Source organism: Ahaetulla prasina, chromosome 2 (assembly GCF_028640845.1).
Source record: "Ahaetulla prasina isolate Xishuangbanna chromosome 2, ASM2864084v1, whole genome shotgun sequence".
NCBI classification, from domain to species: domain Eukaryota; kingdom Metazoa; phylum Chordata; class Lepidosauria; order Squamata; family Colubridae; genus Ahaetulla; species Ahaetulla prasina.
Window position 1 is genome coordinate 238,668,765 of NC_080540.1, and position 144,179 is coordinate 238,812,943.

At 38.7% G+C, this 144,179-nt stretch overlaps 5 protein-coding genes across 19 annotated transcripts in view; 1 reads left to right on the top strand and 4 right to left on the bottom strand.

Moving 5' to 3' along the window:
* Nucleotides 1-5,296, bottom strand: part of SLC35D2 (solute carrier family 35 member D2) — a 21,995-nt gene extending 16,699 nt beyond the window's left edge. The window contains exon 1 of one of the 2 annotated variants that reach the window (XM_058172574.1): nt 4,984-5,296. In XM_058172574.1, the coding sequence (XP_058028557.1) occupies nt 4,984-5,129 (146 nt within the window). In that variant the 5' untranslated portion in view covers nt 5,130-5,296. The remainder of the gene's footprint in view (nt 1-4,983) is intronic. The other variant, XM_058172573.1, reaches the window with a different exon arrangement.
* A 2,670-nt stretch (nt 5,297-7,966) lies between these two features.
* On the bottom strand, nt 7,967-16,078 carry ZNF367 (zinc finger protein 367). Its single transcript, XM_058172898.1, has 5 exons — nt 13,776-16,078; nt 12,663-12,813; nt 10,941-11,060; nt 10,471-10,609; nt 7,967-10,207 (listed from the first exon to the last, which is right to left on the bottom strand). The coding sequence occupies exons 1-5, from the start codon at nt 14,145-14,147 to the stop codon at nt 9,970-9,972; spliced, it is 1,020 nt and encodes a 339-aa protein (XP_058028881.1). The 5' UTR covers nt 14,148-16,078; the 3' UTR covers nt 7,967-9,969.
* Nucleotides 16,079-17,755: 1,677 nt separating this feature from the next.
* Nucleotides 17,756-41,083, top strand: HABP4 (hyaluronan binding protein 4). The gene is made up of 8 exons (XM_058174207.1): nt 17,756-18,151; nt 30,888-31,035; nt 32,672-32,833; nt 33,400-33,471; nt 34,614-34,697; nt 37,480-37,648; nt 38,609-38,788; nt 40,776-41,083. Exons 1-8 carry the CDS (start codon nt 17,857-17,859, stop codon nt 40,830-40,832), a joined length of 1,167 nt encoding a protein of 388 aa, XP_058030190.1. The 5' UTR covers nt 17,756-17,856; the 3' UTR covers nt 40,833-41,083.
* A 972-nt stretch (nt 41,084-42,055) lies between these two features.
* On the bottom strand, nt 42,056-103,628 carry CDC14B (cell division cycle 14B). 13 transcript variants are annotated; one of them, XR_009153981.1, is made up of 16 exons: nt 103,208-103,627; nt 84,122-84,215; nt 79,783-79,858; nt 77,679-77,771; nt 67,747-67,823; nt 66,501-66,567; nt 65,930-65,992; nt 65,391-65,478; nt 64,937-65,167; nt 64,112-64,250; nt 62,520-62,673; nt 62,004-62,101; nt 57,264-57,380; nt 49,903-49,959; nt 45,117-49,634; nt 42,056-45,040 (listed from the first exon to the last, which is right to left on the bottom strand). XR_009153981.1 is itself a non-coding variant. In XM_058174197.1 (15 exons), the coding sequence occupies exons 1-15, from the start codon at nt 103,383-103,385 to the stop codon at nt 49,595-49,597; spliced, it is 1,572 nt and encodes a 523-aa protein (XP_058030180.1). In that variant the 5' UTR covers nt 103,386-103,627; the 3' UTR covers nt 42,056-49,594. The 13 variants fall into 13 exon arrangements, 9 of the variants coding, with proteins under 9 accessions (XP_058030180.1, XP_058030189.1, XP_058030185.1 ...); XR_009153982.1 differs by adding an exon at nt 50,213-50,324 and having other exon boundaries at nt 42,056-49,634; XR_009153984.1 differs by lacking the exon at nt 57,264-57,380 and adding an exon at nt 60,973-61,117 and having other exon boundaries at nt 42,056-49,634; nt 103,208-103,628.
* A 2,747-nt stretch (nt 103,629-106,375) lies between these two features.
* PRXL2C (peroxiredoxin like 2C) lies at nt 106,376-113,896 on the bottom strand. 2 transcript variants are annotated; one of them, XM_058171785.1, is made up of 6 exons: nt 113,638-113,878; nt 112,817-112,885; nt 110,904-110,957; nt 110,375-110,480; nt 108,738-108,869; nt 106,376-106,874 (listed from the first exon to the last, which is right to left on the bottom strand). In XM_058171785.1, exons 1-6 carry the CDS (start codon nt 113,809-113,811, stop codon nt 106,747-106,749), a joined length of 663 nt encoding a protein of 220 aa, XP_058027768.1. In that variant the 5' UTR covers nt 113,812-113,878; the 3' UTR covers nt 106,376-106,746. The 2 variants fall into 2 exon arrangements, with proteins under 2 accessions (XP_058027768.1, XP_058027769.1); XM_058171786.1 differs by lacking the exons at nt 106,376-106,874; nt 108,738-108,869; nt 110,375-110,480 and adding an exon at nt 108,876-109,937 and having other exon boundaries at nt 113,638-113,896.
* Between the last annotated feature and the right edge of the window lie 30,283 nt (nt 113,897-144,179).

Genomic DNA, 144,179 nt, shown 5'->3' on the forward strand with positions numbered 1-144,179 from the left:
AGTTGAAATCACCTACTTCCCATCGGAAGATATGACTCAAAAACCCGAAGTGGTAGAGCCTGCTTGTCAGCTTGGTGCACGGCCCAAAGACTCCGATTCATGGGTAAGCTGTCGTTCGGGAGAAAACATTTCCCCGGGGCAGAATGGAGAGCCCCCTCCCTCTTCTCAACCTCACTGGAGGACAGTAAAACCCGGAGAATCGGGAGAGTCACTGGATTGGGACCTGAGAAACCCCCTGAAATCCCAGTCCCTATTAGACCTCCCTGAAACTTTTGAGCGTTTGGAAGTGAGGCCTCGTATAAGCTCAGCTCACCCACCTCGAGAGCCTTTAGCTCAGCCTAAATTCACTTTCCCTCCCACCAGAGAGGGAGAAATTACTGACGCTCAAAGCCATTCCGATGAACGCAGGAGGACCTCCCTTCCCTCCTGCAGACGGCAGGGAATTCAGGCAGCACCAGGGACTTGGGGGGAATCGCAACTCCCCCCTCCAATTGACTTTTCCCGCCAACAGAGGCCTACGCTGCCTCCTGCTGCTTCTATTCCTCCTGGTTGGGCATTTTATCCTGGACAAGGATGGATCCAATACCAATGGCAACCAGCCAGTTCAGCACCTTTCTTTCCTGGGGGCCCCAGGCCGATTTTTGCCTCGTCAGCTGAAGCATTTCAAGGACTTCCTTCTCAGCAGCCAGGGGGAATTCCACCCCCCTTTACAACTCAGCAACCAGCCACCCCACAAATCCCTCTTCAACCGCAAGCAGGCCAGCTAAACCCACCTGCACCCCCTCATCCAGCCCCTCCCCCTTTCAAACCAACCTTTGATGGGAATCCACACCACCTGGCTTACTTTCTCAGCAGAATTGAGGCTTACGTTGAACAATATAGACATGAATATCCAGCAGAAAATTTGGTCCAAAATTTTTGGGTCCTTTCCCCATTGTAAAAATTATTAATCCCGTTACCGTCCAACTCAAGCTCCCTCGAATGTTGGGAAAAATACACCCGGTATTCCATACCAGCTTATTAAAACCTGCTAGACAGTCTGGTCTGAGACATCAATCTGCCGCTCCCCCACCACCCTTGATAATCCAAGGTGAAACCCACTATGAAATCAAGAAAATCATTGACTCTAGACTATACAGAGGTCAATTACAATATTTAGTCCACTGGAAGGGATATCCATTATCTGAATCTACTTGGGTCAAAAGTTGGAAAGTAAATGCGGGCAATTTGATTAAACAATTTCACGACACTTTCCCTGACAAACCTAAAAAACCTCTTGGAGAGGGGAGAGGGGGGTAGAAGGGAAGTGTGGACCACTGACATTCTTCTTTATTAACTCTTTGTTTTCTTTCCTAGGATATAGCTTCTTTTCCAAGGGGGGACGCCTGTCAGGCCTGGAAACCATACTAGACTTTAGGGTTCCAGACGCTGCCACATTTTTCCCCTGAGGGGAAGAAGGGGGGTTGAGGGGTATGGTAACATTCTTCAAGCGGTCAAGGTCGGATGGTGTTCATATCTGCAGGAAGAGTGGCGAGAAGATATTCGAATGAACTGGGAGAACGTGGGACCATGTGACCATCAAAGGGGTCAGGGGGGTGGGACTCTTGGGGTTTGTATAACTGGGAAAAGAATCCGGAAGTTCAGTTTTGGAATTTCACTCATCATGTGCCAGTTTCCTCATGCTAGTAAAGAACTCTGAAAAACAATGGCTTCTGAGGTTTTTTTTATGCAGAAGAGGTTTTTCTGGAACCTTGACACCCTGCTTGTAAGGGATTTGGTCTTTGACCATATGGAGTGCTACTATCCAGTCCTCTCTGCTGCCAAACCTGTCTGGGGTAGTTATTATCAGGTTTTTTTTGCTGAATCCTTGCTGCCAGGTTTAAACTCTTAATGTGGATGATAAATTGGGTGGGTGGGGATTGTCAATGTGTCTGAAATGTATTTGTCCAAAAAAGCCAGGTTTACAAACCATAATAAATCATGAATTACAACTGTCAATAATTACAGCAAATTCATGACTTATGGTAAGCCACAAAAATAGAAATTAGGCCACAAGATCTGGACTGCAAGAATCAAATTAATTGCTAGAGGGCCACAAAGAGTTAATACTACTTCTGGAGCACATACATACAGTAGTTTGGTGTGATGCAGCCATCTCAGCTGCAAAATTATGGCTCCAAAGATTTCTCTCTGCTGAAAAACAATGGCTTCTGAGGTTTTTTTTATGCAGAAGAGGTTTTTCTGGAACCTTGACACCCTGCTTGTAAGGGATTTGGTCTTTGACCATATGGAGTGCTACTATCCAGTCCTCTCTGCTGCCAAACCTGTCTGGGGTAGTTATTATCAGGTTTTTTTTGCTGAATCCTTGCTGCCAGGTTTAAACTCTTAATGTGGATGATAAATTGGGTGGGTGGGGATTGTCAATGTGTCTGAAATGTATTTGTCCAAAAAAGCCAGGTTTACAAACCATAATAAATCATGAATTACAACTGTCAATAATTACAGCAAATTCATGACTTATGGTAAGCCACAAAAATAGAAATTAGGCCACAAGATCTGGACTGCAAGAATCAAATTAATTGCTAGAGGGCCACAAAGAGTTAATACTACTTCTGGAGCACATACATACAGTAGTTTGGTGTGATGCAGCCATCTCAGCTGCAAAATTATGGCTCCAAAGATTTCTCTCTGCCAGCAAAAATGCTGCTTCTGCTTAGAGAAGAGCTACTTTGTACAGTAGGATTTTTAATGGTCCACTAGCATTCAGCTTCTATGGCCTCAGTGTAGAAATTCTCAACTTTATAATTAATTTTCAAATATACGACACAAATTACTTTTCTCCTCCTGGCTGATCACAGGACTCTGGGCCTGCATCTGAGATCCAGAGCAAGTAATGGTAAACTGCAACCACTTTGAGATACATTTCCTGGAAAAGATCTTGCTTCTGGGTTACAATAATATTGTAGAGTGGTAATAAAATGGCTAAATGTTTCATGTATTGATCTAATGAAATAATTGTAAAAATAAATGAAAACGTTTTGTTTGCATCACAAAAAGCCCTTATTGTTGGTAAGGTCTACAGATTACAAAACTCCAGACAACCGCTAGAGCAGGGCTCTCCAACCTTGGCAACTTTAAGACTTGTGGACTTCAACTCCCAGAATCCCTCAGCCAGCAAAGCTGGCTGAGGAATTCTGGGAGTTGAAGTCCACAAGTCTTAAAGTTGCCAAGGTTGGAGGCCCCTGCACTAGAGTGCATGAAGGATGCATTCACTACAAACCTATCTATTCCCTACCACCAGCTAAAATATTAAAACTCAGATCTGGACAGTCAACCTTTGGCTAAACAACTGTGACTGAAAAATGCATTCCCGATGTCCAGATTTCTCCTCTTTTGTCTGCTTCAGCTGTATTACGAATTGAGCAAGAACTTTGGACTCGGGCCTTTGGAACCAGAATCTGTGAGATTGCAGCTTGTGCCATCAATCAAATCCACCTTTTAAAAATGCACCGGAGGGGAGTGGGGAGGTGGGGAATTTGGGAAGAGCTGGAGACAATCCTAAGGAATATTAGATATCCTAAAGAAGTTTTAGAAATTCTCCAGAACAGGGTCTCCAACCTTGGCAACTTTAAGACTTGTGGACTTCAACTCCCAGAATCCCTCAGCCAGCAAAGCTGGCTGAGGAATTCTGGGAGTTGAAGTCCACAAGTCTTAAAGTTGCCAAGGTTGGAGGCCCCTGCACTAGAGGGGGTGAAGGAGGCATTCACTACAAACCTATCTATTCCCTACCACCAGCTAAAATATTAAAACTCAGATCTGGACAGTCAACCTTTGGCTAAACAACTGTGACTGAAAAATGCATTCCCGATGTCCAGATTTCTCCTCTTTTGTCTGCTTCAGCTGTATTACGAATTGAGCAAGAACTTTGGACTCGGGCCTTTGGAACCAGAATCTGTGAGATTGCAGCTTGTGCCATCAATCAAATCCACCTTTTAAAAATGCACCGGGAGGGGGAGTGGGGGAGGGTGGGGGAATTTGGGAAGAGCTGGAGACAATCCTAAGGAATATTAGATATCCTAAAGAAGTTTTAGAAATTCTCCAGAACAAGGGTCTCCAACCTTGGCAACTTTAAGCCTGGAGGACTTCAACTCCCAGAATCCCTCAGCCAGCAAAGCTGGCTGAGGAATTCTGGGAGTTGAAGTCCACAAGTCTTAAAGTTGCCAAGGTTGGAGGCCCCTGCACTAGAGTGCATGAAGGATGCATTCACTACAAACCTATCTATTCCCTACCACCAGCTAAAATATTAAAACTCAGATCTGGACAGTCAACCTTTGGCTAAACAACTGTGACTGAAAAATGCATTCCCGATGTCCAGATTTCTCCTCTTTTGTCTGCTTCAGCTGTATTACGAATTGAGCAAGAACTTTGGACTCGGGCCTTTGGAACCAGAATCTGTGAGATTGCAGCTTGTGCCATCAATCAAATCCACCTTTTAAAAATGCACCGGGAGGGGGAGTGGGGGAGGGTGGGGGAATTTGGGAAGAGCTGGAGACAATCCTAAGGAATATTAGATATCCTAAAGAAGTTTTAGAAATTCTCCAGAACAAGGGTCTCCAACCTTGGCAACTTTAAGCCTGGAGGACTTCAACTCCCAGAAAAGCAAAGCTGGCTGGGGAATTCTGGGAGTTTAAGTCCTCCAGGCTCAAAGTTGCCAAGGTTGGAGATCCCTGCTCCAGAAAACGAGGACGCATCCCAAGACACTTCAATAAAATAGGAAAGGGAAACCTGTCTGAAGGCGGGAAAAGAAGAAGACAAGGCATCATTCCCAATCCCGATCGCGTTGCTAGCGTGGGAAAAGCCCCCTTCCGCAGAGACAGGGATGAAGTGAGGGAAGGCGAAGCTTTGGCCAATGGGCTGATTTGAAGCCCGACCGGCCCCGCTCTCCAGCAGGTTCGCGGCAGCACCTTCTTCCTCTGATCTCACCTGTACACCGTCAGCACTGTCTTGTTTACCAGAACGATCAAGAAAGAGCAGGTCCCATAGAAAAGGGCGGAGAGCAGCTTGGGCAGCGAGGACAGGGCAGGGAGAGATGCAACCGGCTCCTGGTCCGGCTTCTTGGCGGCTTTCATCGTTTCGCACCTGTGCAACAGGTAGCCATCTGCCGGTCACACGAAATGACATCCCCGCCGGCCAGGCAAAGGGCGACTTCAGCCCTTCCTCGCTAAAGGAAACGAGGCAGAACAGGAAGAAGCTCGCACCCGGTTTGTCTGTCCCCACCCACGCGGCTGTAACACCCTCTTTCGTCCGTTTAAAATGCCTGGGAGCGGGCAATTCGGCCGTGCTCGGGAGCAAGCTTCGTTCCTTGAGCGACTGGTGGAGTTTAGAGGATCGGCGTGCGCTTTGCGCCGCTCTGACTTTCCTGCGCTTGAGGATGGAGGACAAGAGGGAGCCTTATTGTCGTCATAATAGCCTGCCCGAGATCAGTTTTTTTCCAGCCCGGTGTCCTCCCAGCTATGCTGCTGCGGCTGAGAAAGCTGGAAGTTGTGGTCTCACCACACGTGGAAGACAGAAAGTTGGGAAAGGTTGAGCTAGCTAAAATCAGTACATTTTTTCCTTCAGAAGCAGCGTTTCTCTCCTTTCTATCGGAGGTGCTTGTTATTTGAAAGGATTCTTGCTTGTGTGCTCTGTCTCCCATTCTAAAAAGTTGGGGAAGGTTCGGGTCACCCTTCTATTGTTAAGTGTGATGGTGATCTAGATCAGGGGTCTCCAACCTTGGCAACTTTAAGCCTGGTGGACTTCAGTTCCCAGAATTCCCCAGCCAGCTTTGCTGGCTGGGGATTCTGGGAGTTGAAGTCCACCAGGCTTAAAGTTGCCAAGATTGGAGACCCCTGATCTAGGACAACTGGGGGGAAGCAAATTGCTAAGTTGGTTGTTAGCAGCCATCTCTTACTGAAAAACAAAAGCTTTTTCTACTATGTACCACCTTACAGTAAATTCATTGTTTGAAAAAAGGCAAATAAAAGCATTTTTGCCAAAGCAACCTCCTTATTCGTTTTTAGTTAGGTGACTGAAAGTGCAGCTACCCAGAAAGGTTTTTTTTTTGTAATCATTTCTTATCTTTTAATATATAAAGTAAAAAGGTTCCCCGCCCCCAAATATAAAATTAGCACAACAAAACAAGAAAGGTCATCTTATTACCAGCTACTGCTGCTAGGAAAGGTCACGACTGCACCTTCATCATCTCGCCATTTGTTAGAAATGTCAGAATGTGTTTTTCACATTAGATACCCCATTGGTTCCACAGTTCAAATTTGTTGCTCCTTCTCCACTGGATCCCTGCCACAGTAATTATTATTTTCCTCTGAAAAGTTGTCAACCCTTTAAGGAAAGCCAAGCCAAAAAAGCAGATACCATTGAGATTCCAGGAATGCTACCTCATTATTCCTCATTGTTGTAGGCTGTCAGAGTCTTGAAGGCTTGGCCAAGTTTTTCTGTCCCATCTTATATCAAACAAAATCAAGACCGGAGTTTCTTTCTTATACTTCTATTTTGGTCTTCTCCAAGTCCTCCCTCAAAGTCTTGCTCTTTTCTTCTCCCTTTCTCAAAATACAGCCTTCCTTTGCAGATGCTATAGAATACTGGAGTCATTGGTTAAATCTGATAATCCATAGTTTTGGTTTGCATGATCATGATTTATTGAATAAATTATAAATGTTGTAAACATTATTTTGGGATAAAGTATGAATAAATATAGCTCCTATGATGAAGACCTGTTTGCTAAGGTAGCTTGGGTTTTTATGTAAATAGATGGTTATAAGTAATTTAAAATTCAGTACTTGTCTTAATTAGAAAACTGGATCAATTCAGACTCTGAATGTAACTTGATCGTCTACATAATATAAAAATTATAGTTCAAATATAGACCAATTCTAAATTGACTGCAGTTTGGAAAATAGTCCCATTAAAAAAACGTAAAATGTCTATACTGTTATTGTAAAAAACACAAAAATGCGGTTAGAAATTAGGAAAACAATAAAGCATAAAGCATCAGAATCCCAGTTTATATTGATCAACAATGTATCAACATTTGGCATATTGAATTAATTTTTTAAAAAAATATATAGTGAGATATATTTTGAATATCTTGATTACTGCTCTCCTGTCTGGAACCCATACCATATATCTGATATCAACACAGTTGAGCGTGTCCAAAGGTATTTTACGAGAAGAGTTCTCCACTCCTCCGAAACCAATAAAATACCTTATTCCACCAGACTTGATATCCTGGGTCTAGAAAACTTGGAACTTCGTCGCCTTCGACAGGACCTGGGTTTAGCTCATAAAATCATCCGTTGTAATGTCCTTCCTGTCAATGACTTCTTTAGTTTCAATAACAATATCACAAGAGCTACCAACAGATTTAAACTCAATGTCAACCGCTCCAGTTTAGATTGCAGAAAACACGATTTCTGTAACAGAATTGTATATGCTTGGAATGCATTACCTGACTCTGTGGTTTCTTCTCATAACCCCAAAAGCTTTACTCAAAATCTATCCACGGTTGACCTCACCACTTTCCTAAGAGGACTCTAAGGGGCGTGCATAAGAGCACAAACGTGCCTACCGTTCCTGTCCTATTGTTTCTTCCCCTATGTATATATATGTTTATAGTACCTTGTTTCTCCTCATATATATGTTTATATATTATATAATCCTTTATGCAATGCTTGTATATATTGTTACGACAAATAAAATAAATAAAAATAAAATAAAATATGTCCAAAGCTTTTCACAATGAAAATTTAAACTGAAGGATTTATTTTCTCCAATCAAAATAGTTATCAAATAGGAAATTATCAAAATAATTATTAAAAGAAATCTGCAAGGACTTGTCCAGAAATTTGAGAGTTTACGGCATACCCAAAAATCTCTACACTGCAATGAGAATTCATGACATTACCATGAATACAGATGTAAAATCCAGGCAACATTTTATTCAAAGCTTATTAGAATTACAGCATTTTAACTCATGCCAGAAGTACAGCTGATTCATACAGAGCAGAGAATTCTTGAACTTCCATTTTTTAAAAATCCAACTTTTTACAAATGGTATCTGGAGTTTTTTTTTTTTTTGCCCAAAGATGTATTTTATACATAATTGGTAAAGCAGCTTGACTTGCCTATAGCTAGGCAGAATGTGTTTTAAGTAAATACATATTTTCAATATGCATTCAGTGTAAATAAAATATTGAATTGGGGGAAATGTTTGTGTATCATCAAACTAGGCCTTACTTACATAGCTGGGCAATATAATCATAAATTTACTTCTACAATGGCATCAACTGGATTCCATGAAGTGCAAATGCCTTTCTCTACTGCTAAATCAGATTCAGAGAAAGCATCAAATTTTACATTGATTTTTTAAATGCTTTAATATAACTTTAAATGTAGCCCAAAGGTCAAAGTTGAAGTGCTTTGTTTTAAGGATGAAGGTTTCAGAAAAATCTTAACCACCCCCAAAATAAAACTATGCCAAATGTATAAACTGCACTAACTTTCTGGTTTTATAGCCATTTGCCAACATTAATATGTAATTCTAGGATATCAAAGTACAGCTGGAACTAGGGGAAAAAACCATCTAGTACTAGCTTGGATCATTGAAAAAAGTTATTTTGATAAATATCACTGATTTTATGTTCTTATGCCAGAAGCCTTGATTCTTCCTAAAATCAAAATTGTTAACCTATAATGCACTTGTATTCATTGTTTATACAGACAATTAGCAAGGCACAAACCTGGCATATGATAAATTACTTAAAACTATTTCTAATGTATACCACTAGAACTTTTGTTTTCCTTTAAGTGATCAAAAGCACTAAGTGCTGTACTATGTCTTCACTTAGGGAAAGAATATAGTCTAAACATCTCGCACTTGTAACTACTGCTGAAAGCTACAATTAGTGAAAACAAGTTGGCATTTAAATTTCAGGTACGGTAATAAGGTGGCATCACGCAAAAACAAAACAAAACAAAACAAAAAAACAAAAAACACCCAAACCCTATCTGCAGGAAAATGTTTTGAAGCAACATTTTAGTGTTTGCTAGTGAAATTCTAAAATATACTTAAAAACCAACGCTACCCTGTAAATATCTCCATGAACAAAACACAAATGCCATTGTTGCAGGGTTTAAGAGTTCTGATTGAAACTCATACTTGATGTTACTACAATGCCTAGAATTTGCAAGAATTCCCACTCGGTTATAGAAGAGTCCAACAATGTGCAAATATTCCCACATTTATAATGGGAACAGTAAGTGCTGCTCAACCAAAAGACCTTTAAGGTATCTATCCATAAAAGCAAAGTCAGCCTCCATGTCAGCAATCACAAAGAAGATTCTAAATGAAAATCTATCCAATTCATCTATTCTGCCATAAAATTAAGACATTCTAGCATCTGTCAGTAATATTAGATAAAATATCTTCAAAACAGCATGGGTACATCACTGATTACATCCAATTTTTAAAAAAATCTATTAATTTGCTTTGAATGTATGTACCATTATTCCCATACAGGTTCAGAAAGTGCTTCCTGTGAGAACTGAAATAAAGAATGACTGGCATCCCAACTTTAAACACTGTTTTTATGGAAGCAAATTTCACTGGTTGTAGTGACTTACTTCCATGCAACTGTGATTAAAAGCACCCTAACCTTGCAAATCTAGCTTTCTGTAAGATGATCATATTACACACTGCATCATACAATCTCCTATTTACAAAATACTTTAAAAGCTTTACCATATAAAAAGTGCAATTCTTTTACCCCGTTTTCTAGGGTAACAACATTCTTCATAAATTCTACATAATAGCAGCCTATGGAAGCCAATAAGGTGCTTAGCTTATGCCAGAAGCTAATTGGTTTAAATAACAAAATTCAGTACATTTTGTTAATCCACACTCCAGTTCTTCTATTACTGTCGCAGTGGGGCTCCGGCCAAGTTGGCAAGCTCAATGAGTGCCAGTGCCCCATGTAAGCGTTCACGCTGTTCTTGAAGGCGGCTACAAAGGGATGAATGAGCAGTATTTTTTTCTTCCTCTTCCTCATCTTCAGACTGAAGATATTCCATGGGATCTTGCTGTTCCTGGTCAGGCTTATGAATAGATTTATTTTTCAACACAGGAGTGCGTTGTTCTCTCATTTCCCAATACCTTTTAATAAAGATAAAATCGAGCATTAGGAAACTATTACTGAAATATTATTGCCAACTAGTTCCCAAATTAAGACAAAAAATTGTTTCAGTGTAAGCAACTCCCCTCTCCAATCTGACCTTTGAGGTAAACAAAGAATAGGAAGCTTTTATTAGCACCCTGGCCATGGTTAAACAGAATACAGAACTGTTGGTTAGCAAGAGACTGGTTGGTTAGTCCAATCTCTCTCAATTCTTAATGCTGCATTTTATGTAAATACATACTTTGTCAGCCATTCAGCAACAGCTTTGTTGTCTGCAGTTTGCTTTTTGTTCAATTTATCTGTAGGTTCTTCTCGTCTTAATTTTGCATACGGATGCTTGGGACAATGGCGGTTTGCATGTGTGAATCTGCTTATACATCCTTAATTAAAGAAAGCATCAGTCACAAATATAGTTTAGACTAGACTCCCCCCAAACAAAAACACATGAAGAATTTCTCTGTTCTTAGTTAATCTGATTTCTGAAGGAACACAGAAAAGTGAGATTATCTTTGAAATCTGCCCCTTCCCAATTTATGTAGTAAGTTTTTTTTAACTATATTGCTTAGAGGCTATCATGTTTTTCAAAGCTATGTTTCATGCCTAAACATAGGATACCTGGTCCTAGTAAAATAAGATGAAAACTAGGAATTTTTGTTGGCTTATTTTCAAGACATTTATTCACTGCAGTTTGAATGAAAGCAATTTTCTCACCATTTTCTGCACAGACAAAAGGCTTCTCTCCTGTATGGAGACGCTGATGTGTTTTAAGTTGCCCACTCTGAACAAAAGCTTTCCCACACTCTGGGTAATCACACAAATAAGGTCTTTCACCTAAGGGGAGAAAAATTCTCTCTTGAGTTTCTTCCAGGAATTTTTTACATAAAATAAACGAAGTCCTCATTTTGCTAAAATTTGCCAGAAACTGTCTGAGTTGTTATCTATAACCTATTCTTGAAATTACAATTGATGTATCACCTTTCCAGTCACATGATCATGATCTAAAATCTCCCTCGCTGACAAGCAGTCAATTGGTGAAGACATATTTGCTTAATGGTGTATGCAATTCACTTAATGGGATTCTCTCAACATGATAAAAATGGTTGTAAAATTGAGTCATGTGATTACTTGCTTACTGACCACATCACTTACTGATCAAAATTCTAGTCCCAACTATGTCAAAGGTTTTTTTTTCCCCCCAAGAGGCAACTGGACTTTTTCTTTGAAGACTTTCACTTCTCCTCCAAGAAGCTTCTTCAGCTCTAACTGGATGGTGGGGAATGGAAGGATTTATATTCTTTGCAGACAGCTGGTCATTTGCATTCTTTTAGTCATTGAGGCCACCTGGAGGTTTATGTTTACTCAGAATCACCTGAGTAACGCAAATGGTTGCAGAGCCTTCTTGGAACTGCTGAAAGAACTGTGTTGTACAGGCCTGTCAAACTAGTTGCCTGCAGGCTGCACAGGTCATGCCCACCCCGGCTTCGCAAAGATGTCTCGATACAACATGATCTGGCCCATAACGTGATTGAGTTTGACATCTGTGGTGTTGTAGAATAGGGATAGATGTCATATCCCTTTCTCTCTGTTGAGCAAGGGATGTTCAATTTTGACATAGATGGCCTCTTTGACCCCTCTTTCAAACCAGCTGTCTTCTCTATCCAAAATGTGGACTTTTGTCTTTAAATGTAGACGGATTGCTGAGTCTTGTCCTGATGGATTTGTTCTCAACTCTCCGTCCCAACTGGATTATAAGTTGAGGATTACCTGTATTATTTTTTAAACTCTTTGCATTAGTTTAAAAGGATGCTAAAAATCTGAAACAGCCCAACTAAAGGGTTTTTTTTTGCAAGTGTGCTGTTAATCCTTTTTCTAGACCATTTAAAGACTTTTTTCTTTAAAACAAAATTCCTATCACAGCCATTTGAAAAAATGTTGCATTTATATACAAAGACTCTTGAGTAAGAGATAAAATTCCAAATTAAGCTCTAAGGAGTGAACAGAATAAATTTCATGAAAATTAAGCACATGCATTTAGTTGAAAAATCACCGTAAATATATATTAAATACAGCTTTATTCCTTATAATACTATAGTATTTATAAGTATTTTGCCAGCTCTTTAATAGCTGAAAATTCTAAGGAACTAAAGAAATTCATGGAATTATTGTTTCTCCCTATCAATAGAAAAACAGAATCCACATGACACTTTAATCCAAATTCACATTATTTCAAGGTGTAACAAAATATAACATGGGCAATACAGATTTTAGTCTCCTGAAGTGAATAACTTCTCATCTATGATTGTCCACTGTAAAATCCCATTTTATTCAAAATCTGAGGGTTACAGCATGTCCAGAACAAACTAAGTTGTTGCATGACTAATCATTCTAAAGTAGTGGGTCTAATAAGAGATACCGTTTATCCAGTCCACTTACCAGTATGAGTTCTTTTGTGTGCCTGTAAAGACTTCTCTCTTGGAAAAACTCTGTTGCAGACATTACAACGTATTCTGCTAGATGAATGCTCTCCCTCGCTTATTAGATCTCGGACTGTCTCTGCTCTTGGTCGGCCTCTTCTAATCCCATCCTAGTAAATTAAAAAGTCTGTGAACAATCTAAAACAATGATTTTTATTTATTTATTTATATTTATCTAATAAATAAAAATCTAATAAATAATTTCCCCCCCCCTCAAAAAAGTACTATACTGTGTCTGTGTGTGAAAGAGAAGAAAATATAGCTATTTAAAGCATTATATGGGATGCAGTCCTAATTTGGGAGGCTCTTATCTGTTGAAGGCGCTGTACATATAAAACCTATTTTAGTTTTTATCAAACCAAAGAACCTGCATCTCCCTTGACACAGCACTGGACATAGGATATGCTTAGAGATAAGATAAAAATTCAATTCTTTATTGCCAGTGCACAACATACGTACAATGAGATTGGTTGATAAATAAAATAAAAAAATTAAAATTAAAATTAAAAATAAATAAATAAATAAAATAAAAATTAAAAAAAGTGATAAAATAAAGGAACTCTGGTTGAGACGATACAGCTGCTTCTTCTTGTTTTTCCCTTCAGAGGTAATGTTCAGGGGGCGGCAACTTTTAAAACAGCCTGTCTCAACTACCGCACATTTTAGTCACCCCATAAGAGACAAGCGCATCCACCCAGGATTAAACGAGCTCGTGTGAAACCGAGGAGGGAATATCAAGGGAAAGAAGAAGCGGGGCGGTGGGGGTGGGCGGCGAAGGGCGCTGGCAGCACGCGCGCCACCTGCCTCGCCGGAGCGTCTTGCGCGCGCCGACGCTCGCGGCCGACATTTAAAGAAAAGGAGGTTTTTGGCGCGCGGAGGTGTCGTCATCGGGAGGGCGAATCACCCGCGGAAATGCCTTAACGGCAACCCCGCGAGACGCTCGGGACCGAAGGGGCGGGGCCCCCCGGGCTCCAAATAAGGTTCCTTTTAAACCGAAGCCCTTTTTTTCCTCAACCGTCGCTTCCCACGCTTCTCCTTCCCACAACCCCGCCCGCCTCTCGGGTTCACTCACCCTCAAGTGCCCGTTGCTCCCAGTACCGCTGTCGGGGCTTCCCGCTTCTTCGTCGTCTCCTGCGGACCGCTCCACGGCGCTCCGGAGCCCGCCGCCGTTGCCTCCTCCCTCGCGGAGAGGCTGAGATGCGGCGGGCGGCGGGCTGAGGGTGACGTTGTGCGCGTTTTCCCCCCAGCGCCATGGGTAGACCATGAAGTCGCTGAAGCCCGGGCTGGTAGGGATGGGTGGCGGCGGCACGGGCACGCGGGCGGGATCCTCGCAGCTGGCGAGCGGCGGCTTGACTGGGGTGGTTTTGATGACCGACACCAAGACGCGGTTCGGGGAGCTTCCCGGACACACGATAACGGGCGGAGGGCCCGGCAGCTCAGACATACTGTGTCGGTCCGAGATTCTTTTGCTTTTCAATCCGCGGGTCGCTGGTACCGCTTGTACCCCCGGGCGGGTGCTTCCCTTGGTGGCCGAAAAGGAACGCCTCAGGTGTGCATGACAGGAAGACTCCTCCGTGGAGATGCCAATCCCGTGCAGTCTCTGCACGGCTGTCTGAAGCAATCGCGGCTTCTCACCATTCAGCAGCGGTAATCCCCGACCACCGCTACCAAGCCCTAGACTTTCCCGCGTTACATTTCGCGCCTGGGCGGAACCAATCGTCGAATCGGGTGCGATTGGAGTGACAGCATCTCCCAGCCAATAATTAAGGAAGGTAACGCCCACCACCCTCGATCCAAAGGCGGGCCGCTTAGAAAAAAAGACACGTTGGGCCTGGCCTCGAGGTATTCGCGTTCATCCATTGGCTAACGTTTTGTAACACTAGCCAACAGAATTCGAAAGTTGCCTGGGAGGGAGGGTCGCCGGCATTCATCAAAGTCGGCCTCCATCTTTTCTCCATGCGAGTGGTCTGATTGTGAGCGGGAGGACTTGGCTGGAGGCAGCATCGTTTTTGGTGGTAGTGAAAATATACCGCAAGCTTATTTCTGCAGCAGACGTTTGGATCCAGACTTCCAAAGATCCCTCAAGCTCAACTTTCAAGGCGCCCTGTGCCGGGGTACCATGTGATTTCTTAATCATGTGATCTATTTAAAGAGCAGAGTGCGGGAACAGTAAACACGAATTGCAACTTCAGAAGCTGTTCGGTTTACGAGAAGAGCCTGAAAAAACGCGGGAGCGAAGTCTTACAGTACAAGTGTGTGCTGATCTTGAAACCTGCCCACGGGCCCGTAAGGTTATCCGGTCTTTGAAGTGACAGGCTTGACATCCTTTTGGCTCAGCTATTCACATTTACCCTTTCTCATCCAAGCATATTAAATGTTTTTGTCCGGAATGTGTCAATATCTGAAATAAGATCAAGCCGTGCTGACACATGCCCTGGTTATGTAAAAATTGGATTACTGGAATGTGTTCTATTTGGAGCTGCTTTTGTGGAATGTTTGGAAGCTGCAACTGAGTCAGAATGAAAAGGGTGGAAAAGCTGGTTGAGTGCTTGCAGAATCATATTAAAGTTTGCCTTGCCAATACTGTGATGATTACGGTACTTAACTGCTTTGGAGCAACTCCAGTTTTTATAATGATTTGAAGCCATAAGGAATTATTCCTGAACATTTTATTGATATCTGTTCTCACATTAATCCTGCTGCTCTCTACTATTGGGTGAAAAGGCTTTATTCTTTCCTAACGATAGAAAGATTGAAACTGCCTTGTTAGACCCATCTTATTCTACCATTTTATTTTTCATACTGGCTAATCATACCTTAGGGTTGCTTGAAAGTAGGAGATGGGAATTTAGCCACCTGTTCTCCAACTGATTTTGGAAACATGGTGCAGAGGTGTCTGCAGAAAAGTAAAAATGACAGTCACAACTCTATGGTTGTAATCTTGCCCCTTATCTGTGTATATTCTAAACAGGGTAACCTCAGAAGGGCAGGATATAAACAATTATATAATAAAATCTTATATGATAAAAATATAATAAAATCTGTTTAACATAACAATTTGTCATAGTTCAGGTGTAATAGACAGATCGTAAATAATAAATTCCATCAACTAGCATTTTTAATGCTTCTGGGAAGATCAAGGGAATGAATGGGTGTGTCAGTGGGAAGATTAGAAGCAGTAAAATAAGTGAAAACATTGTGTTGATAGGTGCTGTCAGATATGCTGCTATGATATTGATGCAATAGCAGTGGCAAGGTGCTTTCCTTAATTCTCACAATTTAGTGAAATGACTTAAGCTTGATTTTGTAGTGTCTGAGAAGTTTTTTCTGCTCCCTAAGAACAAGTAACTTGGTTCTTCCTGGCTCTCTTCATAGCAACCAAGGGAGGTGCTGGACAAGGTGGTAACTACAAAACCAAGTTTGTTGGTTTGGGAGAGCCAGGAAGCCTGATTCATATTTTTTACATTCAAAATGACATATGGATTTAAGGAGTATGCACAAAAGTATCTTTAATGGAAACCCTTTCCTCTCAACAAGTTTTCAAATTGAGTTTTAACTGTATAAATGAATAAATCTCATCCAAACTGGTTGACATAATAAAAGAAGATACTTAGCTTAAGTACCTAACTGATCTTGTCTAATCTCAAAATGACTAAAATGTTAGTGTTAGTGTACGAAAAATTGGTATCTGTCAATTGATCAAACCTGGAAAAAGAGAATACAAGCCTCTTCAATATTGCCAAAGAAAATACATGGACATGCGGACACTATTCAGTTGCCATAATGTCTATATTTATTTTATTTATTTATTTATTTTTCATATTTATATACCACCCTATCTCCCTAGGGACTCAGGGCGGTTCACAGGCAATTAAAATACATATAAATACAGACTAAAACAACGATTAAAAAACTTATTCTATAGCCAAATTATTAAAAACAGTATAAATAATAAAAACCCATTAAAACCAGTAAATTTAAAATCTAATCCAGTCCCGTGCAGATGAATAAGTGTGTTTTAAGTTCGCGACGAAAGGTTCGGAGGTCCGGAAGTTGACGAAGTCCTGGAGGGAGTTCGTTCCAGAGGGTGGGAGCCCCCACAGAGAAGGCCCTATATTTCCATATATATATATGGAAAGTTAAGCTCACTATGTATGTTTTCAGTATCATTAAAAAAAATCTTGTGGCTAAAAACATTATTTTTAATGTTTCTTGCTAGATCCAAAATGAAAAAATCATGAAATGCTAGTTTGAGGGAAGGATATGGATTCTACTTTGCCAATGTAGCAATAGTCCTAAAGTAAAAACTTGAAACAGTAACAGCATCATAATTTAGTAAGATTCGCTTGACAGTGATATGGCATATAAATTTAATAAATTCGGGAACAGCTTTTATAACACTGTTTGAAATTAATCTTGCTGTAACTTTAACCCAATATTTGTATTTTTTTTGCCCTTCCCACTTGCACATTAATATGTCCATATAGGCATGGAGTCAGGGTGCGATGTAATTATTAAAGACGTTTAACTAAACCCAGAGAAATTAAAAATCAGTAGTAGAGAACATTTGTAGCTCAGGGTTGAAATGATATTACCTATTTTGGGTAATAAACGATTTGCAAAGAGGTTCACAGAATACCCATCACAGCTTCTTCACTTAGAGTGATTCATTGGTGTTTCAGTGTTAGATTCAGTGTAGCATAATAGCCAAGTAGCACTCAAATCTTTCCCTCCCCATACTAGACGGAACTTTGATAAGACTATTACAAAAAAAAAATCCCAATAACTCAAGGCTCTAACACGTGACGCCACAGACGCTCTACGTCATCGACCAGCGGCGTGGGAATCTGTTAAAAGGTGGGGATCCCGTGTTTTCTTTGCTTGGGTGAGGCAGAATTCCGGATGCTGATTGGATAATGACTCTACACGTTTGTGAGGCTCATTATTGGGTAGGACGATAAAAAGCGGAGCTCTGGATTGGTTGCTCAGGCAGGGCTGGAGGTATTGCTGGCGCGTCGATTGGTAGTGCAGTCGGACGGGGCGGGCGAGCGGTCATGGCGTGGTTACTTGGGCCGTGCTGAGGGGAGCTTGCTTCTTTCTGTCGCATTCGGGAAGGGGTGGGGGCGGCGGCGGCGGCCGGCGGCACCACGACAATGAAAGGCGCGCTGGCCAGCCCCGTGGCCGCCGCCACAACTATGCAGGAGAGCTTTGGCTGCGCCGTCGCCAACCGCTTCCACCAGCTGCTCGACGATGAATCCGACCCTTTCGACATCCTCCGGGAGGCAGAGCAGCGCAAGCAGCAGAGCAAGAAGCGCGAAGAAGCGGCTTTTTCAACCGGCAGAAAACCTGGCCCCGGAGGAGTCGCTGCCGCTACAGCTGTCAAAAGAGAATCCCAGAAGGAGCGGAAAGGCTCCGCGTTCTTGCCGTCGGAGAGCTCCCCAGCACCCGGTATGGAGCGGGAGGGGGCTTGCGTGGACCAGGAAATGGGATAAGCGGCTGATGCTGCCGGGAGTGGGAAAGCGGCCAGTGGTGCAGACCGAATCCGGCGGGCTTCCTTCTTGAAACAAGCCCGCTTTGATCGGGCCCCCTTTTGCCTGTAGAGTCGACGACTCGCATTGCAGCATTAGAAGCGCCTTCCCCTCCCACCCCCGGCAAATCTCATTCATTCCCACGAAACTCGCTCCTAGGTAAACGAGCTGCGACCCGCAGGCTTAACACGGACAATTTGCTCCAAGGCACATTTAAATTGGGCGTTCGTTAAAGCCGTCTGCTCAAAGCAATGCGAACAAGGAATAACGAACCGGTTTATGAGTTATTAAAAAAAGAAAAAAAAAGTATCGGAGACGGGCAGTCCCTTTCTGAACGGAGGCGGAGGGCTTTCGCCGGTCCTGGGCCCTTTGCAGACCCCGGACGCACGTGCGCTTTTCCCTCCCTTTTCTGTCTTTCGGTCAGTCGTCGGCTCTTCTCGCCTGAAAATGCCGCGAACTAACCGGGGCGTCTTTCTGGCTCGGCGTGGAAGGGACGCGGGCGGGACAGCCACCTGCTGGCCTTGCCCTAATCGTGGTTCGTCTCTGCGCGGGTCGGGGCGGCTCATCCCAGTTAAAAGCGCCAGCTATTGTGGCGTCTGGCCGAGACACATGCATACATATATATATATATATATTTCTTTTCCCAGTGGCGTTTACTGCAGGTGGTGCATGTGCTGAAAGCGAAGGGCGGCTCTAACTTGCAGTTGTGCTCGGCCTCCGCCTTCAGATGTAATTAACCGGGCTAGTCGGCGCCACCAGATAGCGAAACCTTCCCCGCCCATCGCTTCATCAGCTTAAAGGCGCTTTCCACCAAGCGGGGCTGTGGCTCTTTTCAAGACGCGGGTACACATGAACTGGTTAGGGCTCCCCGCAGCCTTCAACTCAACCGGAAAAGTGATGTCATCTTAATTTGGTGGAAACAATTTCACAATACTTTGATGATGTTTTTTTTTTTTTTGCAATGACCTTCATGCAACTGAGGATTCGTTCATTAATTGAATCGATGTTTAAAACTCTCTTTCCTCTCTTGAGAGCCAGAGTCTTCCCTACCCTTCTCTCACTGCTCTCCTGGAGTCCTTTGGTGTTCCAGTGGATTATCATTAAAAAAAAAAAAGTATGAATGAAACAGGTTAAAAGGAGACAAGTAGCAAGATGTATGCCATGAGAAATATGCCAGAAATAAGTTGGATACTAGTTTTCTCTTCCATTGTTGTTTATTAATGATGCATAGTGCTGTCTGGACCAATAAAATCTCTAATAAAAGTATTTTTTCTGTATCCAGATGCCACTGGCTTGAACCTGAACTAGTATTAGTGAGTACTAGTGGGAACCACAGTTTATAGTCTTAGTAGTAGTGTTTTGAGTGCCTTAGGAACCACAGAAATGAGTGGTATTTTTTATATAAAGGTAATACTTGACAACCACAATTGAGCCCAAAATTTCTGTTGAGACATTTGTTCAGTGAGTTTGCCACATTTTCTGACTTTTCTTGCCACAGTTAAGTGAACCATTTCAGTTGATAAGTTAGCAACCCAGTTGTTAAGGGAATCTGGCTTTCCCATTGATTTTGTTTGTCAGAAGGTCGCAAAAGGGGATCACATGACCCTGGGACACAGCAGCGGTCATAAATATGAGCCAGTTGCCAATCATCTGAATTTAGATCACATTGTCTTGGAGATGCGGCAAAGGTGGTAACTGAAAAATGATCACAAGTCACTTTTTTTCAGTGATGTTGTAACTTGAACGGTTACTAAATGACCTATTGTAAGTCGAGGTCTACCTGTACTCACACGCATACTTTAAACTGTCAGAGATATTACCAAGTAGAAAGATGGGATCTCCATAGATTATACAGTATTTATAGGCCTGTATGAAGTGGCTTGACTTCATCTCCATGAGGCCTTCAGTGCTATAGTAACGGTTTCAAAGTGCCACAGTCCTTAGTTATTATGTCACTCTTAGGACTCTCCTGATACATACAGGATGGCAACAGTTAGTGAAATTACAAGATACACTGATAAACTGTTTGACATGAAGAATCCCAGGCACTTTGGTTTTAGAAGCAAGGCACTGTGCGCTGCCCTATCCTCTTACAGAAATTCTTTATTATGGTAGTACTGATTTTCTGCCACAGAATTACAATAATTTGTAGGGCTGTACATTTGTTTGGATTTGATAGGGATAGCTTCTGAAGGATGTAACGCCTTTTGGCAGTTTTTTAAAAAACTAAGCACAACACTCATGTATTAGTCTTCCATTTTTTATACTGTGTGTTGTGTGTGTACACACACACGAGACATACCTAATATTCCTGCCTCCTATTTTACTGACAGCAATTACAACTCTGTGCAGTGGGTTAAGCTGAGAAAGAGAGTGGCCCAAAGTCACCCAACCAGTTTCATGGCTAAGGGAAATCTAAAATCCTCAGTCAACTGGTTTCTAGGTCAGCATCTTAACCATCACACTAAACTGGCTGTATACAGTAGAGCAACTGACAGCTGCTTTAAGGAATTGCAAACAGATGAGACATCTGTACCCTCAAGCAATCCAAATGGCCTTTTATCCTTTGAATTTCAAGTTCTCCAAAGCTCTAGTAATTTTCATGACTGTGGAAATTAAATTGAGGTATATTATTTAAAAGATACATCTGAACTGGCAGTTTTTGTTCTTGTATCTCCGGGTATTGAGCCAAAGCTAAAATGACCAAGTAAGGAATAAGAACCCAGGCTGTTCGTTAAGATATGTGCACATTTTGTTCTAAACCGCAGTATCCCAAATCAGTAGAACTGCATATTTTCCCCAGTCAGGATCTGATAATCTCCTGAATAGCATATGGCTAGTTAGCTCTGTAGGAAGCGAGTTTGTGGTCTCTACAACAAAGTGAAGACTTTATTAAGCCTCTCCAGCATCACTTTTGTGGTTTTTAGATTCTATAAAATTCACAAGACTAAAGTTTAGAGCAGGGGTGTCCAACCTTGGCAATTTTTAAGACTTGTGGACTTCAACTGGCTGGCTGGGGAATTCTGGGCAATTCTTAAAGTTGCCAAGACGACATTCCTGAATGTATGTGTGTTGGGGTAGTTGAAAGGGTTGAAATCGATGTTTTTAAGGCAGAAACGGGCTGAAGGTTGCTCAGCCAATCCTACAAAAGAGCTGATGGCTGATAAGCAAATCCTATCCTATTTAATTCTTTATCTTTGGGAGCTAATTAGCTCATGTTAAAGACTTCTTATAAATGGTTTGATGAATTATAATTATGTAGGTTTAATTTTGCATTCTTTAAGTGTACAAGTTGATAACTTCCTGTACTGGAATCTATCATGTTGCTACAAAAACTTTTTCTAACGATTCTATGTAGAGGCATGCAAAACTAATTGTTTTCATTTGGTAAAGTTTCTGCAGTTGTAGTATTAAGCCTGTATTATTTGGCAATTCATGAATTTTTCATAAATTTTTGTAGGCAAGACAGTCACATCAACCACTTAAATTTGTTTTTATTTTTTAAGAATTCTCAAATCCAAACTAGCTGCTTTCCTGTCACAAATTATCTTACTTTTTCCAGAGGTAATGTGAAAGTGGTGCATAAAGCCACTTTGTCTTCAGAGCCATTTTGAGTTTATAAAAATGTACACTATGTCACAATGCACATATAATTCCTTCAATTTTTTAGTGTAAGGTGTCTTACTGCTCTTGGTTTCCAAATTGAAACCATCTATCAAAGTTGAGTTTCTTGTAGATAACGAAGCACATTAGTTGATTTGCTCTTATTTTTCCTTAGCTTGTAAAATTGCTTTTGGTACATTTGTTTTTTTCTCAGAAATTAACTTGAGAAAGAGGGGGAAAAAGATACTTATGTGAAAACTTGAGATTATGTTTTTATAGGAAAAGAAACGATAATATTTTCTGAATGGACATTTTCATGAAGTTAGGTTTAAATTAATTTTATTTATTTATTTATATACTACCTTTATTATTATAAATAACTCAAGGCAATGAACATACCTAATACTTCTTCCTCCTCCTATTTTCTCCACAGCAACAACCCTTTGAGGTAAGTTGGGATGAGAGACAGTAACTGGCCCAAAGTCACCCAGCTGGCTTTCATGACTAAGGCGAGATTTTAATTCAGTCTGCTTGTTTCTAGGTTTCTGAGGGTTTTATATTATTATTTGTAATTTTAAATTTATAGGGCTTATATTCCCAATATGTTGTTTTAATTTTATAATAGATGCAGGGATGCTTTAATAAATTTAAAAGATCCTTTATGGGTTAGAAGTGATCAATTTATATGCAAATGTTGGTGATATATTGTTATTTCATCATTCATGTAAATATTTGTTTATTATAAAACATATATCCCACCTCATGTGATAGATTCAGTGTGGATCATAGTCATCAAAACAATATATTGAAATAACTATAGTGAACATCAGTATATAAATAGAAATTTTCAAAAAAAGAAAAGCGAATGTTAAAACTAATAATTATAAGTTTGTTTCTTATATTTAATGTCATCATTTTTTATTAGAATTGATAACATACAATTCTGATATGGTTGTACTATCATTTAGTTTTAAAATATATTGTTCATTCTGTAGCAAATAGCATGCTCAATATAACAATTAGAATCTTCTGTTACATAGGCATTTGATCTGAGTACAGCTGTGTTCATTGAAGCTAAAATGTAAATAAGATGAAAATTAACTATAAAATGCAAAAAGATATCAGAAGCAGACTTTAATCCAAGTAAAACAAATTTATATGAAGATGAAAAATCCAAAGAATAAAAGTATAGAGTAGTAGCATTTGGCAATCTGTTTAAAAGTTATTGCATAAAATAATTCCATATGTTTATTCATTGAGATATTTTGTTTGTCAAGTTGTACAAAGTACTGCAATCATAATTAGAGCTCATTAATGGATTATTATTAAAAGTAATACTAAGAAATGGCCCAGCAGATGTACTTCAATCTATGGAACAGGCTGTCTGATGACTTGATAAATATTATTTACCGTATATACTCGAGTATAAGCCGAGTTTTTCGGCACGTTTTTTGTGCTGAAAAACGCCCCCTCGGCTTATACTCGAGTCTACCCTTGCAGAGCCGACCCAGGGAGAGGGTTTTTTGCCCTCGGGAACAGCTGGGCCGGCAGGACGAGCCCAAATGCTGCCGGCATGCTTTGCCAGCTCGGCCGGCTCGTTTTGGGGCGGCGGCTGGCCTCCGGCGTTTTCTTCCGCCGCTTTTTGATGGCGGCGGCGGCGGTGGTCGGCGGAGGGGCGGGCGGAGGGGCGTCGACATTTCGCCCCTCTCACTCGTCCTCCTCTTGCCCGCGGTGGGCGGAGGGGCGTTGTCACCTCGCCTCCTCTCCAGCCGAAATTGAGTGCGGCGGCAGTGGGGTGGGTGGGTGGGGAGGCCGCCGTGAAGTGCCGGCTGGGGAGCCCGAGCCAATCCCGGCCCCCAGCCGCACTTCACGGCGGCCTCCACCCACCCACCCCACTGCCGCTCGCACTCAATTTCGCTTTCGAGAGGAGGGCGAGGTGACAACGCCAAGGCGAGAAGAACTCTCTTTATTTGTTTGTCACTCTCGCCTCGGAGGGGCGGAGGCGTTGTCACCTCGCCTCCTCTCCAGCCGAAATTGAGTGCGGCGGCAGTGGGGTGGGTGGGGAGGCCGCCGTGAGTGCCGGCTGGGGAGCCCGGAGCCAATCCCGGCCCCCAGCCGGCACTTCACGGCGGCCTCCCTGCCGCCTGCACTCAATTTCGGCCGGAGAGGAGGCGAGGACAAACGCCTCCGCTGGGCGAGAGTGACAAACAACAGAGTTCTTCGCTTGGCGTTGTCACTCGCCTCCTCTCCAGCCGAAATTGAGTGCGGCGGCAGTGGGGTGGGTGGGGAGGCCGCCGTGAAGTGCCGGCTGGGGAGCCCGGATTGGCTCCTGGCCCCCAGCCGGCACTTCACGCGGCCTCCTGCCGCCGCACTCAATTTCGGCTCGGAGAGGAGGCGAGGTGACAACGCCTCCACCCCCACCGCGGGCAAGAGGAGGACGAGTGAGAGGCGAAATGTCGAACGCCTCCGCCTCCGCCGACCACCGCCGCCGCCGCCATCAAAAGCGGCGGAAGAAAACGCCGAGGCCAGCCGCCGCCAAAACGAGCCGGCCGAGCTGGCAGCATGCCGGCACTTCAATCCCGGCTCCCCAGCCGGCACTTCACGGCGGCCTCCCCTGCCGCCGCACTCAATTTCGGCCGGAGAGGAGGCGAGGTGACAACGCCCCTCCGCCCCCACCGCTGGCAAGAGGAGGACGAGTGAGAGGCGAAATGTCGAACGCCCCTCCGCCGACCACCGCCGCCGCCATCAAAAGCGGCGGAAGAAAACGCCGAGGCCAGCCGCCGCCCAAAACGAGCCGGCCGAGCTGGCAAAGCATGCCGGCACTTCAATCCCGGCTCCCCAGCCGGCACTTCACGGCCTCCACCCACCCACCCACCCACCCCACTGCCGCTCGCACTCAATTTCGGCTTTCGGAGAGGACGGCGAGTGTGTCAACGCCAAGGCGAGAAGAACTCTCTTTATTTGTTTGTCACTCTCGCCTCGGAGGGGCGGAGGCGTTGTCACCTCGCCTCCTCTCCAGCCGAAATTGAGTGCGGCGGCAGTGGGGAGGCCGCCGTGAAGTGCCGGCTGGGGAGCCCGAGCCAATCCCGGCTCCCCAGCCGGCACTTCACGGCGGCCTCCCCTGCCGCCGCACTCAATTTCGGCCGGAGAGGAGGCGAGGTGACAACGCCTCCGCTGGGCGAGAGTGACAAACAAATAGAGTTCTTCGCTTGGCGTTTGTCACCCTCGCCTCCTCTCCAGCCGAAATTGAGTGCGGCGGCAGTGGGGTGGGTGGGTGGGGAGGCCGCCGTGAGTGCCGGCTGGGGAGCCCGGAGCCAATCCCGGCCCCCAGCCGGCACTTCACGCGGCCTCCCCTGCCGCCGCACTCAATTTCGCCGGAGAGGAGGCGAGTGACAACGCCTCCACCCCCACCGCGGGCAAGAGGAGGACGAGTGAGAGGGGCGAAATGTCAACGCCTCCGCCTCCGCCACCACCGCCGCCGCCGCCATCAAAAGCGGCGGAAGAAAACGCCGAGGCCAGCCGCCGCCAAAACGAGCCGCCGAGCTGGCAAAGCATGCCGGCACTTCAATCCCGGCTCCCCAGCCGGCACTTCACGGCGGCCTCCCCTGCCGCCGCACTCAATTTCGGCTTTCGGAGAGGAGGCGAGGTGACAACGCCCCTCCGCCCCCACCGCGGGCAAGAGGAGGACGAGTGAGAGGGGCGAAATGTCAACGCCCCTCCGCCGACCACCGCCGCCGCCATCAAAAGCGGCGGAAGAAAACGCCGGAGGCCAGCCGCCGCCCAAAACGAGCCGGCCGAGCTGGCAAAGCATGCCGGCACTTCAATCCCGGCTCCCCAGCCGGCACTTCACGGCGGCCTCCACCCACCCACCCACCCACCCCACTGCCGCCGCACTCAATTTCGGCTGGAGAGGACGGCGAGTGTGTCAAACGCCAAGGGCGAGAAGAACTCTCTTTATTTGTTTGTCACTCGCCTCCTCTTACTGTCCTCCTCTCGCCTCGGAGGGGCGGAGGGGCGTTGTCACGAATACATCCCAATAAAATGCAAAGGTTTCAAAGCATGTTTTGGAAAAGCAGCGAGGATGGGGGAGAATGCTGCCTTGAATGTGAAAAGAAACGTGGAAAACTCCAACTACAGTATAAAAAAAACATTTGCACTCAGTACTTTTTATTTTATTTTATTTTTGCCAAGTTTTCCTAGGGTTTTTTTCCCTATGGAAATTGGGGAGGTGGGGAGAAAGAGGTGAAAAAGAAAAGCCTCTTGGAAAGCGGAGAAATACGGCAAGAACAAACAATTTCTCCCCCCGAGAGGGGGGCAGGAGGAGGAGGAGGAGGAGAGATGGGGCATTGCAAGCTAGGGTGGGAAGAAGGAGGAGGAAGAAGAAGGAGGCAAAAGAAACCGACCCTCGCGCAGATCAGCAAATTAGCTTTCCTTCTCCAAACCAATTTTTTAAAAAAAACCCGTTCTACCCAGAGCAAATGGCAAATAAGCAGCCTGCTTTGAGTCTGATTATTGTTTCATGGTGGTTGCCCTCTCTGATCTCCTTGTACATGACAAGGCACCTCTAACCCAGCGCTTTGTGTTTGTTATTGGTAATTCTCCTCCCTTCTTCCATTGGAGTCCTCTCCTTCCTTTCCGAACGGGCGGGCGATTTACCTTCTGCCTCTTTTATTTTCCTGGAGGTGGAGGTGTATTCCTAAGGATGCCTTCAGTGCTGGGGAAGGAGCCGATCCATGGAGGGAGGGGGCGACGCTGCCGAGAAGCCGCTGCTTACAGAGAGCGAAAGAGCCAGGAGACCTTGGCATAGGTGGGCGGCTGGTGTAAGGCAGGGCAGAACCTTGACCCGCAAGGATCCCGGGAGGTGGGGGACGAAAGAGAGGCAGAGAAGGAGGAGGAGGAAGGAAAAGAAAAGAAAAGGGGGAGTGAAAATAAGAGCAGTCCGAGCAATAAATAAATATTGCTGGGCTGCTTTCCAAAAATCCTCAGCACGGAACTAAAAGTTGCAAGTGTTTTGTGAGTTCAAACAGTCCCTTCCAGACTAACACGTTTCATTAAAAGATACAAAGTTTGGTAAACTGAAGCTCGCCTGTCCACGTAAAAATCATCATCATCATATAATAATAATAATAATAATGATAATAATAATAATAATAATAATGATGATGATAATGATAATAATGATAATGATAATGATAATAATAATAATAATAATAATGATGATAATGATAATAATGATAATGATAATAATAATAATAATAATGATGATGATGATAATGATAATAATGATAATGATAATAATAATAATAATAATAATAATGATGATGATAATAATGATAATAATGATAATGATAATAATAATAATAATAATAATAATGATGATGATGATGATGATGATAATGATAATGATAATGATAATGATAATAATAATAATAATAATAATAATAATAATAATAATAATAATAATAATAATAATATTCAGCCGTGCTTCGCTTTGATGGCAGCCTGACGTAAAATGGGGGGCAGGGGGATACATACACGGTTAGGGAAAAATAACAAAACAATGTTTTGGGCTCAATTGCAGTCTTAAATTGAGGACTACCGGTACTTGCAATTTGAACCTTATTGGACACTTCATTCCTGGAGGGTTTTTAAAGAACAGACTGGACAATCCTTTGTCTGAAACAGTATAGGATCTCTTGCTTGAGGAGTGGGGACTGGACTAGAAGATCACTGTTAGTTTGGGATATGTTCAGAGCCCACACATCTGATGACATAAAAAAATTGGCAAAGTCATCTCAAGTCACTTTGGCCGTTATTCCAGGTGGGCTTACATCTGTATTGCAGCCCCTAGATGTCAGTTTAAATAAACCTTTCAAGGACCATGTGCGAAGGATGTGGCATGAATGGATGACATCTGGTCAAGCTCGTCTGACAAAAGTTGGAAATCTGAGAAAGCCAGACATAGAACTAATAGCACAGTGGGTTCGTGATGCATGGGAAGATATTCCAGAGGACATGGTGCAACGTGCCTTCAAGAAATGTGGCATTAGTAATGCTATGGATGGCAGTGAAGACAGCGCATTGTATGAGAGTGACAGCAGTGATGATGACGACTGTGAACTCAGTGATGACGACAACGTATATGCGGATAACATCACAGAAGCTGAAGTAGCTGAAGCTCTGTTTGGACAAACAGATGAGGAGGAGGAGAACTCCAGTTTTGAGGGATTTTAGCTCTCGTTAGCTTGGTTGCTGTTACTTTTAAAGATACTGTATTTTTGATACCATATTCTTTTTGGGGACCCCCTTTTGCACTTTTATTGTTTTTCGTTCAAATAAATATTCATGTTATTTTACTTGGCTCTATCTTTATTTTTTACATTGACCAGTAGTTGCCTCATTTCCCACCCTCGGCTTATACTCGAGTCAATAGTTTTTCCCAGTTTTTGTGGTAAAATTAGGTACCTCGGCTTATATTCGGATCGGCTTATACTCGAGTATATACGGTAGCTTAATTTTATTTAGCTTAATTGGGAAATTTCCAGATGGATGGATTTCAATGCCTAGAATTCTCTGCCAAACCTACACTGGCTAGGAATTTTAGTAGTTGAAGCACATGCTTTTGGAGGTTCCCAACTCCAGAAAACACTTTTAGAGTTGAATTATGAAGAATTTTATATGGAAGTTATTGAAGGTGATACAATATTTGTATGATGTGCTATAATTATCAGCAATTAAGAAAACCATTGAGAAGTGTGGGAGAATTAATAAGATCTTTTCCATGTTTCTTTCTTGCGATAGTTCATTGCACGGAGCAACTAAAATAGTTCAGATTATAAATACATGCAAACATAGTTTTTATTCAGGAGTACTTCAATTTGATTAGCAGATACAAACAATTTTCTTATGCTGAGATAATTTTTATAGTATAAACTTAATTTTGTTTACAAGAAATTTTTGCAGGTGTTGTGTGGTTATTATAAAATACAATATTCTTTAGAATGTCCCTTCATATCCTTTGTTTAGCATAGTTTTAAGTGAAACCATTTTGAATATTGTAAAATATACTTTTTTCTTTCTCACACACACATACATACACACACACGTGTGTGTGTGTGCGTGTGTGTATGTTTTAGGACATTTAAACATATGAAGTCTATTTCTTTTAGGCATATATAGTGCCTCAACAAACTTATTCAGTGCACTGAAGTTGCCTTGATGGTTCAGAAGGCAGAATTAATTTCTTATTCTCTTGCAGTGTTCAGATGTGAAATTTGGTGTGAGGCTTCAGTTTTGTAAATTACATAAAAGCCTATATAGCAGAAATGGATTATCTCTTTTTTATTGTTTCTACAGCAACAATATGCCTGTATTTTCAGAAGTTACAATTCTGACAGAATTGTATAATTCTGACCTCATCTTTACTATATGTTTATCAGAAACGCCCATTTGAAGTAAACTATCTATACCAGTGATGGCTAACCTTTTTGCCATCGCGTGCCAGGAGGGGGGTTGTGTGCATGTGTGCCCATACCCATAATTCTATGCGCCATGCGCGTGCGACCTTCTCCCGCTCCTGCACGTGATGATCCGGTAGGCCTGTTTTTCTCTCTCACCTGGCTCCAGACCCTCTCTAGGAGTCTGGGGAGGGCAAAGATGGCCTTCCCACCCTCGGAGGTCCTCAGGACGCCAAAAACAGCCCATTTGCCAACTTCTGGTTGGACCGGAAGGCCCATTTTTTGCTGTCCCCAGCCTCCAGAGCCTCTCTAGAAGTCTGGGGAGGGTGAAGACGGCCTTCCCCACCCCCCCGGAGGTCTTCTGTAGGCTGAAAATGGCCTGTTTGCCAACTCATAGGCAAACCTGTCCATTACACACACACACACACACAGACACACACACAGACACACACTACTAGATTAAATGACTAATCATTCACTGACCTTTTGAAGTTATGACAGTGCTAAATGAGTGGTAGTTGCATCTGGTCCTTGAAATTCTGGCCATCCCAGCATCTCCATGGTTATGTGATCATGATCTGGACCCTTGGCAAAAGGCTCATGTTTATGACAGTTGCAGTATACCATAGCCAGGTGATCACCGTTTGCCATCTTCTCTGCTGGCTTCCCAGAAACAAAGTCAATGGGGAAGCTGGAATTCACAAGTCACTTTGTTAAGTCTCTCCCAGCAACTCTCAACTCACAGAGCATCTTGACAGTGCATCCATGCACCCGTGCCACCCTCATGCACTCTTCACAAGCCTTGCTGTGCTCCTGCCACGCCTTCCCATCTACTTACACACCCCTATGCACCCTTCTCAAACAGACCCCTCTCGCGCTTTGCACACCCACTCCAAGCCTTGCACCTGCGCCTTGTCTCCACAGCTACTTACATACCCCCTTATGCACTATTCCTGAAATTCGCTGTGCTTGTGTTATGCCTCTTTTGCCACTTGCATACCCTCTTGCGTTCTTCCTGAACCCTTCTCAACCCATGTCTCTGAGCTGCACATCCACCCTGCTCCCTTTCCACTCTGCAGCAGCCATTTATCAGCCTACTGGCCTGCTTGTGAGCTGTGTGGGTCTTGCAACTTTCTGCCGGTTTCCCCAATGTCTTTGCTTGTGGGAAGTTGCAAGAAGATCCATGCTGAACAACCCACAAACACCACTTAATGACAGCAGTAGGGACTGGAGGGATTGTTGTTGCTAAGAGAGGCAGTCATGCTTTATGATTGCATCGTTTAACAATAAAAATTCCAGTCCCAGTTTTCATTGTTAAAGTGAAGACTACTTGTATAGTGAACTTAAAGTTTTTTGATTCAGCAATAGATAGATAGCAGTGATTTTGTTGTTAAATATTGAAATTTCCAAGGAATTTCTTTATCACTTTGGTATATTTGCTGCTCTGAGTTGCCTTATGATCTAAGATATTGATTGGGACAGAAAGAAAATAGCATCAAAAGCAATAGGATTGGGTGATTATAATAAGCACGGGGCAATTACACCTGTTTTAAATGTAACCAATGCCACTAATCTAAATATGTTGATTTTCCACAGGCCAAAAGCGAGCTCCAAAAAGAGGAGAACAACAAGGTTGGAATGAAAACCGAGGTACGGAGATAAAACAAGATAAAGCTGAATGGAAACCTTTCAGAGAATATTGTCCTCATGAAATTGGAAGACAGGCAGAGTTTACACTAGAAAGGTATGTGTTGTTGAAAGATTTATTATACATTGTAAATTTGGAAAATGTAAAATCAGCTACTAAGAAAAATGAAACTTTTTAAAAACAATGCGAACAGTTCATGGAGTTAGTCCTTGGGTTATGACAGCAATTGGGACCAGAACTTTTGTCGTGCAATGTCATGTGACCGAATCGCTTAGTGACGACAATCCCGGCAGTTGCTGTTGTAATTCCAGGACTTCACAGATTGTTAAACAGGAAGAGGTTGGAATTCCAGACAAGGAGTGTGTGAGTGCTGCTGAGTGTGGGTGAGGGACGCAGGTAGGTATTAGAGACAATGACAATGACTAGGAATCATGAATGGGTGCTATGGAATGTGGGTGGGCCAGTGGGGGCCAGAGGTGCATGCTGTGGAGTCTGAGGCAGGTGCTATGGAGTTGTTGTTGTTAGTTGCAAAATCATATCCGACCCATCGTGACCCCATGGACAACGTTCCTCTAGGCCTTCTTGCCCTCTACCATCCTCTGGAGTCCATTTAAGCTCACGCCTACTGCTTCAGTGACTTCATCCAGCCACCTCGTTCTCTGTCACCGCCCTTTTTTATTTTGCCCTCAATCTTTCCCAGCATTAGGCTCTTCTCCAGTGAGTCTATGGAGTATGAGATCCCTAGTGCAGGAGTCTCCAACCTTGATCCCTTTAAGACTTGTGGACTTCAACTCCCAGAGTCAAAGCTGGCTGAGGGACTCTGGGAGTTGAAGTCCGCAAGTCTTAAAGGGACCAAGGTTGGAGACCCCTGCCCTAGTGGGCTTTCTTGGGGGCAATTTAAGGGAACAAGTTGTGACCTTTCCTGCCAGTTTCCTTATTGACTTTGCTTGTGGGAAATAGACAGAGATGGTCGCAAATAGTAATCACATGACCATGAGACATTGCAACTGTCCTAAGTACAAGCTGGTTAACCAAGTGCAAATATCACAATCATGACAGCAAGATTATTACAACAGCTGGAATTTCAAGGACCGGTCATAAGTACTACTTGTAACCTTTCTGTAACCTTTCTGACAAACTAAGTCAATAAGTAATCTAGATTCACTTAACATCTATGTTACTAATTTAACAGCTGCAGTGATTCACTTAACAAATGGCAAGTGGCAAGAAAAGTTGTAAAATGGAGCAAGAGTCACTTAACAAATTTCTCATTTAACATAAATTTTGGGCTCAATTATGGCTGTAAGTTGAGGACTATCTTTGAGTTTTGAGATTCTAACCTGCGGAATCTCTCAAGTGCAGAATGAATGAATGAACTCAAATTATAAACTTGTTCAGTGCTGCATTTGGAATAGAATAGAATAGAAGAGAATTTTTTATTGGCCAAGTGTGATTGGACACACAAGGAATTTGTCTTGGTGCATATGCTTTCAGTGTACATAAAAGAAAAGTTATGTTCATCAAGGATTCTAAGGTACAACACTTAATGATAGTCATAGGATACAAATAAGCAATCAGGAATATTTAGAATATTGGAATTTGGAATATTGACAGAGCTTATTGAAAATAACTTTCATTATTCTAGATAATGATAACAGATTTAAGGACCAAGGCGTGATAATATTATCTTTGATTTAGTAAACAACTGAAGGATGATTCATTTTGTTTTCAGACCAATAGAGCGCTTTGATCGGGAAAGACCAATGAGAGGTCGTGGGGGAGGAAGAGGCGGATTTCAGGGCAGAGGCAGAGGCAGTGGTATGAACAGGACCTTCAATGGCTTTGATCAAAGAGGAAAGCGGGAATTTGACCGGCAGAGCGGGAGTGACAAAACGTAAGTGCTGCTTTGTATGTGCATTTGTTGTTTTTAAATCAGTGTTTGAACTTATTGCTAAAAATGTGAGTTTGGCTCCCTTGTGTTTTATCCTTTTGTCAACAAACAAAATATTTATATTCAGACAGGAATTTGGCATGAAAATTGGCTTTGCTGTTCTATGACTTGTAATTGATGAACTTCTTTTTTTTTTCTTTTACATGTATTTGATTAGTTAATGGGTAAAACCTTTAAATAACTGTTGGCTGCTGTCCTGGAATCAGCTGGTCCCAAAAGTGGATTATATATTTACAAAATAAGTAATAGCTTCATAATAAGGAGTTTTAAGTAAATGTGATGGGAATGCTGATACTTTTGTAAAATTTAATCTTTTGTAGCTCTGCTTCTTGGGGATGCTCTCCAGACATGGACTTCAACTCTCAAAATTCTCAAATGTTGGCTGCAGAATTCTGAGAGTGGAATTTCACACACCTGCTTGGAAAGTGATTTCAAACTGGTAAAAACCTGTATAGTTCTGTGAATATATATGATTTAATTTCTAATACAAGTGAAATTTCTATCTACAGAGGAGTCCGTGCAGAAGATAAAAAAGGCGGAAGTGGACCACGTAACTGGGGAACTGCTAAGGATGATATGAGGTATGAGAAATGTGTTTGTAATTTCCAGGGCATCGTTTCCATGGCTCCATAACATTAAATATGCTTATTTTAACTATTGGATGCTGATTGAAGAGAATTACCCTGTCCCTTTCCTATGGTTTTGAAAAGTTGTTTTCAGTGTACATCTGAATAATATGAAACGTATAGGGTGATTTGTAATGTAACACCCTGAGGGCCAGTGGGGAAAGAAAGGGTGCAAATTGTTATTTGTGAATGTCCTTAGTTATCTCACCTTAGATCCAACTTGAGTTTTAGCCAGTTCCTCTTTTACTCTTACCCTGCCCCACGGTGTCTTGCCTCGTCTAGACTAATCTTGCTGCAGTAAACAGTGCAGAATTTATTTTTCCCCAAGGCCTCTTTTTCAAGGGGCTCAGGCAGAGCTGAGACACATCTGTCTCTTTTTTGTCTTAGATTATAAGAACTGAGAAAGAAACTTAATTTGAACAGGAAGACATGTCGGGTCTTGCTCCACTGAAAAACCTGAAGTTCCTGTAATAAAAGGACATAGACTTGTGGTTACTTGTGGTTACATTTGGGTGTGTGGGTTCACGATAAATCATGTTTCAAGCAAGAGTTGGAAAAAGAACCCTTTATCTCAATTTCTGAAGACAGATAGTTTTCTCAAATTCCAGCTCAGATCATCTTTAAAGATCGTAATCCATGAAGGAAAAGTAAAGATTTGCATGTGCCTGTGTTTGTGGGAAAATGAAATGATTGAAATTTAAATAGAAAAATGACTTCTGGCTATATTCGTCAGTGGTAAATATCTTGGAAGAAGATCAGAGACAGAAGCTAAATGCTTGTATTTCCTTGTTGGCTTCGTGCCACAGGAATGGGCTAAGGAAGAAGAAGCACGGGCATGCATTTTCTGGGTTTTTATGTGATGAGAGTTGTGTAGCCTCTTTTAAGTTAATGGCATACATTACTAAGATTCATACAGTGCATAATGCAACATGCTACTTGCAGACATTCATGTTCTATGAGTTCACCCCAAAGCTCTGAAGCAGCTTTGCCTGTCTGATGATGTAAGCAAGTGAGGAACTATGTTTTTGTTTAGACCGTGTGAGGAATCCTGTCTAGTGTAGCTTTTGTATTTCATTTGTGCGTTACTGTTTCTACAGTGAGCTGGAACAGACTGCTCCTATGGAAGAGACTGCAGAAACAGAAGAGAGCCCAGGAGCACCCGACGGAGAACCTCCAATGAAGTATGGCCTGCTTTGGCAATCTGGCTTTTGTTGCTCCTTAAATCTCTATCAGAAGATCTGGCCTTTCGCTTGAAAATTTATTCCAACTGTGTGCCAAGTGGACCTGATCTCAGCATGGCCACTAGAAAATGGAATTGATCCTGGGGCATTATAAAAATGCTTTAATGATTTCAGCTGATCTTTAGGAACTCTTGGAATGATTGAAATATATGTTGTGGTTTACCCAGATGGTTAGTAACATGGTTTACATCAGGCTGTGCCAGCTGGTAATGACATGTTGTCAAACAACTAGTGGGCTATAATTTTCTTGGATAAACTGCAAAACCTAATATCTAGGTTAACCTAGAACAGAGGTCTTCAAACTTAGCAGCTTTAAGACTTGTGGACTTCAACTCCCAGAATTCTCCAACCAGCATAGCATAGGATTGATCCTATAGTACTTTTCTGTAGTAAAATTCAGTTACATTTATAAACACATCTTTTTCTGAGTATTTAAAGTACATTATGTATTGGAGACTTCCCAATCTCTCAGACAGCACCCCTGTGAAGTATATTAGTCCGAAAAAGAATGATTAGCTCAGAATAACCAGTGAGCTTTGCAAGCAAGTGAAAATTTGAATCTGTGTTCCTCAAAATCCTAGATGGATTTAGGTGAGGAGGGCTGCCATAGGAGTGTAATGGAAGACCTAATATTTCAGCCTGCTAAATGAGGAAGATTATGCACCAGGGTTGCTATGATCAGTTTAGCCTGAGAAGGTATTCAAACCATATTTGATCTCAGAAGACATGCAGGAAGCAGATAGCAAAACTGTATAGCAATTTTTGCTATACAGCCAACAAAATATAGAGCAGATATCTGATCTAAACAGGTTTTCCTGGCCAGCTGTATACATTTTTAAACAAAATTTAAGCCTTAAATTTACTATCATTGATCAGTAACAGATATTAGGTTTAGCAAGAAACCACATTCTAGGTTGCAAACATTTATACGTGCTATGCTACTTAAGTATAGGCAACATGATGTACTATGGACCTTTGTCAGCTCATCCCTCTACATTGCTTTCATTTCTTTTTTATTTATTTATTTGCATTTATATCCCGCCCTTCTCTGAAGACTCAGGGTGGCTTACAGAGTGTCAAGCAATAGTCTTCATCCATTTGTATATTATATACAAAGTCAACTTATTGCCCCCAACAATCTAGGTCCTCATTTTACCTACCTTATAAAGGATGGAAGGCTGAGTCAACCTTGGGCCTGGTGGGACTTGAACCTGCAGTAATTGCAAGCAGCTACTGTTAATAACAGACTGCATTAATCTGTTGAGCCACCAGAGGCCCTTAATTTTTTGAATGAATGAATGAATGAATGAATCTGGTAATCTCCAAAGTAGTTTCTGTGGCACCTTCATCATCATCTTGGTCAGCCTGGTCTCCCTCTGGCTTCAACAACTGCTTTGTTAGGAAATGTATACAGCTGGCTAGGAAAACAATTTAAGTCATGCTGGGTTAGGAAAATTCTGAAAGCTGATGTCCACAACTCTTAAAGTTGCCAAGGTTGGACATCCTTGGTTTAAGTGATGTGTTCTTAGGAGGAAGGGGAGTAACCCAATTCCTTTACTTTCTATGTCTAGCTATGTCTACAAAACCAACCAATGTTTGAATAAGCAAGCCCTCAATCCATGGCAATTATGAATTCCCACATGTTTTCAAAAACTTAAACCAGAAAGTAGTTTGCAGTGTCCTGTGTTCAAAGTGCTTATTTTCCTTTTAATATAATAGGAGCAAAGTCCTTATAGCTTTATTATCAAAAGAGTTTGTTGTGGAAAAAAAAACACCTAAAATATGAAAATGGGGGATAGAAGGAAAGCATCTAACTGAGGAAAAGTTTTGTCTCCCAACCCTACCAAAACAGCCTGATGCGACTGATCGTATGGTGAACTACAAATACTGAATATCTGGTTTGGAGTGGATAGGAACTAGAATATGTTAGAAGAGAGCAGACCTGACTGATTGGAGCATTGAGTAGAAGCTCTCCAAGCTATTGCATTTCTACAAGCTTGGTAACACATCATGTAGAAACAAGGAATCATGTAATGTTCTACAGAAATTCAAGTAGCTGTTTTCATTGAAGTTGTAGTCTACCTTTCTCTCATTGGCATTTCACGGGCTAATTGTTTTTACATTACAACTATAAACCAGGGGTGAAATGCTCCTGGTTCGGACCGGATCATCCGATCCAGTAGCAATGGTGGTGGGTGGTTCAGAGAACCGGTAGCAAAAATCCCTGCCCCCCCGCATGCCCAACTGAGTCCCGCGATCATCAGAGGTTTTTTTTAAATCATTTTTAAAAGCATTTTTTCTTTGGCCAAAAAAATGATTTTAAAAATAATAAAAAAAGCCTCTGATGATCGCACGGCTCAGCTGGGATTGTCAAAACACTTTAAAAGCATTATTTCTACAACCTTTTCAGCTGACACTGTAAAAAAATGCTTTTAAAAGATTCTGGTGATCAGACAACTCGGCTGGGATCAGCAGAACACTTCAAAAGCATTTTAAAAGGCTCCTCTGGCGATCCCAGCTGAATTGCCTGATCATCAGAGGCTTTTAAAAACATTTTTTACAGCCTTTTGAGCCGAAGAGGTTGTAGAAAAAATGCTTTTAAAAGTAACAAAAAAAAAAGTTGGCCATGCCCACCCAGTCACATTACCCCACCCCCACCAAGCCATGCCCACAGAACCTGTAGTAACAAATTTTACATTTCACCCCTGCTATAAACCCTTAGAATTGCTGAAGGAGAGCCAGTGGATGAAGTAGTTCAAGAGATGACACTGGATGAATGGAAAAACCTTCAGGAACAAAATCGACCAAAGCCTGAATTCAACATCCGGAAACCCGAAACCACTGTTCCTTCCAAAGCAGTGGTAATTCATAAGTCAAAATATAGAGATGATGTAAGCATTACCTTAGAATTTAGAACATTCTCCCTTTCAACTCTGTTAACGTGTCTAGGTGTACTAAATTGAATTTTATAGCTAGGGACTGAATAGATTGAAAAACACTACTGGAACTTATGTCAACCACAGACCATTTTTTAAAAATGTCAGGAACAGTCTTAATGTTTCTTTTTTCCATAATTCATTTATAGCAGGAAAGAATTTTTGCTGCTGGTTTTCTGATTTGTGGTTCTTCCAACATTACTTGTTCAGTTTAAGTTTCTAGTTTACAATCTACTGCCGAGTATGTTCTTTCATGTAGCAGGATGTTCACCAGAGGAAGAATAAACAATGGATTTCACTCAGACTGCCTTATGTTCACATGAAAGAATGAAGCCGTGTGCATATAATAACTGCACAGAGCTGCATTTATGTAGCGTGATTCCATAAATGCTGGAATGAATTGAGCCTCTTTCTTTCCCACTCTGGTGAATTTGTGAAGAATCCTCTAGATATGTTTTCTGTACACTTACAAATACTTACATATACGCACAGAAGCATTTGCAAGGTTACTAAAGAAATATCCATATTTTTCAAGTTTTGCTGGCTGGTGTAGTTGTTTTTCAGTGCTTCAAAGTCAACTAATGAGAGTAGTAAGTGGACATGTACCAGCAGCTGCTTTCTTAGCTTACCAAAGAGCTTTTTTTTTTTTTTTAAGCAAGTGTCTGTGGAGAATCTCCATCTCTTGAGACTGGCTTTTGTGTTGTGTTTCACTCTGTTGTGAGATGAGTCATAGAGGGAGCCCAGTTTCTCTGGAGAGTTCTTTTCTCTTTAGAATTTAGAATGTCTCTGTAGTGTCCTTTATTTTTCCAGGGCATTTTTTTTTTAAATTTAAAGACGTCATTTGGCTCTTGAGGCACTGTTTCTAGTTGAAGATTTGTTTTAACCATAAAAAAACTTGGATGCATTTTATTATAGGTGCTGAAGGAAGATTTTGAGGATGATTCTCACTTTTCCCGAAAAGCAGCAAATGACATCACTTCTCAATTGGACATTAACTTTGGGAATCTGCCTTGTCCTGGAAGAGGAACCAGAGGAGCACGAGGTCGTGGCCGTGTCAGAAGAGTTGACAACTCATGGCCAAGGCCAGGAATGATGGTAATTACTATGTGCTACTTCTAATCTCTGGCTACTTAATTGCTGTAATTCAATTTATACAGCTGCCTAATCAAAATGGCATTGTCCGTGGGCAAAAAGAAGGCAACAGAAATCACAGCATATGTAGATGCTGCAAAATCTGCATTTTTTAAATATTTCTTCAGAATCTACTCCTACCCAAGAAATTACTTGGATTCATTGAACATAATTTCGGAGTCCCTGATTTTTCAAAAGCTTGGGTTGAATAAATAAAGCTAGGGAAAAAAAACACCTTAATATTAATAAAATGTATAAACGTTCCTGAAAAAGCTTGCTACCATCCTAACTGAACCTTTTTGTACAATTTTTGAAGTATCGTTTCGAACTAGTTCTCTGTCTGATCTATGGTCATCAGCTATAGTTATACCACTCTTTAAAAAGGGTGACCCTAGTTCATTTGAAAATTATAGACCAGTCTTTGTGCTGTGTTACATGCAAAGTTATGGAATCAATTATAAACCAATCCATCATTCACCACTTAGAGACAAACAACTTGCTATCCGACGAACAGTTTGGCTTTAGGAAAAACTCGTCCTGTAATTTACAACTTTTGCACTGTAAAAACATCTGGACTACAGGTGTTTTTACATCCTTACAGACTTCTTGATTAAGGTAAAGCTGTAGATGCAATTTACATAGATTTTTGTAAAGCTTTTGATACAGTAGTGCATGATAAACTGCTGTTGAAATTAAACTCTTACAGCATTTCTGGACCTTTGCACAAGTGGATTACTGCTTTCCTGTCTAATAGACTGCAGAAAGTCTAAATAGGGAACTCACTGTCTAATCCTGCATCAGTTAATAGGGTGTTCCGCAAGGCAGTTTTTTAGGTCCCACACTTTTCTTGCTCTATATCAACAATTTATGTGATCAACTTAAAAGCAATTGTGTCCTTTTTGCCAATGACATAAAATTATTCAATACTACAGATAATTCTGTTGTTTTGCAAAGTGATCTCGACTATGTGGCTGAATGGTCATCTATTTGGCAACTTCAAATTTTGATTAATAAATGCTTTGTCTTACATATTGGTAAACATAATCAGAATGTCAAGTATAAACTAGGTGGCATTGATCTAGCGGATGACCCTTACTTTGTCAAGGGCCTAGGTATACTTATCTCTGATGACCTATGCTCCAAAGTTCACTGTAACAGCATTCCTAAAAAAGCATTAAGAGTTGTAAATTTAATTTTGCAAAGCTTTTGTTCTGGAAACATTGTATTGCTAATTAGTTTATAAAACTTATGCTAGACCAATCTTAAAGTATTGTTCAACTGTTTGGAATCCCCACCATATATCTGACATCAGTACAATCGAGCGGGTTTAGAAGTATTTCACAAGAAAAGTCTTGCACTCTTCTGTACACAATAAGAGTTCTCTATGCTACTAGGCTCGAAATTCTGTGTTTGGATAACTTGAAACTGCATCACTTGCGGTCAGGCCTAGGTATTGCATACAAAATTATATGTAGTAATGCTTTACCTGTAAATGACTTTTTCTGTTTTAATTACAATAATACGTGTGTGAACAACTGCTTTAAACTCAATGTAAATCATCCTAAACGACTGTAAAAATATGATTTCTGTAATAGAGTTGTCAAAGTCTGGAATGCTCTACCTGATTCAGTTGTCTCAGCTACAGATTTTCAGTTTCAGTCACAAATCGACTTCCATGGATCTTACTTCATACTTGAGTGGTCAGTAGAATGGGTGTGCATAAGTGCACTAATGTGCCTATCGTCCCTGTCATTGTATTTTTTTTATTTTTGTTCTCATTTTTGACAAATTCTAATATAGTTTAAAACATTTAGGATAAACCTAAAAATAAACAGTAAATAGTACTTGGACTATTGGAGCAATTTAATGAACAAAGTCAAACTTATCTTAGCAAACAAATATGTAGCTCTTATCTATCTGATCTGGTTTTGCTTTTTGCTTTTTCTTTTAGATGCATAATGCTGCTCCAAACCCAGATGACCCCGAGGATTTTCCTGCTTTGTCTTGAAAAAACTTAGTGACACCTCCAAAATTAGCTGTGGAAATACTATGTTGCTGTAGAAGAGAACCACCAAAGTCTACAGAGAGAAATGACTTTTGTGTGTGAATTTTGCACTACTATGTGTTAAGACATACCCAGTGGGTTTGAAGGCGAGTTCCAGTAACACTGGTTTTGGATTAGTTGTATGAAGGCTTATGATATCATACGTGAGGAATTTCAAATAAAAATTCAGGATGATGGTGTCAAACAGGTACAGATGGATGAGTCTTTGTCCCTTTTATTACAAATGTAAATCATATTAGATGGCTTGGGGACAACATGTTTGGACTACTTGTTTTCCAGTTTCACTAAGTGAAGTGTGTATTTGCCATACTTAAATTACAATTTTCAGAAGTTGGGAAACATTCTCACTGGTTGAGGTCAGGGGTGCTATTTTTACATCTTTTTTTATAATTTAATATCTAAAGCTGCAAACTAGATTTTAAAGTTACAATTTGGAAATTAAAATTTGAAGAATGAGGGGCAACATGCAAATAAATCCTAGAACAAATAGTGTTTTGGAAGAAAGGATGGTAAACTTTGGAATAGCTTTGTTTCTAATTAGTTGATTTTCATACACATGGAAAACTATCTATCTGGGAGACTTGATTAGAATAGTATTCTTCATAGAGGAGCATTAAATAAGATCACTTTAGGGAAACCATAAACCTGATATGTATCTCCCACCTGCCAAACCAACTTCAGTTGCATTCTTGTATTTTTCATTGTAGAATCCATTTAATGAGTTGGTTGGAGACCTTAATTTTGCTTATGGTTGATTTTTGATAGACAAGGCTGTTTTTCAGCAAAATAAGAACATTAGAAGCATATATCTCACAAAGAATGAATCAAGTTTTGGTTAAAAGAGGATTAACCTCCACAACATCTGGTCTGTAAGGTCACAAGCATGTTCTGTAGTTATGTGCAGTTCCCCAACTTGCTATATAAGGGGTTAAAGAATGCAAAGTAGTGCCCAATGGCAACTTCTTAAAACGATAAACCTGATATGTATCTCCCATCTGCCACACCAACTTCAGCTTCTTGGGATTGTACATTACTAATAATTCATGGAAAAGACAGCAGCTTTTGGTTTAAGGAGTTGCTGAAAGGTTTATACAAGCTGAAGTAACTTTCCTTAGAATTCAATGCAATACCCCGCCTCCCCTCATTAAGTCTTTTCCACATTTGGGTAATCTCACATTAGCAATAGATTTTATTTGTACACATTTTTCTTACACGTTATTTCAGATTTATATAATTCAATTACACTGATGAAAAAATACATACTATCAAATTAAAATTTAAACAGTGTCAAGTTAACCCTGAAATACATTTAACAAAATAATTTGATCTGAGGAATATTGATTATACCACATAGTTTGAACAAATTGTACAAGTTTTGAAGACAATACATTAAAAATCCCCTAAAGCTTGTAATTGGGACCTACAAGTAGCAACTCTGAAAGTTTTAAGCTTTTACACAGCATAGGTGTCAACACAGCAATGAATATTTGGATATAACTTTAAAGCGATAGAAAATAAATTGTGCTAACCAATATGGATTCGTTCCACATGAGAATGTAAATTAATATTTTTAGACTATTTTGCTTAATCATTACAAAGATAATTTAAAAACTGGGAGCCTTCTTTGGTTTTCAAGCCTATAAAAATTAAACGTATCTTTTGACTATGTAAGACTACGTAAGACACCTAAATTTGAGTATTTTTTCTGGCCAGACACTAGTACTGCTTCTAATACTGCTTCTAGTACCTAGTACTAAATCTAAAAAAGATGGTTAAGCTGTTTATACTATGCCTTTCTACCAAAAAATGATATTCTCTGGAGACTGGCTGAACAGGATTGTGACCATTTAAAAGTGGCTTTGCATGGTTGATTTGTGTTTATAACACAGTCAAGTGATTCCAGTCAAGGAATCTTAGTTCTCATGTCTAATACAGCAGTGTTGCACTTTTGTGCACATGTAACAAGTACCTTCTGTTGATATTAATTAGTAAAGCTTCTGAACCAAAATATCTAAGCAAATAGATTTCCTCCATGTTAATTAGGGCATTCTGAGTTGCTCGATGCTTATGTAACCAAAATCAAGGGAGGTAGAAACATATACGTACATTCCCAAGTAATAAGTATATTCTATCAAGAACCTTTTAATTTTAATCCAAGGTTCAGGCATAATTCTATAAGGAATAAGATGGTAAATGGCATTTAGCAGGTAATCACAAATCTCTGGCAACCGAAATATTTTGTATACTGGCTATAAAGCTGCATGATTTTATGAAATGGCTAGAAATAACCAGGTTACAAAATTAGGAACGGGTGTTGGCTATTAAGGGGAAGACTTAATGAATAACTGAAATGTAGGTAAGCCATCTTTTTATCTGTCAGAAACAAATTAGTTTATCAGCACTAATGAAAGCGACAGCCACCTCAGTTAATGTACGAAATGTCTATTTAAACTTTATCAGGCACACAAAATACGTAGTGCTCCAATTCTTGATGCTTGAATGTTAGGATGGAGGAAAAATAAAAAATGGGATTTCAAATGTTGAACAGTGAGGCTAATTCGATATTGAAAACAATAGTACATAGATGGGAGCTATTTTTAGTAACGTGTGGTTTAAAATCTTACGTGGGTTTGTTGAATAATTTAGCTGATTTAAATCACTCCACCTTGAAAATTCTCCTACAGATACAGGAAACATTCTAAGGTAGGATATATTATAGAGAATAAAGCCAGTATCTACATTAATTAAAATAACATAAATACAGAAATACATCTGATAACAAAACTGGTATCAGCTTGTTCTTAGAACATTGAATATGTGAGCAAGTCCTTCGGTATATAGTTCTTGACATACAACTGTAATGGAGACGGCCAATTATAATCTCAAGTCATGATGGTTGTTGAGTGAGGCATCCATGTGACTGCTTTGCTCAACTGCTATCCTGCCTCTCCCAGACAGCCTTTAGAAACACTGAATTTGCTGGCCTTCTGGCTAGAAAGTCAGCAAATGTGTTTTTTCTGAAAGGGGAGAAGGGCTTTTTCCAACCATCTTGAGAATAACAGGGTTTCACAAAAGGACTCTGGCCCGCACTAGGTTGAAATCTATCTGACAGGCAAAGTCAATGGTTAAAATGAGATTTTCACAGGAGGGTCTTGAACCATGAACTGTTGGGAGCCAGCCTGGCTCTTAAGAGCTCCATGCTGCAAGCACCCTGGACTAAAACTCCTTTTGGTTTTTGCCATGGATTGTTCCAGCCAGCCCCTGGAAGCAGAACTGCTTTGCCAAGGGGCTCCACCTCGCTAGGAGCAATACCAATCTGGCAGACAGCCCTTCTACTATTTCCATTGAAGAATGGGTGCTGATGGACCTTGTTCAGTCACCCTCCCTAGGAACCAGAGTGAGTCTTGTGGCAGCAACCTTCCCTGTTGACTATCCGAGGAAGCTGGGACGGAAGATTGCAAATGGCAATCACATGAACGCAGAAAGTTTGACAATCTTAAATGGATTACAAAAGCTCAGATCACAACTACATGATGCTGCAGTGGTATAAGTTCAGACAGGAGGTTGTCCATTTAATGCCATCATACTTTTATAAACAGTCATTGAATGAACAGTTGTAAGTCAAAGACTACCTGTAACCATGTGGCATTCAGTTTCATGGTGGATAAAATAGAACAGAACATTAAACCAATCGAAAACTGTTCATATTCCAATAAATATAAATGAAGAACTTTTGTCTATAATGTAAATAGTGAACTATTCAACTGAATGGCAAAAGCTGAAATGTAAGTAACATAAATCTTTAAAAAATTAACACAAAATATTGAAGTAATTTCATATGAGAATGCACAGAATTATCTAACTTTGCTTATTAAAAAGTGTTATGCACAATATTGGTTTGTGTTGGGATTCTTTTTTTAAAAAAAATCAGCAAAGGCGGCAAATAAATAACTACAGCCCATTAAAAATTACGATGAAGAGTTCATAATGAGGTTTTAAGTTCATCTGAATGCCAAACTAGAAACTAAGCAGTTTGCATTAAGCTCATTTATTTTAGGGAGAGTTAGGCAACAACAAAGCCAATCAAACCAGAATTAAGGAGGAAAACCTAATACAGTAGGACTGTATAGTTTAGAACAGGGGTCTCCAACCTTGGCAACTTCAACCCAGAGTTGAAGTCCACAAGTCTTTTAAAGTTGCCAAGGTTGGAGACCCCTGGTTTAGAACACTGAAATTAATCAGAAAAATATATTATTTGTGCCTATCTAATTAACATCTTCAGGCTAAAACATTTTTCCAACAATCAAAACAATGCCTGTTTACATGGACATTATCAGATGAAGTACCTAGAAATCAATTTGACTAAGTTACTAGTGCAAGATGGTGGAAAAGCCGAGTGAGAATAGCAAAATCATGGCCAGGATATCTATGGAACTGATAACAAGCAGGTCATATGCAAGTTTCAAGTCAAGACAAAGTGGAAGAAAACTGACCAGTTTCCACAATACAATCTTCAGCATATACTCACCATTTTCAAGAACATCAGAATTGCTTTGAAGTTTTGAACCTCATTGATAAGGCACCAGAGGAAAGTTGTTAAGAATGAATGTGAAGAGACTGTCAAAAATCATAAAATAAAAAACTATATCGGATGTCAGAATGAATAGCAGAAACTGCCAAGAGAAAAAAACCAAAGATAGAAAATTCAGGAAGAACTTAACAAATATCGGACACCTGCTAGAAGAGACAAGCAATATTATAATAGACAAAGACAAAAAAAGCAAGGAAAAGTCTTCCAAAAGATCTCTTTATTCAAAAGGAAGATCCAACCGCAAACTGGTATGCTAAAAGATGCCAATGGGAAGAAATTATATCAATGGATAGTAACTGATATAAAAAAGATCAAAGAAAGCTGGAAGAAGTTTACTGAAATTCTGTACAGTAGAGATGTTAATATCCATGATACTTTAGAGACATTTCTTATTTACAAAAATCAGATGAAGTTAAGATTAACATTCCAGTCATTATTAAGCTACCAGAACGGATGGAATATTTATAGAAGGTAAGCAATATAAGAATAAATCAAGTTTCTAATCAAACTATGTCACAAATTTGGAGAATGACATTATGGGGCAACAGATTGCTCATGTTTTTCAGAGTAAGACACTCCAGACTATAAGATACACCTACCTTTTTTGGTGAGGAAAACAAGAAAAAGAAATCTGCCTCTGCCTCCCAGCAATTTTGCCTCCTTACAGCAAACAACCTGCTTTACTTTCATTTTCAGCATAGCTTGATTAGCACAAGAAAAAAAAAATCTGCTCCCAGCAATTTACCTCATTGCAGCAAGCAGCAGAGGTCCCTGCAGCAATAGGCAATGGCAATCCCTGCAGCCTGAAACAGCTGAGAGTCAGGAGACCGATCCAAGGGACAATCGACTTGTGCTAATTAGACTGTGCTGAAGCTGAAATGGTCTATTTCTTCTTGCTGCTGGCTGCAAGGAGGTAAATTGCTGGGAGGCAGAGGCCAAAGGGTGGGGGCCAGTGTAGGGGGGCTACATTCGGTGTATAAGACGCACCCAAATTTTCACCCCCTTTTAGGGGGGGAAAAGGTGCATCTTACACTCCGAAAAATATGGTATATATATCAATTTTTCACACTTGCAGCCCCTGCAGCATCCCCATAGTCATGTGATCAAAATTCAAATGCTTGGCAACTGGTTTATAGTTATGACGGTTGCAGTGTCCCGGGGTCAAGTGATCCCCTTTTGCAACCTTCTGAGAAGCAGAGTCAATGGGGAAACCGGAATCACTTAACAGTCATGTTATTTATTAACCTAACAAATACAATGATTCACTAACAAATGTTTCACTTGGCAACATAAATTTTGGCTCAATTGGGGTCATAACTCAAGGACTATCTGTACATGGAATAGGAAGTCAAGTATGAAATAATATGAGGAAACCAGATCCAGGTTGGTACCAGAGTCAGACATAGCTGTGTACTCTCTTCTCATTTATTCAACCCACAAGTTGAATAAGGGGGGGCTACACTGGAAAAAGATGAGCATGGTTTTAAAACTGGAAAAAGAAACACCAATAACTTGCTCTCTGCTGAAAATCAAATGATTGGAGAACTCTCGTAATGAAACTTAATGAGCACAGTGAAAAGGTATAAGACTAAACTAATGACAACAGATGGAACAAACAGCCTTAACTTGACAATGAATATAGGCAATGAAATGGTGAATAGCTTTTGCTTTTTAGGATAGACAATAATAAGGGAACAAACTGTCAAGAAATGCACCGCACACAGTACTTGGTAGAGTAACAATGAAGTCCTTATGAAAAACAGATGGCAATATGTGTCTACGCTTACAAAGATCAGATCATGTAGGCCTTGACACTCTATGGAAGCAGACACTGGACTTTGAAGAAACAAGATAAAAAGGGCACTGATCCTTGTGAATTTTGGTGGTGGAAGATTCCTGAGAATGTCCTAGATAGCCAAGAAAACAAATAAATGGTTCATAGAGAAAATAAATCCAGAAATTTCAACTGAAGCAGAAGTGACTACACTCAAATCGTCATATTTTGGACACATTATGCTAAGACTTTGTCCTCTTGAGAAGTTTATAATGCTGGGGAAAGAGATAAGGAGGATAATCAGCAGCAAAATAGATAAAAGGTCTCCTTCTATGGAAATGAATGGCTCAATAAAATTTCTGGAGACAAATCATCATGAAGTGGCTGCTTGGATTCAATAAGAGACTTAAGGATATAAATATATTAATGTAGCTATGAATATCAAAATGACTAATCAGCCTAAAACATGATGCAGGTCTCTTTAATACTAATGCTATGAGATCTTTTAAAGCAAAGCCACGTTCCTAGAATTTAACCTTACTCCTACAAGACAGCTATTCAAGACAGACTCCCAACATTCTTACTGGTATGATTAACTACAGATATTTTCAGCTTCAGGTCCAGCAAGCATTTTTTTAAACATATTATTCTTTGCTAGAGAAATATAGAGTAGGTTACAGTACAGCAAAGCCTCTGTACCAGGGATGGGCAACCCTATCCTTATAGATATTGGACAACAAATCTTACCTTCAATTATGTTGGCTAGGGCTAACAAGAGTCACAACCCAACATCAGGATGACCTGCATTATCCATAACTAAACTTTCCTTGCAAGGACTTTGAAGTCCAAATGGGACAAGAGAATAGTTATAACAATTATTGCTCAGCTTTTGAAGATTAACTATGTTAATTATAGTCCACTGTCTTTCTTTAGTTTTCAGTACAGATCTACTGCTGCTTCTGCGCTGAAAGGTGAATACAGATAGTCCTCAACTTACAACCATTTAGTGACCATTGAAACTTACAGACACTGAAAAAAGTGATTTATGACCATTGCCGCATCCCCATGGTCACTTGACCAAAATTTGGCCAGTTGGCAACTGGTTCATATTTATGATGGTTGCAGTGTCCCAGGGTCATGTCTGATCACCTTTTGCGACCTTCTGACAAGCAAAGTCAATGGGGAAGCCAGATTCATTTAACAATCGTGGCAAGAAAAGTTGTACAACGGGGCAAAACTCAACAATAGTTTCACTTAGCAATCGAAAATTTCAGTTGAATTGTGGTCGTAAATGTAGACTACCTGTAATTATAAACTTTGAATTTTAATGACATGGGAGAAATGGCAAATTAAACTCCTTTCCTATCCAATCTATAGACATGTCATTGGAATCACAACATTGATTTGCCACTAATTTTGCATACAGAACAAATTCAACCACCTATTTCTGCAGACTGAGCAAAAATGAATATCTGACTATTAGCAGAATCACTACCATGCAATATTTAATGCTAGGAAGGAAAGGTGGCTGAGGACAGGATCTTAGGGTAAGGAAAGCCAATTTGTAAGCGGTGTTAGCATTCCTTTTAATGAGAAAGGGATAAACGTAAAAGTACATAGAGAACATTTGAAAAGTCATATTTTTCTAGTGCATTTTGTCCAATTATAATCTGAAATTGCTGTACAACATGTTTTAATTCATTAGTAGTTCAACAATTAAGACTGTGATATTCCAACAGCACACAATTTGTTACAATTCTTCCCAGCTGTTTCTGTTAATTAAAAGTAGTAAGTAACACTTTAGGCAGTGGTATAATTTGCAAGACTAGGAACTAAATCTATGAAAATAAAGCACTCTTTGGTGGATAGTAATTTAGAAATATATGATAAAAGTCCTAATACAATTAGGATAGGTAATGTATGCAAAGAGCAATCATATTGGGGGAATGAAGGGAAGAAGTGTATGCTTTCCCAATTTCTCCGTTGCTATCATAAGAGAAAACCATTTTTGGATGAAAATTTATACATCAAACAAGTAATATATGCATTCCCCCTTTCAGTTGTTGGACAGAAGATTAAATGATTGCCATCACATTTTATCCCTAAGCATTGTACAAAAAAAAGTTCTCTTGATAAAAGAGATATTAGACAAAAGGCTAAAATTTACAGGCCATTATTAAAGCAGTAAAAAAATCATTGTTGTAGTGACAATAAATTAACACTCTTGTATAAGAGCTAAAATAGACCACTTTTTAAAAGAAAAAAAAAATCAATCTTCAACGTTTTAATTGAAAACAATGTCTCTTTTTCTCTCTCTGAATTCTTTTGAATTTTCACTGTTCAGCGCAGCATACTTCTCGTCCTTGGCTTAGGGGTAGTGCTGAAATGATAAAAGAGTTATACGGGAGATTAGATATATAACATACGTATATAAATACCAGTTAAAAATAAACAATTTAACTATCATAACAACCAGTTAAGACTAAGCCAGCAAATAAACCAAAAACTTCTTAGTGGTGGGAAGGGGGTGACTGAAAGGCTAAATTTCTGAAAATAATATAACCTCAACAACAAAGGTCAGCCACTCAGGTTACATTGTTAGAAAACAAGCTCAGATTCATGAAGAATAAGCAGTGGGATAAAAGTACCATAAGTGTATTTGTTGTAAAGCATCCCCTTTCCTTCTTTCCCTCTGAGGCATGAGACTGTGGGAAAAGTAGAAAAAAAGTAAAGAAAAAAATATTTTAAGTGGTTAGGATTAAATAGATGATGCTCTGTCACTTCATTCATCTTCCAATTTAAATCTGGAAGTCAAGTGCAACTGACATTGTTAGAAGCAAGTAGTGGCCTTTGAAAGGTTAAAAAAAAATTAACACCTTTTTAAAACCATTACTTTAAAAATACTAGAATAAGTGGAAAAAAAATCAGCTCTATTTAAATAATAGGGTTAACACTTACTGTGTTTTCGCTCCTATTCTTCAAGTCTCTTAAAATCCATCCTCTCTCCACTCATCGTCTCAACATAATATCTCGTTCCCTAAAGTGCTAACTGAAGCAACATGGGATGACTCTTTCATTTTGTAGTATAGGGTTCCAGCCAATTTCAAGAGAAAGAGGGGAGGGAGTTATTTAAATACTCTTGAAAATTATGTTCCATGAGTTTAAGATTCCAGTTTTAAAGCGGACTGATACATCTATATACCACTGAGGGCTTTGTCTTACATTAGTAACCACCCTACCGCAATCATACTGTATCTTATTTATTACATTAATCTATCTCTAATGATAATAGGATCTCTAGGTTGACATCAACCAGACTATCTTATCATAACACAGCATTTCCCTTTCAACAAGGGTGACCTCTTTTCCTAAACATCGGGAAAGATTCAAGATTATCCATGAATAAACTGATAAATTAGTTTGGGAGAAGGCAAACTATCTGCTTTGAAAGAATTGCACCAGGTTTTTCTAGGAACTTTAGTGTTGCTTGACAAAGTGCTAAATCAAATATATGGAATGTCCTTGTGATGATGCCCATTCAGTGCCTGTCTATGTTTCCATGCTTTATCCATTTTTATCTGCTTTATGGGAATCTACATGAATAATTTCAGAATGCCTGGATGCTTTGGATAATCACAACTTTTTGCACTAGCACGACATAAGCACATACATTTATAAACTATAATGTATTTTAAAATGAGGAGGGTTATTCTTTCTCATTTCTAGACATAATGAAATGGTAATCTTTAGTTTTAAATTAGAGAGAGAGAGAGAATACTAGTAAGGGGTACATGAAGTGAAGAGAAGCCTCAAAAAATAATTACTTTTCAACAGTTTTCCAAACACAAAGTTACTTGCTTTTGTGCTAGTTTTGAACTCCTTTATATTTAAAACAGTGTTCTGTAAACCCATTTAAAACCATGGTTGATAAATTAATTGCTACTTATTTGATTTGGTATTCTAGGTAAACTATTGCTAGAAAAAATATGGCAACATCCAAGTCTGTAATCTATTGTACTATTTAAAAATCTGTTTAAATAGTAAAATGGGTGAAATGGTGCATCATACGGCAAAACGTTTTCAAGCACGATAGCTTAAATGAGCTAAGTTACAGAATGTGCCTGAAACCCAGGACCCATGACTCCCATGGGATTGAAATTTGGCAAATTTTATAAAATGTTTTATGAGATAAAATTATGATAATCATTTCATAATATAATACAAATTTCATAAATTTGTTCTCTGTGGTCAACTCCTGGAAGTTTGAGTATGTTATAACGTGGGTTATTTTCAAGGTAGATACATCTCTAAATAGCTTCCTGAAAAAAATTAAGAATTTTTCAAGTCCATTAGAAACTCTGCTATTGTTGAAGGCATTGAGGAAATCTGTCTGGAAGGTTGACCTTAGGGGCATGGGTTGTCTAGTACGTTTCTAACTGGCCAAAACAGAGGTAAAGCACACAATCCAAACTCCATTATATCTTCTAAGAGTAAAGGAAACTGTTCTTGGCATCTGGGCGGCAATAGCGGTTTTCTCTATAATGGATTCAGCTGAGATGATTACACAGAAGAAAAGCAACTTGTATAAGAAGGTCCAGGATGATCTCCCACAGAGAGCTTTGCCTATTCAGAAACATACTGGTAATGCTACAGGAAAAACTTCTGCATTCCATAAAGAAGTATTATGAAACCAGATCTGCCTGTTTTCTAACAACTGTCCAGCAGGAATGCTTTTTCTCTCCAAAGATTGGAAGCCAAACTGCAGCTGCTTTCCCACTCCGAGGGCCTAGATGAGGTGCAATGGGTTTAGGCTCAACCCAAGCAAAACTGAATAGCTTTGGGTGTTTGGTCATTCCAAAACCATGTTTGGATCCTCTGGTCTTGGATGTGGTAGCACTGTCTCAGATGCACTTGGTGCACAATCTGGGGGATCCTCTTGGGTTCAGCTCCTATTAGAAGAGGAGTGGTAGCTGTGGCAAAGACAGCCTTTGCACATCTTCAAAATGTGTGCCAGTTCTACACATTCCTGGACCAGGAGGCTCTACTCACTGCTCCCAATTGGACTATTGTAACACTGTCTACATTGGACTGCCTTTGAGTAGTCGGAGGCTTCAACTGGGATTATAAATGATGGTGGGTATTCTGCACATGTAAAAGTAGGCTGCATTGGTCCCCAATGTTTCCAAGTACAATTTAAGATACTGTTTTTCACCTTTTAAAAACTGTCATGGCTTGGGACTGGGTTTCCTGAGCGGTTGTCTTTTCCCAGTTTCTACCCATCCAATCCAGTCGGGCAGATTAGGCATATTCCTGGTTCCCATCAGCCAAGGAATGGGCTGGTAGGGAATGGAAGGCATGGCTTTTCTGCTGTAGCCCCTGCACTGTGGAATATCCCACCACCTCCAGAGATTAGGATGGCCCTGATCCTGCTAGCCTTTCAGAAAGCTTGAAATGTGCCCAGGCATAGTGTTCTAAATGTGTGAAGGGTAGCATTTCTCTTGGCTGCTACTTGTATCTAAATTCTTGTGTGTAATGTGTAACTAAATTCACAAAGACACCCCGCAAATACAGATACATACTGGACATTTAAAGAAAAATAAAACCCAGCAAAAAGTCATGCAGAATAAAGAAAAGAAAAAAACAGAAAAATGCAGAAAGAAAAGAAATAGAAAGAAGTTCCTGATTTTTCCTGCAGCAAAACGTAAGCATGATTAAACTTATCTTACTCTAGAATTACAAAAACCTCACTTTTTCTATTACCCAGTTTTTTCCCCTAATCATCAAAACCAGAAGTCATTAGTGCATTTTTCCTGTTTCATATAAAAAGTCTATAAGGGGTTTCCAGTCAACCATAAATGTAGAAACTGCTTTTTCTCTAATCAAGAAAGTCAAGCTATCTCTGCAAGTTCCATCATCTTCAGCAACCATTCCTCTATTATGGGTAATGTCAAAGTTTACCACTACTTAGTTAATTTTCCATTAATCTGACAGCTATTACAGTAAAAACAAATTACAGTAGGATATAAACCTACTGGAAACAGTCAGAAGAAGACTATTTGTATACAATGCAACTTACATGGTGTATCTGTAGATACAGAGAGAGACACAGAGAAAAAGTAGAATTAAACAAAAGAAACCAGCATGGCAAGTTTAGTGTATATTGAAAATAATGGAAACTAAGAAGGGAATTGATAGTGTGATGGTGTGAAATGGAATATGTTTTATGTTATATTTTAGATTATGTTTGTTAGTTACAATACCCTGTATTCTGTTCTGGGAAGTCTCGGGGGGGGGGGGGAATGGGGGGGGGAAGGGGAAGACTATAAATTGATTGGTTGCCATTGTACAGGAATAATGGTAGAATTAAACAAGTTGGAATGGTGTAATGTCGGGACTGCTCGGCAAACACTCCCGAAGGGAAAGGGTAAGGAAAGAGGAGTAAAGAAGGAAGAAAGTAGGTAGGCAGGTGGGTAGGTAGGAAAGAAGGGATGGAGAAGAAAGGATAGGAGGAGGAGAAGAAGGAGAAGATAGAGGGTTAGAAAGGATGGTAGTGAGAAGTGGGAAAGAGGTGGGGAAGTAGGAAAGCGAGGAGAAGGATGGTGGGGAAAGTTGAAGAAGGATGAGAAGGGAAGAAAGGATTAAGGGAGGGAGTGGCGGTCGAGCAGCCCTGATTGAGTATAATTTGAGTATAGGATTGATTGTTGGATAAGTGATTGTATTGTACACTGGTCAAATTGTGGGAATTATTATGGAAAATAAAAAATTTTGCCCCCCCAAAAAAGAAAAAGAAAATAATGGAAACTGTAAATATATTATAAAATAGAAAAAATTGTATCACAGATATAATGCCTAAATCTGTACAGATTCTGTCAGCAACCAAAAGCTTAGGATGAACTAAGGCTAGCAATGGGTACTAAGAAGCAAGAATGTTAGGGTTTTTTGCGGGGTGGGGTGGGCAATGGGTTCAAAATGGAAAAGTATCTTTGCTCAACAAAGCAAGGCAAAAACATTAGCACAATAGCAATAATAAAAGACAAAGCTTTTTTAATTCTTGTTTTGCTTTCAGTCTTAAGTAATAGCAAAGTAACGTGAATATTTAAATATGAAGGTCTGATGAATTACATCCTAGATTGTGGAAGAGCAAGTTGAACATCCTGGTAGAACCACATGTATTATCTTTGATAAATTTTGGACAAATGCTAGATGAATGGAACTGCGTAAATATCCTTATTATCTCCAGAAAGAGTAAAAGAAGGATTCAAACAATCACAAACCAGTGAGTCTGACACTGACTTCTGTTAAGGCACTTAATCAAAAACATAAATAAATGACCATTTTTAAAAACAATACAGGTAGTCCTCGATTTACAACATTCATTTAGTGACTGTTCAAAGTTACAACGGCACTGAAAAAAGTGACTTTATGACTATTTTTTTACACTTATGGCTGTTGCAGCATCCCATGGTCATATGATTTACATTCGGACACTTGACAACTGGTTCATATTTATCATAGTTGCTGTGTCCTGGGGTCATGTGATCACCTTTTGTAATCTTTTGACAAGCAAAAGCAGATTCACTTAATAACTGTGTTACTAATTTAACAACTGCAATCATTCACTTAACAAATTGTGGCAAGAAAAATTGTAAAACGGAGCAAAACTCACTTAACAAATTTCTCACTTAGCAACATAAATTCGGGTCTCAATTGAGGTTGTAAGTCGAGGACTACCCGTATGTTAATTTTCAGACATCAGAATCTTATTTTTTTTTTACCTGTAGCAGATTGTGCTGTGGATATTATACCATTGCTTCAGCACAGCATTTGATAACATGCCATGCTATGCATGACACAAGAATTAATTTGATGCTTAACGGGCTTAAAAATTGTACTTAGAAAAAGCTGATCACTGGTTCTGCATCAGAAAAATGAAATGCCATAAACTCCAGTATTTTCACCAATTATTTGGGTGATAAGGTGGATAGAATGCTTTATCAAATTTGCAGATGATACAAAATTGAGTGGGATAGCTAATACCCTAGAAGACAAGAAATAAAATCTGAGAATATTTTTTGTAGAAAAGAACTGCTTAGAGGAAACTGTCAAACAGATTGAAACTTAATAGACTCAAGTGCAATAAAATAAATATGAACTAGCAGTAGCTTCATAATCATTTCATTATATTCTGTTATGGTTAAATACTGTATCATGTTCTGGCTACCACACTTTAATGATTAATTGAAAATTGAGAAGATTCAAAGAAAAACAATGAAAACAATGAATTCAAAGACTCCAGGAGATTAGAAATGAAGCTCTATGAAGAATGATTTAAGTAGCTGCGTATATATAACCTTCAGAAGGGACAATTGAGGGTGCTGTTCAAATATTTGAAGGTTATCATCAAAATATCAAGGCCTACTATTCTTCTTTTATAGTTCAAAAGGTAGAACCATGGATTTAAGTTACAAGAGATAAAAATATTAAAAGTAGAAGTGGTTCAGCAACAGAATAAATTATAGAGAGATGAGTCCCTTTTCATTGGATGTGTATCTACATAGTAATCTGCCTGGGATACTTAATTTGGATTCCTACACTGAGCAGGAGGTTGGATTTGATGGCCAAAATACCTTCCTCTAACTTTGAGATTTTAAAATGCTATTTAAAAAAGGCAAAAAAATGTGAGAACTGACAATTCTGTGTAGTTGAAATTTGTTAAGTGATAATGGAAATGAAACAAATAATATTAAGGTGCAAAGAATTCCAGACACTGAAGCCTCAATGGTAACAGGAAAGCATTCAGAAAGATTACCAGAAATGTCAAACTCTCTGGGAATCTTCTGATTAAGTGGTACATGATCTATGATAATGGATCATGAATTTGAAATGCAGAGTTAGGCAAGAGTTTTCAAAATAATAAATTCCATGAATATAGAAATTTTTACCAAACCTGTTTCATGATTAAGAAAATTTGATATTTTCACAAAATTTGATGTTTTCCCAGCAGAGAAGTAAAATCCTTTCTCACTTAGTAACAGATAATCTCTGGGTTAAGAATGAGATCTGTTCCTAAATCTGTTTTTAACTCTGATTTGTATGTAAGTTGGAACTTATAATTACGAACAGGTTGCCCATTACTAAAGATGGTGGAATACGTTCTTCTTTCTTGAGTTATGAAGCCACACAATGTTTTCATGAACCACTCAAAACCACTGAAAAAGGCTGCATATTAAAAACCCATGGGATTTTTCCCCCCAACTAACTCTATTCTCAAAACCTCTGAGCATAGTGAGAGACTAAACTTCTTTTGCACAAATATTTTATTCACAAAACAGTAGAAGTACCTCTTTATAAGGAATTATATTACAACACTCAAAATATTCAAATAATAATGTGTGTGTGTGTGTGTGTATGTAAATGTATATATTACAAACTATTCTAAAAATACGAGTTTCAGGTATACTTGTAAAGAAAGAAACAGACATTCTGCCAACTCCGGAACTAAAATAATTACAGAGATTCTGTAATGGTAGTTTAATACTCTGACGATGTCAGCAGATGGCTGACGAAAGCTTAGTAGAATAAAATTTTAATTATTTTAGTTCTGGAGTTCACAGATTTTCTAATTCCTTTTTTATTGGACTTGCTCTTGTAATTGAGGATGATAATCTACAAATTTCACAAAACATATGAGACAGAAATTCCAAATTAATTTCAGGTAGTTCAGATATTAATTCAATTTTCCAATCACATGCAAAGAATGTACTGAACTGATTCAGAGCTAACATTAAACCATGATCTAGCTTTGCATTCATACCAGCAATCTTATGCCTACCAATTAATTCTTTTTTGTGCCTACCATGAAGTGTGAAAGGTTGTGGTTCCTTTTTATCAGTCTAAATTATGGTTTACCACCACAGCCAAAAAAAATGATTTTAAATAAATGATGAAAATGTAAAAAATCAGCCTTCATTAATTGATAGGTTCTGGAATTCAGGACATTAATTCTCACCTTTTAAAACTGCTTTTTCTTGCAGTAGACCTGGTAGTTCTTTTACAAAGGCCTGCACTGTCAGAAATGCTAGGTTCAGACTGTTTACTTTTCTGAACACTGGATTGCAGAATTACTCTGAAAAGAGTGGGAAAAAGATATTATATCAAACAAGCTGAAAACATATAAGCCACAGTAAGAGTGATATGTTATGTGGTTTCCAGATCTGAAAATTGGGGTAGTGTGGACAGATTTATTTAGTCTTCATGTTTTAAGTTTTTGTAAGTTTCAGTGATAAAGGTATTTCCACCATTTTTCTGGTTTAGGGCTTCTCAGAGAGAGAAATAAGATTTTTTTTAAAAAATGTGCCAAAAAAGATTACAGAAGATCAAGAATCAACTACATGCATATCCATATACTCTTCAACTATCAAAATGAACTGATAAACGGAAAAACTCTGAGAATCTTAGTGGTACGCCAGAAGGCAAATATATCCAAATATTAATTGTATGCTTATGTATTTCACAGAAAAGACAAAATGAACTGCTGTACTGTACTCTTGAAAGTTGCAAAGCTATGAGGCTAGTGTTTATATTTTCCCCCCCCAAAATTCCATCCCCTCCTACAATACCAATGGAAAGTAGGATAATCAACCATTTGTCTGAAGTAGTATAGGACTTCCTGCTTGAGCAGGGGGTTGGATTAGAAGACCTCCAAGGTTCCTTCCAACCATGTTATTCTCTTATATCAAAAAAAGAAAAAAATCACTGATATGTATTTATTTAACTTCTAGATCCCGATAATCCCTTCAAATGTATGGGAATATCTCTTAATTTTTTTTTAATAGTCAGATTTCAGTAAGCATAATTTAAATCATGGATGCCCAACCTTTTGGTTTGCATTGAATGGGCTGCATTGAGTGAAGAGGAATTGTCTTGGGCCATATATAAAATATATAATACAGTTAATGTATATAAATATCTCTAAAATCACATAATGTGAAAAGTTAATCTTGTGGGTCACATTACTGTCCAGGGTTGCATGTGATCAGCCATGGGTTGGACACACCTGCCTTAGACATTAGACTTCCCTCCACAAAGTAACAAAAATCTCAGTTGGAAGGGAAATTGGAGATGGCAACAGTTTTCTTCCAACAATAAACTATAATTTCTTATCCCACAAAATTCTGATAATTTTTAAATGAGCAACATCTACTCATGACTACTACTGTAATGAAAATTGCAAAGAATAGTTAATGATTAAATGACTCATCCTCTTGGTAACGTGCCACCATCCAATAACTTATCTCACCGAGTTGGAGTGAATATTTCATTATTGGTATACTCACAAAATGAAAAATGGAATTATGCATCCCCAGGAAACCTGACATTGTTTCAAACACCTTACACAATATCTACAGTAGAAATGTCACATATTTTGCAATTTTAAAAATAAAAATACAAAACGTGCTATTTTTCAGTAATAATAATTCAAATAAAACGATAAGTACTTTTCCCAAGATGGATAAAATCTGTTTATGCATTAGAGCATATTATCAGTTAGAATCAGAAAAAGAGAATAATTCTGAGCTAAATACTACAATAAAACAGAAGGTGGTCAATACAAGAGTCTAAGACAAGTATAGAAAAATGTGAAATATTCCAAAGAATTATAAGGAGGCACAATGTCCAATGATTAATATGCCTAAATGTAATTCAAATAATTTTACTGTCCTGATATAACCATATTTCGTTACTATCCAAATAAGAAAATAAGAGCAAAGAACAAACAATATTAGGAAGAGAGAGAAATGGGGGGGGGGAGAGCACATTTAGAAGGTCACATGTGGCTCTTGTCCCCCAAGTAGCTGAAAAATAACTATCAAATTATCTGCCGCAGGACATTGCAGAAGAAAAGGGCATGCTTGTGACAACAATGTGGAAAGCTGGAAAGATATAGATGGAGAAAAATAAGCTCTGTCTGAATCTTAGCCAAGAATGCGGGACTATGTGTTCTGCTGCCCTGAACAGATTTGGCTGACAATCTGGGAATTGTCCCGGATTCACCACTCCAGCTGAAATAGTACCTGGAGGCTGTGGATAGCAGGTTCTTTCTTCAATTGCACCTTGTGCATTAAGTGCAGCCATTTCTGGATCAAGGAATTTTACGCACAGTCAACCATCTTACAGATGGACTACTGCAATCTCATCTGCTTGGTCTGTCTTAGAAGAACATTAAAAAACTTCATCTAGTATAGCATGCATCTTCCTGTATAATTGTGGGTGCATCAAAATTTTCCCCCGTGACAGCACAACAGTACTTCAGCAAGTGCAACACCTATCAATGAGCTTTTCATTGCAATTCAAGATGCTATTTTTCAACTTTAAAACCTTTATGACTCAGACATGGATACTTATGAGGCCACATTCCCTGGACTGAACAATGAAATCAGGTAATTTGAACTTTCTGAAGATCCCTTCTTTCAGGGATGCTATTGACTTTTTCAGTGATGACCCCTTTGGAAAAGTTTACCTGTCCTCCTCCCAATACTGGGCTTCCAAAAGGCTATGAAGACCTGAATCTTTGGGAAGATATTTGGGAATGTGGAGATTTTGCCAAACATCATGGGATGGATTTCACCTGTTTTTTTCTGGGGTGCTTATATGTTTGATTTTTTTTTTATTTGTAAGATTTGTGTTGGTTTGTAAACTTCTTACAGTCTTTGGGAATTTGTCAGTCAGTCAGTCAATCAGTCAGTCAAACAAGAAATAAATATGAATAGAGTTGTAGACTTGACTCCTCTCTTAGTATTCTATTCAGTATTCTTAAGACTTAAAACACTGCCGCCACTGATGGTCTAAGAGAAGAACCATCTAAAAAATGTTAACCTTTTTTATTATTTGAATTACTTTATGTAGAACCACATACCATGTTGACTAATTGGAATGCTCCAATTACTTCAAAGCATTCATGGAGACAGGAGAGGAAGGAAAGGAAAACGGCATACACCCACTCCTTGTTTAGCAACCATTTGCAAATACTACTGTAATAAACTACTCATTTTCTGACCAATGCATGCATTTATCACCAAATTTCATGTGCTTGGCAACAACGCACGCCAGCAAGAGTAATGCTGGCAGAGCTGCAAGACAAAACTTAGCTGAATGAGACAGAAACAACCAACGACGTTCATCTCCTTCCCTCCCTTCTCTTTCAGTCACCTATTTAATTAGTATAATTTCACTTAACAACTTGGTCACTGGAAATGAACTTGGTCACTAAATGAGGAGCGGGTATATAACTATAACACTCAATGCCCTAGACTATGGGCTTATTTGTTTACAGCTCTTCACACTTATGGAGTGGAAACACAAGTCAGTAGGTCCAACCCCAAAGGATTCCTGGAAGAGACTAAATTCCTTGTACATGCAGACAACAGGAAGCAATCTCACCATACAATAAAAACAGCACCACACACATATATACATTTTCTACACAAATTATCTGGACCAGCACACAGAAAAGAAGATATTTCCAGCTCAAAAGAAAATTCTAAGGCAGATACAGTAAATCACCCCTTGCACTACATCCTTTTTTGCTTCTAAAAGTACCTAGAGAAGTTCAATAAAGGAGGGGCAGGGGGGAGATGGTAATAAAAGCTAGATGCAATGCGCTTATGATTTAAGGCAAGAAAATGAGCTACTGAAGAGAATGTAATAGGGACACTTACACAGTGGCTCTCCCAAGGGAGGTTCTGATGGACCTATGTTCTTAAACCATCTAGACAGAATAGCAGGTTGGGAAGAAGGGAGCCACACACAATCCACCAGATGACAATGCTACTCAGAGCAGAGGCCAGTATAGCTAGGAGACATCTAAAAAGGAGTGAGGGTGGGGAGGAAGAGATGAACATGAAGTCAAAAGGGGGTGGGAAAATCAAGAACTTTGCAGATGAGTGGTACATTTCATCTACAAGAAATGTCCATTAATTTTCACTATGGAAAATGTTTTCCACTCACTGGGCAAAGGCTAGCTTTTTTTTAAGGAGTACCTTTGCCATTATTCTGCAACTCACTTTCATCTTAAAGTATGAATTATTCTTAGATTGGTTCAAGTATTGTTTTTTTTTTAAATGCCCAACCACCCCCTTATTTACAAAATGACCTCCCAATATCACATGCACTCTGTGGATGATTAACAGGTTAAATCTGTTCTATGTATATTACATTTTACCTATACTGTACACACAAAATGTAGCACTGAGGAAACTGATGTTTTTCAATATTTAAATATGCATCTTAAAAACATGGCATTTTTAATCAGTTATGCTTCTTTTCCTAAACCTAATAAAAGCAAACTTACCATACACATTTAAAGATATAGCACAACCCATCCCAGCACAAGGCATGACAACAGCTTCCTAAGCAAAGGTCCCTAAAAACAAGGTTATTCTGACCAAAACAGTGAGTCTGACCTTTCATTCAGGAATCATTTTCAACACTGCTGACGTTGATAACAAAATATAAAAATGCTTTGAGATGTTGGTGTAACATTCAGTTTAAAAAAGCATTTGAAAAAGGTTACATGTACGCCTTAGTGACAGACCAAAGAATTTGGCGATAATAAAATAAAATCATGAGCAGGCTTGTAAGTGATTCAATCACAAAGAATTACAAGCTTTTTAAAATAACATGGAACATAACCAAATCAAATTTCAAAGAAAAAAGTGTATTTACAAAATCAAAATAAAGTTAAACTTACGTTAATGGAACTGAATATGCTTTTGCCTGCCTTTTACTTTTAAGGGCACGGAGCTTGTCCCCTTGTGTTACTGTGTGTGTTTCTTCTTCATCACTGTACTGCAAATAAATGGTAAGTCATTAAAGTTATTTATAACAAAGCTTCCAAGTCCTACTACTGAAGATTCAAATTTACCCTAGTACTAGATAGGGGTGGATTGTTTAACCCAGTTCCAACAGTTCTTATGAAAAGTGTTCTGAGCATTTTATTTTAGTTTTTGTGAAGGTCAAATTAGTAAGACAAAAGGTAACCCTGAGCAGCGGAAAGGTATTTTGGCAAAAAGTACTATTATGCCCATACTTGTCTTGCAGAATGTCCTTGTTCATTATTTTCTCTATTTTTGGGGAATGCTTGAGAGGAACAGAAATACAGAACAGCCATACAAATGAATCCAACCACTTTTGCTTTATTATACCCACATAAAAAACCAAAAACACAGTCCTAAGGTTTCCAACAGCACACCATGCGGATGATTACCGGTTCAGAATCTTTTCTGCTGGCATTCTGATTTTTTGAATCGTTAATTGAAATGTCATCTACTCCTGAAAGAATTTTTGTCACTGCAAGCTTTGGAGTCTTCTTTAGCTTTGAACGATAAACATCACCTTCCAGCCAAAGTTCTGGCTGTTTCCTATAATAGAAAGAAGCTAAGTTAGAAACCAGCTCATTTCAACATATGATTAAATTTATAATTCAAATGAAGTTATTTCAGTATGAAACATTAACCATTGCAAGGACACACCTATAACATCAATTCTAGTTCTAGCATCGTTTGTTTCCCAAAAATTATACAATGCCACTATCGAATGGAATGCAAATATTTCTGTCTTCCAATCTGGTTCCATCCATTTTGCTCTAACAGAAGTGTCTGCTAATGGAAAAGGCCATGGCTGTCACTCATTCTTCTTCCCCACATTGTTCTTTGCGCCTCTTCCAAAATTTGGGACAGTATGAAAGGCAGCCTGGCGAGATGCAAAGGCTCAACAAAAGCCATCTTCATCCCTAAACAGCAGAAGCTTGGCTTTTTTGAGTATAAAGACCTACCAGAAAAGACAGTCAGACCTGATGAAATGTGATTTTGAAAATGAAGGCTAAACTTTACTTTTCAGTGTTAATGGAATGACTGTCAAAGAACATATTTAATAAGCAAAACTGACCATATAGAATGATACACTTGCAACCATAGATATAGTTTAGGACAATACACTGATTAATCCATTATCTTATTATGCAATATTTGTTAATTAACTATAAAGTCATTTTCCACATTGGATTGCTATAAATCATAATTTTAAAAAAATGACTAGATTCATATAATTTGTTAAATCAAATACATAAACAGTATTTTGGATTAATATGCCTGAACCTAGTATTTTTAACCTAATGTGGTAAAACACACTTAGCCACTGAATAGACGTGGATTAACAGTGGCAATTGCAGGTTGTTTATAATGCAGTCTTTCATGCCATTCAGAACTTAAAAGTAATGACCAGTTCCTTAAAAAGCAAATAACTAGTAACTCTCTATATGGCTACATGATTCAAACATCCAATGATAGTTGCAACATATGCAGGTTGTCCTTGTTTAGTGTCCATTTGCAGTTACAACACTGCTTAAAAAGAAACTTTACAATCAATCCTCATGTTTACGACCTTTGCAAATCTTGCAAAGCAAAGGAATGCTGAAGATCATAAGCATTATGATCGCTTCACTTAGTGATCAAGTTGCTGATCCCAATTGTAGTCACTAAACTAGGACTACCTGTACGTGAGTACACCAACACCTATTTCGTATGTATGTATGTACGTATGTATTCATTCATGTGTATGTATGTATTAAAAAAAAACACTATTATATATTTGAGTGTAGCTTTCTTTAAAGTTGATCCTTTCCAGACATCAATTGCTGTAATTTCTTCATCAATGGCCAGGCTAGATAACATATCTGAAGGACACCAGATTAAAGAGGCCCAATTTGGTACTAAAAACAATCATTATATTTAACACTTAATCATCCTGGAATTGCAAACAGACATAAATACAGGCATTCCTATTTAAATGTTTACATACTCCAACAAGAAATGTTGTTGAGTTCCAATCACAGAGCCAGGTCTACAAATTCTAATCCAGGCAATAGTTTCAGCAGCAGTCATCCTGTAATGCTTCATAATGTAACACGCTATAAGTGTACCAGTTCTGCCAAGTCCAGCTGTATAAAAACATAAGGAAATTTACTTTATTTGGGGTTGAAGAAATTGAAGAACCTTCAATTCAAAGTTTTAAGAATAGAAAAACCTTGAAAGCTGTTTTTCAAAATCCTAAAGCGGTTGAATTTGGTATTAGGAAAAAAAATCATAAAAACTTTATTACACCAATTCAGGATAACAAAACCAATAATACAACCTTTGAGGGGGTTTGAAGTTTTGTATAAATAGTATCCTGGATCTACTCTACATTATCACTCATTTCTGCAAATAATTTTGATTTAAAATACTTGGAACAATTACATGCATCTACTGTAAGATCGGGCTTTTAGTTGAACATATTAACATTTCATAACTTGCGTTTCAAGCATATTAGATTAGCATGCTTCCGTACAGATAATGGCAAAGACAGGGTCATTAAATTTGTAGCAAGAGGCCACAATAGTTTAGCCTAAGACAAAATAATCTCTTATCTTCTCAAAGAATGAGGAAAAAAAGAGTATGCTCTGCTATGATTAATTTTAACTTTTTGAGTGAAATGATCTAATTTTGATCAAACTCATTAAAAACACATCCTGAGGCAGCATTCAGAGAGCCAAGTCTGATGAGTTCTACAGGGGTTGGTAAGGAATGTTATGAACACAATTATAAGCAATGAGACATTAATGATCTGAATTCATCACTTTAATACCTTTGCAATGAACTGCTATAGCACCTTCAGCATTCTCACAAATATTCAGAAATGCTTTGATGATAGCATCATTAGGTATGCTTCCATCAGCAAAGAAGAGATCATAATGATCAAACCCCGAATCTTTAAATCTTCTAGAGTCATACATCTTCTTATTCAGGCGGATTACAGTGGTAACATTATGTTTTCTGAAGTATGGAAAATAGGCTTCGGGAGCATGATGTGGATACCCTTGAAGAAAAAAACAAATGCAGAAAAATATGTCAGATACAACCCATTGGTAAAAGAGCATCCAAATCTATACAAAGGTGTTTTTCTCCACATTTAATCTGGTACGGGAATATTCTGCCGTAAATATGAAGTAGCTGCATCTACCAGATTGATTAACCGTCTGATTCTATATCTGGTAGTTTCCTATGGAATGTCATAAAATTCTTTATAATTTAATACATACCATTTTCAATTCTACTTCTTGAGTGAGGTCCACTGAAGGCCATGATTTTTTGGGGTATTATCCAGTTGAAGTCTCCATTTTCTGCCCTCTGTTAAGAAATAACACTTTTTTTTACTTCGTTTCTGATATATAGCATTCAATCTACTTGTTTTAGTGAACAAAACAAATGAGACAAGGATTGTTAATGTAAAGATCTTGTTGTGTATATATTTATTTATTTATTTATTTATTTATTTATTTATTTCGATTTTTATACCGCCCTTCTCCCGGAGGACTCAGGGCGGTGTACAGCCAAGTATTCTCAATTTCATCTGGGATTATAGACCACATGCTATCACTCTTTTAATCTTAGCTGAGAAGCCACCTCATATGGTGATGTGACAATTTTTAAGTTTAGTTTGGTTACTTATTTTTTCCACCTCCCTTGTTTAAATTTATTTTCAAAAATTCAGGAGATATAAATAATACATGCCGATTTTATGCAACTATAGTCCCAACAGTAATTTTAAGTAATTACTAGAAAAGTGAATGATACTTACTTCATAATGCTCATATTCATTTACATCAAATGTATTAAAATCAAGGAAGCCATACTGCAATGCCTATAATCGGTAAGAAATGTAGAAATCCAGTAGAGTTGATGATAAACATTCTTTCTAAACACTTTATTTACCAATCATCAGCATAGTAACTGATTTCATTTAAATACTCCTACAGAAACCTTCCAAACTAGATGCACAACTTCTGTAAACTAGCAGACAAGGTAAGTTCAAATCCAACATATCCAAGTTAGAGACTTTGAATACTTAAAAAGCACCGCAGAACAGGTATAGCTGCTTAAATGCTATTTAGCTTTATAATGAAGCTTTCATCGCTCAAGTTCCAACATAGACAAGCAACTAAATCTTGAACATCAGAATGCATGAGTAATATAACATAGAAGGCAACCAAAGAATTCTTGAGTCTTCTTGCATATTCACTCCTAGAACCATCTCAGAATTTGTTTTAACTTATTTCTCTGGTTTATCTAATTTCAGAGATTAAATTTCCCTAGGATTCCAACAAGTTTAAATAAATAACAATCATTATATATTACACAAACATACTAACCTTATTTATGGCATGGAAACAGTCAAGCAGAGTTAGATGAAAAGTGCAGGTACCAAATGCAGCATCCCTGCGAGGAATACATATATGAGCTCAAATTCAGTTTGCAAGACAAAATAGCTGATGTTTCTCATTTGTCTATATTTCTGTATACCCATTTTCACTACATCAGCACTAAGTGGTCTAGTAAGGACTGAAAAACCACCAGATGTTCTCCAGTTCTTTAGCATCTATTTATTGCTTTTCCGGACTCTACTTACACTAACATATTATGCTAGTGAGGGCTTATAAATAAAGTTGTTACAAAGATAAAATCTGACACATCAAATAGCCACAGTCGTGAAACAGAGCACACAATGGGCATAATCTCTATCGCATGGCATTTTAAGGCTGCTGATCCAAAAACAAGGAACAAATTCCATTCCACCAAGATGTGTGTGTGTGTGGGGGGGGGGGGGGAGAGAGAGAAAATAGACACCATCTATCATCTTGACAAGCAGTCCCATCAGTCTTTTCCATTATCCAAACCAATTTCATCACCAAGAGAACAGATTTAATAGCCTCAATAGTAATATTAAGAATAGATATCTACTCCTCTCTTCCTTTTCCTACCCCATTCCCTTCTCTGAGAACAGAGAATCTCTCTTTTTATGGATCTGAGTTCAGGTATTACATCAAGTCACAATGTATTTGATACTTTTAAATTTAATATGAGGTGCTAAGAGGGTTGCCAAATAAATCATTACTTGTTTTATAGAAATAAGTTGTTTTGAAATAATGGCTTACATTTTCCTCATTCATTATGCTAACCCATCACTGCGAACTGCAATTAGGAACACTGATTATTTATGATTCTCTCTTGTCCTTGATTCACTTTAATTCCCTGCCACGTTCACACACAACACACACACCCCACAACAAACCCCTCCCACCACACACAAAATAAGAATTAACCACAAACAAGGTATAAATACCTTTCTCATCTGCAAGGCTGCATATTTTATGAATCAGCTATAGTCAACTGCAGAATAAGAAATGTAGCCACCATACAGAAAGCCTTGATACAATATATTGACTTCAACTCCCTAATCCTAACATAGCCAGGGATAAGTATAGTAGGAGTTGGGAGTCCATTTATTTCAAAATTGCCAAGGTGGAAAATACCAATTTACATATTCTAAAGGGTTAGGAGATCAGTGTAATGTTTTTTTAAAAAGTAGACACTGTTCAATTGCATGCTTTTATTTACCTGAATGGAAGATATGAAACATTCCCAAATAGTAAATGCCTGTACACACTTTCTGGAGATTCTCTCAGGTATATTATCTGTTTCAAGAAAGAAAAGGAAAAACATTCTTAAGGAAATTTTAAGGAATTCATTATTAAATTATCTAGTATTTTTACCTGCTATACAAATGAGACACGCAGTTTGAGAATGGAACTGAAAAATGAAGCATACTAGCCAACATGAAGTCAGTAATAAGGTAAGTGAAACTGAACAAAAAATCATAGAAATGTGAGTACTTTTCAAGTTCCATATAGAGCCGCTGTAGGAAATCTACAATTCAAAATTAGTTATGCGTTCATTGTAACATTTGCTTCATAACATAAGCTATATAACATGATTCAAAAGGTCATTTATTTCATACATGAGTAAGAATTGTTAAATCAATGTTTAAAGAAGCACAACATTATTCTGTTCTGTGTTGAAGTTAGACAGTTACTATTAATATAACCATTTGGGAACTATTTTAGACAAATTTCTTTTACCAATATCTCAATACCCAAGAGGAACTGCATCATAGTCATACCATATCATTTTAGCACAATGGTGACACAGAACTCCCCATCAGTCCTAAAAAAATTGGGTCCATTAATTCTATCTGTATAGTTTATTTAATAGAACAATAAACAGAGGACTTCTGGCGACATCTTAAATAGTTAACATTGTACTATGATTTAATCGCTCCTCTTCAAGTCAGGTATTCAGATCACCCATTTAATTGTAACTGTTAACAGTAACAACTAATAAAATACACAGATACATACTCTGATTGTTAAAAAATGAAAGCAAGAAAAAGATCCCTCAATGATTAGCAATTTCTAATAAATTTCAACCTCAATTTTAGACTCAAAACGTTCTAAAAACGAAATAACACAAAATTTCTGTCTCCCAAACTGACAACATTCTCCTAGGAGATGAAGTAAAAACTAAAATTATAGGAGAAACATAATTCTATGGCTGCAACTCTTTATTAACCAATTAGCATCCCCAAGATAATATAGCAGTACACAAAGTAATTATCCATTACACAGATTAAAATTGCAGGTCCCGTTTCAAGAACATTCAAATCTCTTGATGAACAGATGCTACATTCTCATGAGCAGAACTAGTTATTACCACAAACCTTGAAAAGGAAATTCACAGGCCATGTTAATTAATGTAGTTAATGTAAGCTTCAAAAAAACACCACCACCTTAGTAATTATAAACTGTTCTGAAAAGCCATAACTACATAATATTAAGTTTGAACTTCAAATATGAGGAAGATATACCTTAAGTAAAACACTTTGTACAAGCAGAAGTGCATTCATATAAAATGGGAAAATGTTTTATAAAATAACATTTAGCACCATTTCTAAACACCCAATTTGAAAACTAATAGTTTCACTTGACCTTCTGGCTAGGCGTTTCAAGGACTAGATCAGGGGTGTCCAAACTTGGTCCCTTTAAGACTTTTGGACTTCAACTCCCAGAGTCCCTCAGCCAGCAAAGCTGGCTGAGGAACTCTGGGAGTTGAAGTCCAAAAGTCTTAAAGGGACCAAGTTTGGACACCCCTGGACTAGATTAAGAAGGTTGCCCTAAAATGAAAAGAAAGTATACCTTCCATTCCAATTGTACTCTACAGGTGGTCCTCATTTAATGACCAATCATTCAGCAACCATTCAAACTTGGGATAGCACTGAACAAGTGGTACTCTTGATCAGTCTTCAAAGTTCTGGCTGTCAAACTGCCCTTGTGGTCATGTGACTGTGATAAGGGTGCTTGGCAGCTGGCCTGGATTTCTGACTGTTGCAACATCCCACGGGCACAATTTGTGACCTTCCCTGCTGGCTTCCCACAAGCAAGGTCAATGGGGAAGCAGCAGGAAGTCACAAGTTGCTATCATAGGAAGTCCTCAGTTAATGACAGTAACCCGGCAGTGTTGTTACGTGGTATGGTCATGTGATGTTGCACTTTATGACTGCATTGCTTAATGACAGAAATTCCAGTCTCAATTACTGTCATTAAGCAAGGACATATTTCCTGACTTTGCATATAGCCCAGAAATGATATGTTCACCTGCTCTAACAGAAGCTACTTGATAATCCTTTTGCTAATTCTGTTAGAATTAGTGGTTTTAATGTTGGATCAGCGCGAGCATAAATGAAGAAGAATTAGCATGGTGTAATAAAGTGCTGCACTAGAAATGGGGAAATAACTTCATCTGGAGCAACTCACTGGGTGACTTTGAGCCAATCATATTCCTTGGCTTATCCTACGCACTGGGAAAAAAGTGCAGGAAGCACCATATACAGTATATCACTTGAATTCTTGGGGGGAAAAGGTGGCATTTAAACAAATTTCTAAGAAAAAGTGTTGATTTCTAAGATGGCAGTTTTTATAATTGCCTTATCCGTTGAAGGAGGTACATTGCAACACATTCTACAACAGGAGTGGGGAACAATGGCCCATTTATGACTTGTGGACTTCAACTTCCAGAATTCTTTCAAACTCAGGAACCCTGGGAGTTTAAGTCCACAGGTCATAAAGAGGCCATCGCTCTTTACCTCTATTCTACCTCTGCTCTAGAAAATTTACACAAAGCCATTAATTTATAGTGCATGGATGTCAAAAGATTTGGCTTACCTGGGCAGAATTGCATGAAGAGGAATTATCTTTGGCCAATATAGTTAATATATATAAATATCACTAAAAATCATACTATTTTTAAAGATTTATAATCTTGTGGGGCTGCATTACTAGCTATCCAGGGCCATGGGTTGAATATGCCTGCTACAGTGCTTAATTTTGTTTTCTTCAGAATATTGTGTTTGTTGTAAGGAATATCATAGCTTGAAAGCTTTAATGGAGTGTCATTTTCACACTTTCGGTCTTTCGACCGCACGTAACTCCTATACTCCACAAAAAATTTTGAGTGATCTGTATGCAGGAAGAATGTGAATGCACATATTCACATATAATAGGCTGTAATGGAATTATGTTTGCTGTTCCTTTTCCTGCCAGGCGCAAAATAGACAAAGATGCTGCTCAATCTTGCTGTATTTACCATGCTGGATGAATGCAATTAACTTGCAAAATGCAGCCTTATGCTTTTTTCCCTTAGAGACAAGAAAAGCTGTACCAAGCGGTACTATATTCTGCACTTAGGCAAATACCATGGATGCAATTAAGAAAATTTGTTCCCTGGATTTCACTTTTAAAAAACAGTGAAACTAATTTTAAACAGACAGAAGTAGAAAGGCAGCAAGCAAAAAACTCTCATCTTAGTCCTGCAAGGAGAATTATAATTTCTGAGAGGAAGGTAGAGGAGATTTACTGTTAAGAAAATATGAGAGAATAGTACAGTACATAAAGGGAGTCTTTGATTTTTGACTGCAATTGGGACTGGGATTGCCATCACTAAGCAATATGGTCTTAAAGCAATATGGTCTTAAATGTGGGTGGGTGGAGAAGGCCCTGAGACCCAGTGCAGGCAGTGGGTTGAGGAATGGGTGGTATAGTGTGAGTGGCTCGAGCTCAAGAAGCCTGGGAAGGAAGACACTGCATGTGCAGCCGTGGTGGCGCAGTGGTTAGAATGCAGTACTGCAGGCTAACTCTGCATTTCACTGCGAGGAGTTCGATCCTGACCAACTCAAGGTTGACTCAGTCTTCCATCCTTCTGAGGTCGGTAAAATGAGGAGCCAGATTGGGGGCAATATGCTGAGTCTGTCAACTGCTTAGAGCAGGGATGTCAAACTGCTGGCCTGTGGGCCAGATGTGCCATGCACAGGCCACGCCCACCCTAGCTCTGCGAAGGGGAAAAACGTCATGTGACATGGCAGGTTTGACACCTGTGGCTTAAAGGTATATAAGTCTTATTGCTATGTGCTCAATTTTGTTCATGTGATCATGGGTGTGCTACAATGGTTCTAAGTCCCTTTGTTTAATGCTGTCATAACTTAGAATGGCCACTGAATAAATTATTGTAACCCAAGGTTTACCTATAAATCCAGAAAGACATGTATTATATAACTGAAATACCTTTGCATTTCAACAATTAACTTCTTTGAAAGGTTTTAGTTTTTTTTTAAAAAATAACCATTATTTTATATCTTTTAAAACTCTGATTAAAACTACATATTTACTAATAAATATGAAGAAGTTATTTCATCCTTATGATCTCAGACTCCTTCCTAGAAACTGATTAGTTCATATTTATTTAATTGTAACAATGCTTTAGAGGAACGGATTCCACCAAATTAATCATTGACAATCATTGTTATTCAGTCTCCCCCACACACACATAGCTAGGTGTTAACAGTATCAATCTGCAGAATACATTTTATGGTAACAGAACTGGATTAACTTGAAACACAAATCTATATATATTTGCAAGTCTCACTGAATAGCAGAGTCCTTATTTTCTTCTGACATTTATTTGAAGATTCAATAAAGGCACAATAGAACTGGCTGCAATCATGTTGGGGAAAAAAATTAAGAACAGGTCACGGATTTCATTTTCTCTTCCCCAACCTAGGAGTGAATTCTTCCAGTTCAATTACTTTTAATATTGATGGAGATGTTAACACTGAATTATTGTGAAGGAAGGTTCTTGAACTCGAATAAAGGAAAGAAGGAAACATTCTTCACTAGGTTAACAGTCGGAAAACAGCCTGTCTGCAGCATCGAAAGTAGCTTATTTATAGAACACATACAAAACTGTTACTCATATTTTCTAGTTGAAAACATGGAATGAAGTTGAATCAAAAGTTAAAACAGCTGTCACGAAGTTTGGGAGAGATGGAGACCTGTAAGGTTAAGCACATTTTTAGAAAAAAACAAAAAACAAATGGTCTTAGAATAGTTTCAAGTCTCCAGTAGTTTATATCTTTTATTTAAAATGTCTTTCTTTTTATAAAGTTAAAAAAAAGAGTCTGTCCCTACAAAATCATAATCCTAAACCTTTAGGTTTACACAATCATAAATAAAACTTATGAATTGACAATGCAAAAATAAAGGCAGCAGAAATTTCTTAAACCATTGAAAGAGAGAAAAAAAGTCCTTATGTACAGTGGAAAGTAATCTTGACATCCAATATAGGATAAAGATAAGGCAATATATCATCTCTTGGATAAAATACACACAAGAGTACTATATGAAGTACACACTCAAAGAGAAGGAGACATTATACAAAGTAAAAGTAAAATACCAGCAGCCAAATAAAATCTGAAGAACACATTTTAAAAAAATAAAATAAGGAAATGCCTATGAAAATCTACACACTAAACATGAAACATACTTCTGGCATTACGCTTTATGCATTAACCTAGAAATTAAAACTGATTTGACTGGCATATATTTAATTTCATCTAGTTTCAAACTACTAATGGGAAAGAAGTTACATATTTGAAAGCTACATCAGAGATGATGTGTCTGCTTCAACAGCGCCATCTAAAACAGGGTTACAACTAGAAATGTTGAAACCTAGGAAGGATTTTTAGAAAAAAAAGGGAGGGGGAGCACAAGAGGTGAAGGAAACTGCTTACCCTGAAGGAAGAAGATGAGAAAATAAAGTACACAGAGATGAGTCCTGGAGAAGATCACCTGAATTACAGCAATTCTTGGGGGGTAGGACCCAAGAACGGTAGCCCTCCAAACATAATTAGTGCCAAGCCTGAGAAAAAGAAACACTGTTACTAAGTTAATGCAGGGTTGGGAAGGAAGAAGTGAGATGAAGGCAGAAGACAAAGAAAGGAGGACAAGACATATAGAAGCTATTTCTAAATTAAGACACATAAAGGAAACAGAAGAAAGGACATTCTGTGTTAATCCTTGTAACATTAGTAGACTGAAAGCATCTACTGCAGAAGTTTAGTGTGATAAAATGAATATGTTTCTTCCCACACAGTGCTCCCTTTTAAGACAAAATTGGCATATTAATCTTTAGTTAAGCAAAGCAAAAACAATGGCATCTTATTTCTAATCGCTATTTCATTTCCTCAGCATTTCCTGCATGCTTTTCCAACAGCGCAAGTCCACGGTTATACATTCTAATTACTTCAATACAGCTCAGCATATAAGAAGTGAAATAAGAAGCATGTAGAGATGAGAAATTATTACAAAAGACTAAGAACTAGATTACTAAGAACATCTATAGGTTCTTAAGGAATTTTGCAACCTTTTTATGTTATTTCAAACCCCTCTTTCTTCTGCTGCAGAACTTTACATGGCTAATCATTCTCTGTGTTTGAAATTCTTACTGAATATGGTAGGAAAGTAAAGGACTTGATAGGATTTAACAAAACAAAAATAGGTATACTACCAGATGAAAAACATTTATAAAGACAAAAATCTGCTCTTACAACGTTTCATAACCTTGATGGAGCAGAAGAAGCAAGGAGCAATCTCTTGATTCAGTGTACAGCATACATTTTCAGAAAGTGTTACTGATAAAGTTATGGAAAAAAAAAACATTTTAGGCTTCCTCTTCTTTGCCCAAGCTTGCAGATGACATTCTGAACTGGATCCCAAAACCAATTAAGCACGTAAGAGTAACTGACCTGAAAGCTTTTCTAACTTTCTCTGAATTGTGTTACATAGGACGACTTTGTTAAGTAACTTTATTTCTAAGATTAAAAATATATTTCAGAATTGCAATGCACACTATAAAATTTGAAAATATTTTGTCAGTTATATTTTGAGGAATACAGTAACCATTAGAAAAATGCATTTACTATAATACATTACAGATGCTTGAAATATTAATATTCTGATGATAGCTACTAGATACATTAAATTCTAAGCCATAGTAACTAAGTTAATTAACACAAGAACTTGAATTGTAATAAAAAAAATTGTCACATCAAGTAGAAATTTATTATAACTCTTCATATTTAATATGCCTTCAAATCTTACTAAATATTTTTAACATGTCCTCTAGAAACATCTAATACAACTTCAAACCCTATAAGAGACTAGAACAGAAAGGCTATTAACAACCATAAGTAGTTCTTTGAAAAAGGAATTTAGCATTGAGCAATCTGAATCTCTCTATCTTAAATACAACTACTTTCATCCTTAAGGGCACGAGCCAATTTAAAAATAAAATATAATGCAGACTATTCATTCTTATCCTGTGTAATCTGCTCAAGGCATTTGGGTTTTCAATTGAGCTCTCTCTATCTCTCTCTCTCTGTCTCTGTCTCTCTCACACACGCACATATCATAGGGGGAAATAAATCTGTTGAAACATCTTCTTAAAGAAGAAGAAATTCCTATTAGATTGAAAGACACTATATATCATAATTTTGATATAAGCAAGAAATTCATGTTTTTAATTATATTCTCAATCATCTAAATAAACATGAAGGTATTTTATATGAACAAAACCACTGGTTTTCAGTAAACATATTTTGTTTACGATTACATACATACATTACACATCCTAGTAAAGGAATTTCATTGTGTGTACAAAAATAGAAAAGTCTTTAAGATAACTACAGCTGAAGTTTTCATGTTAACAACTATCCAATTAATTTATATCAATAATTAGTCTGATTAAACTATCTTATTATTTTTGGATTAAGTAATTGCGCAAACTAAATATTTAAATTCCTTTTAGAAGATTAATTCAGATAAATCTGCAGTAAAGATACATTTGGAATTGGAATGAAAACAGATGATGCTATACTTGTGTTAAAACAAAGATGATTTTACCCACATTCTTCTGCTATAACAACAGAATGATAAATCAAGTTTGACAATGTTGAATGCTGTAAATTGAAGATGACAAGTAGTGGCACATTAGCTGCATACCGCTGTAACTAACGAAACCCCAGAGCATTCCCAGATCATGTAAAAAAATACTGTTTTGTGATAGTGTAGTTTCTGCTATTTAAATCTTACAATCCACCCAAATCAGTCAAAACAAGCCCCTTGGATGATATTATAATGTCACAGATCAAGCACTGAGCCCAAAAATAATTAATAAAAAATGGATTATGCCTCCCTTCTCAACTGCTAGCAATAACTGAATTGGATTAAAAGAATGTGTACCTCAGGACAATTAAATAAGCAGGTGTGAACAGCATGATTCTCTGAATAAAAACTCTGTGTTATACTGCACAGTGATAATTTGTTAGTTGAACAAAGCACATCGACCATATGGCTCTCAGGTGTAGTTTTCAAAGCCATGACACTCATCCACCCTCATGCATAGGGAGAAAATAATTATGACTATTATCCTGGATCTTACTTTAAGAATGACTTAAAACAGTCATTGTTTTGTGCACTTTTAACAAATACAGGAATAGCACAATGATTTTATGAAAAATATTAAATCACAATTCCAAATGCTATTAAGAATAGGAAGGACTGTCACTTTCATAAGGAATCTTATTTTTAGATAACCAGATCAGAATCAGCTGATCATGCCACTTACTCTTCATAAAGCAAGCGTACTTTAATATGTTCAGATAACATAAGAAAGGATAATCTTCCAGATCAGGAGCCCATTCACTTTTCCACCCTGTCCTTATCGGTTGATTCCCTCATTACATGAATGAAAAGCACCTTTTACATAAAAATTATAAGTACACTCTCTCCTCAAGTAGCATTCTTGCGACTTTGCCATTAAGTGAAATGGTTGCTAAGCAAACTCATGACTGAGAAAGAAAGCAAAGATCACTGGTTACTACTTTCAGTTTTTTCCTACAATGACCTGTGCCTGACCCATTCCCGCTTTTCTTTGCCTCTATGGGGTGGAGAGATGGCTTAAACAAGCTATCTTTTCCTGAGCTGCTTTTCTCTACACACAGTATTTCCCTAAAAAGTTCTAACCCCAAGTCAACAAGCTCTGTTCTGTGACCTTAAGTAGTGATTAGAACCCTTCCACTGGCTTGACACTGAAACTAATCAGACCTTATCAGTCTCACACTGAAAACGTTCCTTGTCAGGCATAGGAAAATTGATTCCTAATGTCTGCATTGATCAAAAGAATGATTTTTTTGTTGTCATTTATTATCAATGTATTTGCAAATGATTGCTAACTGACATAGTGGCGAAATAAGGAGTGGGTGTAATTAATAAAGATGGAAATTAAAGCTGCAATCTCAAACTTGCGTACTTCAAAGCTATGAAAATCAGCAGGAGTCAAATTTGCGGAAACTACATCTAAGATAAAAATACTGATACAAAGTATGTCACTTTTTTAAAAACAATGAATGTTATAAAGTAGTGAGCCATGAAACCAATTGGATCGTTTTCTCCAGTGGTGAAATCCAATTTTTTTTTACTACTGGTTCTGTGGGCGTGGCTTGGTGGGCGTGGCAGGGAAGGATACTGCAAAATCCCCATTCCCTCCCCACTCCTGGGGGAAGGATATTGCAAAATTTCCATTCCCACCCCACTCTGGGGCCAGCCAGTTCTCCGAACTACTCAAAATTTCCGCTACTGGTTCTCCAAAATCTGTCAGAATCTGCTGGATTTCACCCCTGGTTTTCTCCCACTTTTTCTAGCCCCTGACATGCTCACTATAATGGGGCTTAACTTTTTTGTTTGTTTGTTTAGGAGCATTTTTTGGACTCTACTCTTGTTTTCAAACAAGCCTTTCCCCCTTCTTTACTGTCATTCAAATTGAGTCCAGTTCGTGAATGCCATTTCAAAGTGTTCTGTTTTTCAATTTAATTTTTGTTTTACTTAAATAAGTCCTGTCTGTGTGACATCTAGAGAATTTATACTGAAGTGCCCTTAATGAAAGAAAATGCATAGTACAACTCTTTGATCTTTAAACAGAGAAGAATATATTTCTACTCATATACTATGTAAAAAAGCAAATAAGCGGAAAGTTATTTCCAATTCTGACACTGAATAGAAGTCAAATTTGTGAACCTTGCCAGTTTAAGATGTTAAAATACTTACTGTGTAACAGCCTATGAGGAAGGCTGCATTGGCTTGCTTTTTCTGATCCGAACCACAATAATGAATAATCTTCTTCCTTAACATGGTAAAAGACTATCAAGAAATGAACAGAATTATAATTGTAATCCTTGGATTTTAAATATATTAATGAATGTAAATATTCCAAATATAATTTAAATAGTCAAATGCAGAGATGCTATATTTAAGTAGTAGTTCCATAACAACATCCACTATAAAAACAGAATGTGGCACATGGATAGCAAGAGAAAAAAATTAACATTCAAATTAATATTTTTAGCCAGTGTATCTTTAAGTGTATCTTAGGCCCCCCCTAAGACTCTCTCAGGAATTCACCATAACTGGAATTATTTGCCACATATTAAAGATATTCGTAAAAATGTAAACCATCATTTTTCTCATTATTTTTTGTTACAAACTAGCGCTTTTCGAGAAATGTTTTATTTATGTTAATATTTAATGCATTTATTATTATTTTTACATAATTCCGTATAAGGATTCCAAATAGTCTTCAAATGTATCTATTTTATTTTTTTAATATGGCAAATATTAAAAAATATAATCCATACAAACATTATTTCATTCATAACTTTTAAAATTGGGAAGGTGTCCTGAGAGAAAAAAATATAAGAAACAAAATTTTAAACAACCACAAGCTTAATGAAATAATTTAGAAGGTCCCAGCATGCTTCAGTGGTGGGTTCGTTTAGTATTTTTGACTCAATTATAGAATTAAGTTACTATAGAGCAATGTTTCTCAGCTTTGCTGATTTAATAAGTCCAATTAATTTACAGTGATTTAAGATGCATTAATTACTTTCCTGCCTGTGAGAAATCATTATTCTTTTACAGCAGAAAAGGGACAGACACATACTGACATAACCTAGAACATAGGGATTATATCCCGAAAGACGTGTATCTATAAAATGGCCAGTTCTTAAGAACACTAGATCACTGAAAGCATAATTACCATGAAACCAAGTTTTGCAGAGTAATTTGAATAAGAGAATTCAGGAACTGGGCCACCACATATTTTGAATTCCATGGTAACTCATCAGCTAAAAATCTTAAAACTACAGCTATATGTTGAATAAAAGATTTTCATATTTCAATGGAATTTCAAAAACTGAATTAAAATATACTGTTACTCAATAATACAAAGTACTTTTGATATTTTTAACATAAATTATATTTTAATTGATTAATAGTAATTGGATGCTGCATAAAACATCTGAAAAATAGTTTGAATTATGTTTTGTTGATTTTAGAAGTTCCAGTGGTTCTTACAATGCCACATATTGCAATATTGTCTATTATTACTGACACTATGGATACTACTTTCACACATGAAAATAACTGGCTAGTTACCATGCAGCTCTGTCAGCTGTTGCATGTAACTATTTACAATGAAAAAAGAGAGATAAATTACAAGCTATTTATTTGTATTATGACACAACTGATGAAAACAAGCACAGTAACTAAAAATTATTTCACTTTCAGAGGGATCATGAAACGGAAACAGATTTCATTCCTGTGATTTATCTATATATTAAAGTACATTCCTATAAAATATAAGAACTGTATTTTCAGTATTATGCTTTATATAAGTTGACTAAAATATTCAAGAATGTGAATAACTATGATTACTCATAAGATGTTAAAAATATACTAAAGACATTTCCTTCTGTAACTAAAAGCAAGATATTGATAACCAACCACTCCAATGTATTCCAGGAAACAGACCCAACAGTTTCTCAATAAGTTTCTTCTGCTCCTGATTACTAGGACTTCAAGTTTTATAAGTTTACGTTTCTGCCTTTAATCATTAGCCAAATTATGAATTCAAAATTATTTATACTCTGAAATAAAAATCTAAAACTGATTGGGTATTTTCCCACTCTTCTGGCAAACATATTATCCTGCAGTAGGGTAACTGCAGTGCCCAAATAAAACTTGATTTTATTATTTCTTTTGGGCAGGGAGTATACAATAATAAAAAAGTGCAAACAAGACAAATAGAAAAGAATGTTCACTCCCTCTAACATTTTATAAAGAAATTGAGAATGATCAAACTATTAGATGTTACCTTTAATTTTTTATTTAGCTTGCAACAGTATCTGTAAATCATTGCCAGATTGAGAGGGCCAAAATCTGCATAGAAGCTTGGAAAAAGGGGAGGGGGAAGGAGAAGAGAAGGACAGGGAAGGGGAAAAAAAAGACCTTATTGAAATGTCTGTTTAAAAAAACCCCACATTCTCTCCACACACTCCCACTGCAGCAGCTTAAATTTTAATAAATAAGCATTATAACTGTCACATTCCCCCCATCTCTTTCAAGATAACCACTGAAACATAATTTAATTAATGGAGGGGGGGGGGGAAATCTTGCAAGCTTTACATATATTGTCATATAAATCAGCAATATCTCCTAGATTATGAAGTCAATAAATGGTGAAACCATTTTAGAATAGGCAATACAGTCTTTGGTAGGCAGATCTTCAATTAAAATGTAAAAGTGCCTAGTTCAACAGAACATGTAACATGCTGCAAATAGATTAGACTACTAAGGATACTTGTAAGCCTGAAGTATCAACCTACAAAGAGAGCTAATTGATTCAACTCTGCATGATTCATTGATTTGAGCATGCCTCTCTGTATACGCCAATAGGCTTGGTGTTTTAACTGACCCACTTCTTCACTGTATGTAACTGATAAAGGACCTACAGATGCAGAAATCCAAATGTTCATCATGGCTAAATAGGGAAAATACTATTTAGAGGATCTTATGGCAAGTTATATTGACAGAGAGGCACCAAAGGAATAACTAATATGACAGTAGCTAAAAATGAGATTATAAAGCCAGGTCATCATTTGTACCATCCTGATCTCCAGGAGAATACAAAGAAACATATCCATGAGTCATGCAGGGTATACATATCCCAAATGATACATATCAATTCATGAATGAACGATGCTTAAGGGTTGATTTTCTTTTCAGAATTCCACAATCAACTCAGTCACATAAGATAGTTGGGAACAAAGCCAGTCCAAACAAGCTTCCTAAATTCAAACTATTTATAGTTTTGTTTCGCATCTATGGTAGATATATCTTCTGCAAATAATATGCAAGGGATAACATGAAAATTCTTAGTGATATCTAGGGCAAAACATTTCACAACTGAGAAAACCCTAAACCTAGAATAGAATTTCCCATTATATTCCTTCAGATGTGTTGAGTTCAATTTCCAAATAACTAGAGGGAACTAGAATAGGGATAATGCCCTAGACTAGAGGAAGACAAATCAGCATCTAAACATTTCAGACATATATATGGCAATTTCTTTGGCAGCTTGAAAACTGAACAACCATTTGCTCTTAGCATAGTGAAATGTTTTTTCTGGACTGCAGGCCTTTTCTAATACAATTCAACTGATTCATATTATTAGAATGAACTGAAGTCTCTAGCTTCAACCCAGTCAATAATTTCAACCATCTAGGGGTAAATACAAAATTTTTAATCTCTGTAAAAATAACTCTCCTTAAAGCAATGGTGAGATTCCATGGAAAGTCAGGAAATATTTTTGGGTCTATCCAGAAAAATAACACTGCAACTCAATTTTCATTTATAATAAATGCTATACATTCCCATATTCAGTACTTTGGATTAATATTTATTATTTCTGGAGGTCAATAATGAGACTACTGTATTCCAACATAAGATCTTCTTAGCCACAATTCCCTACTCGGGATTCTACAGCTCTACTGGATATCCAGTGCCATTAATATTAACTTTTATTTGGAGGTAAGAATTATAGAATAGGCCACAAGTTTCCCAGTGTAAATTTATGAAACATAGATCTTTCATGTATTTTAGTCACAATAACTAATCAAGGAAGCATGCTTAGCCTCTGTAATAGAAAATGTATTTCCCAACTGACCTTTCTGGTTTTGGAAACAAAGAAGAACTGGACCGGATTAATACTTGGATGGGATACCATTAAATTATAAACTAGACTGGGAAGTCAAAAAAACATCCTAAAAGAATGCAGTGGCAAATTATTTCCATTTTGTTGTTAAAAAAGCTACATGGAAATGTTTATGAAGTTACTAGAAGTAAAAGCTCAACTCAATGGAGCTCATGAAACATGATTCTTCAACATAAATCATGCTTCCGATCAGTTAACAAATACAACAATAATTTTAAAACATCGCAATATTTATAGAGTTAAAGAAACAAATGTATCAATTTGCTTCCAGGTTTTACACCTTAAAAAAATCTTAACTATTCTTAAACTCTTTGAAATTCTTCTTCTTTTTTGCCTAGTATTCTAGGAAGTTAAAAACCTACAACTTAAAATGCTCTTTCCCACTTCTGGCATTCCATTTTTCAGTTCTTAGACAACACTAGTGGACACAGATACCAGATTCTTACGCTGCAATAATGAATTCTGTTTCAAATAAGCCTTCTTGACTGCTATATAATGTTCATTTAGAAAAACAATATGTATACAGTATTACGAAAGCTTTAACAAGCTTCAAGCAATCTCACCATAAAAGTTATATAATATTTGCACAATAGAAGTTGTGCAAATACTTAGTACTAGTATCAATATTTAGTACTCAGTGGTTCCTTTTATTTATTCTCAACGAAATAAAGCAAAAATACATTTCCTTATTTATTAACATCTTTTCTTCTTCCTTTTCCACCACCACTAATTTTAGCTGCTAATTGTTCCAACTGTACTTTATAAAATTATTTCTTCTGAACTACATGATTCACTATGGCACTCCCTAAGTATTTGCCAAGTCCTTCTGACTTTTGCTTTTTAATTTAAAAATTGGGAAAGGAAATAAATATGCTGGAACAACTGAATATTCTGTTTTTCAGAAATTCAATCAGCTTAAAGTTATTTTTGCAGTAAACACATTACTATATTTTGAGACAGCAAGTATGACTGATACCGTCTTCCTATATTATTGCCTCATTCTTAGCAACCACTCAAGATAGAGCCAGATTGGTGTAGTGGTTAAGGCACCAGGCTAGAAAATGGGAGACCTTGCATTCTAATCCCATTCTGGGCATGAAAACAGCTGGGTGGCCTTGGACTAGGTATTTTCTCTCAACCCTAGGAAGGAGGCAAATGCAAAAAAATCCCACCCTCTAGGATAGACTTCTGTAATGATGTTTGCAGTACCCCAAATACTTATGACCATAATTGAGCCCAAAATTTATGTTGCTAAGTGAGAAATATGTTAAGTGAGTTTTAGCACGTTTTATGATTTTACTTGTCATATTTGTTAAGTGAATCTGGCTTCCACATTGACTTGGCTTGTCAGAAGACTGAAAAGCTGATCACATGACCCTGGGACATTGCAACTGTCATAAATATGAACCAGTTGTCAAGCATCAGAATGTAAATCAAATGACCAGGGAATGCTGCAACAGTCATAAGTGTGAAAAATGGACATTAGTCACTATTTTCAGTGCACTTTTAATTTTGAACGGTCACTAAAGGAATCGCTGTAAATCATTGCCTCTCTACATATGCCAATAGGCTTGGTGTTTTAACTGACCCACTTTTTCACTGAATCTAACTGATAAAGGGCCTACAGATGCAGAATTTCTGAAAATGTGTATTTGAAAATATGAAAACCATCTACTTTAATATATTTTAGTCGTTTTTCAATAAGCATTTCCTGTCTTATTCGAAAACAGGACTCTGGGAATATTCAGTTCAAAACAGACTTGACTGCTTTATTCCAAATTCAATAAAACTTCTTTTCAAAGCAAAAAATATCAACCAAACTTCGTGTTTCAATTTCAATTTCTGAACTGAACCATTTTGAATAGACTAAGACGTTCTATACCATAGCCACCTAAGAAGATGAATGCTGGAAAATTCAGAATTAAAAAAGGGAGCAATTTCTTTCTAGAGACCCAATTTTGCGATTAAATGCATCAAGCTAGAAACCACAGCCAGGTGACTTTGAGGCAGTAATGGGAAGAACGCAATGGCAAAAATGTACTGAAAATGTTATTGAGAAAATTGCATGGATCTGTCTAGTTACTTCTAAGAGTCAAGATTGACTTGAATCAAATATATAAAATTCACACACACACACCCTAAAGCACAGTGAAATCACACCAATATTCCTTGTCACAAGTAATGAGGGCCTACAAACTATGTGAGTAAAATTTATGAGGAATAAGATTATGAGATTACTATATACACAAATAATGTGTATTGTACAAACAATGCTTCTAGAATCAAAGGTTTCTAACTGGCCACAATTGGCCAATGATAGAAGACTAGATATGTATTATATTTATTTTATCAGAAAGCTTCACAATGTATTTTTTATATATGCTGTTGCTCTTATTTTTTATTTCTGTCTTGCAGAACAAGGGAATAATATTATACTTACTTTTCATACACAAATTCATCATCTATGCAGAAATAGTGTGTACTTGTACTACCGCTTTTTGGTTTATGGAACAGAATGGCAAAATAAAGACGATCTGAAATTGAAAACAAAAACACCAAAATAGTATTTATAATGAACACAAAGACAATTGTAGAAAATGGATTTATAGATTTATCTATTTCTTTTTAGCCAAGTTACAACAGCAAAAATAAAAACTTCCATTCAGAATTTGATGCTTTCAGAAAATTGGCAATATAAGAATTAATAACTTATTGAATATGGCATAGAGGATGAACTGTTAAATTTGGATATAAGAAAGTCAAATTCATAACCTGAGTTGTCAAAAAGAACTTTTTCCTATCTCACTGTAACTACAATCCTTTTCTGTGCAACATTAAGATAATTATTCACATGAATCATGTGAAGAAATATTACAATTCAGTTGTATTTATGGGCTATTTTTGAAATTACTGGCATCATTCCTAACACTTAGAAATAGAGTTGTACAATAAAAGTTTGATCAATGGTTAAATCACCAGGTTAGAAACTTATAAGTTTCTTTCATCAACAAAGCGCTGTTTTGCTAATTATGCTATTGATGTTAAAGAGTGTATGACTTCTAGTCCTGCCTTAGGCATGAAAGCCACCTGGGTGAGCTTGGGCCAGACACTCTCTCAGCCCATCCTACTTCACCGAGTTGTTGTGGGAAAATATGAGGAAGTAGTATTATATTATATTAGATATGTTTGCTCTCTTGATATTTATAAAAAAATAATAAAGTTGAGGTAAATAAATCAATCTTAACACATTGTTTTCCAGTCTTGGCAATTTCCACACTGGAAATTTTTAGTGCTTCAAAGAATGACGAAAGTCCATTGTTGCTGGCTACTGCATTTTTGACTATCTCTTGCAGATATATTCATGTTCCTTACTCATACACACTAACTACAATGTAACTAAGTTAACATGGTCTCTAAGCAGAGTTGCAGAAGGGGCACAGCCTTGCAATTCTAAATAGCGGCTAAGACCTAATTCATTTCTAATTGGCTGGAAAAGCTCTGAAATCTAACTGGGGAAAGAACATAAAGACCAGAGATATTTTTAGAACGGTCTCTTAAAAGCAAAGAAACTTTTATAAATTGCACAAAAACCAAAACTGTGAACAATGCTAAATTAATTTATTCTGAATAAAAAAGTTCAACAGACTGCTTCATGATTTGTTTACATTTCCATTTGCTACAACCATACAGTACAAGCACAAGACTATAATAAATAAATATTTATTGAAAAACACCTGAGCTTACATATAACAACTGTTGAAATCCTAACAAATTGAAAAATGTTGCCTACACTTTAGTAAAAATGGGACAAAAAAAATATGTATATGGGCGGGCAAGGAAGCCAATAGACACATCACCAACTACTGCGGTGATTCGCAGTTTTGTGGAACAGACTAATAGCCCTACAGATCATTCCACTTACTCCAAACATTTAAAGGGCTTAAGCTCCGACAGAGAGGCAGAAAAATTCTTTGTTGTGCAACAGACCTGCGGCATCTTGTTTTGTTTTGTTTTAACCCTTTTACCCTGCATCAAAGAAAGAAGTTGAAAACCCACACCGAGTGAGCTAGTTGGCCTCTCTTCCCCAGTTGGCGGAAAACTTTCGTCGGAATTTTAAACGCACCAACAGGGGAAAGCCATTCTCCACCCCCGCATTTTCTTTAAAGCTCCGCTGTTTGCTTACCTTTAACTAACTCCGCGCAGAAGGGCAAGCGCTTGGCGGCGTTCATCTCCCTTTATTAACATTCAACCGAGAAACCAAGGACTGGGCGAGCAGCGGCACGGGAGCTGCAGGAAATGGCTGCTTGCGGAGGTCGCAGCTGACTTTTGCAGCCGCGGTCAGAAACTCCTAAATCTCTCCCTCCCTCCCTCTCTCTTCGGAGTACTAACCGCAAAGTCCCTACTCTTGTTTCCGGCGGTTGGGGGAAGAAAGCAGCATTTCCCCGCGCCAAGTCGAACAGCGGGCCGAAGGGCGCCACAAAATCCTCTTCCCCTAAGCCTTCCCTCTCTGGGTTTACTGCAGCTCCCTCCTTCAACAGGCAGCCTGAGACGGCCGCCAGTCCTTCCCGCGCGCTTTCTCGAGCTCCCCGTGTCACTGATTTGTTCTGCCCAAGGAGCGGTTCCCAAATGCCGGCCCAGCGCGCTTGCCTGCAAAGGGGCCTCAAGAGTGCGCGTCGGGCGTCCCAGCTCGCTTTTCCGAAGGCGCCTCGAGCTCCTCCGCTTCTGCCAAAGGCGCCGACTAAGACTTTCCCAACAATCATTAACGCGTCCCCTTCCTTCAGTCAAGGAGGCAGCTTCGCACCGAGAAGCGGCCATTGGCTGGCGAAGGAAGCAGAGCCCCTCCTTGCCCCTCCTTCACACTGCAACCATGGGCCTTTGCCCGGGGCTAGGAGCCTCTCTGAAACCTCGGCCTGGCCTAGTTTTCTCGTGGGAGGAGTGGAAGATTTTGGTCACTGCCTGGCCTCCTTTGTTGTTTTTTGTTTCTCCTGGCCGCTTTGTGTCTTTCTCGTGCCATTCTGGCAGAAAACTACACCCACTCCACCGCAAACACGCTTAGCAACACTATCGCGTGTGGAACCAGGCCGAATTGTAAAGGCGCTTGAAAAAGGATCACAAAAATGATCTTAACTCCCGCAGTATGGAAGAGGTGCCTGCCCACGCACCACAAGCACTTGCTGCATTTTTTGTTCTTGGTACTAAGACACCAAGTTGATTTCAAACGTTGAACAAGTACTGGTACCTCTGATGTAAAAAAAGTGCTAGACATTCTATTCAAAAACTACTTATTTTTCAGAGGCCTTTATAGGGGAAAAACAAATGGGGTAATTTGTTTGTTTACAACTCTCTTAACAATTAACTAATCAAATGGGCAAATTATTGTTTGCATTTGAGATTACATCTGAGCAAGAACTGTTATTAAGCCAACAATGGGCAGGTTCAAGCCCTATCTGCAGAATAAGGTCAATAATCATCCTAAGCTTCTAGGTAAAGTTGTAATTACACCATGAAGGGCTTTAAAACTGTTCATATTATGACCATAGTACAAAATAATTATTTGGCACTGCAGTGCAAATGTCATAGTTGTAAAGGATAGCTCATATCAGATTCAATCACAGATAACATGTCAAATATACCCATGGAATAAATGGAATGCTTTATTTTCTAGTTGCAACAATGCTCACAGATATCAGTACACAGTACTACAATATACAAATATACAAATACATGTATTTCCTAATACCACTATCAATATATTATTAAACTATGGAGACTCCAGATCTAGGAGTCTCCATGAACTCTAAATGTGAAAGGAAGTTGCACGCAGAAGAATTTCTACTACCGAATGGAAAGCATAATATAAGAATAGTTAAATTATCATAAAAAAGGCAAAATACCTATGACATTTGTCATGCATTATAGTCATAACTTTAATTTAATTATTAAATAATTTTATATTATTTTTGGAGGGAAGTGTGCAGTGGGGTCTGTCTTAGGCCCAATACTCTTCAATATCTTCATTAATATTTACATGAGGGGATAAAAGGCAAACTCATCAAATTTGCAGATGACATCAAGCTGGCAGGAATAGCCAACACCCTGATGTAAACTCAAGATACAAAAGGATCTCAACAGACCTGAATATAGGTCCAATATCTAACAAAATGAAATTCAATCATGAGAAAAGTTAAGTTCTTAGACAAGAAAAACCAAATGCACAGGTATAGATCAGTGATGGCTAACCTTTTTGCCGTTGCGTGCCAAAAGCAAGGGTCATGTGGGATCATGTGGGCGTGTGCCCACACTCATAATTCAATGCCCTTCCGTGCCCCCTCCCCCCGTGCGACCCTCTTGCGCTCCCCCCACTTTTGGCACATGATGGCAAAAAGGTTACCGGTGGGCCCGTTTTTCGCCCTCCTCAGGCTCCAGAAGCTTTCTTGGAGCCTGGGGAGGGCGAAAACAGCCTCCCCCACCCCGAGGCCCTCTGGAGGCCAGAAGCAGCCTGTTTCCCGACTTCCTGTGGGCCCAGAAGGCCCGAAAATCAGCTGGCCGGCACATGCATGCACAATGGAGCTGAGCTACGGCAATGCTCGCATACCCACAGATATGGCTCCATGTGCCACCTGTGGCACACGTGCCGTAGGTTTGCCATCATGGGAATAGATGGTACCTAGCTCAGTAGTAGTAATTGTGAGAGTAATCTTGGAGTCCTAGTGAAGAATCAGTTAAATATGAGCCAGCAACGTGCTGCAGCTGCCAAAAAAGCCAATGCAATCCTAGGCTGTATTAATAAGATCAAGATCACAAGAAGTGTTAGTACCACTTTATAATGCCCTGGTAAAACGACACTTCAAATAATGCATCCTGTTCTGGTTGCCATGATATAAAAAAGGAGACTCTAGAAAGAGTGCAGAGAACAACAACAAAAATTAAGGAAGGGACTAGAAGCTAAAAAAACATACAAAGAACAGAATTGGGTATCTCTAGTTTAATGAAAAGGATTAGGGGTGATAATAGTATTCCAATATCTAAAGGGCTGCCACAAAGAAGAGGAAGTCAACCTATTCTCCAAATCACCTAAAAGCAGAACAAGCAGCAATGGATGGAAACTAATCATATAGAGAATCAATCTAGAATTAAGGAGAAATTTCCTGACAGAATAATTAATCAGTGGATTGACTAGCCTCCAGAACTTGTGCATGCTTCAACAGTGGAGGTTTTAAAGAAGAGATTGGACAAGCATTTGTCTGAAATGGTCCAGGGTTTCCTGCTTCAGTTGGGGCTGAAGCAGGAACTGGACTAGAAGACCTCCAAAGTCCCTTCCAACTCTGTTATTCTGTTAATATTTAATTCAGTAATTCAAATAAGATGGGGGATATACAGAGAAATATACTGAAGATCACCAAGGTTGATATGGGAAATGGTGATCTTAAAGAAGTATTCAAAATTCCTTTTTATTTCAATGTAAAGATTAACATATTGATTATACCATTAACTTTTATAAAATGGAGTTCATCTAATGTGTTCTATATTTCAGATACTGTGTACATAAATCTTACCCCAGAATATTCAGAGGAAAATGGAGATGTTATGTACGATAATTATCAATTAATTGATCATTCAAAAAGTTGTTGGATAATATAACGTAAAGCTCCTTGTTTTGGTTACACTGTAACTCCTTGTGTGTTGAAAAACCAGTTTCAATGAACTTAAATATTGAAGAGACCTGCAAAAATTAAGATGACCAGTAGAAGGCAGCATAGTGTTAGCTTTTTAAAAATCTGTTTGTTGCCATCTGGTGGTCATCTGATTTTTTGCGGAAAAGTTTTCATTCATTTTGTGTAATAAAGGTATTCCTTGACTTTCAACCACAATTGAGCCAGTGGCAGGCTGCTGCCGGTTCGGGTGAATTGGTAGTTGCAACCTGCAGGTGGGCCGCCCACCCTCCCCGACACTATCCCGTCCTATATTGCTGTGTTTTTGAAGCTGTGCATGCACTCACATTTTCAGTGCTGGGTGAACTGGTTGTTAAACCTGCAGCAGCCCACAACTGAATTGAGCCCAAAATTTCTGTTGTTAAGTGCGAGATTTGTTAAATGGGTTTTGCCCCATTTAAAACTTTTCTTGCTACAGTTAAGTGAATCACTGCAATTGATAAATTAGTGACCTGGTTGTTAAGTGAATCTGGCTTCCCCATTAACTCTACTTGTGAAAAGGTTGCAAAACATGACTCCATGAACCAGTTGCCAAGCATCTGAATTTTGGTCACATGATCATGGGGATGCTACAAAGGTCATAACTGAAAAAAAAAGTCCTAAGTCATATTTTTCAGTGCCATTATAACTTTGAACAGTCACTAAACAAACTGTTCAAGTCAAAGACTACCTGTAGTGAGAGAAGAAAACTGGATGTGGTCCCAGTTCCACAAAATAAAACTGTTTAAAATAATGCTTCTAACTTCTGCATATGTTTATCATGTACTTCTCATTATTTTAATAGTCTAGTAGGCAATAGGCCCTAAATACACAAAAATATTGTATATTTATTTTTTATGCCTAAGGCTCTCTTCTGTTTCAAACAAGAGATATGTTGGTTGCAGCATACTTAAGATGCTACGTGTGGAAGAGTTTCAGGGTGCAAATTAAAAAAAAACCTACTCAGATTTTTTCTATATCTTAATATACCTTTTACTATGAAACAAACTCAGTAATTTTGTTGTCTTTTTAAATACACCATAACATTGCAGTTGAGCTCCAGAAAACTTCCAAGTTCTGCACTTCTCAGATATGACATATTTCTTCAACAAGATCAAATCTTGCCCCTCTCAAATCTTGCTCCTCACAGTAGTACAGTAGGGCTAGGTTTACATTCAGCTACAGCAAGACATGAGGCACATGCTGCAAGGCACAGCTGGGCACACTGGTTCCCCAAAGTGCCAACCAATCCAAGGAAGAAAGAAGTTAGAAGCTGTGTAAGCCTTGTCAAATTTATGTGACTGTAACTTGTCTGTGCAAAGCCACTCTGAGTAACTGTTGTTCTTTGACAGTTACATGAACAGTTGGATGAGCTTTGTCACTACTAAATGAAAAGCTTTTGAATTTCACAGGGATGACAGCCAATATAGAATAGCATGAAATGTAATCACTATATCTTTGACCTCCTTTCTTTCAGAAAAAGCAAAGACTGAAAGAATACTGCATAATTTGAGTATTCTGGCTTTCTTAAAAGGCAAGGTGTTAAAATACAATGATTCCTGAAAGAATTCTGAAAGATTATGCTCATGCATCAAAGGTACATATTGTGAATCTGGAAATTTTGTCCCACAGGGCTGGTTAGTAGAATGAAAAAATCCATATCAAGCATGGATATCTGCTTGTTCTTCACTGCCTAAGTTGGACATAGATAGGGCACTCCATCTTAAAACAAGGTACCATCCCTAGTCTCTTCCATATTTTCAACTACCGGTATTCCTTAAAAGCTAACATCACTATTTTTGTTCAGTATAGTTTATATATAATAATTGTTCTAAATTGCATATCACAGCCAATAGTCAATATATATACAGTGTTGTTTAACTCTTGACTTATTGATTAAACCAGAGTGACTGTTACACACTTAATGCTAAGCCTTGGTTTACAAAGTACAATGACTAGATACTGTACATGTATCATGCAAAGGAAAAATCAATCAAAACTGTTATCGTTAGTATTCAAACTGTGTTAATGCTATAAATCAGTGGTTTAAATCGGAGGTGTCAAACCCGATCACATCGCAGACAGTATTCAGAAGACAGACTTCTGAAAGCATAACAACTGTCCTGTTTAGGGACCATCTGAAGTTACAACCGCACTGTAACTTTATGACCAGTCCTTGCATCTATGACTATCAAGAAGTTTTTGCCTTTGAGGAACTGGGGTGGGCATGGTCTGCATGGGCCATATCCAGCCTGCGGGCCACCAATTTCACAGGCCTGGTTTAAATGCTTTAATAGCTATAACCCAGGGGTGAAATGCTCCCGGTTCGGACTGGATCGCCTGATCCGGTAGCGATGGTGGCTGATGGTTCAGAGAACCAGTAGCAAAAATCCCTGCCCTCCCCCATGCCCAGCTGAGCCGTGTAGTCATCAGAGGTTTTTTTTTCCAACTTTTAAAAGCATTTTTTTTTCAGCCAAGTTTTTACTTTTTAAAAGTAAAAAAAAAAGCTTCTGATGATCGCACAGCTCAGCTGGGATCATCAGAGGCCTTTAAAAGCATTTTTTACAACCTCTTTGGCTGAAGAGGTTGTAAAAAAATGCTTTTAAAAGGCTCCTCTGGCGATCCCACCTGATCATCAGAGGCTTTTAAAAGCATTTTTTACAACCTCTTTGGCTGAAGAGGTTGTAGAAAAAATGCTTTTGAAAGTAAAAAAAAAAAGTTGGCCACGCCCACCCAGTCACATTACCCACCACCACCAAGCCACACCCACAAAACCGGTAGTAACAATTTTACATTTCATCCTTGCTATAACCATAGTATATATGTCAAATATAGGTAGACTTCTGAAAGCATAACAACTGTCCTGTTTAGGGACCATCTGAAGTTACAACCGCACTGTAACTTTATGACCAGTCCTTGCATCTATGACTATTGCAGTTATGGTTCTCGCATTTAGAACCATGCCTATGGTCATGTGATCTACATTCAGATGCTTGGCAATCAGTGGGCATTTAAAATCATAACTTGTGGTCACATGATGTCTCACTTAATAACCCATGGTGACTTGATTAATATAACCAAATGGGAAATGATATAATAAATCCATCATGGGCCTATGATACTTTGCTTAGCAATCGTAGTGTTTAGCAACAGAGTCCCTGAACCTGATTGTGCTGATTGCTAAGTGAGGATTATCTGTAATTAAAACATTGATGAAATCCTACCCGCAAGGCATATTTTATTTCTTTGTAATATGTTTACTTTACTAAAATAGATCATTCAAGTTTAAAATTAACTTCTTTAAACTACTACACAAAAGGAGAGTGTACTTTACCTTTGTAAATCAATTATCAATATCTGCAGAGTAATAACTGCTGTTAGAGTGTGTTTAATGTTTCATGAAAAAGCTTTGCAATAATCAAAACAGACAATGCAGAACAATTTCTTTGAATAATGGAATACTTTGTATTAAGTAATGGGAAATGTACATTTACAACATAACTTAGACTCAATATTGTGTACACTTAACCGTAAGCAAACAAGAGTTTATGGGCTCTATTTCTGAATTAACAATCCATGGGATTGCTTGTTTATATTTGTTTTTCTGAGGGCCAATATGGCTATTAGATGTTTAAAAAATTCTGCATTCATCAGAATGATAGAAAAAAGATTATGTGATTTTTTACAAAGAGTGCAGAGAAAAGCAACAAAGATGACAACAGGTCTGGAGGCTAAATCATACAAAGAACAGCTAAGGGAACTAGCTAAGGCATGTTAAACCTAACGAAGAGAAGGCCAGGGGAGACATGATAGCAGTCTTTCAATACTTGAATGGCTGTCATAGGGAAGATTTCTTCTCCATAGCACCTGAAGACAGGACAAGAAGTAAAGGGTGGAAACTCATCAGAGGGAGATTCAAACTGGAAAGGAAAAATCTCCTGACAGTAAAAACAATTAAAATCAATGGAATTTTAATTCAATTGCTACAGGTTTTCAAAAGACAGGACAGCCATTTGTCTCATATCATATAAAGCCTCCTGCCTTGGGCAGGGGGCTAGACTAGAAGACCTCCAGCATCCCTTCTGATTCTATGAGTTTAAGAACCACAAGTTTTTATAGCTCACTTGCAACTTTACCAAATTTAATTCAGCCATTTTCTCTTGTTATTAAATGGGCATTGCTTGTTCAATGCACATGCGCTCCACTTTTAAGATGCTGAAAAAATCCCCATTATCTGGAATAGAATCTATTCTCCCATTCGTATCTTGCCCTGGTATCTGGCAGGTTCCCGAAATACAGATCTATAAAATTTAGTGAAAACATTTCTATTTATTTCAATGCATAGGGTTATCAGTGCATGATAACCCTATTAATGCATCAGTGAATTAATAGGGTTATCAGCGCATGTAACATAGAAGTCTGTGTGGGAAAGATTATCAGCCCTGCTATCAAGCAAAACCAAGCATTTAATAGTGAGTGCCATACCATGTGCACTAAACCAACAGGTGGCAAGAAAGTAGAGGCAGTCAGGCACAACACAGGTTATGTAGACAGTAAACACAAGGTCAATCCAAATGGACTCAAATGTCTATACACCAATGCGAGTATAGATGAGTATGAGGAATAAATAGGGTGAATTAGAAATTCAAGTAAATGAGGGCAGATATGATATTGTTGCCATTACGGAAACTTGGTGGGATGAAACCCACAAATGGAACATACAGCTAGAGGGATATAAATTATTTAAAAGAAATAGACCAAATAAAAGAGGAGGTGGAGTTGCACTATATATAAGAAATAACTACATCTCTACAGAAATAGAGCACAACAATGATGAAAATCATCTTGAATGCATTTGGGTCAATATAAAAGGGGTGAAAAACGATATTGCCATAGGTCTATACTATAGGCCACCCAACCAAACAGAGGAAGTAGATGAACTTTTTGCTAGTCAGCTAACTAAGGTATGTAGGAAGCACATCACAGTAGTAATGGGGGATTTTAACTACCCTGACATCAACGGGGAGACAAACTCTGCACCAAGTGGAAGATCCAACAGGTTCCTAACAAACCTAGCAGACAACTTTGTTTCCCAAAAAGTAGAGAAGGCAACAAGGTGATCAGCCATACTGAACTTAATTCTCACTAACAGAGATGAAATGATAGAAGGTGTTGAAGCTACAGGAACCTTGGGGGCAAGTGACCACGCAATATTGGAATTCGACATTAAGCAAATACAAGTAGTAGAACAAAGTCAAACTAGAGTCTTGGACTTTAAGAGAGCTAATTTCAATAAACTTAGAGACAGCTTGAGAAGGATTCCATGGATGAGAATCCTCAAGGGGAAAACAATTCAAGAAGTTTGGGAAATTTTGAAAAGTGAGATTATAAAAGCGCAGTCTAGCACAATGCCAATGAAGAAGAAAAATAATAGATCTCAAAAGAAACCAGCATGGATGCATAAAGAACTATCTGACAAATTGAAAGACAAAAGAAAATGGTAAGTGAACACCTGTCTATCCTAGACGAGTTCAAATCACCAGGACCGGATGAATTACACCAAAGGTTCTGAAGGAACTGGCAGATGAGATCTCAGAACCACTGAACTATATCTTTCAAAGATCCTGGAGCACAGGGGAGCTGCCAGAGGACTGGAAAAGAGCTGATGTAGTTCCCATCTTCAAAAAAGGAAAAAAAACAGATCCAGGAAACTACAGACCTATCAGCCTGACCTCAATACCGGGGAAGATTCTGGAAAAGATAATCAAGCAACGAATCACCGAACACCTAGAAGCAAACAAAGTAATAACCAAAAGCCAACATGGGTTTGTCAAAAACAGATCATGCCAGACTAATCTTATTGCATTCTTTGACAAAGTGACAAAATTAGTAGACCAGAGGAATGCTGTCAATATAATTTACTTGGACTTCAGTAAAGCATTTGATAAAGTAGACCATAACCTACTACTAGATAAAGTAGAAAAATGTGGGTTAGAGAGCACCACCACCAGATGGATTCGTAACTGGCTGACCAACCGCACTCAACGTGTAGTCCTCAATGGAACTACATCCACATGGAGGGAAGTATGCATTGGAGCTCTGTTTTAGGCCCAGCATCTTCAGCATCTTCTTCAATGACTTGGACAAGGGGATAGATGGGGAACTCATCAAATTTGCAGATGACACCAAGCTGGCAGGAATAGCCAACACTCCAGAAGATAGGCTCAAGTTACAGAAGGATCTTGACAGACTTGAACATTGGGCGCTATCTAACAAAATGAAATTCAACAGTGAAAAAAGTAAGGTTCTACATTTAGGCAAAAAAACAAAAACAAAATGCACAGGTACCTGTGAGAGGGATCTTGGAGTCCCAGTGGACAACCATTTAGATATGAGCCAGCAGTGTGCAGCAGCTGCTAAAAAAGCCAACAAAGTTCCGGGCTGCATAAACAGAGGGATAGAATCAAGATCACGTGAAGTGTTAGTGCCACTTTATAATGCCTTGGTAAGGCCATACTTGGAATACTGCATTCAGCTTTGGTCGCCGCGATGTAAAAAAGATGCTGAGACTCTAGACAGAGTGCAGAGAAGAGCAACAAAGATGATCAGGGGACTGGAGGCTGAAACATATGAAGAACGGTTGCAGGAACTGGGTATGTCCAGTTTAATAAAAAGAAGGACTAAGGGAGACATGACAGCAGTGTTCCAATATCTCAGGGGTTGCCACAAAGAAGAGGGAGTCGGGCTGTTCTCCAAAGCACCTGAGGGTAGAACAAGAAGCAATGGGTGGAAACTGATCAAGGAAAGAAGCAACTTAGAACTAAGGAGAAATTTCCTGACAGTTGGAACAATTAATAAGTGGAACGACTTGCCTGTAGAAGTTGTGAATGCTTCAACACTGGAAATTTTTAAGAAAATGTTGGATAACCATCTGTCTGAGATGGTGTAGGGTTTCCTGCCTGGGCAGGGGGTTGGACTACAAGGCCTCCAAGGTCCCTTCCAACTCTGTTTTTATTATTATTATTATTATTATTATTATTATTATTATTATTATTATTATTATTATTATTATTATTATTATTATTATTATTATTATTATTATTATTATTATTATAATACATACTCGTATTTCAGATTGGGACAAATGTCATTAGTGGTCTGGTATTAATAGCAGGCTTACTTTATTTGGATTTTTGGATAAAAGGTATCTTTTGTGCTAACAGTGTAGTTCTCTAATGTAACAAGCCAACTAAGAAACAGTCCAAATCTATAATTTCCCTCATTCTGAATACCTTACTTTGCTCCAAAAACTGACCCCAGCCTGTTTTATCTACCTCATCTACTTATACTTTGTATATAAGTATATACTTATACTTATACTTATACTTATACTTTTATACAAAATATATATTTTGATTGCTTAATCTGAAGTAGGCCATGAACCTGGGCCCAATATGGTGTAGTGGTTAAGGTTCTGGGCTAGAAACCAGGTGACTGTGAGTTCTAGGACTCTCTTAGGCATGAAAGCCAGCTGGGTGACTTTGGGCCAGTCATTTTTCAGTCTAACCCACTTCACAGGATTGCTGTTGTGGAGAAAATAGAAGGCAACAGTATTAGGTATGTAAAGAGCAGCAAAAACAATAAAAAATGGAAGGTGCAGAAAACAAAAAATGGAAAAGAAAATAATATAGTAAGAAATAGAAAATAAAATACATAAAGAAATGACCTCCCTTTTCAACTTAAAATACATATTTTCTCTTAAAATATATAAGGAAATGACCTCCCTTTTCAACCAATAAACAACTGTTGCAACTTATCACTTTCTCTTAAAGTATAACAAATGATCTCTTTTTCCCATCTTGTATCTATAAACAAATCCTTAAAACCTCAGTATTTGTCTTGATAAACAAAAAGAGTTACCAGAAGTAACAACATATCTGTTTTAACCTTGCTCCAATAAACCAACATTCTACTTTCTTGATCGTTAGTCCCTTGAAATGATGTCATGGAACTTAATTTCTTTTCACTTTTTCTTTTGTCCCTTCTCACAAAATTATTCAAAATCTTAAGGTCTCTTTTATAAATTATCCAGAGTATATATATATTTCTTTATAATCCGGGCCTCTCTCTGGGAAAGTTGTGTGTTGCCAATACTTTCCCTCACTGTTCCTCCAGGTGCACATTCCATTATATCCCTTCTATAAATAGCCATGATTTGCTTAGCCACACAGAATATTCTCTATAACCAAATGGGCAAAGATGCTATAATTTGCAAACATCTATGATCATTTTTCATAAAAATGAATGTATTAACAAAAATGTTCCATGGAGAGATCATTCCTATAGACATCGATATTAAATTTTGGATAAAACAAAAACAAAATCTTGGGTAGCTTTCTCTTTGGAATAGACAAAAACACCTCATTGGTTCCATCATCTTCAATGAACAGTATAGTTCAAAAGGAATTGCAAAAAACAAGGTGGATTTGACTAAATTTGGAAAACTTATCAACAAAATTCAGAACATCTGTTGAGGCTTACTTACATGACAACTGATATATAACAATGGGCATAATAATGGAAGATAGGTATCAAATTTATTGTGAATATGACCTTAAAGAAACCTCCCCCCCCCAGTATATAGCTCCATTGCTGACTGTCCAAATACATAATACAGTACTTACTAACAATATTGCACTTAATGGCAATGTCTTCAAGCTCAATAATTCTAGAAGGTGATTCACCATAGAATGAAGTACTGACTTTTCTTTCCTGTGAGCTGTTTTTCTACTAAATATTACTTAGCCTTATATTTCTACAAAGTAGAGAGTATATTAGTTCTGTATATGATAACAGCTATTAGTTCTCTGTATGATAACAGTTGTCAGGAAATGTTATGCTTTTTACTAGAAATTATGCAAAATTAATTCTTTAGAATAGCAGACTAAGGCATGGGAGTATGCATCAATGTAAACAATGACTTTGTAGTTAAAAAACACATTTAATATGGAATTTAATCTGTATAAATAATTTCTATAAATAGACTATATTTTTACACATGGATTTATACTGCATCCAAACTGTGGGTTTTTTCAATGTAAGTTGTTAAAAGTATTTTAGTAAGGATAGGACTTGATTATAATAGAAATTTTTTTTATTTATTCTGATTGATGATTCTTATTATATTTTGCTAATTAATGATTCATTTAATTTCATATAGTTAAAACTGATATTTTATCTTTATATGTAGTATTAATCTAATGCTACTTTGAAAATTCTTGTCAATTTTATATAGCCTGTAAATCTATTTTTATGTATTTCTTTTCTATCTGGTTATATTTTTAAATGACTGTTAAAATAAAATGGAAAATAAATAGTCTATGGTAATGGCTTTTGGTAGTGTTATTTCTCAAGGTTGCTTATGCTTATTCAGAGAATAGGGACATATAATACAATGCTAATAAAGCTATACATGTTTCTCAAATACTGTAATTAATATTGCATTGTAATTAACATTATTTCTATGCGCTTTTTAGATAGCTTCTCTTTTGCATTTTTCCTGTTTTCTGTGTCTCCCGCTATACAAATCTGCATAAGTAAACCACAAAGCTTCTGATTCAGACTTCCAGTTCCTCTGTCCATATAATAATAATAAAAAGAAGAATGCGTGGATAATTGATGTGGCAATAGTAGGGGACAGTAAAATAGAAGACAAAAGAATGGGAGAAGCTCACAAAGTATCAAGAACTGAAAATTGAAAAGATTATGGCATAAACTAGCTGTGTTGGTCCTAGTGGTTTTTTGCACACTTGTACATTTGACAAAATTTCCAACTGTCAATTATAAAAGGCCACAATGCTTGGATACATTACAATTCCCTAGGTTTTTGAGAAGAATATGGGTATGAAGGTCAACACCAGATAAAGAACAAGCTATTATTTCACATTGTTTTGTGTGTGTGTGTATAATAGTAATAATAATAATTTATTAAACTTGCATGCAACTCTCAATGACTTACAACAATAATCTAATATTTTCTCAAAGCAAATATTACTGAATTTGGGTACATGGAGTATATATAGTACACATATTACAGTACATATGATATTGATAATCTGCCAATTTGTATTTATCACAGTCTTTCTAAAAATAGTTTATATATTCTTGTGAGCAGCTGTTGATAGTGAATATTTCTGTGGCACCATGACTGATATAATACTGCACTACTAAAATACTGAGTTCCTGCACTGAAACTCCAGACAAACTCCAGATTAATCCAGACTGAAGAGTTGTTCTGTCAAAGCAGTCCTTCAGAATGTATTATTTAATCTTGTATAGGACAGATTTGCCAAGTATATTTCAACACACACATGCATTACAATTCTATTCTGTCTAGTATCTTTACAGAGGTGGTGATTATTATGCCATTTATATGAATAGATAGCTCCTTCTCAAAACAGGTTACATTCTGAAAATACATTATTTCTCTCTAAAAATTATTGTAAAGCAATTGTAAATTTTTTAGTATAAGTATCTATGGTGAAGCTGCATGTCACTAAAAGTTTTTAAATCTGAACAGAGGTTTTTCAACCATAATATAGCAGAAGAAGCAACAGTCAAACATGTCTTTTAAAAATTAAGGGCTTGTAAAGGACTACCCCTTGAGATACTTGAGAAATACTTAATAATATAAAATTGGTGATTTCTGGGATGAAATGGCTGCTTCACACATTGAAGTAAGCCATAATTGTAGTTTGATTTGGGGTTAAATGATAAAGGAACCTAACCACTGACACTGATGTGTGAGCCCAGCCAAATGCAGCTTTTGCTCAATAAAAGGCAACACTGTTATGATGCAACTGTTTTATTTTCCACTGCAAAAGCTTGGAATTTAAAAGGTTTTACAATAGATCTGATTTGACTGTGAATACAAGTCTTGTTTTACTTAACTCATAGTAAATAATAGGGTGCATATATTTTTCAATTATAGTAGTATGATGGCATGCTACACTATGGGGAAGCTGTTGCATGACTATGAAAAAACATAATTCCCATTAACAACCAATACATGAAGCTGGTATATGGACCAGAATTATAATACATACAGGCTTTAAGAACTTTGGAAAAGAAAAACAAGACTAAAATATAATTAGGGTTTTTGCTAGTTGCTTTCTTTATTTTATTAGCTGTAATATAGCTGTTGAATTTGCATACAATATTCGTAATATATATTTCCTTTTATATTATTGCCAGTTATAATTCCTTTTTATTTTATTAAAAGTTAAAGATTAACTGTTGAAGACTGATTTCAAGGGGGCAAGGGTAAATGTCATAAAACCCCATACGAAAACAATAATGTTTTCTTGAGTATTTTCTTTTCTGTTCAATTGTAATAATCTAGTCTGGACTGCTTTTCTGTATACGTAATTTTTAAGTCAAGATTCAGAGCAATACTGAGTTTACTCTTGTGCCCTGGTCAGATTAAATCCAGGCAACTTGAGCTGCTGGTTTAAATAATTTAAATTACCAAGAAAAATGAATCAAATAAAATATGTCAGACAGTTTTGTACATTTTCTAACAAATAGTGATCCTAATTGAAAGCATACCAAGTTATAGAGTTTATGCATAATTCAAAACCTCCAGCAATGTAGTTTACAAAACTTTACAAGGAATTTATATTTAAAAAAAAAACAATTGCAAATTGGCTCTAGACATATAAAAAAATAATTTACTCAAAACTTAACTTTGATGACAGTATAGCAATAAAACAGGCAGATTAATTCTCTTGGGAAGTGGAGGTTATATAAATTTCAGGCTTGTCTTTCTTTTGGGTAAACATATCAGAAGGAAGCTGATTGACTTGAAATCTGAAACTAAAACCAGTCTTTAAAGAGCCATAATCATCCTGTAGGGGTCTGGCCACAATGGTCACCATTTCCCTGGAATTGAACCCAGACAATCATATAGAAACCAGTTACTAAACATAGTTGTCGTCTTCCCTTATTTTTTCAGCAGCTTTTTACGTTAACCATTCATAACAACCTGGAGAATTTCTGTCTTTTAGAAGGGCTTGAGATCCAGTGAGGGGGCCTGTTGCTGAAAGAGGAACTTCACGTAAGCTCTTTTTATGAGATGAACTATTTTCATTTAAGAGAATAGGCCTACAATGCTTAAAACTTTTCACTTGAGGCCTACTCTGCTTTTTGGGTCACCTTCTTGGACAAAGAGGGTTCATGCCAGTAATGAATGGGGCCTGTGGGTAAGAGTCAAATGAAAAAGGCAGTCTACTTCCTACACTCTAGCTGGAGTTTCCCCAACATAAATTCCCATTGTCACAATTGTAACACATAGACAGCAGACACCCACTGTAGGTTTTAATTTAAATAATCTGAATAGTCAAAGCTGTTTTCATTCAGGTGGGTTTTGGTTTTTTTTGGTCCCAATCCCATGGTAGTGAATAATAGATTGGAAATCATTATGGTGTCTAGTCACCTCATGTCTTTCACAATATTTGTGCCTTATGCACCCATCAACTTTGTTTTTTTCATTTAGCTTTTACAGAGAAAAATCATAACTTCAGGAAACTACTTTTGACATGCCAGGTGGGGTTTGTTCTCTCAAGCCACCCACCCCTCCAAATCCCTGGAGATCTCCTCAGGCTAAATGAATGTTCTGAAATCATCACTAATCAACATAACATAGTTTTCAGGAAATTGCCTCTGGACATCTCTTTTCTTGCCTCAATAGAGATAACAAAACTTTATGCAAATAGTTGAGGAAAAAGAAGGGCACAGGACAGTTCAAGTGGAAGCCTTAAGGAGGTCTGGCAAAATTTCATCCTGCCCCTTTTCCATCTCTCCTGTTAAAATTTGATAATTGAAAAATAATTTTCCAGTTAGATTTAATTTTTTAAATATTAATAATTAAAATTAATATTTGCACTGTGATAAATTGTATTTCATAGATTGTACATTCATTTTATGTAAGACACACAATATTTGATAATATGCAGGCTACAAAATATGTATTAAATTTAAAATGCAAAGGAGAGAGAAGGAAGCCACTAAAGTTGCCTATTTATAACTCCAAGCAGCTGTACAATGCTTTCCATCATATTTTTAACACAACTCAGCAATAAAACACAACAATGGAACCATTGGCAAAACAATCTAGATACAGTATTGAATCGTAAAAGATTTTTGCAAAACAGGAGCCAGGAAAATAGATCCATTAAGCAAAAAATAAAAAGTATTGTTTCCTCTATAATGGTACGTATACCAATCCTGCAGAAGCTAGCACAAGAAAAAGTGAAAGAAAGTGCTCCTCTTTTCCAAACTGCATCTTTACGCCTGAAGCATTTAGAATATTTTCCAAGGTTTGACCTGCAATTTGGATAAGATACGATCTGAGTATTACGGCAACCATATGTTTTCCTCAGACAATGACAGCATTTCCACACACACCCGCCCCCCGAGGGACAGCCAAGGGGCTTAGAAACCTTCTCTCAAAAAAAATACATTCGCTGGGAGGCACCTCAAACGGGAAAACGGATCCACACGCTTGCGCCCGTTTATGGGTCGCCCCCGACTCCCAAGCACCGCAAACAACCATCGAAGCCCCACACCGGAGCCACCAAGAAGCACTTCTGGAAACTAACTCCACGGGAGTTGTTTACCACAATTAGGCTCGGAAGGGCCCCCGAATCCCACACTTCACGAGACCGAGAAGTCGCCCGTCCGCAGACACGCCCGTACCAACCGCCCCGCTAGTTGGGCGGGCGCGGGTTCAGTCGCCCCGATTCCCCGCAGCGCCCTTTTCCTCTGCCGCTCCTCACCGGAGATTTGTAGGCAGATCTCGCGCCTGGGGGTCTGGAGGGACTGCTCCTCTGCTTCGCCCACGATCGGCAGGGCGGCGGAGCTCCGAGTTTTCTTGAATGCTGGCGGTGCCGTAGCCGGCAGAGTAGCCGGGGCCGAGTGTCTTCGGCTCCCCACCCCCGAGGTCTTCCGCTTCATGGCGGCGGTGGTAGCGGAGGAGACGGCGGCGGCGGCTGTAGGGCACCGGGGCTCATCCCCGCCGCCTCGCCCCCAGTAGGGGTAAAAGCAGCCCAACGGGAGCCAAACCAGGAGGAGGAGGAGCAGCAGGACCAGGAGGAGGAGGAGGAGGAAGAGGAGGGAAGGCAACTGCGGCCGCTTTCTAAAGCGCCGCCCCCTCCCCCCCAGCTGCTCCCAACCTGCCACTTGCAGCCGCGGCTCCCGCTCTCAGCCAGCGCTCCCTCTTCGGCCTCCCCTCACGCTCGCTCCTCATTGGGCCGGGCCGGTGTGAGGTCACAATCTGACAGAGTGATGTCATAGCGATACACCTGAACACCTGCGTCACAAAGGCAAACTAATCTTAAAGAGTGCCTGCACCGCGGCTCCATTCTTCTCCCCCCCCCAAGAAATTGCAAAAAAAAAAAAAAAAAGGACCACTTAATTTATCAGTGCGATACAACCTCCCACCCCATCCCCGCCTGACATATGTAATATCTTCCGTTGTGAGCTGTTGGCCCCATGTCTCAAAAACCAAATAAAACTTAAAAGAGGAAAAATTTGAATAATTTGACTTTCCTTTGCTTCAAGCTTGTCATTTCTAAAGTGGTAAAATATATTGAGCCTTTGTAGTAACGTACCACGCAAAAAGTTAAACATAGTATAGAGGAGGCAGAGTTAATATTTTATTTTTACACACCAGGAAAGCCCCAATTCACTAGGTGAGTCTCTTTCACATGGTAGCAGACAGTATATTAAAAGTGACTTCTATAGAAGAACTAGGATTATAGGTTTATTTTATGCATGTTACTTAGCAGGAATTAGCATGGAACTGATGAATGATTTCCAGGAAATGATTGAATTCCATGGCTATCACAAGAGGAGAGCCTTCAGTTCTTTATATCTTGATTCCTGGCATGCTTGTACTGAATAGTTAAAATAAGCATTACTGTGAATTTCTTGATTTTACATTTATTAAATTGCTTTAAATTTTGCAGATAGGCAGAGAACCAGGTTGGCAACTGAAAACTGATTAAAAATCAAGAACATAATAAATCGACTAGTAATGATAAGACACATGCATACATCTCCATATTGCTCAATCTCAAATATGTTAGCCTCTATGAATTCTCACTGAAAACAATTCCAGCAGTTATCGTTTGAAAAATTCTGCTTGTCCAATAAAACTAGAGGGGAAATTTGAATAATTCTAGTTTTCCTTGCTTGAGGCTACATCTGCTAATGATTACATAGACGTGAGGAAAGAGCAATTATAAAATTACAGTATAAGGCAAACTGTTTTTGAATACACCTCATAATTTGCAGGGAGTTTTTGCATAGTGCATCTATAAAATGTTACCAGCTGTGCTCTTCATTTTCAATTTTCCTGCCTGTTTTGGGTGTGTGTGGAAATATTCACATACAGTGCAGCTACCCTACTTACTGTTGTGGCTTCCCTTTGGGGGAAGCATGCCATCTGCTGGATATTCACATTTTCAAACTTCAAAGGCCATTTTTAATCCTTATGTCCATTACAAATTTTCATGGGCAAAGAAAGTCAGCATGGTAAATTCTTAGAAAAGCAGCCATTTCTAGTGTCACGTCACAAACAAGGTTCTTCAAAGGACAGGTTTTGTTCCACCAACTTATTTATAGGCAAATCCAGGGGATTTTGTATATTTTGTGGAATCCTAGGATTCCAAGAATATTGATAGGGTTTTGTCAGAGATAAAGAGGAAAAATACTCACTTTAATAAAGCCAATTTTCTATAATTAAAACTTTGCCACTGAATTGAGGTTCCAGGATTTTTTATTTTTTTTAAAGCAGGTTCTGTGGCTTGAAAAACTTTGAAAACTCTTTGGTTAATTTATTCAACTGAAAACCAAAAAGGAATCATGCTGAATCATCAAGTTAACAGTTCTTGCAATGTAATTTCTGTGTATAGCCATATCATGATGTCGTTGCAATGATTTGTTTTTGTTGTCACACAGGAAAAGGAAATCCAAAGTTGCAAGGAAAAGAATTACACTGGGAAAATGGAAGGTAAGAAGTGCGAACATGGAAAAGCTCAACCCAGTGAAAGATTAAATTAAATGACCACAAATGGACATCTTAGACATCAGTGAAGTCAGATGGACTAATCATATGATCATAAGAATTGACATCAACACAATGTTAAAGAAATGATAAAAGAATAGACACTAATTACTGTTATGGAGAAAGAGACTAATACTTTTAAGATATATATGCTGACGTCCCATTGACAGAAAATGACTGAGCAGTGATAAAAATATTTGTTCTGAATGGAATTATACATTAAATGTTTCAGCGTATATTTTGGGAATATAGATGAAACCTTTATTTGTAATGCTCAAATACCAGACAAGAGCTAATATGGCGGAGTGGTTACAGAACTGGACCAGAAGCTGGGAAATGCATCTTCAACCATGAAAGTCCCTGTGTCTCAGCCCAATCTATTGCATAGGGTTATGATTGGGAAAATATAAAGTGGAATATATGTCCAAGAAATAAATACACTATCAAGCCTCGTGGAAATAAATTTTAGGCAGAGTATTTGAGGACTATGTGGAATAATGGTATTGTAAAACATAGATAAAATTAACCTAGGATTTACTGTTGGGTAAACCACCAACATTTTTTTATTGTTTATAAAACTGATCATGTCCCTTACATTTACTACTTGGTAAAGGCTAAATTACATAAATTACATAAAATACATTGCTAGGAAAATAGGTTAAAAGTCCTTGTAAAACGTGTTTGTTGCTAGATTTTTTTTTGGGGGGGGGGAGAGGATTACAATATATCAAGACTAAAAATAAAGATTACCCAGTCAGTAGTCTCTATCATGAAATTAATTATCTAAATACTTTTTCTCATCCTCTAGTTTACAGACTTTAGAACAACATTCATGCCAATTTGGCTTCCAAGAAAGCAATTATAGACAAAGTTTGCATTTTTGTTTTGATCTGAAGTCTTGTTTTATTTAAACACTGAAGAGGCAAAAGGACATTGTTATCCATACGTTTCAATCATTAACCCAAAACAGTTAAATTTTAAGTGGAATAGTGTGATTGAAATAAACTCACAAACTCCATAAAATCATTACTTTTGTTCAGCAGGTTTAATGACTTGTTTTCTTGTTATTGTGTCTTGAGAACAATATTAAGTTTAAAGGCTATTTTTTGGGGGGTATAAAAATCTATTCTGGAGCTATTTGTTTTATTAATTTCACAGTAACCTCATTAAGGGTGAATTGCCACAATAGTCTGCTGATAAATATATTTATATCACTTGTCTTGGCAGATGTATTTTTCTTCTAAAAATTCATATATCAATAATCTGAGATCTGCAGGTAAAATCTACTGTTTCAACTCCAGCAAGCTGCAAAACATTATTAATGGGGATATGGTCCAACCTGTTTTGGTCAAGGTGCACAAAGTGAATCTCATCACCTGGAACAAATGGGAAACAAATAATATTAACACTTTCATCTCCACAAAATAGGTACAGCAGCAGCAGCAGCATGCTATCTAGCCAATATGGACTACAGATAGTCCTCAACTTGTAACTGCAACGTTCGAAGTTACACTAAAAAAAGTGACATGATCGGTTTTCACACTTACAACTATCCCCATGGTCATGTGATCAAAATTTGGGCACTTGGCAATTCACATGTACTTATGAGAGTTGCAGTGTCCTGGGGTCATGTATTCCGCATTTGTAACCTTTCCAGCTGGTTTACAAGAAGCAAAAAATAAAAAATAAAATGGGGAAAGCCACATTTATTTAACAACCACATGATGCATTTAACAACTGCTGTGATTTGCTTAACAAGTGTGCCAAAAAGGTCGCAAAATGGGGTTTGACTCACTTAACAACTGCCTTCCTTATGAATGGAAATTTTGGACTCTAGTATAGTTATACGTTAGGACTACCTGCATATTTTTCCTGAGCACTGCATCTGGGCAAAAGACCCTTTTCATCAAGAAATCCTATTGTTATGCTTGGGAATAAGGACAGAAAGGAGCTGTTACTACATCAGTATAAAGATCATTAAATTGGTTGTGATAAAAACTTTTTTTTAAAAAAGTAAAACTGTCAAATAGAGCTTTTTATCTGATAACTGGCGATATGTAATCCTCGTCTGCGTGTGCGCACAGACACACATATATACACACAGAGAAAAAGAGAGAGAGAGCTGATTTGCCACTGCCTTTGTCTGGATTTTTTTTTTCAATTTCCCTTTTTAGCCTACAGGCCAAGAGATTCCTAGTAGTCTCCTATGCAAGTACTAACTAGATCATAGTCTGTTTAGATTTTTAAAATCAGCAAGATCACTTATCTTGTCACCTGTTTGGCCATTGACCAAGAATGAAAATAGAAAATTCTTATGGATGAAAATTCATCGGTTAAGTCAGGAAGAGGACTGTGTCCATTTGCCATGCAAACCCAGGAGAAAGCAATTTATTAGGCAGAGGCCTACCACCACCACAAACCTCCCTGCATTACAAATGTGTTCGTGCCAATATAACCAGCTTCTCTCTGTAACAACTCATTAGGGTAAGAAGAAGCAGAATCTGGGGATGGACTGAAGAGTCATTATGTTCCCACAAGTGATCCAAGTCCAGCCTCCCCTTAAATTCTGTTAACTAGCGCCAATTTAGTGCTGAAGATTAGTTAACTAAATTCTTGTGTATAGATTTGAGCAATAAATCTTCTTAACTGGAACCAGGGGTGAAATGCTCTCGGTTTGGACCGAATCAGCTGATCCGGTAGCGATGGCGACAGGTGGTTTGGAGAATCGGTAGCAAAAATCCCTGTCCCTCTTTGGCCAAAGAGGTTGTAAAAAAAATGCTTTTAAAAGGTAAAAAAAGGCTCCGATGATCCCAGCTGAGCTGCGCAATCGTCACAGCCTTTTTTTTACTTTTAAAAGCATTTTTTTACAACCTCTTTGGCCGAATAGGTTGTTAAAAAATGCTTTTAAAAATAAAAAAAGATTGTGCGCCACAGCTGGTCACCCACCCTGCGCGCTGTTCTACTTACCCCATGCCTCCTTTTGGCGTGCACTGCGCACCTTGCATTTGGTGCGTGGTGTGCGCTGCGCGCATGCACAGCCAACAAATCGGTAGTAAACCAGTTCAGATTTCACCACTGACTGGAACTTAATATGTGGTCCTGATTCTTCACACATGACAGGCCTTATACATGGCATGATCAACTTTTTATCAGGATTTAAACTCAAGAGGCTTATGCTTTGATGACTATAAAATAGATTGCCTAGCCAACAAAAAGCTCTAAATTTATAGTTACTTTACCTGGTCCTAAAATGAAAGTGCCTCCCTGCTGAGCTGGATCACCCTGAAAATCAAATGCAGGGCTCGTCATTGCCCTCCACATGCTTTTAATGCTTCCTGATAGCAAACTGGATTTAACATGAGGGCTGTGCACTGAAAACGACAGCAGAAGAGGAAGTTTATTTGGCAAAAAGCATACATTAACTCTGTTGTCATTATGAATACATTAGGCTATAGTCCTCTGGGCAGTTACTACCAACCAATTCCAGGAAGATCAGAACTAAGTTCAAAGGAAAGAAATGTGCTTTAGATCAGCGGCCTCCAACTTTTTGGGCACCGGGGACCAGTTCTGTGAAGAGATGCAGATTGGAGGGGGTATAGTTTTGTGTGCTGCCTGCATCCTGCGGATTGGACTTCAGTTGTTTGCATGGCCTGGTTTCTGGCATGCCACGGCCCGGAAATTGGAGACCCCTACTTTAGATCAAAGTACCTCAGATTCTAACACATCCTACATGAGAAACATTTCTGCATGATTTTGCACAGGTATCAAACTCGATTGCGTCACGTGATGTATTGTGATGTATCGCGATGATTTTTGCCTTTGCAGAGGCAAAAGGTGATTTTTGCCTTTGCAGAGGTGGGTGTGGCCTGCATGCAACTCATCTGGCCCACAGGCTGCCAATTTGACATGCTTGGTCTAGGATATTCTACGGTTGGAGAATACATTCAGGTTTGAATCAAAATCAGATGCAGCTTGGCAAAATGTCGTGTCCCACTCCCCCTCCGGGTCAAGGAAGTCCATATCAAACGTGGCAACGAAGCCTCTGCAGCTTGCCAAATTCCTTCGAGGTTTCTCAGGGCAGGCAGGAGTCCAAGTTGTGACTTCAGCGATAGAGTCCAATATCAGCAACCTAGATGAGACTTTGGAATGCCAAAAGCAGGTCCTTTATATAGGCTGTGGGGTGTGGTTCCATGACTCAGCATTTAGCCAGGCCTGCCCCTCCCTTCCTTCTGCTGGCGTCGCCTCTCAGATCTCCAGAAGCGAGGATCCTCCCACTTTGAATTCTCTTCAGCTGGACTGCTCACATGCTGTAGGAGTGAAGTTTCTTGGGCTGGTCTGTTCACTCCTGACATCCTCTCCGGGCATGGGGCCAGGGCCGGGGGCTGGAGGCATAACAGGCCGTTCATCTTCATTATCAGACTCCGAGTCTGATAACAGGCCTGGGTGGAGATGGGAGGGGTCCGGCTGAGGAGAGGAGGGAGGACGAGGCACAACACAAAGTAACAAACTCCTAAGGGGATGTGATGAACTTTTCTTCAACTGATGCCTGTTATAGATCAGTGTTTCTCAAGCTTGGCAGCTTTAAGGTGGGTGGACTTCAACTTCCAGAATTCCCCAGCTAACTTTGCTATAGGATAGATTAGTCAGCCACCTGACAGAAATGCTTTCATTTAGATTCCTGCACTGAGCAAGAGGTTATACAATGGCCAACATGGCCTCTCCAATTCTATAATCAAATGTGATCGGAATGGTGTTCCTGATTTTGTATGTATGTAAAACAAAGTACAGTACTTTGTACAATGAAAGTACAGTTTCAGTTTACATATCATTAGATAAAGATATATTAGTAGTTTTTGATACTGAAAGCACAACCCACCTGCTGAGCCGGAGGATTCCCCTCTTTTCATGCCAAGAATTTTATAAATTTCTCTTTGTGGATCTACATATATTTCATGAGGGTAACCTGTCAGATTACAAAATGGCTGCAAACAATATATGTTAGGTATCAATGTAATACACAATGCAGTTCTATTTTTGAAAGCAAATGGTGCAATCCTGTCAGCCTTGCCTTTAATTAAGTCCCAATGCACTGAGCGGAATTTTCTTCCAATTAAACATATTTAATCTGGGCTTTGGCAGCTCTAAGCAAACATGATGGAAGTACCTCCTCCTAAAAAGAATGGGATAATTTCCAGGAACTTGGAAAGAAGCCTTCAAAGCAGATTTAGTTTATCCCATCTTATTTAAGCAGTCTTACTTATATTGGGATATGCACATGTGTACATATAGTATATATGTGTGAATGTGTTTATAGATGGACAAGCTTAGAGGTGCAAACCCTGAAACAAAAGAGCTGCATTTACAACCACTTCAACAGAATAAACTGGATTTTTAATTACACTTACCCGAATGTGATGATATGCTGATTGCCCAATAACCACAAGTCTAACTTTTGCATCCTAAAGCAAAAAAATAAAAAAATATTGACCTTAAATTTGCCGGCTGATACTTAACAACCCAATCTCTGTGCCAAACTAAAAATGAGATTCATGCAAATCTTTGAACGATTTTTGCTTTAGCAAAGGCTTGGCCTTCTTTAAAACAACTTTATAAAATGGAAGGACCTCTCCTTTTAAATAACTGAGTGGAACAACTGTATCACTTAGCTACAGGAAACAAGCTCCTGTACATATGCCACAGCCCTTTTCCCACTGAGAAAAGCTTCGGAAGCAACTTTTAACAAAAAGCAATGGGTCTCCACATCTATGCCCTGACAACAAAGGGCAGATCAAGTTACTTTCTCAGTATGAAGCACTCTGTTTTATACAGCAATACCAGAAATCTGGACTCCATAGAAGCTGAGGTATCATGTAATTAAAGACTTAGTGTTTGCATTGCATAATATATTAATTTAAATTTGGGTAGAGTATTTGTTTTGGCATAGCAGAATGTATGAATTTAGCTCCTGTGGCTATTTGATAATTCAATGAATTGTGCAAACCCAGACTCAAGTTAACCCAATAACCTGTGTCAGGATGGGGTTGAGACCAGCCTGTCACCCTAATATTAATGGTCTTCTAGGAATTTACAGTAAATTTCCATCAGTAGAGATCGTGATCTAAAAGTATTTAAGGTAGCATATCCGAGTTAATTGTATAATACTACCGATTACACTAGTAATACTTTAGAATGGTTATTTGAATGTTAGCCATTTAGTGATAATTAAATCAACATCCCCATGACAAAATCACAGTGAGTCATTGTTTGCTGGTGCCAGAGGCTGTAAAAACTTGAGATAGTATTAACAACTTTTATTACAGAGCTCCTTAAGAAGTGGATAAGGCCCTCTGCAGTGTTCATTTTGCCACTTCTGCCCTAACTCCTTGTTGAAAAGCAACCTGTTGCAACAAGCATTAAATTAGAACTAGGACCGTCTAAGATACTGAGGGGAGCTAAGCTTTCTTTGTTCAAAGGAATTCTTAGAGGCATATCAAGGAATTTAAAATCATCACTGTAAAAAATAGGAATGCCTAAGCAATGTTTCCAAACATGTAGCATGTTAGAATATCTAAAAAGCCTGGAATTTAACTGTTACATAATTTGAAAAATATCTCAAAACCAACTGGCAAAACTGAAAAGCCCTTATCCCATCATTTATTTAATCACCAAGGTAGGGCAATTTTCAAAAAGATCTGAGCTACCTATGGGAAAATCCAGTCTTTAAACCCTCTAGTGGTTTCCAAATCATTTAGGCCCTTAACAATTAAGTGTGCTATAAACTGACTAGGAGTCAGTATAACTAAGTATCTTTCATATACCTGATTTCAAAGTCTATGCAATCTTCAAAGGGCTCTATATATTTCAAAATCTACTGGGGTTTAGTGACCTCAAAAATCTACAATCTTTAGATAGGCAATTATGATTCTTTAAAGAGAGATTAGCTGAGGGCAGATGAAGTTTCCATAGTGGATGAAATTTCCATAGTGGATGATTAGCTAAAACACACATCAATGGATTTTCTCCAAATCTGTATAATCTGATAATAATTACTTCTATAGTACACTGTATTAAGCAACATCCAACATCTTAAAATGACACAGTATTTCAAAAGCTAATGATCTTGAACATGCACTTCTAAGATTAAAATATAGCTGCATTTTCTTGGGCGTCAACATCAATAAATAACCACAGGTACTAATTTTTTTTCTAAAACACACACAACACATATATGAAAACAACTTCATACTATGTAATTTTAGGGAGACTGCAAACTTCTGTGTTAGTAACCATGACATATATAACTTTTGCTTGAACTTACTTGCAAAAATTTCTTGGGAATTTTGCCCAGGTCCTCCACATATTCTTTACAGACATAGCACAAAAAATGCTGTTGGGGGGTGGGTGGGAAACAATGAATGTCAAATCATACATTTGCAACATAACTTTTTGTTTATTGACGTCTGTTTTATTTATCCCCGTGTGTTGAAATTTATAAAAATCAGAGTACCACAGAGCAATAAATAAATGTTCTACAACATTCAGGCACAGCACTGATCCAGTTTACCAACTTTCTAAAATTACAAAGAGTTTATAGAACATCCTAAACCACAAGCTACGGTGGCCGGTTCACACAACAGGCACAGCCTTGGTGTGCTTGCTTTGCTTCGACCTTTGTGTGAACCATTGCCGAATTAAGTTTAATTTTTATATTAAGTAACTTAGCATGGGCTCGCCCGTTTGGAGGATACGGGCGATCCTAGCCTGGATATGCTAATTCGGAAGTAGGCCGCGATTCCTAACAGAGAAATCGGTCGCGGCTGCGGGAAGCCCCTCGCCCTGGGCGAAATAACACCCCGCTCCCCCAATGTTTAGCCCAGCTCAATCTCCAAATAGCTACGCAGAATACCATCATGGTTACCATTTGCAGTACTTGTCCGGCGGATCTCTCGGGTTGTCAATCATAAACTTTACCAATAGAAATCCAAGATGCCTGTTTACAAACCGAAGCCTGGCCATGCTAATAGCTTAGCTTATTCAATCAACTCCGAGGTTGCAACTGAGATGTCAATTCCCAACTGGCTTGTTACAGCCACGCCGGGGGTGCTGGGGTGGGGAAAGGGAGGGGGGGTCCTCTCTCACCCGCAAGAAGATCACGATCGTCTTCTGTTCCTTGTAAAGAGTCCCGAAGGGGATCTTGTTCCCCACCGCGTCCTCTACCAAGCGCTGAGCGGCGAGTGGCAAGCCCGCGGGGTCTTCCCGGGCGCGCTGCCAATCGGTTCGAGCGCCGATTTGCTCCGTGACCGGATCTGCCATGCTGCAACGCCCCAACCCAAACCGATCCCGGCTAACGGAGCCAAGAGGGATGTGCAGATTCCGAGGGAGGGGTTTTCTTTCCCGTTGCGGGATGAGCTCCTCCTCCCGTGGAAGCCGCACAAGCGCTTAAAAAGGAGGGAGCGGTGAAAAACGGATTATTTGGAAGTTTCCTGGATAGCGGAAAAGCAGTCGGACAAGTCAGATCCGGCCTGACTATACTGGTGGTCTTTCGAGCAGCGGTGCTTTTATATGCTTTATACCAGGGCTCTCCAACCCTGGCAACTTTAAGCCTGGCGGACTTCAACTCCCAGAATTCCCCAGCCAGCTTTGCTGGCTGGGGGATTCTGGGAGTTGAAGTCCGCCAGGCTTAAAGTTGCCAAGGTTGGAGAGCCCTGCTTTATACCAGCCTTGGTAACTTTAAGACTACTGGATTTCAACTCTCAGAATTCCCTAGCCAGCCATGGGAATCCTGGGAGTTGAAGTTCCCAAGTCTTAAATGTCTCAAGATTGGAACTTTAGAATCTTTCGTGTTGCCCTCGTTATCCCTTTTCTTTTCGGATCCCTTCCAGTGTTTTTCCTCTCGAAGAGCCATAGAAGCCGACGGGAGCGCTCTCAAGCAACGCAGCTGCTTGCAACTATATCACATAGTCTCAAAATGGTGACCCTAAATAGTGGAACCAGTGGCGGATTAAGGCTCACTGGTGCCCTAAGCACTGACAAATCTTGGTGCCCCCTTCCTTTGTATATACTGTAGAAACTTCATTGGGTTTTTTTCCTTTCTTTCTCAACTTTGTGGTGCCCACTTTGGGCCTGGTGCCCTAAGCAGGTGCTTAGTCTGCTTAATAGTTAATACACCATTGAGTGGAACAATCTGCCTCCTGGAATCATGAGTGCTCCCTCCCTGGAGGTTTTCAAGAAAGGCTTGCATAGCCTTTTTTCTAGAATCGTATCAGGATACTTGCATTGGGCAGGGGGTTGGACTAGAAGACCTTTAAAGTACCCTCCAACCTGAGATTCTAAGATCAGGAGTCTGAGAATCAGCCTTCCAATTCTGGGAATATGTGCCGCCCCTCACAGCTGAACTCAATTGTAATAATCCAAGCCTAAGGAAGGCTACTAATAATGAAGCTTTAATAGGCTTTAATTATATGCTTTGTTCCAGTTGAGGCCGTTGTGAAGTTTAACAGTGGGTTAGGAAACCAACATGTGCCTTAGTCTGCTATGTGAATCCTCAAATTGTGTGTATATTTGGATTTATAGTTCAAATATATTTTTCATTTCTTTATGTTTAACAAGTGCTCAAGATCTGACCCCTTACTTAAGCAAGCACTGCCTTAGAGTATGCTTGGTTGTGATTTAAGATTGTCTTCAGGGTATATGGGAAGTATATTCTGTTGTGATTGACATCACATCTACAAGAATTTTGTTTTCTAAGACAAATTTAGATCCACTGGCATCGGTTGTGTTTGCTTCCCAAGTGTCTTGTAATTTAGTCTTCCCAGTTTGATGCCTTACAGTGCTGGTGGACTGTAATTACCATCACATTTACCCAGCAGGTTGGCCAAAATAACTCTAATTCAGGAATTGCTATCTCTGTGAAATTTGGGATGTACACCCATTTTTATAATCCTCAGAGCTCCATGGAATCCTATTCTCAAAATTGGGCAATAAATAACTGCTTTTCAGTAGTCTTATTTTCCACATTATTATTAAAAAGGGAGAGCAGAACTTCAAAATAGACATGCTGAGTCAGGGGTGAAATCTACTTACCTTCCTTACCGGTTCGGAAGTGCACGCTAATATTTGGAGGATGCTAATTTGAAAATGCTATCTAGGATTATAAAATGCAAGATACTTTGATGAAATAAATAGATTTGGTACTACCAGTTTCAATAGAGACGTAGAAGGTTGGAGAACGTGGAAAAATACTTGCACCTTTATTGACTGACCACTGGGTGTCAGAGATGCATTGTGTTCCCGTAGCTCATATACCAGCTTTCTAACAATTGGACCATTTGCTGATTGTAGCAATAGCTTTCACATTCATTTTGGAGACGTACTTGTCAACATGCTACCCTATCATTTTTATTCTGATTTCCATTTTCTCTGACATATCCTGCATGGCTCATCAGTTTCCATTTCTTTCTCTTACCGTTTTTTTAAAAAAAATCTGTATATCCCTGAATACTAAAAACAATACTAACTATGCAGCTATCTGACAGGAAATGCTCATAAAATATATTTTGCCTCCTTTGGCAAAATATTTTCTGCACTCTCATAATTAGGCCTGGATGAGGTAAAAAAATATATCCACCCAAACAGTTTTCAAATAGAAAAGACTTTTTCCTTGCTGAAATGATAAACCCCATAATGAAAATATTGGCTTGGACTATATTTTCCTTCAAAAATACCATCACTTCTGGTCAACGAATTGTAGAAAGTTTTTTTCCCCCCAAAAAAGTTTCCATCTCTTGACTGAATCAAGTTGTTTGCAAGTTTTTGAACAACAATAATATGAATTTGTGGCCATGCTGGATGGGAGAGTCTTTGCATTGCCTCATCTTAGGTGCCAGTGAAAATCCCTCCTGGAGAAAAGGCTGTCTTTACATGAACCATATGTCTCTCATTTGGACTACTGTATGAGGCTGTCCTTAAAGATGACATGGAGGCTATAGCTGGTCCTCAATACAACACCTTAAGCAATTAGGGAGGCATATTGGTTTTCTCATATCATGCCAGGGGTGGGATCCTACGGGTTCAGACCAGTTTGGGTGAACCGGTAGCTTCGACGAGCTGGGAGTGAACCGGTTCTCTCTGACGATCAGGTAGGCTTGCCCACCCGTCCCTGGGGCTTTACTGACATATATCTTCTCAGCTGATTTCCGTGGCATAGCGGATTGCCATGCCTCAGCTGTGTTACTCCCCAGCAGTAACGCGGAAGGTAAATTTTTGTAAAACTGCAAAGCACGCGATCAGTGAATGGGTTGTTTTTTTTTCTTGAAAAGTTTTTTTATTTTTATTTTTCATAAACATATTTAAATGTACAGTCTCTTATCCATCATTAATCATTCATCTTATCCTTTTACTTTAACTTGTTGATTGTTCAGGACTGCTCTTTTACCATTTCCTCTCTTTTATTTTACCACAAACTTTCCTCTTCCTCTTCCCTTCTCTTCCTTCTTCTATCTCTTTCTACTTTCCTCATTCCTCCTCTCCTTCCCTTTTCTACTTCCTCTCCCCTTTCACCACTCCTCTCTTCTTCTTCCCTTTCTAACCCTCTCTCCTACTCTTCTTTCCCCTTCCTTTTCTTCCTCTCCTTTTCCCTCTCTTTTATCCCTCTGTCTCCTTTCCTCCCTTCTTTCCTCCTTCCCTCTTTCTACTCTCTCCTTTTCCACTCCCTTGTTGTTTCCATTTTCATTTCCATCTAGAATGGTATTCGTGCAGTCCCAATTTTCTATTTATATACATTTACATTCATTTCAATTTTTTTTGCTTTGTAATTACATCTATTCTATCATCTCTGTATATCATTAATCAATCCGTGTATCATCTGGGTACAACATTTTTGTGTCATCTTCAACATTTATCATCTTCTTAATGTATACATTTATCTTTCCTCTTTCATTTAATTTTAACATATTAGGACATATTCTTCCCAAAATTCTTACTTTTACATTGTTTATTGTCTATGCTCACTTTCTATTCGTTGATAAAATTGCCCCCATATATTGTAATACTCTGACTCTTCCTTCCCTTTGATTGCCAATGTCAATCTATTCATTTCTGCACATTCCAATATTTTCTTAATTACCTCTCCCTTTGTAGGATTTTTTTCTGCTTTCCAATTTTGTGCAAATACCATTCTTGCCGCTGTTATTACATGTATAATCAAGTATATATTTTCTTTACTATACTTCTCCGGTAAGATACCCAACAGGAACAGCTCTGGTTCTAAATCAATATGTTGCTGTATCATTTTTTCTAACCATATTCGAATTTATGCCCAATAGTTTCTCGCTTCTGGACATGTCCACCTCATGTGATAATATGATCCTGGTATCTGATGGGATTTTCAACATTTAGTTGATTTATCTTTAAACATTTTTGCCAATCTTTCTGGTGACATGTGCCATCTAGAGAATGTTTTAGTACAAGTTCTCTTTATATGCTGTAGCCATTGTCAATTTATAGTTTCTTTCCCATAATTGCTGCGATTTATCTAACTCAATTGTATATCCAAATTTTTTTGCCCATGCTATCATTGTTTCTTTAGCTTGTTCTTCTTCCAACTTTACTCCAAGTAAATAACTCAGTGGTGGGATTCAAGTAATTTAACAACCGGTTCTCTGCCCTAATGATTTCTTCCAACAACCAGTTTGCAAAACTGCTCAGAAAGTTAACAACCGGTTCTCCCGAAGTGGTGCGAACTGGCTGAATCCCACCACTGAAATAACTATACGATTTCTTAATCATTTTCTCATCTATTCCTGTGAGTATCTCATCAAATACTGTCATTTCCAAGTAAATACCATATCACTCTGCATCTTTTTCATGTCTCGATTGTATTTGCAGCCGAGTATACCACTCCATTTCAATCCCTTGTTCTTCCAGTTCTTGTTTCGTTTTCAATTCCCGTGTTGCTGATAAAATATCTTTATATCTTATAATATTTCCCATATTAATAATATTTGGATGTACTAATGCTTCCATTGTTGAAAGCCATGGTGGTATTTTCAAGTAATGCTTTTCTCTAATCTTCTCCCCTACTAATAATAACATATTTCTTACATAATGCCTTTGAAAATATCTATGCAACTTATTTTTCCCATACCATAAAAAAGCATGCCAACCCAAATTTTTGATCTATTTCTAAAAAATGACTCTCCAAAAACTCCTGTAAAGAATTTCTTAATTCCTTTTTGATTTCTTCTTTTAATTTTTGAATCTGAACTGTGAAAAAAAAAATGAATTTGAGAAGATGGATTAATTTTAAAAATGGACTGTAAGAAGAAGTAATATGTGAAGTTGGTATTGCTTCTTTTCTTTTCTTTTTTTATTATTCTTTCCTATCTCTTTATTTTTATTGTGAGGGGATCTAAAGTTTTAAATTTTTAAAGGTGGGAGGTTATGTATATTTTGTATACTTTAGCTTGTGATTGTTGTTCATAATACTCGGTATTTGCTCTGGGAAGTCTGGGGGGGGGAAGGGGGAGGAGGGGGGGAAAGGGGGGCAAAAATGATACATGGATTGATTATTAATGTACAGTAATTTTTGAAGATATGAAATTAAAATTTAAAATGATATTGGGGATGCTCGACTGCCATTTCAGAAAAAAAAGGAGAGAGGAGTAGAAGGAGGGAAGAAAGTAGGTAGGAAAGAGTAGAGAAGGAGGAGGAGAATAAGAAGGTTAGATAGGGTGGAAGAAGGGAGGAGTGGAGAAGGAGGAGAGGTAGTAAAGTGAAGGAGATGAAGGATGTGAAAGTAGTAGAGGGTAGAGAGGGAGGTTGTGAAGAAAGGAAGTGGCAATCGGGCAGGCCTGAATCAGTAATAAATAAAAATTAATGATTAATGATGGATAATAGTTTGTACATAAATATGATGTTGGAAAATGGAAATAAAAATTATTTATAAAAAAAAAAAGCATGCGAACCCAATTGTAAATCGTGCCCCTCCAAAGTCAGTAATTTCATATTTCTTAATAAAATCCATTCATTTATTCAAGATAATGCTGCTGCTTGTTAGTATAATTCCCAGTTTGGTAGACCAAATCTTCCCCTTCGTCTTGCATCTTGTAACATTTTCATATTGATTCTTGCCTTTTTTCCCTGCCATATAAATTTCGATATCATTCTGTTCCAAGTTTTCAAATTATTTCTTTTCCAATTTTATCAGTATTGTTTGAAATAAAAACAACAGTCTAGGTAATATATTCTTTTCAAACATGTTGTTAAACCAGCAGGATCCCACCACTGTATCATGCTGCTACTTTGGAAAATGAATTAAATCTCATTTGGCTTCTGAGTGCAATTAATCTGGGCATCCTTCAGATTGTCTACTTCCGATTCTGATTGGTAAAATGGATTTTCTCTGAATGATTTCATCAGCAGGGACTATAGGAAGTCCTGGCTGAACAACCACAATTGGACCCAGCAACTTAGATATTAATTAAAGCAGTTGCAAAGTGAAGCCACAACTGTGTTTATGATGTTATTTATACTTTCTTTGGTTTTACAGACCTTGCAAATTCAATGACTGGTCATAAAGTTACTAATACATCATTGTCATAACTGCAAATGGTGGTTAAATGAATACTACCAGTAGAACAGTGGACCTTTCAGTTGTTCTACTTCTCATTTTTGCACATCAAAGTCCTTTATGGTTTGATTTGTTCCATTCTTTTTAAAAAATAATTTTTAAATTTCCTTGGTTTCCCAATCTGCTTAAAACTTTTTAAAAATCTTTTTTTTTTTGCTTTTTGAAAATTGCATATTATTTTAAATTCTGACGTTTCTGCCTAAAATGTCTTAAAGAAGGTAAAACTCACCAGCTGTCAAAGTAAATTGTTTAGCAGGTCTCTAATATCTAGAAAGTGGTTAAATTGAGCATTTCCAAATGTGATAAGAAAGTGACTTCCACTGGTTTAGTTTCCTTATGAAAGGCTCTGCTTCTACTAAGAGCAATGATGTCATCTCCTTAGCCATTGGCATTCAACCTGTTGGAGACTGCTGTTTTATCCATAACTCACACTGAAAGCCAATTGCTGGGTTTGGGATGTTGTAATCTTGAATGGGCTATCTGCTTGATTATTGCGTTTTATATACCTCGATGTATACGTATGTATCGGGTGTCAGCAACCTGCAGCTCCGGAACTGCATGTGGTCCTTTGGGCCCTCTGCTGTGGCTCCCTATTGGGTGCCCACCACTAGCTGGCGCCACCCCTCTCCCTCCCCTCCCAGTCACTCCTTGCCTGGCCTGAGAAGCTAAGGGCGACAGTGGGAGATGGAGAAGTGGCCAGGGCAGAGACAGAGAGATACAGAGAGTGGGGGAGAGAGAGAGGGAGGCAGAGGGGGGAGGGAGAGAGGGAGGGAGAGATATCAAAAGGGTTTTGTGGTTCCCAGTATTTTTTAACAACCAGTTCTCTGCCCTAATGACTGGCTAGATAGGCATGGCTAGCGGGTCATGTGACTGGTGGAAGTGAGTGATGTTGAGTTGGCCACGCTCACCCAGATTTTGTGGCTCTTGGTGTTTTCTTTTCTGTGGGAAATGGGTAAAAATTGCTTCTTAAGTGTTTAAGGTTGCAGACCCCTTTTATAGATGGTATAGAATATAGATGTTACAGCACTTTGTTACTGTATATTATTGGTATTGTTGGTGTCATAATATATTGTAAGCTAATTGTGGATGTTGAATATGTACCTTGCTTAGAATCACTAATAACTGGAGCTCTATAGAAGTTCAGTAAATTAAATAAACAAATGGAAATGTTTAGGTTAAATTGGATGCTTTTCTATTATGGGGTTGAGGCTGAAGGCTGTGTGTATGTTACTGTCTTTCCCTAGTTATTTTCTGATTAATTGTTCCCTAATAAATAGTTTTGATTAAGGCTTAGTAAAATTTGAGGTTTAATTAGAAGCAGGCATCTTAACAGTGGCAACAAGGAGATTTTAATGTGGCCTCTATGGGAAAAACTGAGGAGTTAATCCAGGCCCTGGGCACTGGCCGAAATATGTGGAGTAATTAGGCTGTTATTTTCTGGTTAATGAGATTGCTGATGGGGACGAGCAAAAACCCCTGTTTCTCTCTGTATACGTGTTTCAGTAATACATATGTTGTCATGAGATGTTTGTTGCAGCCACAAATGCCAGAGGACCAAACTAAATGCTCCTGTTTGAGAATTGTACATCCAAACCAAATATGATAATGTGATACTTCACTCCGTAATTGGAGAAAGGAAGAATGGTGAATTTAAATCAGAAGGTACTGCTGATTTCTTTTTTGAAAAAACCTCACAGTACATTTAACATTTGGAAATGTTCCAGAGGATATGTTGTGGAACAGATGTGTCTGTGAAATGGGGGATATTACTATCCAAAGTAAATTATTGGCTGAGGGGAATTTGATCTGGAATAAAAATATACAGACCGGAGCGGCTATGAAAACAGCAGTGAAAAATGCACAGGATGTTCAGTTAAAAAAAGACATTCTGCGGGAACTGAGTGGAAGACCACATATCTAAAATTTAGAGCAATGATTCTGAACTGTTTTATAATTATGGACCACTAAGTTAACATTAGGAAAATTGGATCGGAGGGGGGGACTCAATTAAACCAATACCCTTCTTTATTTGAAAGCATGCGAACTCATCTTTTTTGAATATAACAATGATTATTGCTGGATTTGTATCTTTTTTCCATTCCCTCCATTAAAAAATAAATTGGGCATCAAAAACATAATCTCAAATTAATAATTTATATGCCATTTTCATTGTATTATGTACCCCACATCATAACAATTCTTATTGCTGGTATGCTGCCCAAGAATGTTCTTCAATAGAAATCTCTAATACTAAGGGTTATAGGTGAATGGATCTGAATGATGAAATCCCACTTTTAATCCCGCATCATTCTATTTCCTATTGGGATCTTGTTTTGGAATAATTTATATGCATTCACCGTTCCATTTAGCACAGCATATTGCACATTCAGCCAGTGACTATCTGTATATTTGTGATCTATTCACTATAGGAGATGATCAGGTAGAACCTGAATTCCGGGTCAAATGTATCATAAGTTTGGAGTCGCTACATTTTCACAAGGCACCTAAGTCCAGCCACCTCCTTCCCATGAATTCCATTGACTTACCTAGCACCGATTTGCCTTGACCATTAGTAGATCAGATTCTTGTGTATAGTCATCAGGTAATAAACTTAAAGTGCTTTGCACTTAACTCCTGTTCCTAGTTACTTGCACCTGACCTTCACAATTGAACAATTTTATGAATTCTAGTACTCTCATTTGGGTGCCTTAAAGCCACCCTTGTCTACGGACAACCTCCTTAACAAGTCCTTGCAGTTTTCTTGGCAAGTTTTCAGAAGTGGTTTGCAATTGCCTCCTTCCTAGGATTGAGAAAGAGTGATTGACGAAAAGTCACCCAGCTGCCTTTGTGCCTATGGCAGGACCTGAACTACAGTCTCCCGGTTCCTAACCTAATGCCTTAACCATTATACCAAACTGACTTTCAGTTTGCTCTGTAGTATATTCCCATTGGTGTTAGTATTATCAGGCTTTAATAAATCATTTTCAACCACTGATCCATTCTTTGAGAATGAACTGAGAACTGGAGCATGTGGTCAGATGGGGCTAAGCAGAGGTCTGCAAACTTGGCTCTTTTAAAACTTGTGGACTTCAACTCCCAGAGTTCCTCAGCCAGCAAAGCTGGCTGTGGAACTCTGGGAGTTGAAGTCCACAAGTCTTAAAAGAGCCAAGTTTGCAGACCCCTGGGCTAAGGTACTAAAAGATTCAGATATGAAATGGGCTTCCATCAGCGGATTGTTGTTACTCACAGATGTGACAGAAATGGCGAACTGGTTCTTGCTAACAGACAGCATATATAAGGGTGGGGCTGAATCACCAAAAAAGTTCTTGACAGCTGTTGGCATGCATGACCAGGTGAAACTCTTGGTGAACATGCTCTGGCCTATGAATGTGGTAAAGGTTATGGCAGACCATTGAGTGGACATTTACAAATCACTGACTGTTTGTAAACTGTACTTCAAGAATCACTGGTTTAGAAAATTGAAAACGTGTTTTTGTTGTTGAGAACTCTACTCCGTTACAATCTGCAAGCATTAAATACCCATCTTTTCCAAAGCATTTAGTTTGCAACCATAACATGTGTTGGGATTTGTTTTACCTGAAATGAATTGGATTTTGCAAAGTGAGTTAAACATCGAGCATTATTGCTAATGTTCTCCTGTTTCATTACAGCATGTGATTAATTATTTTTGCCTCATTTTAATTGTTAGCTGCTCTGTTAAATTATTTTAGGGCTGAAGAGCATGGTATTAATATTTTCAGTTAAATAACTAGCCAACAAAGCAGTCATATACTTTTATAAATATAAAAGTATATTTACAGATACGTTATGTTCCTTCCCAATGCCAAATAATGGGAGGCAAGGCGAAAAGACAGCTTTATTATGGCCAGTAGAATATATGTTTGGAAAGAGATAAGGTCATACATTCTTTTATATATTCTTAGCATTTCAGATCCTGGTTTTGTGGGAAGCTATTCATATTCAAATGGGCTATACCAGGGATGTCAAACTCTCAGCCTACGGGCCAGATGTGTCATGCGCTGGCCATGCCCACCCCTGTTTTAGCGAAGGGGAAAAAGTTGTGATACATCACGTGACGATGTGTCATCACGAGTTTGATACCCCTAGGCTATACAGTTAAACTTCTTTAATCTCTCAGAGCACAGAGATACAGGTAGTTCTTGAGATAAGATGGCATTTAGAACTGGAATTGCCACCTCTAACTGGTAGTGTCATAAAGTGTGATGTCATGTTGCTGCATTACTTACAAACAGCAATCAAGGCAGTCCCAATTGTTGTCATAATCCCAAGACAAATAGGTCATTAAACAGGAAGTGGAGGAAGTCCCAGATAAAGAGCATGGGGATGCCGCAGAGGTGTAGAGGAGACTGTGAGAGGTCCGGCAGACGCTATGCACAAAATGAGGGTGCTACAATGTAGCGCAAGCTCAAAAAGTTGGGGAAAGAGGCTGTGGGGTGAATGTGTGTGAGTGTGCAGGCAGGCCAGGGAAAGAGGTGGAAGAATTCATGCATGCATGAGTGCATTTGAGCAAGCCCAGGAGGGCGCTGGTGGGCACATACTAGTATGCAAATGCAGGGAGGTCCAGAGAAGGAGGGGGCTGGTGGAAATGAGTGAGCAACGGGGGAAGGAGTGAGCAAAGAAATACTGGGAGGAGGGGGGGTATTTGCCCTTCCCTGCCAGCTTCCCCATTAACTTTGCAGAGAACTTTGAGGATTGGTCATAAATCATGCAATGCCACTGTAAGTTTGAACAGTTGCAGAGAGAGAGAGAGAAAGGCAGATGTTACATTATGTCCATCAGCCACCATTTACCTTAGAAAGTGGACATGTCCGCCTTGTCTTTAAATCTTCTATTGTGATTTTGTTACTAACTATATATGTGCTGTAGGAAGCCAACTCATATAAAATTGAGAGAAATAAACTAACTAACTATATCAATAAGTATGGAAGAATGATATAAACTTGCAATAGCAACAGCACTTATACTTACATACCGCTTCACAGTGCTTTACAGCCATTTCTAAGTGGTTTACAGAGTCAGCATATTACCCCTAATTATCTGGGTCTTCATTTTACCCACCTCAGAAGGGGGGAAGGCTGAGTCAACCTTGAGCTGGTGAGAATTTAACTGCTGGCGGTTGGCAGAATTAGCTTTCAATACTGCATTTTTCCCAATGCGCCACCATGGCTCATTATGTGTATTCTATTCTTCCTTTTATTATTATAGCTAATATACAGATAGTTCTTGACTAACAACCAGAGTTGGGACTGGAATCTCTGTTGCTAAGTGAGGGTATCATTAAGTGATATGCGCCCAATTTTATTATCTTTTTTGCTGTGGTTGTTTTAAGTGAATCACTGGTCATTCAGCAAATGTAGCTTCCCCCATTGACTTTGCCTTTATGAAGTTGGCTGGCAAAATTGCAAATGGCCATCATGTGACCCCAGGACTCTGCATCTATCATGTCGGTTGCCAAGTGTCCAAATTTTGATCATGTATCTGATGAGATACTATGATGGTTATAAGAGCAAGTCAGCCCTAAGTCACTTTTTGCAGTGCCATTGTAACAGTCACTAAATGAATGTTCATAAGTTGAAGACTATCTCTATTGTTTACAACAGTGGTAGTCAACCTGGTCCCTACCGCCCACTAGTGGGCGTTCCAGTTTTCATGGTGGGCGGTAGAGGTTTTGTCCAATACTGAAGCACTTTCCTTTTTTTTTATTTAATTGACTTTTTTAAAAAAATTCATAGCATTATTTAAAAACATTTTCATTAGGTTTTCATAAAATTCCCCGTGACAATTTAAATTTCTGAAAATATACTATTTGTATCGCCCGCGTATAAGTTTAGTTCACGTTATGTAAGTGAAACTAAATGGCGCTATAGTGTGATTGCAAACAAAAGAGACTCATCCCAGAATAGCTCGCGCCTCTCCCCCCACACCATCTGGCTGTAACAGACAAGCAGAGCTGGTAGCTGGCGCCCCCCCCTCCAGACCCAATCCATGATGCGTGAGAGGCATGCGCAGATGACAATACACGGTGCATTACTGTGGAACCGGTGGCCGGTTAGAAAATTTTACTACTAACACAGATACAAAAGTGGGCGGTAGGTATAAAAAGGTTGACTACCCCCGGTTTACAAGGTATGAAATCCTAAAGGAAAAATACATTGTAAACTATATGGGAAAGAAGAAGGATAGGATAATTTTTCTTCTTTCCTTAACTTTCTCTACGCTTTTTAATGTTCTTAATGAGAACCAGGCATGGAAACAAGTCCTTTCACACAAATCAGGAGTTGTGGAAGGATATAAAATGTGCATCCAAGTATAAGTTAGGTCCTGGAGGCAACCAGGATATTCTACATTAAATCCAGTGATTTTCAAGTACTAAGTCCGTGATGACGAACCTATGCACGCTTGCCACAGGTGGCACGCGTAGCCATATCAGTGGGCATGCGAGCTCAGCTCCCACCGGAAGTTGGCAAACGGGCCATTTCTGGCCTCCAGAGGGCCTAGAAAGGCTCTGGAGCCAGGTGTGAGAGAAAAACGGGCCTAAACGAGCAGGGGGGATGTGTGTGCATGCATGGGGGTGGGATGCATAGAATTATGGGTGTGGGCACACGTGACACCCTCCCGCATCCCCCTCCTGGCATGCAATGGCAAAAAGATTAACCATCACTGTACTAAGTTCTGTACAAATAATTGAGAATATGGTGTCCATATGGAGCATGCATTTTGAAAGCAACCATTTTAGATTTCAAATCCAATCCTACACTTAAACCTGTTTTCAAAGAGGTTAGATTTTTACACATATGATAATATGTGTGTTTATAGCCTGGGGTAAAGAAATAAAAATCTGAATACATGACATTTTCAGGACACAATTCTGCTGCATATTGACAACTTTGACAGATGCTTTCAAAAGACCCAGGATATATGTAAAATAATTGTATCAACATAGTAAATTCCATTAGGATTGAAATATTGCAATGAAATCTATATGTGTGGAAGAATTCTGGCACTAACACGATCCACTGCACCTGTTTTACACAAAATGGAAGAGAATATAAATAGAAAATGCTATAGTGCTCTGATTTAATGTGCGGATATTTTAGTGTTGAGTAACATACTACCCCAATTCATTCAAGTTTGAAAAACTGAAGAGACTGTTATTCAAGAGACCGTACAAGACAGGAAAAATTAACATAAATACCATGTTGCTTTGACATAACTAAAATATTTTTTATGCATTTCATCTCTCAATTATAGGAAAAGTGGGCTTAGAATTTTAAATTGCAAACTCTTAGATCCACTAGATGGTGGTGTTTATTAAGAAGATGTTCTATATAGTGGAGGACAAGTTTAAAATTTCTTTTTAGTTTTGCTGGGGAAAAGTATATGGGAGTGATTCATCACACAGCCATTAATTCAATCAATCCTGATTATGTTGCACAATGAATATTTGATATGGACATATTTTAACAGATATGTGCTCACAGAACTGGCGATTTTGCAAAATTCCTTTGAAAACTTTATGGATCTTTACAGTGTTACTGAATCCATTTTGCATGATAGCAGCAATTTCAAGATCATGGTTAAAGAGCCATTATAATTGAAAGGGAGCATCAGCTATAGAAATACAAGCAACTGAGTTATATTTTACAGTTTAAAGCTCAGAAAATTAACAGTGAAAAAGCCTTGGTAACTGGGAGAGGGGAAGATACTGACTATTTAAAGTTGCTACTGTTCAATCACTAAGTCCTGTCTGACTCTTTGCGACCCCATGGACCATAGCATGCCAGATCCCCCCTCCCCCTCCCCGTCCTGCACTATCTCCTGGAGTCTATCCAAACTCATGCCCCCTGTGAACTAGCATTTCAGATCCAAAGGTCTAGAGCTTGTGAATCAAGTAATTTAAGAGAATCAGTCATTAGGGACATCCTGTGATACTTCAAATAGTGAAAATGGTACTCGGTTCTCTCACTTAAGTAGCACCTTCCATCTCATCCAATGTTGCCTAATGTGGTATATGCAAGCAAAGGAACTTGTCTCACAATAGAGATCCTAGCCCAGTTGTGTCAAACAAGTGGTTCGCAGGCTGGATAGGCCATGGAGTTGGCCTTCAGGGCCGTCCCTAAGACAGCAAAGGCCTGGCCCCTGCCGCCCTGGCCACGCCCCCCCAGTCAGCTGCAACAACCAGGCCATGCATACCCCGCCCCCCAAGGGCAAAGAAACTCCTGATGCGGCCCGTGATGGGATCGAGCGTGACACCCCTGGTCTAGTCAGCATCAGAGTCTAAGCTTCTTCCCTCTAACAATTGATAACCCATTCTAAGTACAGTTAGTCCTGGACTCATGACCATAATTGAGCCCAAAATTTCTGTTGCTAAGCGAGACGGTTGGTGAGTGAATTTTGCCCTATTTTTTACATCCTTTCTTGCCACCACTGTTGAGTGAATCACTGCAGTTGTTCAGTTAGTACCATATTGTTAAGTGAATCTGGGATCTCCATTAACTTTCTTTGTCAGAAAGTTGCAAAAAGTGATCTGGGACATTGCAACTGTCATAAATTTGAGCTAGTTGCCAAGTGTCTGAATTTTGATCTTGTGACCATGATGCTGATTCCCATAAGTATTGTGGGAAGAGATATCCATCTGGTTCAGTTCCAAGCCAGGAGAAAGACAATGGAAACATGGAGGCTGATTGGAAAGTTGGTTCAATGATGAAGCAGAACCACATGGAGTTGAGAGTGAGGAGTTTTTTATACCTTCTCTTGGGCTTTGTACTTGAGCTTCCTGTTCCTGTGCAAGAACATGTATTCTATTGGCTATTGTCAGACTCCCATGGGGCCATGCGGGGGCCATAGCTGGCTGTATAGGCAAAATACAAATCCTAGCTGTTTTTCTGAACTTCCAGGTTTGGTTGAAGTTTGGAGGGTGATGCAATAATTCCTATTATGGCTTAATGGTTTTGCCCTATTTTTTACATCCTTTCTTGCCACCACTGTTGAGTGAATCACTGCAGTTGTTCAGTTAGTACCATATTGTTAAGTGAATCTGGGATCTCCATTAACTTTCTTTGTCAGAAAGTTGCAAAAAGTGATCTGGGACATTGCAACTGTCATAAATTTGAGCTAGTTGCCAAGTGTCTGAATTTTGATTTTGTGACCATGATGCTGATTCCCATAAGTATTGTGGGAAGAGATATCCATCTGGTTCAGTTCCAAGCCAGGAGAAAGACAATGGAAACATGGAGGCTGATTGGAAAGTTGGTTCAATGATGAAGCAGAACCACATGGAGTTGAGAGTGAGGAGTTTTTTATACCTTCTCTTGGGCTTTGTACTTGAGCTTCCTGTTCCTGTGCAAGAACATGTATTCTATTGGCTATTATCAGACTCCCATGGGGCCATGCGGGGGCCATAGCTGGCTGTATAGGCAAAATACAAATCCTAGCTGTTTTTTCTGAACTTCCAGGTTTGGTTGAAGTTTGGAGGGCGATGCAATAATTTCTATTAATGGCTTAATGGTTTTGCCCTATTTTTACATCCTTTCTTGCCACCACTGTTGAGTGAATCACTGCAGTTGTTCAGTTAGTACCATATTGTTAAGTGAATCACTGCAGTTGTTCAGTTAGTACCATATTGTTAAGTGAATCTGGGATCTCCATTAACTTTCTTTGTCAGAAAGTTGCAAAAAGTGATCTGGGACATTGCAACTGTCATAAATTTGAGCTAGTTGCCAAGTGTCTGAATTTTGATTTTGTGACCATGATGCTGATTCCCATAAGTATTGTGGGAAGAGATATCCATCTGGTTCAGTTCCAAGCCAGGAGAAAGACAATGGAAACATGGAGGCTGATTGGAAAGTTGGTTCAATGATGAAGCAGAACCACATGGAGTTGAGAGTGAGGAGTTTTTTATACCTTCTCTTGGGCTTTGTACTTGAGCTTCCTGTTCCTGTGCAAGAACATGTATTCTATTGGCTATTATCAGACTCCCATGGGGCCATGCGGGGGCCATAGCTGGCTGTATAGGCAAAATACAAATCCTAGCTGTTTTTTCTGAACTTCCAGGTTTGGTTGAAGTTTGGAGGGCGATGCAATAATTTCTATTAATGGCTTAATGGTTTTGCCCTATGTTGGCTCTTGGGTGAGGGCTAATCTGCCTTTGTTCAGACTTTGCTGCAGAGAGTAATGGATTACCAAATCTGCATTTCTAAAAGCTGCCCGAGCTCAGTATCTGCTTGGAGGCAGGGAGCTGGGGCTCTGAGTTTCTGTCTCCCTTAAGATTTTTTATTTCTCTTTTAGGGGAAATATTTTGTCCTGTCTTTTTTTAATATTCCTCAAAATATTTCATTCTTCTAGGGGTGGAGGTTGGCAGTGGTGGGTTTCAATTTTTTTTGCTACTGGTTATGTGGGTTGGTGGGCTTGGTGGGTTTGGCAGGGGAAAGATACTGTAAAATCTCCATTCCCACCCCACTCCAGGGGAAGGTTACTGCAAAATCCCCATTACCTTCCGATCAGCTGGGACTCAGGAGGCAGAGAATAGATGGGGGCGGGACCAGTCAGAATTTTTACTACCGGTTCTCCGAACTACTCAAAATTTCCGCTACCGGTTCTCCAGAACTGGTCAGAACCTGGTGAAAGCCACCTCTGGGGGTGGTGGCTTCCTACAGTGCGAAAAAATGGTCACTTTTTTTAGTGCCATTGAATCGAATGGTCGCTAAATGAACTGTTGTTAAGTTGAGGACAATTTGTAAATCTTATTTATTTATTATTTTATTTTATTTTTCAAATTTATATACCGCCCTATCTCCCTAAGAACTCAGGGCGGTTCACAGGCAGTTAAAATACATATAAATACAAATTAAAAAACAACAATTAAAAAACTTATTCTATTGCCTAATTTAAAAACAATATAAATAATAAAAAACCCCTTAAAACCAATAACTTTAAAATCTAATCCAGTCCCGCGCAGATGAATAAGTGCGTTTTAAGCTCGCGACGAAAGGTTCGGAGGTCCGGAAGTTGACGAAGTCCTGGGGGGAGTTCGTTCCAGAGGGTGGGAGCCCCCACAGAGAAGGCCCTTCCCCTGGGTGTCGCCAGACGGCACTGCCTAGCTGACGGCACCCTGAGGAGTCCCTCTCTGTGGGAGCGCACGGGTCGGTGAGAGGTATTTGGAAGCAGTAGGCGGTCCCGTAAATAGCCCGGCCCTATGCCATGGAGCGCTTTAAAGATTGTCACCAACACCTTGAAGCGCACCCGGAAGGCCACAGGTAGCCAGTGCAGTCTGCGCAGGATAGGTGTAACACGGGAGCCCCGAGGGGCTCCCTCTATCACCCGCGCAGCCGCATTCTGGACCAACTGAAGCCTCCGGATGCCCCTCAAGGGGAGCCCCATGTAGAGAGCATTGCAGTAATCCAGGCGAGACGTCACGAGGGCGTGAGTGACCGTGCATAAGGCATCCCGGTCTAGAAAGGGGCGCAACTGGCGCACCAGGCGAACCTGGTGAAAAGCTCTCCTGGAGACGGCCGTCAAATGGTCTTCAAAAGACAGCCGTTCATCCAGGAGAACGCCCAGATTGCGCACCCTCTCCATCGGGGCCAATGACTCGCCCCCAACAGTCAGCCGAGGACTCAGCTGACTGTACCGGGATGCCGGCATCCACAGCCACTCAGTCTTGGAGGGATTGAGCTTGAGCCTGTTTCTCCCCATCCAGACCCGTACGGCCTCCAAACACCGGGACAGCACTTGATAGCTTCATTGGGGTGGCCCGTGGAAAAGTACAGCTGGGTGCCATCAGCGTACAGCTGGTACCTCACACCGAAGCCACTGATGATCTCACCCAGCGGCTTCATATAGATGTTGAACAGAAGGGGCGAGAGAATCGACCCCTGCGGCACCCCACAAGTGAGGCGCCTCGGGGCCGACCTCTGCCCCCCTGTCAACACCGTCTGCGATTGGTCGGAGAGATAGGAGGAGAACCACCGATAAACGGTGCCTCCCACTCCCAATCCCCCCAACCGGCGCAGCAAGATACCATGGTCGATGGTATCGAAAGCCGCTGAGAGGTCTAATAGGACCAGGGCAGAGGAACAACCCCTATCCCTGGCCCTCCAGAGATCATCCACCAACGCGACCAAAGCCGTCTCCGTGCTGTAACCGGGCCGGAAACCGGACTGGAACGGGTCTAGATAGACAGTTTCATCCAGGTGCAGAGGAAACTGATATGCCACCATACTCTCTACAACCTTCGCCGAGCGGGTTGGAGACCGGACGATAATTACCTAAGACAGCGGGTCAGGAGGGCTTCTTGAGGAGGGCCTCACCACCGCCTCTTTCAAGGCGGCGGAAGACTCCTCCAACAAGGAGGCACTCGTAATCGCCTGGAGCCAGCCTCGTGTCACCTCCTGAGTGGCCAGCACCAGCCAGGAGGGCACGGGTCCAGTAAACACGTGGTGGCATTCAGCCTACCCAACAACCTGTCCATGTCCTCGGAGCCACAGGGTCAAACTCATCCCAACAAATGTCACCAAGACCACCCTCAGGCGCCTCATCTGAATCGCGCAATTTTGGTCTAGACCGTCTCGAGCTGAGCGATTTTATCGTATAGATAACCGTTAAACTCCTCAGCACGTCCCTGCAGCGGGTCATCCCGCTCCCCTGGTGAAGGAGGGCGGGTCACCCGAAAGGGCGGCTGGGCGGTTATCTGCCGGCGCAATGAGGGAGGAGGCGTAGCGCCTCGCTTCCTCAGTGCCACTAGGTAGGTCCTAGTATAGGACCTAACTAGTGTCCGATCAGCTTCTAAACGGCTAGACCTCCAGGAGCTCTCTAGGCGTCTTCTCCGGCGTTTCATCCCCCTCAGCTCCTCGGAGAACCAAGGAGCCGGTTGGGATCTGCGCCGGGTCAGAGGCCGCAGAGGCACGACACGGTCTAAAGCCCCAGCCGCAGCCCGTTGCCAGGCTGCGGCTAGTTCCTCTGCCGTGCCGTGAGCCAGACCCTCAGGAAGTGGCCCAAGCTCCGTCCGGAACCTCTCCGGGTCCATCAGGCGCCTGGGACGGAACCAACGTTGTGGTTCCGTCTCCCTGCGGTGTTGAGTGGCGGTCAGAAAGTCCAGGCGAAGGAGAGAGTGATCTGACCATGACAAAGGTTCTATGACTACATCTCTCAAATCCAGATCCTTCAACCACTGACCAGAGATAAAAATAAGATCCAGAGTGCCACCCCCGATGTGAGTGGGGCCATCAACTATTTGAGCTAGTTGCCAAGTGTCTGAATTTTGATCTTGTGACCATGATGCTGATTCCCATAAGTATTGTGGGAAGAGATATCCATCTGGTTCAGTTCCAAGCCAGGAGAAAGACAATGGAAACATGGAGGCTGATTGGAAAGTTGGTTCAATGATGAAGCAGAACCACATGGAGTTGAGAGTGAGGAGTTTTTTATACCTTCTCTTGGGCTTTGTACTTGAGCTTCCTGTTCCTGTGCAAGAACATGTATTCTATTGGCTATTGTCAGACTCCCATGGGGCCATGCGGGGGCCATAGCTGGCTGTATAGGCAAAATACAAATCCTAGCTGTTTTTTCAGAAATTCCAGGTTTGGTTGAAGTTTGGAGGGTGATGCAATAATTCCTATTATGGCTTAATGGTTTTGCCCTATGTTGGCTCTTAGGTGAGGGCTAATCTGCCTTTGTTCAGATTTTGCTGCAGAGAGTAATGGATTACCAAATCTGCATTTCTAAAAGCTGTCCCAGCTCAGTATCTGCTTGGGGGCAGGAGCTGGGGCTCTGAGTTTCTGTCTCCCTTAAGATTTTTTATTTCTCTTTTAGGGGAAATATTTTGTCCTGTCTTTTTTTAACATTCCTCAAAATATTTCATTCTTCTAGGGGTGGAGGTTGGCAGTGGTGGGTTTCAGTTTTTTTTACTACTGGTTATGTGGGTTGGTAGGCTTGGTGGGTTTGGCAGGGGAAAGATACTGTAAAATCTCCATTCCCACCCCACTCCAGGGGAAGGTTACTGCAAAATCCCCATTACCTTCCGATCAGCTGGGACTCAGGAGGCAGAGAATAGATGGGGGTGGGGCCAGTCAGAATTTTTACTACCGGTTCTCCGAACTACTCAAAATTTCCGCTACCGGTTCTCCAGAACTGGTCAGAACCTGGTGAAAGCCACCTCTGGGGGTGGTGGCTTCCTACAGTGTGAAAAAATGGTCACTTTTTTTAGTGCCATTGAATCGAATGGTCACTAAATGAACTGTTGTTAAGTTGAGGACAATTTGTAAATCTTAATAGTTGGATGACAATTCTCCTATTCTACTACACCAACAACAGTCCAAGAAAATCTTCCATGGAGCCACTACCTGGGGCTGCCAAACACCCAGGTGGTCACAGGAGGGTAGCCAGACATTAGGGTTTCCTCCTTCTTTATTCTTTATTTATTGCTTATCTGGATTTTTATATCCTAGATCTGGTCAGTTGACTTTTCATTTTCGAGTTATGTGGGCGAATTATAGACCGGCCTGCTGCCTCTTTTCCAACTATTTGCTTCTCATGTTTCCAGATCTGGCAATTGTTCCCATTTCTCCCTGGCATTACCACAAAATATGATCTCTTAGATTTTGCTTTAGTGCAGTTGGAGACCAAGTTGTGGTTTACAGATCTTGGTTTATGGTATTAGCACAATGTGTGAACAAATTCATAGTGGCTTGTTTAAGAACAACAACAACAACAATAACAACAACAACAAAATATGGCTCAGTATGTGGGCTGAGGATTTCTGCATTCATGCAGATGTATGGGGTGAAGCAGAGAGAGAAACTCTGTGGTACTGGTAGCATGCTGCAAAACCCTGATGTTGTTTTTGGTAAGGTTTTCAAGCATTTAAACAGTCTTTAAAATATTTATGTACTCTACTAATACCCCTGTGATCTTTAATTTTAGATTTGATTTCTCAGAAGGTGTTCTGTCCTCTACCTAGCCTCTTAAACACACAGACAATTTTGCAATCGCTCATCCAGAGATCTACTGCTGCTTTTCTGCCTTACAGTTGTAGTCCGAAAGAAAACAGGCAGCATGCCAGCCATCAACCCAAAGCAGAAGCTTTAATTTGCAGTTGAAAATGATGTAGCTTCAAAAGCACAAGCAACATATGTTGCTGAGCATATGAATAAATCAAACACCATCCTCAACTAATGAAACACGCTCCAATATGCTTAACACAAATTACTTTTGATTAAACAGCTTACTGGAGAGACAAAAGTAAACCACTGGTAGGTATGCGCTCTTCAGAATGAGGTGCTGAAATCTAATTTGAAATGGATAAGAACTAACAATTCATTTTCTCTGCATATTTTTTTTTTACATATAAGTAGTAATTTCAAATATGCCATTTGAACTATACTGAGATTATTAGCACAGCCTGTATGTGTAGCACAAGTCCTCACACAAATTAAGTTGAAATGATTTAATATGCTTACAGCCACAGATAGATAACTTGATCAATAGTGTAAAGTTATGGAACAAACAGGCTATGTCAGAAAGCTATTAAAATTCTCAATGTACGTTCAATAGAGAATATATAATCTCTCTCTCTCTCTCTCTCTCTCTCTTCAAATGGAAAATCTGATGAGCAGCTTTTTTTAAAATAACAGCATTAATTAAATAAAATAAATCGGTAAAGGAGTTTCAGTAATTGCAGGATTGTAAGAAACTGGTCAAGATAGTAGGGAAAAAAAAGTACTTGGCCATACTGTAGTATATCTGAATAGGTCATCTTCCTTAGTTAGTCCAGTATGTAGTGGTGCCTTTGAGACAGACAGATAGATAAATAAATGCTAAGAATTTGATCTAAGAAAACAAAGTTTCAAAAGGAGCTTTATATTGGAAATTTGATATCAAAACAACTAAAGTTTAATTCCGTTTGGGCTATTGGATCAATAGATGGTGAATATAGACAGAGGCTGGCCTGGATAACTACATCCTTCCAACTTCCAAGAATCAGTGACAGGCTAACCCCCAGCCATTTAACTGCACAACCAGTAGGCAGAACCTGTGGCTAAATTGACATGTCATAATATGAATAAAATTCTGCTCAATCTTGGAATAGATTGGAAATCTTTCTGACAAGTTTATGGTTTGTAAAAGCAGGTGTTTAGCATTTGGTTTCAGATTCAGGTTCTAGATGACGTTACTTGAGAACAACCAATAATCTTTACAGATCTGCCTATTTCCCATTATTTGAAGCTGTGCGGTAAACTTAGTTATTTTTTAAAAAATGTTGACATTGAATGGTGTTTTTCACAAAGAAATTGACTGATTAAAGCAGCCCTTAAATTTCCTATTTCAAGCAGCAGCCAATAAAATGCTTTGCGAATGGAAATAACCAGTAGACATAGGTTAATATTAGTCATATTGTATTGCACTCGAATTTTAGTCTCCACCATTGTATCCAGTGTCTTTGAATTATAACTATGGGAAACCTTTATCATATCCTGGTAGAAATGAAAGCACATCTGCCTTTATAGCTATGTTTATTAATGTCTTTTTACTATGTTATTATACAAACATCTGTCTTTGAGTAAAATGTTCAATTTGAAGTTTTAAGATAAATCTTTTCACAACGGTCTGGAAAGTATAACCCATAAAAACATTAAAACATTTTAGTAATGAGTACCTTTGAACCCTTTGCCAGAATTGTTCAAGGTCTGGTTCTACCAGCAGAGAGCAAGTGATTGAAATGGGTGGCTCCCTGTTATTTTTTTTTAAAATTAATATAATGACTGTTGTGCAAATACCAAAAATAGACAACTTTGCAAGCCTCAGGTTAATTTCAAAAATCCTCTGACATTGATTAATAAGACCTCTGGCGGGAACAGTTTCTCTGAGGCAGAGAGAAAGATGGAAATGAATGAAGTAAGGGATGAAGTAAGAAGAAGTAATGGAGGGTCATAAGCAAGAACTTAAGCTGTCTACTGTATACAGATATGTGTCTCTTTATCAAATTACTCATGAGGGAATGCAATCCTTGAAAGAAGGAAGGTTTTTCACCTTCCAAAGCTGATTAAACTTTAAGCCATGAAGATCCTAACTGAATTCCCAAGTCAGTCATGATCACATTCAAGGCACCGCCACATTAAAGTGTAATCCACAAAGCCTTGAGTTGACAGGAAAGTATTAATTGTGCTGCCCTGATGGCTGAGTCCTACTCTGTATCGTTGAAATGGTTGGTGACGCTTATTGTTATTATTTCTTTAATGGGGCACATTAAGGAAAGCAATTGGGGATCTGTCTGGCTTCATTTCTCCTTTTATTGAGCATCCCCAATGACAGAAATGTCTACCAGTTGCTCTTTTTAACAAAGTGGGCAGCGCTGGATAAATGTAGGTGGATACTTTGAAGGGAGGGTTAGACTGCTAAAATTACTCAATCCTAGATTGTCATAGTGTAGTAGAGGCAGTGAGGGCATTCCTTCCTCCTTTATCTTTATCAGTATGGTACTAACAGATCTAATTCTCTTTCTAAAGAATACTAGGCCTGTGCATGTGAGGAACCTGCATTGGTCCTGAAAAGACCTTCAGAAAGCACCCGTGAAGCATTTTGTGGGCAGTGCTTCCATGAAAGCTGGATTTCTTGTCTCTCCTTTTAACCCACTCAAACTGGTCACAGGAGGTGTGTCCATAGCAACCTAAATTGGCCAATAGAAGCTGGGCTTCTGATATCTGATTCCTGATAAGCCATCTAACCGGTGAAGCTTGCTAGAGTATGTCCATGGCAGAAATGATGTCAAGAGAAGAGGGAACACACTACATTAAAATTGGAACAGCTAAACATGAGTTCAGTTTCTTCCATCAATAGGGTGGGGAATAGAGAAAGATGATTTCATAAAAATGTATCATATAAAAATGTTACTGGGGCACTTGAGGCCAGTGTTACGGAAGTATCTACACAGAGTTCTGTAGAGAAAGCCGAAAATGGACTTCAGTCTGCATCTTCCCAAGGCATTTATAAAATACCAATCATAACATTTGACATTGAATGTATTCATATATTACTATTAAAACATAATCAGCAGTACTAAAGGTAACTTTTAAAATTGACAGAAATAAATATTGTAGAAGAAATTTCTTTGAACATTCATTAAATCAGACTTTTCACAATATGAAGACATATTTTGGCAAAATATTGGCCACAACATGGTATAAGAGAAGCAGGCAGGAAAGGAAATTATTTTCACTATTTTCAATACTCAGTTATTTTAGCTCTACTGACTTAATTGATTAGTGAAATCACAAAGTATAATAGAATAGTCTTTCAGTCTTCCTTTGCAGATGGTTTAACTAGAGAACCCATCTGCAGATGTTTTCTTCTGTTAGAAAGAAAAGGTAATGAAAATATTGGAATTATAAAAGGTTGGATCAAGATTTGGTTATAGTCAGACTGGACCCAATTAAATGAAAGGCACTTATATTAATTCTGATTTAATAATCCCCATCAATTTCAGCTGGTTTGCTTTGAATGTGACATAATCCAGCTGATAGATTTTAATACTCTTTCATTTTTCATTATAATATAATTACTATCTTTTTATGACAGTATAAGACATCTATAATTACACTTTATTTTCTGTATTTGTTGAAATTGCTTATGACATTCAGGTTTTCCACAAAGTAATTATATTAGTGTGGGGGTTTTTTTTAGCAGCCAACACTTGCTATTTATTTTCCTAGGACTCTTCTCAATTTGCCCACAACCAGGGCACAAACATGACTAGGGAACCTGCTTTTCTGCCATGTTTCCATCATGTTTCCCATGAGCCAGGTTAAAACAATATTGGTGTTAAAGTAGTATTTTTGCTCTTATTCTGACACTGTCCAAGGACAGCCTCAAGGTATGCAAAATCTATTCATCACTTAAAATCTTGCAGAGATGTTAGGTGGCTCTGGTGACTTGAATTAGAGGTGATAGGTGTTGGATCAGTAATGGGAGTACAATGGCGTACCTTGTTTTCTGCTGACTCAGGGATGGTTGGAGAACAATTCAAGTCATCAATAAAAAAAGGCTCTTTATAAATCAATAACAGAGAAATGCCCATAATGCTGTCCTGCCTTATAAGAGAAATCAGATTCCCATGCATCCTAAATTTGTCAGTACACTTCACTTTACTTCTAGTTGGTGAGTTATTATGTTGACCTGCAAGATAGTCTCTAGAACAGTATCGTGATGTTAGAGATATGTTAGTTGGAGACATGAGCTGAATGTACATTTACTTTTGTTTGCAGGTAATGCCATGCTGTTGGCTAAGAACTTAGATGAATTTTAACCACTTCCTCATTCCTTCATGTTCTATTGGGGAGCTGTTGGAGGGGAAGAATTGGTGGGTTGCCCCCGGTTTGGACCGGCTCTTGTGAACCGGTAGTAAAACCAGGGGTAGGCTCTGCCTACCGACCCCGACATCATCAGGAAGCTTCAGTGCATGCACGGAAGCAAGCATGTGCGAGCCCGCTGCGAACCAGTAGTAAAGATAAGTAAAAGCCACCCTTGGGAGGAATTGATCGCATAATGCCCTTATTTGCTATTTTAGCTTTGTGCTAAACACTAATGCACACAGAGTTAACACACTTAGCATTTCTGGATGAACAATTGAACTGTATCGCATGATAAATCTTGTGTATTGCATTAGAAGAACCTGGTTAGGGATAGCTCATTATGAAGAAAATATATGTGGTTGGTAAGAATTGATATAACCAATCATTTTCAGCTTTTAGGAGGGAGCATCAGAATGGTGGCAGAAAAGGATCCCCATGGACCAGAAGGGCGTTACCAGAGTTTAGAATAGATTAAGCATATCTCTAGCTTTACTAGACATTGACTTAGCCTCTGGTTTCACAATAATGAAACATAACATAATGCTTTCCCCCCCATTAGCCTCTCATAGATTCCCATCTAATTTTCACAGAATCCTAGGGTTTTGCAAAACATATACAAGCCCTGGTCTTTAATAAAGTTTTTTTGTCATTGCATTCAAAGTATGTCTGTGTGCACGCACACGTAAGTGATATCCAAGCCCTCTGGGAGAAAGTAGCATATATAATGATAAACTAATTAAATAAATAAAGCAATGGGTGAATACTCAGAGAAATGTTCTATATTGCTCTTTCCCCATCGTGTGTCATAATATGCTTTCCATTTCCTATAGGGGTGAAGGGGTAACATTGTAAATCTTTTATTTCTGTTTGGGTGAAAGAGCTCTGGAAGCTGAATATATCCTTGGCATGCTTTTTTAATTAGCAACAGAGCTTCCGGGAAATAAGCAGACAGACTTTCTATGGCAGTCAGTGGTTCCATTAGATGCTACAGTAGTTTTCCAGAGGACAGCTGTTGTCACTCCCTCTCCCGAGGCTGCATTTTGGTTGGGCCAACTTCAGCAGCTAAATTCTCATTTCTGCCTTCTCCAAATTAAAACTGAACATCTGTTCATTTAACAGATTGTTAGAAACACTTTCCATGTGTTGCTAATAGCTGCTGCCATTGGCAGTTGATCACTTGTCTTCCCATCACACCCCCTGATAGAGAGACAAGGGAAACCCAGCCAAAATACAGGGATCAATTTACCTATCATTTTTTAAAATCTTCTAAAAGCCCTCTGTCCAGAAAATCTACATACTGATACCCCAGCATGAAGCTTTGGCAAGATGTACACTTAAGGATCAGTCATCTCAGGATTGGGTCTCTGGATTGTAGATAGTTCTCCCACACCCCAAAATAGTAGAGTGGCATGTCACAAATAGAGGCATTCACAATTGTCCCATTTTTTTTTATATAACAGAAATTAAAATAGTGTGGAGGGGAGACAAGGAAAACAGAAACCCACTGAAAGATACAGGGCATAGCCAGATGTGTGCAAGTCCTGGAACTGGCAGAAAAGTCTTCTGGCATAAGATTTAATCTTATTCTGGTACAGAAACAAGGTGACAACTCTTCTTGTCATTATCGTTGTAATGTAGAACAAGTTAAGGAAAGCGGTTGTTTGGGAGCCGAAGTCCAAGTATCTTAAAGTTGCCAATGTTGAAAAACACTGATCTAGACAGCCTGATTGCTAATTATCACCCAGGAAGTATCTTCTACTATTAAAAAACATTTAAGTCATTTTTTTGAGTCGCAAAGTCACTAATTCTAGCTTTGTCTGTGGAGCAACAAAGATCAGTTATGCTTTGCATGTCTCCTTAGGATTTAGCTCGAGTATGATGCTCATCTATATCTATTTTTCAGCCCAAGAACATAAAACTATTTATTATATTTGGTTCTTTGCTTTAAGTTGTTACGCTAACTAAGCAGGCTGGTTGACTTTACATTCCTCTTCTTAATAGTCACACATCAAACTAAGCAGTATTGTAGTTTCTAGGATTCTGATTTATTATGATTTGTGAAAGCAGTCACTGTGGCTTGTAGACCATGTTTTATGGCTTGGTGCAGCTGATTCAAAATACACTAAAAAAACATAGCTTAATGTAATATATGAACTCAGCCACAGATCTTAAATATTAATTATGTTGATAAATATGAAAATAAACTTGCATGCACATTCTTCATTTCCATGTATTTGATGTTTATAAAAACACATTTCATTAATTGAGGATGACATATCTTTTATGCATACCATACACAATTATAACTGATTTTTTGTGTCACACTACACAGCATTTCACTGATGGATTTCTTGCAAAACCATTTATTATTAAAAAGAGGGTGTTCGAAATATAAAGAATTAATTCTGCTGAAATAAATAGAAAATAAAGCTCTTTATACTTTTACAAATTGCAGGCAAACTGAGAGTCTACAGATTTATATCTATACTTCATATATGAAATGAATAGATTTGTTATATTTTAAAAAAATATTAAGAAGGATTTGTAATATGCAAAACTGAACACAGATGTATGCTTAGAGAGATGGGATATGCAATCTGGACTGGAACAACAAAAAGTCATGATTACTAGTGGGCTCACTTCCAAAATAAATTTATGAGCAGCATCTAAAAATGGCTATTCCTTCAATGAAACACAAGAATACATTCTGTATTTATGGGCAAGAAAATTCATATCATCAAGCCCATTTTCAGCAATTTGCAGTTTTATGTTTTCTAGGCAAGAAAGCCAATAAAATGGTGGCAGGTAATTTCTGAACTAACCATACAGTGAAGTTTCTTTGTCTGTATTGTGTGGGACTCAGTGTGAGACTCACACTCAATGGTTCTAAAAAGTATGCTTTTCCTTTGTTTCTATTTTATTGCATTTTTCCTTTTGCAATAGCAATAGCACTTAGACTTATCTACTGCTTCATAGGGTTTACAGCCCTTTCTAAGCAGTTTACAGAGTCAGCCTATTGCCCCCAACAATCTGGGTCCTCATTGTACCAACCTCGGAAGGATGGAAGGCTGAGTCAACCTTGAGCCAGTGAGAATTGAACTCTTGGAAGTCAGTAAAATTAGCCTGCAATACAGTATTCTAAACACTCCGCCACCACGGTTCTATGTACCATTAGTGAGACGTGGGATGAGCATGGAAGAATACCAGTTGCCAAAGAGTACAGACAACTAAACATTGTGGGTCAACCATGCTTTATGCAAATATGTGCTTGGTACTCCAAGTCTTCTTTGGGCTAGAGTAAAATAAGGAGAGTCAGTTTGAATAGGGTTTGAGTAGAGACACCAGTCCAGAAACCATGAGACCAGTGATGGGTTGCCCCCGGTTTGGACTGGTTCTTGCAAACTGGTAGTAAAACCAGGGGGAGGCTCCGCCCACCAACCCCGACGTCATCAGGAAGCTTCTGCGCATGTGCAGAAGCGCGCATGCGTGGTCCTGCTACAAACCGGTAGCAAAGGTAAGTAGAACCTCCCCTGTAGGAGACCATGAGTTCTAGTCTCACTTTAGACATAAATCCAGTTGGGTGATCTCAGGCTAGTTATTCTATCTCAGCCCTAGGAAGAAGACAACGGTTGGAATCTTGCCAAGAAAACTGCAAGGACTAGTCCAGGCAGACACCAGAAGTCAATGCACACATTCATAGAATAAGGAATCTTGATTTTATTTTTTTAATACACCATCAGTAAAAGGTCTCTGAATTTTAATTAATTTTATTTTAATTAATTTTAATTTTAAAATTTAAAATTTTAATTTAATTTTAATTAATTTTAATTCTAAAGAAACAGAGAGAGGACAAGAAAATGGATGTTTGGGAACATTTGCTAGCTCTGCTTTCTAGAATGTTTGATAAATGATAAATGACTTTATCTGATGGAAATGTGAAAATGACAAGAGTTGGGGTTAGGATCAATGCAAATTGGAGTATCACTGAAAGAAAATGTGTTACATGCGAGGTTTCTGTCATGTTACAGAAATGATAGTGAAAAGCAGTAACTGCATTTTTCTTTTCTACATTTCTGGAACAGAAAACTTTTCCTGGGGCAGTTTTTACAAGGCTTATACAGATTAGGGTAAGAACATTTTTCCTTATCACAATCTTTAACTGGGTACATGATTAGAGATCTACTTAATCAAAGAGCTGTTGTTGTTGCTCACCCTGATATTAGCATTCTGAGTTCACAAAGTTTTGTTTTGTTAAGGCTTCCAATATAATCATAAATTGCCTACTAAAAATAAGTCTTAGTGTGAGCTAAGGAAATCCAAGGAAACAGATTGAGGAATTCTTACCTAGATTAATCCTTTTTGGTGGTTTACCGTAACAAAAAAACCAAAACAGCTTTAAAATGCCTTACTATCAACTTTATATGTGCATTTCCTTCTTTCAGTAAGTAGTGTGAGAAAATAGGTTATTCAAGGCAACACATTATGTTCTACCATATGGGAGAATATGGTTTTCAGGAGATATTAACTCTTATGAAGGAAAAGCTGATTCTCCTCCAAATATTTTTAGATTTACTCCCTGCTATGCCCTTCAAATGACTTCTTTTGGAGAAAGCAAAGCGCTTCACAATATTTTAACAGCAGCTGTATTTGTGTTGATGAATCTGTCA

Bases quoted from the DNA above. Each gene is read 5' to 3' on its own strand.
- ZNF367 (XM_058172898.1), bottom strand. From the start codon at position 14,147: ATGTCTGAGCTGCCGGGCCCTCCGCCCGTTATCGTGTGTCCGGGAAGC. The intron at 12,814-13,775 runs GTGAGTGAACCC...TTAATTTACTAG, and splicing joins GGAGCAACGGGCACTTGAGG to GATGGGATTAGAAGAGGCCG. The intron at 10,610-10,940 runs GTGAGAAAATTG...TCTTTAATTAAG, and splicing joins TTTTGTCTGTGCAGAAAATG to GATGTATAAGCAGATTCACA.
- HABP4 (XM_058174207.1), top strand. From the start codon at position 17,857: ATGAAAGGCGCGCTGGCCAGCCCCGTGGCCGCCGCCACAACTATGCAG. The intron at 31,036-32,671 runs GTATGTGTTGTT...TTTTGTTTTCAG, and splicing joins GCAGAGTTTACACTAGAAAG to ACCAATAGAGCGCTTTGATC. The intron at 33,472-34,613 runs GTATGAGAAATG...CTGTTTCTACAG, and splicing joins ACTGCTAAGGATGATATGAG to TGAGCTGGAACAGACTGCTC.
- CDC14B (XM_058174197.1), bottom strand. From the start codon at position 103,385: ATGAAGCGGAAGACCTCGGGGGTGGGGAGCCGAAGACACTCGGCCCCG. The intron at 66,568-67,746 runs GTAAATAAAAGC...TATTCCTCGCAG, and splicing joins GTTTCATATCTTCCATTCAG to GGATGCTGCATTTGGTACCT. The intron at 49,635-49,902 runs GTACTTTTATCC...TTATCATTTCAG, and splicing joins TTACAACAAATACACTTATG to CACTACCCCTAAGCCAAGGA.
- PRXL2C (XM_058171785.1), bottom strand. From the start codon at position 113,811: ATGGCAGATCCGGTCACGGAGCAAATCGGCGCTCGAACCGATTGGCAG. The intron at 112,886-113,637 runs GTGAGAGAGGAC...ACCCCCCAACAG, and splicing joins CGATCGTGATCTTCTTGCGG to CATTTTTTGTGCTATGTCTG. The intron at 110,481-110,903 runs GTAAGTGTAATT...TATTGTTTGCAG, and splicing joins CAGCATATCATCACATTCGG to CCATTTTGTAATCTGACAGG.